Here is a 144,179-nt window from a genome sequence, read left to right on the forward strand (position 1 = left end):
AGAGATTAGCTCAAAAACCCTCGCTGAACTTGCCAAAGAAGCTGTCAAAAAGAGAAGAGAAGATAAAAAGAAACAAAAACAAGACAAGGGAAAATCCATAATTCAAGAAACTGATCAGACTCCAGAGCATTCTAGTGATGAAGAAAGAGATAGCCAGCCCTTAGCACAAAGGTTAGCTAAACTCCATGAGAAAATTGCCCTCTCCAAGAAAGTAAAAGTACAAAAACCAAGGAAAAAGGCACAAAAAGAAACACAGAGTGCTGCCACTGTGAGAAGGAGTAGTAGGTTGCAGAATAAAGGGAAAGCCACAAGGACACTCTTCGTTGATCTAAGCACACCTGAGAAGGGTGCTATAAAAGCAGACCTTGAGGATAGTCCACAACGTGATGCAGCTACTCCTCCAAGGGAGGACAGTCCATTTCAGCCGGAGTTTGAAACTGAAATTGAGCATGAATATAGTCCAAGGAAGTCACCAATTGTTGACCCAATTCAACAAGAGGTGTACAACTGTTTTGAAACATTGGAGCAGAACACTGCTGGCCCAAGTAATGTCATACCTCATGAGCAGCAAATAGACTTACTCAAACAAGAGATCTATGAACTTGAGGTGCTAAACCATCACATTAAACAGAGAAATGGAGAAATGAAGCAGCAAGCTGATATTGCCAAAGCAATCCAAGATAACACCTTTCTTCACATGAGCATGTGGCAGAAGAAACACAACAGACTCAAGAAGAGATGTAGAAGGCTGAACAGAGCCTTAATCAATTTGAAATTCAGATGCTTGTTCAAGAGACCAAAGGTTAATGTTTCCACACAAAGGAAGAGAAGGAGATTGGATGTCTTAGCTGAGGCATCCCAGCAGGTGGAGTGAATTGTGTTTTCATTGCATGAGGACATGCAATACCCTCGGAGTGGGGGTATGTAGAGCCTCTATTCTACACCTACTTGTTTACCATTTTCCTCAGTTCTTCCTTATCTTTCCTTCACTTTTGCCTCATTTTCACCATAAAACCACCCAGATCATTACATTAGGTGTCATTAAGCATGATCAAGCAAGTTTTGCTAATGGATGACTATTTGTTTAGATTTTGACTTACTTGCAGGAATCCCGCAGCTATCTGATGATCCTGCAGCTATCTGAAGATCCTGCAGCCTTTTTGTTAAACGCAATGTTCCACGTGTCGGTTTGCTAGATGAGCCACATGGGCACTCAGGTATCAACGTGCTCGAGGTTCCTGTCCCATTTTTCCAGCCATCCACGTCATCTTTACCCATGGTCAAAGCTGGTCAAGTTACGGTCAACTCAAGGCTGTTTAACGGTGATTGTGAGCTGCTTGGTCACGTCATCTTAAACGGTGATTTTTCCATGTTCTACAGGTGGCAGGGGACATGATCCAACATGGGATTCAATACCCATGACGACAGAACCATTAAACTCGTCCACGCAGCCGTATGATGTGTCAAGGGACCATAAATACGCATGACTGTTTGTTGTTTTTCAGTTAATTAGCTGTACGAGTAGGCTATCTTAGAAACCTCTATAAATAGCTGCGTCTGCGTACGCTCATCAGACTTTTATCAGTTGTAATTTTCTGAACTTGTGTTAAATTTAAGAGCATTGTGAACTCTGTTTTTTAGTGCTATACTAGCACTCTGTTTTGTATACTTTTTGCAAATGGAGGAATAGACATAGCACCGTTTTGAAGTTTCCAGATCTCTGAGTTTTCTTGTGGCTGAATGAACAGAGGGCCCCTGCTCATCTCAGCCTCTGTAAAGTATTTTATGTGCAGTATTTCGTTATTTGCTTATTCATTTCCTTAAGCATGTATAGTTTCATTTACTTGTTTTCCTTTCTTTCAAGCTGATCAGTGTTATTTCTTTGCAGGTTTCTTTTAGCCCGGGATTTATTTTTATATGTGTGTGTTTGCTTTACAAACTAATGGTATTTGAAGTTGACAAATTCAAGTGCTGCCTTTGTTTTTATAGTTGATTTTTAATCTTATTTCTCAAAGAGCTGCTAACACACATGAATGATCTTCATCATAAACTGTTATCTTTTAAGATCAGAATATCACTAATTTGCAGTTAGTTTGAGTGCTTTTTGGACTGTTCTTTCACTACTTTCTAACCATACTTTGCATAGTACATATGGCTGAAGTAGAGAGTTAGAAAGAGCAAACTATTACCACTAGTCTTTAAAGTAGAGTTTTGATTTTAAGTGCTTCTTAGACTATTCTCTCACTACTTTCTAACCATACTTTGCATAGTACATATGGCTGAAGTAGAGAGTTAGAAAGAGCAAACTATTACCACTAGTCTTTAAAGTAGAGTTTTGATTTTAAGTGCTTCTTAGACTATTCTCTCACTACTTTCTAATCATACTTTGCATAGTACATATGGCTGAAGTAGAGAATTAGAAAGAGCAAATCATTATCATTAGTCTTTCAAGCATATTTTTCTCACTTTTCTAATTCAACTTAAGCTACTTTCTATCCGTGCTTTACACAGTACATGTGCTTTGAAGCATCGAGTTAGAGAGAGATAATCTTTATTCTTGGGTTCTAAAAGTGACTTTCTTTTCTATTATTAGCAGCAGCTTGAACGGTGTCTAGTGCCATTGGAAGTGGTCATTTGCTTTCAAATTTATTTCAAGTCATTTCAGTTCACTTATTCCTTTCAAGCATTTTCTTTCAAGCAAATAGTTAGAGATCACTCAACACACACTTTCACTCATTTAGGATTCACTCTACACACACACCATCACTCACTTGTTTATAAATTCTCACTCCATCTTAGGAACATAATTAACCACAACAACACCCCCCAACGATAAGAAAAACTCTAAGAGGTTACTTAAGTACATATAGTACACCTTCACTTCATCAGCTTACGAGCCCCGGGTTGACAATAAATACTAGCAATTTAGATAACACTAAATTGACTAAACAAAACCTATCCAATATTGAAGAGACTATAGCCATAAATATCTCGACTAAAACAGATGTTGTAGAGAATATTTATGTCAGCAAAGGTTGTTCCCCTTCAGAACTGGAAATATATAGCGCTCTTTTTCGCGAATTTAGAGATGTCTTTGCTTGGTCATATGATGAAATGCCAGGCATTGACTCGAGTATAGTTGAACATGAAATTAAAATGTATCCTGATGTCAAACCAGTAAGACAACGGCTTCGGCAAGTGCACCCGAAGAAAGCCGCTGCCATTAAGGCAGAAGTTGAAAAACTTCTCCATGCTGGATTCATCTACCCGGTTCCTCTAACCGATTGGGTATCGAATATTGTCCCTGTTATGAAGAAAAAAGGGACGATTAGAGTGTGTGTTGATTATAGGGATGTAAACCAAGCTTGTTCGAAGGACAACTACCCTACACCCTTCATCGACCAGATAATTGATGAATGCGCCGGATGTGAAATCTTTTCATTTATGGATGGATTTTCCGGGTATAATCAAATAAATATCCGCCCACAGGACCAGTCAAAGACTGCATTTATTTTTCCGTGGGGCACATTCACTTATCGAAAATTACCCTTTGGTTTAAAGAACGCAGGGGCGACGTTTCAGAGGGCAATGAATTGTGCCTTCCATGACATCAAGAACATTGTTCAACCTTATCTCGACGATCTTCCGGCTCATTCGCGAAAGCGGACTGATCATCCGCAGCATTTAAGAGCGATTTTTCTACGTTGCCGACACTACAAGATAAGACTCAATCCGCACAAATGTGTGTTTTGCGTCGGTTCTGGTCGTTTACTTGGCTTTGTAGTCTCTAAGGATGGGATTCGTCTCGACCCCTGTAAGGTTTAGGCAATCATTAATTTGCCTCCACCTTCAAATTTGCTTCAGATTCAGAAACTCCAAGGGAAAGCAAACTTTCTAAGGAGGTTCATTCCAAATTACGCAGAACTTGCTAAGGGTTATACTCGTCTTTTGAAAAAGGATGTACCTTTTGTCTGGGACCAGGTGGCGCAAGCTTCCTTTGATGCTCTGAAAGATTGTCTAGTAAAAGCATCAATAATTTACGCCCCGGACTATCAAAGAGATTTTAACCTGTATCTGGCTGCAGCGGATATGACCATTGCGATGGTTTTAGTTCAAGAAGTCGATGGAATTGAACATCCTATCTATTAGTTAAGTAAAAACTTAAACGATACAGAAAGTAAATATTCTTATGTTGAAAAACTAGCGCTTGCAGCTGTTCAAGCGATTCAAAGGTTTCGACATTATGTCCTCTTTCGGAAAACTACCATCTTGTCAGATTGCAACCCCATGACTTATATACTGTCGCGACAGTTGCTGGGGGGCAAGTATTCAAAATGGATAGCGATCCTTCAAGAGTTTGATCTGGAATTTGTAAAATCCAAATCAAAGAAAGCTCTAGTTTTCGCAGAATTATTGTGCGATCTCCCATCATCATCCAACGATGAAACATCGGAAGAGTCGATCGTGGACGAAAGTTTATTTCTGATATCTGTAAGCGATGAGTGGTATGGAGATATCATAGTTTATCTCCAAACCCAAAAGTTCAGGCCTAACACCTCTCGCTCCGAACAAAAACGTATACGATACCAAGCAAAAGACTACATGATCGTCGGTGATACACTTTACCGTCGTGGTTTCGATACAGTTCTGAGGAGGTGCCTTACCCATGAGGAGGCCGAAAAAGCCCTGAATGATTGTCATTCAGGCACGTGTGGGGGGCATCAGTCTGGATATGCAACAGCACAAAGAATCTTACGAGCAGGATACTTCTGGCCAACCATGTTCAAAGATTGCATAACCGCAGTCAGAAGTTTCCATGCTTGTCAAATTTTTGATAGCAAAACCAGACGACCACCCGCACCTTTGCAGCCGATAGTTGTTGTTGGTCCCTTCGCCAAGTGGGGCATCGATTTCATGCAATGTAACCCCACCTCGACCGGGGGGCATGGGTATATTATAGTCGCTGTTGACTATTTTACCAAATGGGCCGAGGCGATGCCTACATTGGATAACACTGGTGAAACAGCTACCCTTTTCTTTTTTAATCATGTAGTCGCCAGGTTCGGCGTACCACAGGCTATAGTTACAGATCATGGATCGCATTTTCGCAATCACATGATGGTCGAATTAGCTGCCAAGCTAGGGCTATCTCACGACAGCTCTACCCCATATTATCCGCAAGCCAACGGACAAGTTGAGGCAATCAATAAGGTCCTGAAGCGTATGTTGCAAAGGATGATCGGGGTTCATAAAAGAAGATGGCACCTAATCCTGTACTCAGCTTTGTGGGCATACCGAACCTCGGTAAAGAACGCCACCGGGTTCACACCTTTTCAACTGGTGTATGGCCTGGAAGCAGTCTTACCGATCCAGTGCGAAATTTCATCGCTTAAACTCGCAATCGATCTTCTCCCCGGAACTTCAGAAGAAGAGGCTCGTTTCCTGGAATTAATCCAGTTGGATGAAACCCGTCGTGATGCCACTTTGGCTAACGAGGCCCATAAGAAACGAGTCAAGGCTCAGTTCGACAAAAATGTCAAACCCCGTGTCTTCTCAGAAGGTGATTTGGTCTTGCTTTATGACCAAGAATCCGATAAATTGGGAGCAGGTAAATTCAAGTCCTTGTGGATGGACCCCTATATTGTTAAAAGGGTGTTAGCAAAAGGAGCCTACGAGTTAATGGATTACGATGGAATTCCACTGGCGCAGCCCCGCAACGGGTTGTACCTCAAGCGTTACTATGCTTAAATAGTAACCTGCATGCTTTTGTTGTATTTTGTTTTCGCTAAAGTGTTTGTTCTGGTCGAATGATCCACCTTTTTCATTTGTTGCAGATGTCGAACCTTCTGGAGACATGTGTTGGATATGCCGACGGAGCGAGTCGTAGTTCGCGGAACCTATCTTCCGCAGCCTGGGCCATTTTTGATCCAAGCGGCGAGTTAGTAAGTTTCAGAGGTGTATGTATTGGGCAATCAACGAATAACATCGCTGAGTATAGCGCGTTGATAGAACTACTCTCTGATGCCATCACACGTGGCATACGCCGACTAATTGTCAGGCTAGACTCACAGCTCGTAATACTACAACTCAATGGTATATATTCTGTTCGCAATCCAGCTATTTATCGCATGTTCCTAAGGGTTAAGATCTTGGAAAGACGATTTGATTCAATTCAATATCAACATATTTCAAGAAACTTAAACACATTAACCGACTCATTAGCAAACTATGTGTTAGATAGACATTTGCAACATTTATAAAAAGGACACATCATCAAAGATTGTACATATGGATCATATAAATCAACCAGAATAAAACTCGAAAATCAAAATACATATAAGTTGTTTATATAGTTCATGCATAATGTTCTGTAACCAAGAAAAAATTGGTCATATGACCTAAAAACTCAAAAAGATGCTAGGGGGCACCCTAGCCTAGTGGTGCTCATGATAGTTCGTCACGGCCTGTGCAATCATGCGCAAGAGACGAGTCCATCGTCTAGGCACGCCGATAGTATGCCGCTGCAGCTGTAAAGGTAACTCGTCAATCTGTACATCCGGAAGATCGCGAGTAAGGCTCTCAACCTGCTCCTGCACAACTGTAAGGGTCTCAGTATCGTCGAGATCGCGAATAACAACTCTCCTAGCAGGCTCCATTGCCGGGGCAGCAGCGGGCGATCTCAGACGAACTGCTGGACGAACAGGACCAATATCTGCATGCACCCAAGAGTACAATTAAAAGTCTTGATAGAATAAAGCACAACAACATTATGAATAAGAACAGTAAACAGTAATATGGTCAAGGAGTTTACCAATGGCGCCCCACTGTTCGCCATCCGGTAGCACCAAATCCGGATCACCTCGGAAATCCATACCCACATATGGATACTCGGAAAACGCCATCTCCTGGCGCTCGAACCACCTAAAGAAGGCCTCAGTAAAAGTAATCTGAGGTTGACCAGCATGCCTAGACATGTGGTCGACCCACCTCTACATGCGTGGCTCGGTCGGAGAAGGCAAGTCGAGTATAATTTACTGAGGCTGCATCAGTGGGATTTTCTCCAAGGTGAAGGCAGTCAGAATAGAACCAAATCCAAAGTTCTTCAGCTTCCCGTCCTTTACCTTGGTCAATTGACTTTTCATCTGAACAAGTACTGCATCACACCAGTTGAATACTTTCGGTTGGAGACACTCCAAGACGTGCTGCATATAAGACCTGTTGGTAACATGTAGAGCTGCGCTGCCAGCCATCCTACCAATAGTGAACAGAATGGACCTGAGAGCCCGATCAGTAATCTCACGGATAACAATCTTGCCGTCTCTGCTCGGCTGAGAACCTTCCCTACAATACTGGCGGACATAATCTCTGGTGGAATCAGTCCCCCGGGCCGTACCTGATAAGGAAATGGGGGCACCTCGTCTTGACAATCCAGTCAAGAAGTACATGTCCTCTATGGTCAAGGGGATGGACTTTCCCCTAATCTGGAATACTTGGTTCACAGGATCCCAAGCATCAAGCATATACTGCAGTAAAGAAATATGTGCTCTCATGCTAGAGATACGGAAAAACTTCAGCAGGCCACAGTTCCGCAGCGCGTTCACCGTGACCGGGTCATGGAGGGCAATCATGTCCTCCTCTTCATGTTCTCGTTCTCGCCATGTAAGGGACATTTTGTTCAGAGTTCCCTGCAAAGCAAACAAGAGAAGGAGTAAGTTCCTGATTTTGATGAAAAACTGGCGAAAATTCATCAAAAAATGACCTGAAAACCCAGTTTTCTGAGCCCAGCGCAGGCAGAGAGTCTCCTACCTGCGCTGAGGGTCAGTCTGCCTTAAGGCAGCTTGACCTTCAGCGCAGGTTTCGAATGGGGAACCTGCGCTGAAGCTAGGGCGCCCTGGCAAAACCCCAGAGGCTCAGAAAGGCTGGAACACAGGCATAAAACTGGAAAATGAAACCGTGAAAAGAAAGAGCTAGGGTTTAGCTCCTACCTGGTCCAGACGGCGCCGAAAATCGTCCGCAGAATCTCCCAGAATCAGCTGGTGAAAATCAGGGGGGAAGAGGCACCTCCAGAGCTCCAACAAACCAAATGCAAATGAAATGGTAAATGAGAGGTAAAAACACCTTTTAATGGCTTTTTACGTAGTTCAAAGTGAAATATTAGGGTTATAATCTCATTTTCATGCAAATATTATTCATTTCTAACAAAGTTTGTTGCAGCAATTGAAAATGCAGTACTATACTTGAAAAGAGAAAAGCTAGTAATGGTAAAAAATCAAAATTTGACCATATAATCGAGCAGTTTTACCGTGGAATTTATGCTCGTTAAAAAATAGAAAAGCGTGAGCAAGAGTTTCCTCCAGAGTTTAAGCTCATTAAAAAATGAACCTATTTCGGTAAATAACCATTGTGATCGTAAATTTATTAGCCATAAAAAGCCTTGGTCGTGTTTGCACCTGCCACCTCCATTCCATTTGGCCGATCGTTCACCCCCATATGATTGTTTACCCATTTTGAGGAACAGCTGCGAAGAGTGATTTCACTTAGCCATCCTTGTGACACTGCCGTGATTGGAAAATTCCAACCTGTACCTGGAATCTGCTGCTATCCCTGTTTATCACTCGTTCCTCAAAAGACGAGTCTTCTTTGAGCTCTTTTCATCTGACTCGTAAAATATGAAAAGTTTGCCGAGTTTTGGCCTTCCAGCTCGTTAAAGTGACCGGAAGAGCTATCCCTCCTCTAGATTTTAATCTTTTTGGACATGAGGGATTATTACACAAAAAGGTCGAGCGCTTGTTTTATTCGGCTCGTTAAAGTTATCGAAAACTCATCCCTTCTGTATTGTTTTATACTTTTTCGGACTTAAGGGATTAGATGACGAAAAAGGAATTTTGGAGTTAACTTTCCGTACCTTTTCAGACTCTCTAAAAATGAAAAGGACCGAGTTGTCTTTGTCGCTAGACTCGTTAAAATGATTAAATAGCGACAAACTTGTCTTTAGGCAAGAACGAGTTTCCCTATCGCTAGGCTCGTTAAAACATAGCGATGGGCTTGCCCGAAGGGCAGGTTATAGAACAAGCATATGTTATCCTCCTCAAGCTTGACAAAAATAAAGAGGTACTGGTCAGAAATGACTGGGGAAAAATTGGAAGAACCTCAAAGCTTTAATGGTAGTAAGTCGCTCTTGAACATGACACTTTGTCCTCCGTATCACATCGGGTTGGGTTGTTTCATTCACCGGTCTCATCACCATGGTCTTCGCCAAACCATCCACATTTGGGGTAATGCTACCGATCCATCACATCAGTGTCGTTATATGTTCAAGAGATGTTGTTCAGAAAGAGTCAACCGTGTCCCATCCACTGCCATACATTATCCTTCATCCACCCATGATCGCCACCCTGAATCATATCCCACAGATTGTTTTCACCTCCACTAAAATCATTAGCTCCGTTCCGTGTCACTGATGTAGGATTCATTAAGGCCCTCCTTTGACGGATCGCTTCTTGTCGACTTCAGCTCATTATCCAAGAAGTTGATCTAGGAACACCCCCCTCAGTACTTTGAAGCTTGCATGCCTCAATGGCAAGTTTCTCACTTCCGGCGATAGGTATACATCAATGACCTTCGACCAGAAGATTTTGCGTGGTGTTCGACGCCAAGTCCTTTATTCACACCACGTGAATTGTACTGCAGTACCTTGAGGGTCATTATCATTATCGGTGATTCCTCTCGCGCTTGTTAACGGTTTACATTATTGACCGGTAATCAAGCGATGTCTTTCCATGTTCGACTTCAGCGCAATTCTCACATGGATCGACTTGTACTTAGAGTGAAGATCGAACGAGTTTGAAGACCCCGGATCTAGTTTCATCCATCTGGGATGCGATATATATTCAGGAAATATAAAGACATTTGATATGTACATTATTACAGCAGATGATCATCCTACTCAAAGGATGATAATTTCAGCAGAGAATTATCTGTCTACCATCAGACGATCGTCTGTTATATGTACCAAAATGAATTTATAAAGCTGAGCATGGGAATGCCCGCCTCAGCTAGATCATGAAAACAGAATGAAAAATAATGTATTGTATTGTATTTTATTACAGGGCGCCTCTCAGCGATTGAATGAACTTCGGATCCTCCTGATAAAGCATTTCACCCGATGAACGACCTCATGCTTTAGGGGGCAATTGTTATAGACATTTTTGTGCCTTACAGCATGAAGCGTGAAATGTCAATAATCTGAGGGATCCAAAGTCCCTAAACATGTTGTTCCTACCCCTAGAGGAACAAGGTCAGCAAACCACAGCACTGAAAATCAGTTCTCCACCTGAAAACACTCAAAAACAAGCTATTTCTGGATCATGTCAGCTGCTCCACTGAGCATCTGCGCTGAATGTCAACTGCTCCACTCTGTACCTGCGTTGAATGTCAACTCTGATGAAGGCTACCTGCGCTGGGCGAGATTGGCCAAGTGGCACAGTCATTCCTCAATGTGTCAAATGCCCAGGAAGCTTCCAAAATGACACTTGGATCAAGGAATTCGCCTTGTGATGAGTAAGAGGGTCTGGATCTCCAAGTGGAAGCAAGAACCTCCAAGTGGACTCAAGAACTAAAAAATAACTGAAGTGGGAGAGGACACTAGTCAGCTTCATGCCAGCCTCAAGCTGACTCATCCTTTCTCCAAATCTCCTATATATAGAGCTCTCTCATGAGGTCTAGAGGAGGCTGGAATCTTGTGACTGTAAGGAAGTGCTGTTGGTTTGAGTATAGAACTATTTGGTGATTTTCTTGAAGGAGGTGAAGAGGAGATTTCTTTCTGCTGGGAGGTGTTGCTGGATTGGGCCTCTTATGGTTGTAACACTCTCAGAACTTTACTTCTTCCATTAATAAAGCATTTGAGGTTCTTCTATATGCATGTGTCTCAATGGCGTATTGATGCTTGCATATTTGATTTGTTCTAATCCTTGAATCAATTATGTATGTATGCTTCTTGTAGTTTCCCTTTCTTTTGCTTTTGCAGGATCTTTGTGTAGCTGGGCCAGTGAAAGAGCAAGGAGCTGGGAGCAAGCAGCAAAGAGGGAAGATTGGATCAATCATTAGCAGAAGATAACGGTTAGTGGATCTCTTTCTCCTCTCTCTTACATCTCATAAAGAAGTAATCTTGAATAGCTTTGCATTCGGTTGTTGCTGAGGTACTATCACCCTTAGAGTGGGATAGGGTCATTCCGTATTGGATACTTTTCCCAACAACAAAAGCTAAATTTCCCTGCAGACTGTGTAAATGCGATCACGCCATCCACCGTTGTCCCTTCTTAGACGAGGCAAAAAGAGTTCTAGAAGATCGCCCGATTTTACGAGCGCATCTCCCTCCTGGATATCAAAGACTCCTGCCAAGTCCCTCACTAGTTGAGAACCGGGCTGAGCCACCCAGGTGGTCAGCCGAAGCACCGGCGATTGAGGATGAACCGTCTGGATCCATGCCTGACGAAGGTCAAAAGTTTGATACGGCAGTTGAACCGGTTTTGCCTTCAGAGGCTCCATCTTCGAATGACACCATCACAGAAGAGAATAAAGACGACACCGTCCAGATTCTCTTCATTAGCACTGACTCTGATGATCAAGGGGGCAATGCCACCATTCCTTTATCGCAGGAAGGAAGTTCATCGGAGCGATATCCGGCCGTATATTCGGTCCCACCACCAAGCAACCTGGTTGTGTCCTTTGATTGGAACCAACTAGGCAGACCCCGGTTGCCAGCCAGTATACCATTCAGAATTATTTGTCAAATATACAGAATGGTAATGGCTGGCACTATCATTGATGAGGGGGCATCTGTGAGTATCCTTTCCTCTATTGCTTGGAAAGCGCTTGGTTTGCCAGCGCTTTTACCTGAGATGAGAAATCTATCAGGTTTTGATAAAGGAACCAGTCGACCTTTAGGGATCCTCCCCAATGTGCCTATAACATTGAAAGGGAAGACCATTCAAATGAACGTGATGGTCGTTCAAGGACCCTTGGATTATAACCTACTCCTTGGACGAGACTATATATATTGCATGGGAGCTGTAGTCTCCTCACTCTTTAGAGTAATGTGTTTTTCACATGAAGGAAGAATGGTCAAGCTCGTGGACCAACTTTCGTTTCCCGGATCACACATCGCAAATAGTCATGTGCCATCCCTAAATGGTCTATTCATGCAAGAAGTGTCTCAACCCACGGTCCGTCCTCCTGATGAGCGCGAATAATCTGGGAGGATATGACTGGAACCCAGGGGGCATGCATCCTGGCCTACTTCGGCAGGAAAACTTTGGGTATAAGGTAGGTTTCCGCGGGAGAATATGACTAGTCCGTACCCCGTCCGTGATTGGAAGAGGGGTTGTTCTGGAATAAGATTCTTTTGTCAAAGTTATGTGAGAAGGCGGGGGTCGTCACTCACCTCTGTCTATTTCGATAGACATTGCCAAGGAAGTGTTTTGTTTGAAAGATTAACGAGACAATCTTTGGGTAACCTGAAAGAGGTAGGCCTCTCCCGGTGAAACGAAAGTTTCGATGGCAGAAAAGTAGAGGTAACCTTGAAACTCTGTTTTATACCTGGGGGCATGCAAACCTTTTGGAGTGCAAGCAAGGGGCGACTATTTATTTTTTAAATTTTTAGGTCCTCCCTTTAAACCTGTAGGTCTAACCCTTTAAACTCGTAGGATTAGCCATTTCCGAACTTGCATAAAGAAAGGATGGGGAGCAAAGCTTAGTGAGATGAAGCTCCATAAAAAATAGAATCTTGATGAGACACTCTTATCAAATGACTGGGTAATCGAGCAGTTTTAGCATAAAGTTCATGCTCGTTAAAAAATAAACGCAAGATCCGAGCAGTTTTAACGCGGTCTTCATGCTCGTTAAAAAATAAATATAAGTAGTGAGCAGAGTTTCCTCCAGTGTTTAAGCTCATTTTTAACTAAAAAATGAACCTATCCCGGTATACACCACCGTGATCGTAAATTTATCAGCCATAAAAGCCTTAGTCGTGTTTGCACCTACCACCTCCACTTCTCATTTGGCCGATCGTTCACCTCCATATGATTGTTTACCCATTTTGAGGAACAGCTGCGAAGAGTGATTTCACCTAGCCATCCTTGTGACACTGCCGTGATTGGAAAATTCCAACCTGTACCTGGAATCAGTTGCTATCCCTGTTTATCACTCGTTCCTAAAAAGACGAGTCTTCTTTAAGCTCTTTTCAATTGACTCGTAAAATATGAAAAGATTGCCGAGTTTTGGCCTTCTAGCTCGTTAAAGGACAGGAAGAGCTATCCCTCCTCTAGATTTTAATCTTTTTGGACCTGAGGGATTATTGCACAAAAAGGTCGAGCGCTTGTTTTATTCGGCTCGTTAAAATTATCGAAAACTCATCCCTTCTGTATTGTTTTATACTTTTTCGGACTTAAGGGATTAGATGACGAAAAAGGAATTTTGGAGTTAACTTTACGTTCCTTTTCAGACTCTCTAAAAATGAAAAGGACTGAGTTATCCTTGTCGTTAGACTCGTTAAAATTATAAATAGCGACAAACTTGTCTTTAGACGAGAATGAGTTTCACTATCGCTAGGCTCGTTAAAACATAGCGATGGGCTTGCCTAAAGGGTAGGTTATAGAACAAGCATATGTTATCCTCCTCAAGCTTGACAAAAATAAAGAGGTACTGGTCAGCAATGACTGGGGAAAAATTGGGAAAAAGTCAAGAAAACTTTGATAGTAGCAGGTCGCTCTTGAACATGACACTTTTCCTCCGTACCACAATCGGGTTGGGTTGTTTCATTCACCGGTCACATCACCATGGTCTCGCCATACCATCCATATTTGGGGTAATGCTACCGATCCATCGCATCTGTGTCGCCATATGTTCAAGAGAAGTCGTTCAGAAAGAGTCAACCGGGTCCCATCCACTGCCATACATTATCCTTCATCCATTCATGACCGCCACCCTGAATCATATGTCACAAATCGTTTTCACCTCCATTAAAATCATTAGCTCTGTTCCATGTCACTGATGTGGGATTCATCAAGGCCCTCCTTTGACGGATCGCTTCTTGTCGACATCAGCTCATTATCCAAGAAGTTGATCTAGGGACAACCCCTTCAGTACTTTGAAGCTTGCATGCCTCAATGGCAAGTTTCTCACTTCCGGCGACAGGTATACATCAATGACCTTCGACCAGAAGATTTTGCGTGGTGTTCGACGCCAAGTCCTTTATTCACACCACGTGAATTGTACTGCAGTACCTTGAGGGTCATTATCATTATCGGTGATTCCTCTCACGCTTGTTAACGGTTTACATCATTGACCGGTAATCAAGCGATGTCTTTCCATGTTCGACTTCAGCGCAATTCTCACATGGTTCGACTTGTACTTAGAGTGAAGATCGAACGAGTTTGAAGACCCCGGATCTAGTTTCATCCATCCGGGCTGCGATATATATTCAGGAAAAATAAAGACATTTGACATGTACATCATTGCAGCAGATGATCATCCTACTAAAAGGATGATAATTTCGCCAAAATTATCAGTCTACCATCAGACGATCGTCGGTTCTATGTACGAAAATGAATTTATAAAGCTGAGCATGGGAATGCCCGCCTCAGCTAGATCATGAAAGCAGTATGAATCATAATGTATTGTATTGTATTTTATTACAGGTCTCCTCCCAACAGATGGATGAACTTCGGACCCTCCTGGATAAAGCATTTCACCCGATAAACGGCCTCATACTTTAGGGGGAAACTCTTATAGACATTTTTGTGCCTTACAACCTCGAGCATGAAATTTCCATAATCTAAGGGATCCAAAGTCCCTAAACATGTTGTTCCTACCCCTAGAGGAACAAGGCAAACTAACCACAACAATTCACAGAAGTTCTCCACCTGAAAACACTCAAAAACAAGCCAATTCTGGATCATGTCAACTGCTCCACTGAGCATCTGCGCTGAATGTCAACTCCAACAAAGGCTACCTGCGCTGAGCGTAATTGGACAAGTGGCAGGCTCATTCCTCAATGTGTCAATGCCCAGGAAGCTTCCAAAATGACACTTGCATCAAGGAATTCGACTAGTGATGAGTAAGAGGTTCCAAATCTCCAAGAAGGAGCAAGAACCTCCAAGTGGACTCAAGAACTGAGAGAGGGAGAGGACACTAGTCAGATCTCAAGTTGACTCATCCTCTCTCCAAACATCTATATATGGATCTCTCCTCCATGGGATCTAAAGGCTGGAATTTGGTTATTGCAAAGAATTGTTGTTGGTTTGTGACTGGAAACATTGGGTGCTTAATGCTTTGAAGGGAGCTGAAGAAGGAATTCCATTCTGCTGGAAAGGAGATGCTGGATTGGAGCCCTATGGGTTGTATCTCTTCCTGAACCTTGTTATCAATCAATAAAGCTATCTTGATTCTTTCCTATATGCTGGTGTATTTTGTATAATTGCATTAGTATATTTGATTTGTTTCTAATCCTGAATCATTTATGAATATGTATATTTGCCTTTGTGTTGTGTTCTTCTCTTGTCGCAAGTAGTTGTTCTCTTGTCACAGGTAGCTGTTCTCTTGAGCAAGCGAGGAGACAAGTAGCTGTGGACACCCAAAGAGAAGAGGATCTAGATCGAGGGACAACCGGAAGACAACGGTAAGTCTACCGATCTCCCCTCTTTCCCATTTCATAAAGGAAGAAATCATAATAGTTGTATTTGTTTGTTGCTAAGGCGCTGTCACACCTTAGGTGGATAGGATCGTCCTGCATAGGCATTTTTCCCCACAATAGTTAGCTGTGCTAGTCATCTCAGGACTCACATTACCTAACAAATAAAAAAAACATTATCATTGCCTTTTTTTTCAAGTGACTCGTCCTCAAAGTGTGATAAGGTTATTATTAAGTTATACTTCTATTACAATTCTTTATCCCCATCTAAAGTAACCCCAAACTATCAATTTTAATTAAAATTAATAATGTAAATGTTAGGATCCATGTATGATAAATTATGCTCTACATTTGTTATTTTTAACTTTATGTTCCTTTTTAGTGCTTCATTAAAATAAAATTCATGGTTTGTAAAAGCATCAATTAATTATTTAATTGTTTTCTTTTGATTTTTCAAGAAAGAAATTAGCTTCTCTCTCAACCGAAGGGTTAGAGTGAAGTTGTTAGTACTAGGCCAACCCATAAGTCTACTTAAGAGTTCACAAGGCTCAAAGCCAATCTAACAATATTCATAGGCATGAAGCCATTACAAACGTATTTATAAAGGCGTTGTAGCTCATCATGTCACTAGCCTGGATTTTAAATTAAGTGCAAAAGATAACAATCATTCCGCTCAACCACCTGAGATAACCCTAATTCACTATTGTCTTCTCTTAATATTTCATCTTTTTAACATATGTAATGAACTATGATTATGGTGTCCTTGCACATTGACTATATGTATATATTCATCACAAATAAGAGGACCATATTGTTTACAATTCGTTACCCGAGATGATTATAGAATACAATTAATAATATTTTCTTCAAACAATAATAAAAACACAATTAATAATGTTATATTCTTTCAAACCTTACCTAATGCTAACAACGCCCGAGATAATTATAAGAATACAGATAGTAATATTTTCTTAAAAAAATAATAAAAACACAATTAATAATGTTATATTCTTTCAAATCTTACCTAATGCTAATTCTTGCATAATGGTTTGTCAAATCCATCATGGTTCCAATAAGTCTTTGGCTATTATCATTTAAGTATTTCTAAATCTTCTATTGCCATAGTTCTTTCAAACGTTTAAAGTGTTTTTCTCGTTGCCTAAACTATTGTAACATTTCTTCCTATGGTCTCTTTTCCATATACTATTTATATTCTTCTTCATCTTTATATAAGCTTCATTGGTCAAGATAAGTTGACATGGAACTTTGAGTTTTTAATGAATTTGTCACTCTTCAAGATTTGCTATCTATTTTTTTTTTAATGAATTTTGGCAACATCCATCAAATCAATGTGAGTGATGTTTGGTGACTTGAATACATAAAGGACATTTGTTAATTTTGACACTTTGAATTTTCTTTTCAAAGTCTTGAAGTCAAAACTTCTACATTGCAATACCAACGTCAGCCTATAACATGTTGGATGGTGATAGAGGTACCATTGTTTTGTTTTGTCTCGTGTAATTACCATAGTCTTCTTGAATCACTCAGGATTTTAAGCATAAATAATCAAATACTATAAACATCTGTTTTCTTTGTTACGTGGCCATGTTATCTAGAAAAAGTTGATTATTTATTATTATAATTTTTATTTTTTATAAACTTTTACTTTGAAAAGAAATTTTGAGTAAAAAAATTCACATTTTAATTTATTAATAAAGTTATATATATATACTAAATTATTTTTTTACAATACTTTTTCTAGTTAATTATAGGAAAAAAAAATAAAATTTTGAATTTAAATTGTTTAATAAAATTTGAGTGTTACAAAGGTTTTTCAGGGTGTTGAATTTATTTATGTATTTTAAATTATATTTTAAAAAATAAAAAATCACATATTTTCTTGAAATTATTTTACCAGATTCAAATGAAAAATATATTTCATTTATAAGTTAGACTATACTTATATATAAATATAGATATATATAAGTCATTGTACATTACCTGCACTCTTATATAAAAAGGTTTCAATATGATTGAAATAAAACAAGTTTTCAATTATATATATATCTCTCTCTATATATATAAATAAGAGGCACCATCATTGTACATCACATGCGCTCTTATGTAATTAACTAGTTTAGGGTTGACCAATGCTATTGAAATGAAGGAATGCATGTACTACCTATTATCAAACGTCATAGTCTTCCCATAAAGGCAGGACTATTTTAGATGTTCATACGTTTCTTAATATTTTCTCTAACAAATCAATAGTCCTACATAATTTTTTTTACTAGCCAATTATTTTATATTATGGTCTCTCTATTGCTCTATATTTAAGCCTCTGCCATGATTAGCCTCTTCATCTGGCCCTGATAATGAATCACACTTGTTGGTTCAAAACGTGTTGGCCAAAAGTTTCTCTTATGTGATTTCTACCCAAAGACTTTTCTTAAAATTAAATATTATTAAAAAATCTATCACTGGGAAATAATCGAGAAAAATAAAAACTAACAAGAATCAAAAAATAAAAGTCAAACTCCAAACAAGGAGGGAAGTCAAAAAATATAAAAAGGAGTCAAGACCCTAATCGAGACAAGATCATTTAAAAAAATAATTAATAGAAATAAAATAAAATAATATATAATGGAAAATAAATAAAATAAAATAAAAATATAAAAAATTCAATAAATAATATATATATATTCAAAGAAAAGTAATCAATAAATAAAACAAGGTCAATAATAAAATACATGGTTGAGGCCTATTAAACAAATAACAAATATACTAAAAGGAGTAAAAAACGAATAGGATGATAAACTAATTAAGAAAACACGAAGGATCAAGAATATAAACTCTAATGAAGAATAAGTCAACAACGAATACTATAAAAAGGACACCAATACCAACATAGATAAATAAACAAACAAACAAAAAAATTAAAAAAAAAAACCCTAAAAAACTAGGAGGACAGGACAGGGACCCAACTTCCACTGATAGTCCAACCATCGTCTCTATTCAAATTATTGGGTCCTTTTTCGATTTCTAGGGCCTCCCTCAATATACGATCATGGAAATGACTAACCCTAGCAACAACTTGGGCCTCCTCAATGCATACGTAATGCTTAGGTTTATTTGCCTATTTGTTCTTTACTCCTTTTAGTATTTTTGTTATTTGTTTAATGGACCTCAGCCCCATATTTTATTGTTGACCCTGTTTTATTTATTAATTACTTTTCTTTGAATATATATATATATATATATATATATATATATTTCTTTTGACTTGTGTATATTTTTGTTTTATTTTTTTATTTTCCATTAATTATTTTTATTTATTAAATGATCTTGTCTCAATTAGGGGCTTGACTCCTTTTCATAATTTTTTACTTCCCTCCTTGTTTGGAGTTTGAATTTGATTTTTTTTTCGATTATTTCCCAGTAATAGACTTTTTTAATAATATTTGATTTTAATAAATTAATTTAAACACTAATTTTCAAAAACTAGTTGTTTAAGATAGTCGTTACTTATTAATATTTGTTTTTAATAAATTAATATCATAATTTAAATATTATAGTTGAAATATAGTCGTTACTTGAAATTATAGTCTCTACGTTGCTCTCCATTTAAGACTTTTCCATGGTTTGCCTCTTCATCTAGTCCTCATGATGAACCACACTTGTTGGTTTGAAATGCGCCGCCAAAAATTTCTCTTATCTTGATTTCTACCGAAAGACTTTTCTTTAATCATTATGGATCACAGAAGCCTAAAATCAAGAAATTGTTGTTGTTGCGCCAAATTAGCTGTTGTAATAGCCTACCACTAAATGACATGTTTGTTATGTTCTCACAATAGATAGAGCAAATTGTTGCATTGAGAAACTAAGCCTAACCAATCTTGAACTTGGCGAAAGAATTCTTGGGAACGTCTCATCGACTACTGAATCATGGTGTGAGAAGTGGATGTCTAGTCAATAAGTTCATCAATTTTCTTCTAGAATTGTATTCTGGGATATATAAGAGACTTCTATAAATTGGCAACAGTATTGGGAAATTCGCTATTTCCAGTTGTTATCTTTGTACATGCATATTCAAAGAACTCCATCCGATGGGCAAGAAAAAAAATTGAAAAATCCTCTGGAGCATTAGGTACAAAATCAATGATAGTTGGCCACATAGACTGTAATTTGGAACTAATCTCTTCAATTTTTTGATTCAACTACTCCTTTTCTCCTCGCAACGGGTCTCATTCCTCTGAAACACTGATGAGTTGCTCTTCTTTTTGTTCATGCATACTAACAAGCTCATTATACTTTGAGTCAACTAAAAGTAGAAGATCTTCGAGTTGAATGGATAAGGCCCTGATAAATTGGAAGAGCTCTTGGGATGACCATGTTTGAAGATCATTGGTAGACAAACTATCAACTAGAGGGAACCTCACTTGCAAAGGTTGGCCACTTGTGACATATTTTTCTAATTGTCCTTATGGAGACGTTTCAGGTCCTTAACTTTGTTGTTGTTGGAGGTCTTCTCGAATCTTGGCAACAACATGCGAAGGCGAGAGAGGGACAATATCATGCGATTGTGCAAACAATTATAGTTCCTCCCAAAAGTAACATGGATCCCTACTGAGAAAAGCAATTTGAATAGCAGAAACAACCATGTTGGGCTCTAACTATGACGCAGACAAACATTGCACAGACGATATAGTGATTTCTTATATATACGACTCAGTTTCAGTCGTAGACTGCTCCATGTGTGTTGTATCTTTGGGGTCGAACTCAACCTCCATGTCAGCAATACCTCTAATGGTGGTTCCAAGGTCAGGGTAATCATAAATAGTTGTGGAAGGTTATGCAATATGGGGTGATGAGCCAGGGGAATTCATAGGAGACTGATTAGGGGAGGGGAAATCTTGCTCTTCAACAATTTGGGTAGGTTCAACAAAATATCTGGGCTCGTCATCAGAGATATTAATAATAGTAGAAGAACTAACAATAGCTTTGGAGGCTTAGAAACAATGTATGCAAGAGTTACTTGAGCAAGAACGATGGGATCAATAGTAGAGGAATTAGAGTCTGTTATGGTATGAGGTGTTGATGATATGGGTCTTATAGAAGCAAATGGAAGAGATGGAGGATTAAACGACTTACCAATAAAGGGAACTACATCAGGTATCTTAGAAATAAAGATAGTGAAACTTACTAAGGAACCTACTTCTGACATGGTATTATGAACAAAGGATACACACTCTTGTAGCTTCTTCATCATGGGCTAGAATTCATGCGCAGGACCAGTTATGCATTTCTTAGAGGATGGCGACACATCAAAACTTGAACCTCAGGACTACAACGCCTTAAGAGAATAGATAACTTTGTTGTTCTTCTTCATACACTAGATTATTGTCCAAGAAAGTACTTCATTGTGGAATGCTTATTCAAACATATAATAAGGTAGTGGCATCATCTTCACTGTGCCTGCATGAAAGACCTTGGGCCGAACATAAGTATGCCCATGATTGATACCAAACCACATTTTTGGTGCATACTTATCCAAAATTGCCTCGGGAACTCTAAGCTTAAATTGAGTAACATTGAGCATTTAGCGTGTCATCTTTTAAATGCCTTCTCATTGAAGGCTTTGTTAGTAGCATCTACTCGAGTCCTCCATGACCACTACAAGAAAAAAGGACATTGGTGAGGGGCGAAAAATGTCACCATAAGCTCATTGTTGATGGTCAAAAGAGTCTTCATCACTAAAAACTGAACATCACCAAAGGTGCCATCACCAAAAGTATAGGTGTTGTAGTGACATTCAAAGTTCGTCACCAATAATAATATATAATGACGGATAGTGACCGTCACCATTTCATATGAGCAATGGTGACGGACCATAGCCTCTGTCACCAAAAACTGAACGTCACCAAAGGTGGCGTTGCCAAAAGTATAGGTGTTGTAGTGACATTCAAAGTCTGTCACCAATAATGATTTATAATGATAGCCACCGTCACCATTTCATATTTGAATCTGCATGCTTATGACAGTAGGATTGCATACATGTTAACTTAACATTCTTTTGAAGTGAAGCCTCTTAGCAATTAGTTAGAAAATGGTGTGTTTTAGCATTTGATTTCAGTGTCTTTCCTTGTACTTTCTTTCTTGCAATAAGTTAAGGTTCGAACATTTCCTTCTCTGCAATTAGTTTAGGATTTGGCTTTAGTGCATGCACTCCATTACAACATGACAGCAAAGGAAGGATACATTGTGTGCCGCACATATAGTGCTCATACCTCTTAAGTTTGTACGAGCCCTGGGTTGATAATTAAAGTCAGTAGCCTTGGGAGTTGCAGCATTCTTTTTGCAATACCAAGGCTCATCACTTTTTGGCGTCATTGTCAGGGAGGTGTCAAATTATGAATTGTTTTCTTCCCTAGTTGATTCATTTCTTTTTACTTTTTACAAAATAAAAATAAATAAATAAATAAATAAAAAATTTAAAAAATAAAAATAAAAATAAATAAATAAATAAAAATAAATAAATAAAAAATTCATTAGGTATATTTCATTTCAAAAGTAGAAAACTACATTGCGTTATATTTTTCATGCAATCATAAAAACAAAAAATCTCCAACACCAACCCACCCCCCCATTTGATCATGTGGTGCAGTAAGAGCCACATCACCATTCACTTTTGCAGGTAGAAGAAGAAGATGGAAAAGAATGTAGAATAAATTTATGGATATGATGAGGAAGATCCTCTCATATTTCCCATTCAAGATATTGATGGTAGTGTGCACATGAAGAACATCCCTCTATCTTTTCTTCCAAAATTTCATGGTCTAAGGTCAGAGGATCCGAAAACATTTCTCTTTGAATTTGAATTTTTTTGTAGATCTTATGGTTACTTATTAAAAACTCAAAAACTGAGATTGTTTCTGGCAACATTGAAGGATAGATCTCTTAAATGGTTCATGAGTTTAGGGACTAATTCAATAAGATCATGGAATGATATGCACAAGATATTCATAGAAAAATATAAAGATCATTGATCTTAAAGAAGAAATCTTTAGAATGAATCAAAGAGAAGATGAGATTAAGGATCTCATATAGAGGTTCATGTATAATTTTAAGAGGGGAAAACTACATCATTTAGGATCTGACACACTAAAAACCCGCTTAATTAGAATAATTAGGGATGAATGGATTGATCTCCTTGATCTCATGAGTAGAGGTGATGTATACCAATTATCATTTGAAGAAATTTGTGGAACATGCAAACACATATCAAGAGGAAGGGCAAGAGTAAGTAAATCAACATCAAGATCAGTAAGTCAAGCTAAACTTGGAAATTTGTTTGATGATTTTAAAATAGAAATTCTTAGTAGTCTAACAAAACAAGTAGAAATGTTAAGAATGAAAGATGAAGGAAAATAAAAATTTGATATTTTTGTTGCAGAATCACATGATGTTAAATGTTGCTCCTCATTACCAAGGTTGAAGGAAGTTCACCAAGAGGACAATGGAGCAAGTCAATTGCCAATGCAACAATGTTATGCAGCTCCAAGAGGACCATGGCAGCCTATTCAACCTGATATGATGCAAAAGCCTAATTCACAATTTCAAGGTTATGCATATCCACCTCAAAGTAATTAGAATACACCTTTTCCTTGGCAACATTTGCCATCTCAACCCAAATCTTAGCAACAAGGCTAGCAAGGAACTTATGAGAGCCATCCACAATATCCTCAATATCCTCCATACCCAACTCCATGTTATCCCTACCATTCACCTCCACCACAACCACAATCCCAACCACGTCCATCTCAAATATACATTCCCACTCAACTCCATGTACCACCATTTCCAAACCTACACATTGAAGTAGCTTAGCCCACTTACAATGTTGAGGTACTACACTTCCAAACATCTCCTCTTGAGCTCAATGGTATTCACCATAGCTCAGGAAGATTATTACAAAAAAGTGATTCTCTTGATGCCATTAAGGGACAAGATGCATAGAAAGAAGCTTTGAAAGAGAAGATCAAAGAATCATGGGTTGCACTTGACGAAGAGTAGACAATAAAATCAAAGATTGAGAAAGCTCCCTCATGGTTATCATCAAGTCCTCCATCTGTTCAAGAGAACAATCAGCAAAAAGAGTAAGATTTGAAGGTCATGGAAGAAGAAGGCATCGAAGATGATCCAAATCAGCAAGTGGATCAGGGGCATCACAACTATATTGAAATATGGTTCCAGACAATCATTAAGTTGTAGCAATACCCTCTTCTTCAAATGTGCTTGATATCATCAAAGTCAAATCATTTGATCTTTCAAATCCAAGTACATGTCAAAGCATACATTTCAAGCCTCCACATCATTTTGTCTGTCATCTTGATGTGCACATGGCTCCATTGGAAGTATTCTTATACTTGAAAGTGATTTTGTTTTTCAAGTAGGGTAGAAAAAATAAATAAATAAATAAAAAGAGAAAATAAAAATAAAAATCTCAAGTGAAAACCTCCTTGGAGGCGCCTTAGATTGGCTCATTGATTGAAAAGATCTTAGGTGAAAACGTCCTTTGAGGTGCCTAGGCAAACCTACTAGTTGAAAACCTCATTAAGGCAACTAGTAGGCCTTAAAAAACAAAAACAAAAAATCCTTGTTCCATGCATCTCTTTGATGAATGCATGTACTCTCCAACATCTGCAAGCAACAAGAACAAGTTGGTACCAAAAGGAAAATTGGTCAAGCCTAGTCAAAAGAAGTCAAATTTTTACTTTCTCATCCTTTGCTCAAATGCTCCAACAAGGCGAAGGCCATGCCAATCCATCACCCTCATCTATTTTCACCATCCACCCATCATTCTCAAGCTTCTACCATTCAGTTTTCTTGTTGTCCTAAAAAATACAGGATCAGACATGTTGGGCGACATGGAACATGAAATATAGGTGATAAAGAAGAATAATGTACATGTTATAATAAGTTCCCTCACAATAACAAGTTAGTTTTCCTATTTAGAAAAAAGAAAAAGTGTTTTAAAATTACTTCCCAAATATACTTGATACACAAACAACAATGACTTAGTAAGCATGAAACCAAACTTAATATATTTGACCTAATCTTCTTCTATATTTCTCTAGTTGCATTGTAAAAGAGGTACTTCTCTTAAACAATTATCCTTTGTTAGTTATTCAGTCAAAGGTCTTTACAAGACCAACACCACGCAATCATAATGGAAGTGATGGTTCCCTTTCTGTAGAGGTATCCTTGAGGTGCCTTTTTTCTCTCTTTTAATTCCTAACATTTTTCCAACACCCTTGTTTCTCATGTTGAAAAAGGACGGTGAGAGGAGGAGGGGTTTTTATAGTCTACTCAACATTAAAAGATTCATTTCAAGCGTCTTTAATTCCACGAGTTTCTTTTCCACCTCCATATTCCAACTCCTTGGTGGAATACACTATGTTGAATGGTGTTGTTATTCACGCCAACATCTGTTCTTCAACGCTCTTAATATATGTCATGGATTACATCAGTTGGAAACTCCAATAGACAAGAAGCCCTAGAAGGAAGGAAGGAAGCCTTAAAATCTCTACATTTGTTGAAGCATTTGAGGATGAAGATAAGTGAATTTGCTCTAGAGACCTTCAATTAATTAATGCTCCTCATCATACCGATTCCAATGGTATGTGGCACGCCATGAGGCTCCTCACGGTTTAGGAGATATGCCCCATCAAATATTGAAGCCCCCTTCTTGTGGTCAAGGTCCCTAAATGAAATGATGTAGCAAATCATCATTGGTAAGAATATTGAGGCCAAAAAGGACTCTCATCAAAGGATTAAATTAAATATTTCATGGTTAAAATAATTTTGTGACCTTATTGATTGTGAGGTTCAAAATTCAAATTGAAAAGGCGGCCTCCAAATTGTAACTTGGCCTCAACCAAATATGAGGTTTTTGGCTCCAATTAACTTAAAAATTTGAATTGTTTTCCCTCCAATTGAATGACGACTGACTCCCTCCTAGAGGCCTCCTTGATCACTATAAAAAGAGGCCTATTCTCACTTCATAAAGTAAGCAACTTAAACGCTTATCCTCGGCAAAACACATTGAAATATTTGTGCGACCCTTCAGTGGTCTTAGAAATCTTTGGAAGGAGGTCGAATTTATGAAGGGTTTCTTTGGTTTAATATTTTGTTCAGAGTTTTCTAGCTTATCCTTTGATCAAGGTTATTGTTGGGATGTTTTTAAGTTTCACTGGAGCCTTTTTCCCCTCCTCTTGAAGCTGATCCAAGTGCCAAATAGTGTGAGACTGGCTTGCTGATTTCTGAGGCTTACTTGGCCTTTCCTTTGGCAACAAGTTCAAGGCTTTATTTTGTGCACAAGAGTTATCTTCATTCTCATTTGAGACCTTCTTTGTGATATGTACCATGGAAATGCTTAGGGCACAAGTCTGTTAAGAATTATGTGAGGGTTTGTTGACTGGACTAGGGCAGTGGCAAACTCGGTCTTAAGTACATACATTTACATCAAATATCGTGGGATAACACTCAGTACAAACCATCCCTCTGTGGCATGAAATCAATATGATCTGGAATAGAACAATACTTGACATGCATTTTGTGAACAAACCTAAAAGATCAATCTGAGTTTAAGGTGGAATCTTAAATGTATATCTACGGCCCTCTTCTAGTTCACATCTGTGGCATTCTCTGATATCGACCCCCTTCTAGATCACATTTATGGCATCCTTTGATTATATTCGTGGCTCTGAGGAAAGCATATCAACGACCTTGTTAAGGGTAATTTGAAGGTTATTGACTTGTCCTGTGGCTCAATTACGCTTTTCTTGACTTTATATTCAACTCTCTTTGAACATTGGCACAAAAGCATCAGTCCTTGATAAGTCTTAAGGATTTGTCCTTATCTTTTGCTTTATGTGGGCCTAATTACTAAAATTCAAGTTATGTATCAAATGTCCAAGGGTTTGAAGCTTGAGTAACCTTGACAAGGTTATTTAATTAGACTTGGTCCTATTCAAAGATATGTTTCTAGTGCATTCCTTGGTCAAGGAAAATCCTTGAGACCATTCGTTGAAGTCACTAGAATACTAGCCTTTCATTGGATCATTTTGTTTTTAGATTTCATGGTTGAAATCCAGGTTTTATTTGATTGATGTCACTTGTTTATGACCCGAGGCTTATAAAGAGAGTATTGACAAGAAAAACAATTTAACAATGTTTTATTTGTCAGAACTTATAGTGCCTCTCAACCTGATATCTGGTCAGGCTTAGACTTCTGAAGAAGAGTCTTCATCTATAACTGAAGAAGAGACTTCATCTATAACAATAAGCATTAAAGGCAGAAGCACCAACAGAGAAGGTACATGTTAGAGCAACATGAGAAACATCATTAGTTAAGATCCTAGCAATCAGTGCCTCATTTTATCAACTATGACATACTTTGCATCAACGAGATTGAAGGCATCATCGCATTAGTGAGTTGAGGTACCTGAGTTATCCATATTGATAGTAAAAGCCATTGCTATAGTGTTACATCCCTTTTGCAACAGTGTTGAAGAAGTTTGGCATAAGTGAATATTACTGGTCTAGGCAATTTTGTACATACATCAGCGTAATACATCAACAATTGAGCTTGGGTTGTTGTGGGTGAGTTTTTAAATTAGGACATTAATGTACACTTGAAGCATACATGCAACAATGTGAGGACTGACCCCTGAGTTTGCATGCTATAAGAAGCACCTTCAATTTTGAACCTCTGCTAGGGTTTGACAGTGGCATTATTATTTAGCAGTTTGGAGAACAAAGATTGTATGATTTGATATTTTGATTGTTTGTGAGCCTAGATTGGTCAGCTAAATGCTAAGGGTTTGTCAACTTGAGCAGAGTTGAATTGATTGACGAGCATAAATAGTGTTGCAGATCGACGAAGTCAACACATTTTTTTCAACATTATTTATTTTGATTTGAGCATAGGTAGATTGAGTTAGAAAATTGTGAAACATGGGCTGATTGTTGATTAGGGTGGCAGGGCGGTGCACGACAGGAGAGTGGAGTTTCCTTTAGGTCATAGCTCTAGAACACTTTAGGGCGACAGGGTGGTGTTAGGGCAAGTTAGAGCTTGCACATGGTGTTGGATTGTCCTTCCAGTTGGAGCTAGTAAATTAGGGGGTTGGAGCGTCCTTTAGGTTGGAGTTTGTAAACCAAGGGGTTGGAGCCTCCTTCAATTGATGCTATAAATCTTGGAAGTTGAAGCTTCCTAATTAATGTAAATTTTGAAGACCTATATTAAGAAGTGTTCGGTGGTTTTTCTCCTAGAAGGTTTTCCACCTAAAAATATTGTGTCTATTGTCTCTGATGTTGCACATTGTTGAATGGTGTTGTTGGCTAATGTTTTTGATCTGATACTAATGTTAATTAATGCTCCGTGACATTAAAAATGAGCTAATTGAAAGAAAATAATTATTCACTCCCCTCTTAGTATTTATGACACACTATTTTTACTTAGTGGTGGTGCTTCTTAACACCTTTGAACTAAATGGGCCTTTTGATTGTTTATATGCAAAATAGTTAGAAAACCATGCCATCATTGTACTTATAAGAGTGCTACAAGATTTTCCTTCGAATGTAAGAGACAAGTATACAAATGAACAAATTTAGGTGACAAGCAAGGAAAACTTGGTTATGCTTTTGTTATGCATATAATTCAAGACAATAAATGTTGCATAAACGTTTGTATAATATATTAACAAACATTCACTTATGAACTTATATATAAAAATGAACAAATTTAGGTGACAAGCAAGGAAAACTTGGTTTTGCCATAGGTTATCTCCTTCTTTGAACAATTTGCACAATACCAGAGGAGTAAATGGATTTCACCATGAGTTATGTGTCTATGATGACTATAAAAATATATATTTTAGATTATGAACCTTGAACTTCTAACGTAATCACAACAATGAGATTAAACAACCCAAAACACTAGCTAAAGAAAGAAGGTGACATTGGATGACAAAAACACATTGCTGCAACTTTGTTCACAAGAGCGCAATGAGATCTTCCTCTCAATGTATGAGATGAGTATAAAATTGAACAACTTTTAGTGACAAACCATGCAAGCAAGGAAAACCTGGTGCACCATAACTTATCTGCTTTAAACAACTTTTATAACATTAAAGATGAGTAAATGGAATTTATACATAGTCGTATGCCTATGGCAACCATAAAAAATATATTGCATTTAATGAAGCTCAAACTTGTAACGTGATCAAAACAACTATATAAATAACCTAAAACACAAACTAAAGAAAGAAGGTGACACCGTCTAACAAAAAAAACATGATGCTAGTGTGATTTTATTCACAAGAGTGTAAAGAGATCTTCTTTCTAATGTATGAGAAGAGTAAATGAAAACAAAAAATAATGTGCTTATGGCTACTATCAAAATTTTCTTTTATATCATGAATCTTGAACTTCTAACATTTCCAACAACAAAATAAAACATCCTGAAATAAAAAACAGAAACACGAAACATTAACAAAAACTTAAAATTAAAAAAAAAACATTAAAATGGAAATTATATTATTTACCTTCTACACAGTACCCTTTACTCGACTTCCTAAAACATGAAAATAAAAAGAAATTCCTTGCTTTTTTTAGGGGGAGAGATTTTTCTCTCTTCTTTCTCAACACAACGATGTCTCCGAAAAACAAAAAATGTTAATGCAATACCAATTATTATATATTATAGAATAATTGTCCATAACTTTAACACTCATAGAATTTATGAATAAATATATAATTATTCTTAAAAATATGATTGTAAATGTTTGTTTGTTTGTTTTTTTGAGTAAATTATTTTTATGATAATAATAATTTAATTTTAAAATTATGAACTAAATTAAACATCAAATTAGTGTATAAAACTTTTTTGTTAATATAAAAAAAACTACATCTATATGGTAATTCTTTTGTAAATAATGTTGAGGAAAATCGTACTTTATGAGATAATGTTGAGTGAAACAGAAGCAACTCCCATCGAAGCAATTGCTATGGTGCAACTCATAAGATATCTAAAAAGAATTGAGCAAATGAGAGTATGTAGATGGCCTAATGTTATCTTCAATGAAGGCATGAGTGAAAGAAAGAAAACATGGATGAGACAAAACTACACATGGATGCAAAAATGGAATATCTATCTCAATGCCTATCCCACAAATAGCAAGGAGCGAAAGAATTTTGTTATGGAGAAGTTTCTTAAACGGGTATGGGGAAAAGAGTTGGGTAGAAAGAAAAAGTACTACATTGAGGAATTCAACCCTATGTGTGATCTACAACAAGAAGAGCTCAATGGAGCTAGCATTTTGTGGAGGGAAAAGGTTCTTATTGCTCAATTAAGAACCAACTCGCATCAAATTTGGTGTGAAACAGGACGATGGAAAAGGCCTAAAGAAGGTTGGGAAGAACGAGTGTGTACATTTTGCACGTTTGGGGTAGTGGAATCAGAAAAACATTTCATTTTGGAATGTGACGTGTTAAAAAACATCAGAGAAAATTATGGGAATATGTTAGTACCAATTTCTTGACATTATCTTTTTAGCGAAAGAATTATCGGAAAATTGAACTAGCTCATCATTAATTTGAATAAAAAAAATAATTAAATTACAAAAATCGAAAAACAAAAAACGAATAATTCTATAAATTATTTTTATGTCTGATAAACATTAAAATATCATATCATTTCATTTCATTTCATTTATTCAACTAAAAACATATAAACCGGGAAACTCTTATTTCTTAGCCAATAGCACATACTCTTTAGTCCTATGTTACTTTTGATCATACTTACTCTTGATCATAATTCTTTTAACATAATGAGCAACATCATACTCATATGACCTTTGAGAATAAGATACTGTTATTAAATAAATGCTTCACAACGCGAGAGCAAAAGCTCTTCGTCTATGTATTGAATTTTACCCTCACTGAAAGTGCGTAGATAAGTTATAAACAACCTCTCTCCAAGCCCGAGAGAGAATCTACAAGGGTTTTAGGAGGGTTTTGGCATTTGGGGGAGAATGTAAGCAGCCATGGCTTGGTTTTCGTCGATCCTTAAGTCCTCTCGTTCTTCTTCTCATATCAGCGGTAAATCGTGTTACTTATATTTTCCCTTTTCACTTAGGTGATCGGTGTTTCTTTCCCTGTGTTGTGTTTTTCTTACACATTCAATTATATGTGCAAACGAATGCAGCTCTATCGACAAGATGGAATACAGGTTACAGGGCCAGGGCTTTCGCTACATATGAATTATCCGACAAGGATTCAGAAGACGATTTTCAGTTCTCTGGTGCCGAAGACAAGAAGGAACAGAACCAGAAGCAGCCGGACCCAGTGTTTGGGACAAACAATGGCTCCAAACGCACAGAAATAAAAATTCAGAACAGCTCTGATTTGGGCATTTATAAGGTATATTTCCTGTATACTATCGAATGCCCACATAGGTAGTTTTTTAACCCATTGATGTTATATGGATTATTTAGACGACAAGGGTCTGTGGGAGGGCGAGAAGGGTTGTTGATTGCGCTCATAAAGTTATTAATTATATTATCACGGACTTAGGAATGTGAGATTGGGGCTTCACGCTCGCTAATTGGGTATTTGCTAGGTGAACCATGTTCTTTATGAATTAATATAGAATAAAATTTGGGTTTTCTTATCACACTCCTGGAAAATATCAGGGAGCCATATTTTTCTTACAGGCTAGAAACCTCGTAAAACATTTTTTTTATTCTGGAAATGATTAGTTATAAATACTTGGAAAAATTAGGAAAAGTATTCAAGTGAACACATATTAGCCCATAGGATTTTTTGCCAAAAACATTATATATATATATTCCGAATGTAGTTTTTTAACATTATATATATATATTCCGAATGTAGTTTTTTAACATTCTTGTATAATTTGTTTAACATATAGGCAATCTTGCTTGGGGAAGTAGGGCAATTACCAGTCCAGAAGAGATTGAGAAGTGGGCGAGTTATCACCATGTTTTCTGTGGGAACTGGTGGTATGCACAACAACAGGAGACCTCTGGAAGACGAATCACCAAGAGAATATGCAGATCGGAGCATGGTCCAATGGCACCGTGTTTCCATCTATGTTGACAATATAGGTGGGATTGCAATGCAGCATCTGAAGCAAGGGTGAGTGCACGCCATGTCCACAAGACATCCATGATTTCAACTCAGGGTAACGTGTAATGTCTATTATTCAGATTTCAGATGGCAGAAACAGTAACCGTGAACCAGCCATAGGCTTATTTTAAAGTTTTTGTTTGAGTTTGCGTTGTGTCCAGTTGGGATAGTGTATAGATTTTTATCTGTTGAACTTCCCAGTTTGTTGTGTGGATGTACATTTCATAATCCAGAATGAATTCACACACATCCTGCTCATTTTACTTCTGGGATCTGTTAGTGGCACTAGTGGGTTTTGGGATTAGTTGCATCTTGAAATTAAAAAATATCATATTTCAGAAAACTTCATTTCATTCATCCTTGTAGAACTTGTAGTCATTATTTTTCTCAATGGCTAATTTTATTTTGAAGCATGCTAAAGTTGCCACATGTAAAAGTAAGTTGGAATGAGTCAATACTGTCTTTATTCCTGGGCCGTTTTGAATCTCTTGCCTTGGTGCTGAACTTTGCTAATTTAGATCAGACCAGCAGGCATTTTGTGACTCTCAAATGGAAAGTATTTCAAACATTCTGTACTGTAGGGACTATGTATTTTGGCCATGAGATGATCCAATTCAATCTATTTTTTTGTTTCATGTCATGAATTTCACATTGTGTGATTGAGTTAAGGTGGATACTACATAGAGTGAGATTTGCATTTTGCATCTATGAACTGAAACTAGCAAGTTTGTGTGCAAATTTGTGTCTGTGAACAAGTTTTGGTTCATTTTGATAACAACACCAAGTTTGATAAACATAATATTGAAGAATGCAACGATTCATATTTGAAAGTGCACTAGAAGAAAATCACTGCAAACAATCTAAATGGAAAACTGCACAAGAAGAAAATCACTATAGAGATAGAGTTTGCAGTATGGGCAATCTTGTTACGATGCTGCAGATACAAAATATGAAAGACTTGAAACAAGAAGCAGTGCTATATTTGTTGGCTAGGGAGCATCAGAAAGGGTATGGATGGAGGTAAGATTACTCATTGAGCATCGGAAAGGGTATGGATGGAGATAATATTACGCGTTGACATTGACACTATACATTCCCTAACCTGTCGTTGAAAAGATGGTTAGCTGGTCATAGTGGAGAAGTCTTCGAAAATCAAGGGTTGAGAGTGGGGTGGTGAGTGCACTACAAGTGACCGGATGACCTATGATTCAAAAAGATGATGGATGAAGTTCAAAGTCAAGTCACTAAATCGGCAGCAAAGATTGTTGTTTGTTGCTTCAGATTTGCCAATTTGTGTTTCAACCTAAGGTTGCAAATATCATTCCCTATATTGTTGAAATTGGTGAGAAAGATATCAAATATAATTTGTCTGGTTGTCTCACTAATTTATCCAACAAAACAACTGTGGATTGTTTGAACTACAGGAGAGTCGACTTCATTCTTTTTCTTGATGATGCTTATGATCTAAAATTGTGGCTTATGAAAGACTTGAAGCATGAAGCAATCCCTATTTGTTGAATAGGGGGCTTGTGAGGAGCTATGGATCGAAGGTAAGATTGCTCCTTGACATTGATATGATACATTCCCTAACTTGGTCATCTTCAAGAAAGTTAGCTAGTTGTAATGGAGACTTGTTTGAAAATTAAGGGTTCAAAGTTGGGTGAGTGTGGTACAAGTGATTGGATTACATGTGATTCAAGCAGATGAAAATTGATGAAGTCCAAAATGAAGTCATTGAACATGCAACAAATATTGTTGTTTGATGCTTGAGACATGCTAATTTGTGTTTCAACCCAAGGTTGCAAATCATGCCTACAATGTTGAAATTGGTTGGTCAGGCTATCTCAATAACTTCTTCAACAAAACAATTGCGATTGACCCAACCACATGAGGTTCAATTTTGTCCTTTTTTGATGATGCTTGTGATTTACAACTACAACAAGCACACCCTTTCACATTATGGGAATATTAATCTCAATAGTATTCAATTCTCTTTTTCTTTGATGAAATATGCATTTAGGGGAAACCCTCGAAGCACTCCCCTCATTTCGAGGGTGGTACTTGGGGTAAATTGACCAATTACAGTTTTGGTAATCTAACCCAACGGTAACATTAAGTGGCTCAATAATATCCATATAGACAATGAGCTTGGGGTCTTGACCCTATTCCACCAAATTTGCGTTGGAATTGCACTTGCCCTCATCTACAAGGAATGCTCTACTTATGTAGGCGAGTCAACTTTCTTTTTTGAGCAAGATGGCCCACGAAAGATAAATATGTCTTTGGGGGGTTTAAACCTCCTTGGTTATATGAAACATCCATGCTTTCTTATTGAACCAAGACCTTGTTGACTCATTGTTGTGTAAAAATTACCTCATGTTTAGTTGCCTTTGCTTCCACTTTGATGTGCAATGTGTAGAGATTTTATACCTTTTGGCTCATTTAGCAAAAGAGTCGATAGAGTTACCCAAATTTATTGAATGGTTAGAGACCACAATAACACTCAAGGGTGTTGAAAAATAGTACAGTGAAATTTAAAAGCAACAAGACTATGGCTATATTTGGATTATACATGAATTTAAAGCAACTAGGTTAGATTGACATCGAAAGCACTTGAGTTATAATGATATAGAAGAAGAAATATTGATGAAATACTTTACTGAACAAAGATAAATCTCTTTATGTAATCAATAAATACTTCTTGGCAACAATTGATCCATACGAAATATTGAGAAGATTTGTTGACTATAGTCTAGGCAAACTTTGGCATCATAAGTAAAAGGACCATTTAAAGAAGGTGATGTTTCCTCATAGAAAATGAAATAAAAGCATGTAGGCCCATCAACATGATAAAGAGCACTTATAACATCCAAAAAGAAGAAACAAAATGTCAAGAAATGGTTGACATTGGATAGGTCATGGACTGTTTAGACTGGTTGATATTGGGTATGTAATGAACAAACAATCCCTGTTTGTATGTGAAGATGTATTGTAAATAAAATGTGTGTGTGTGTGTGTATATATATATATCGATAGAAGAATGATTGAATGATTGATGTTACAAATGAGGGGCCCCGTTATAAATACTAGGCAACATGCCCTTTCATATGAAAAGTCATGACTTGTGGATAAGACACACCTTTACACCTTTTCATATGTATTATTTATTATTATTATGTTTGTTTCATGATAGAATATGTCAGGGAGCTTGTAGTGGTAGCTAATAATGCATCGAACATTAGTACACTTTGGCATTAACAGTATGGGTACCTAAACTTTACCTACTTCTCTCAGTTGGCTCAAGAGAATTTTGTTGATGAATTTCTTAAATTTACTAATGGATACAATGTTTTTGTGGGGCTTGCAAGGTAGGATAGCAACATACAACTACTTTTGATGAAGGACAAGCTTGGAGAGAAAAAAGAGTCCTTTAGCTAGTTCATGTAGATGTTTGTAGACCAATGAACACAACATCCATCATTGGTGCTAGGTATTTCCTTTTTTTTCATTGATGAGTATAGTAGGAAAATGTGGGTGTATTTTTTGAAATTGAGATATGATTTTTTTAATGAATTTCAAAAGTTTAAGGCATTAGTAGAAAACGAGTTAGGATGTCACATTACCACTTTTAGTTCTAATAATAACAAAATTCTATTAAAAAGAATTCAATAACTTTTGTGCTAAGTGTGAGACTACAAGATAGTTCACTACACCCTACACTCCATAGCATTATGGAGTGTTTGAGAGGTAGAACCATATTATCATACAAATGTCTAGCTTTGTGATGGAGAACAAGTGTCACTTGACACAGGGACACACAAGACACACAAATTCGAGTGTTTGACACGGGGCACGTAGACCCCGCGAAACAGGACATTTAGGACACATTATATATATATATACACACACACACTAAATAGATATTTCTTACACAAATTCTCATTCTTGATACAAATTCAAACATAGATCTAGATTCTACATTGTAAATTTAAAATTTGTAAGTTGTACAATGTAACATTATGCATACAAATACGATTGTGACAGATTCATCAATGATCCAATAGGATAAAGACAAGAAACTGCAGTTTTCTCATTATGTCATCAAATCAAAATGTGTTACATAGGTAGTAGCAATGCTAATGGCAAATAGAAATAGTAAATACAAAACAACTACAAGGTAGTATGTAGCTCATCAATCATCATCATCAAAATCAGCGTCACTGTCATGGTCACCATTGCTCTCCTCTGCTGCATCCTCCTCCTCTGTATCCAATGTAATGTCTGCATCTGCTAGTGTGGAGGATGACCCCTCAAGAGTATCAGCCTCATCAAAAGTGACAGGCTCTAGCATTGGGTCATTAAGATCCAAGTTGGCCAATTCCAACTCAACACTGCTGTCCAAACCCATATCATCAAGAAAGACATCCCACATCTTTCACTTTCCCTTTAATCACTCATCCCTCTACTTGTAAATAAGACGAAGGTTGGTGTGCACATACACCATTGTCTTTGCCTTGGATTGCTTAAGCTTGCTCTTCTTGACACTATACAAATTCCCATATGTGCTCCAATTCCTCTCGCAATAAGAGGATGAAGTTACCTGAGAGAGGAGACTCATGGCTAACTGCTGTAGAGGAGGGCTTGTTGCCCCATGAGTTGCCCACCAAGAATAGGTCTTCTTAGCTCCTCTGTCTCTAATCACATCATAGCCTGCAAATCGCCTAGTGCCAGTGGAAAACTCTGCAAATTCATCCTCCACCTCATCAAGGGATGCTCTATCCTGAAATATCTGCCTCAATGCATCCTTCCTCCCCTGTGAAATTTCACCATCCATGTGAGGAGGGAATTTGCGGGAAGGTCCACCATTCAGCCACTCATGGCTATAGTATTTTGGGTTCAATGAGTGAGCCAAACAATGCAAAGGTGTGCAATTCTTGTCCCATCTCTTGACAAGAATATCCTGTATGGTGGTGAAGAAGGCTTTTGATGATGTCTCATACTCAGAGCACTCACTCTGTAAAATAATGGTCCTCACGGTCTCAATCATGGAATCTCATCCCTCATAAACCTTTTCTAGGATGGGTTGGTCTGTATCTGCAAATCGTAGCAAAGCAATGATAGGGTCCATGATCTTAATAGTGAGATCTACCCTCTCCCACCAAGCATCATCTAACACCGTGTCCTTGACTCTTTTTGAGGCTGCTTGATCTGTCTTTCTCCAAAAAGACCAAAAATTTGAAATAACCATGGCCCTGGCCTCCCTCAACCTCTTCAACATGATGAATGAAGAGGCAAGCTATGTATCTGCAATCTTCAACAATGATAGATGGGTGTACTCCTTGTAGATTGTGAGGACATTTGTATGATTTTGTACAAAGTTGCGGATATGCCGTGCATCCTCAATAATACTTCCAATCCAAGGCACATCAGAAGTAATAGTTTTAAGTGTTGAATTCAAGGAATGGATAGTGCAAGGTGCCCAAAATACTTGTGGATATTTAACTTCCACAATCGTGTTAGTAGCCTTACAAACAAGTGCAATGTCTGTAATGATTTGCACACAAGAATCAACACCTACATCTTCAATAACTTTAATGAACAACTCACCCATATATTGTGCATCCTTGTATTGTCCAAGTGCATCCACTGATTTCAAGAAAACTGGTCCATTCAAGGAAGACACCATGAAGTTGATGAGTGGATGGCGTGCTGGATCTGTCCATCCATCAAAAACAATACTAATTCCAAATGTTGGCCGTTCTGATTTAATAGGCTCAAGGATTTTGTCCACTTCTTTCTTTGCCTTAGTCAACAATGTGGTTCTCAGCTTCTCTAACCCAGGAGGCACATACCCTGATGGAGCCCCTTGAGTTAGAGCTCGACACATCTCAAGAAATAAAGGTGAGCGTGCAACATTAAAGGATATGAAGTTCAAGTAGAAAAAGAATGCAATGGTGATATCAAACTCTTCCCGTCTCTCTTTTTTGAAAAATCTTGTCCATTGGACCAAGTGCCGCTACCTTTTATTTTTGCTACTTGACCCACACCCCCACCAAAATTCTTAATTGGAAATTTGCTGCTGCTTTTCCTCAAGAATGGAAGGGGATCATCATTCTTGTTTTTTTTAGATGATGCAACCACCCTTGCCACACCAACATTGGCCTCTTTTTCCATTTCTTTCCTCTTAGCTAAAGATACATTTGCACATGCTCCAATTCCACAACTTGGTAAGGCCAATAAATGAGCTTTCACATAGTAATAAGTGCTCTTGAAATGATTGTTACAATAATTGCATTTCCAAGCAACATTGCCTCCTCCCTTCAACTTGCTGCTTGGCCCTTGATCTCTTGTGACATACTTCCACAAGGGATATTTGCTTTCTTGATACTGCTGTCTTTCTAAATTTATTCTGCCCTCAACATTTGAAGCTGTTGTTGCAACCCTACTTCCAGAAAGGGAACACTTGCAAACCCTGATGAACTTAGAATAGGAGGGGCATCACCAATGGGGACATTATTTCCCTTCCTTTGCCCCTTCCTTGTTGCCCTTGATTGAGCCATGAATGCTGTAAAAACTTAAGTAAAAAATGCACAAACTTGTAAAAAAAATGGACATGCAAACTGTTGTAGCAAAAATGCAAAAAAATAGAAGCAAAATGCACTTACCTGTTGCTTGAATCACCTCCAAAATGCTCCCAAACCCTTTGCTAGTCGCTCCCACACACCCACAACAAGAGAGACACTAAAGAATGAGTGAGAAATGGGCCCAAATTGGGCTTTAAAGGCAGTGTGACACACTTTCAGAGGGACACGCGTCTCGAAATTGGAACTCGCTGGCCCATCGAATCCGACTCGCGTCCCCATTGAATCCCATGTGCCAGGGCATGCTGGACTTGTGAATCAAACATGTGTCCTAGAGAATTGTGTCTGATTCGTGGGATTCAGGACACGGGGGGGGGGGGAATCCAGTTTCTTAGTAACCAAGTTAAACCTAAAGATCAAAAACTAATGATCACAAGGTACAATTATAGTTACAAAGTTTATAGGTTGGTTGACGTTGACACCAACTAGTTCAACTTTAGCAGAGATGTCATAGTTGATGTTGAATTCGAGGCTTTTATATCTACTCTAGATATTAAAGTTATAATAGAGCAACCCATTAGGGCTAAAGGATTTAGGTGCCAAGCTTTGGGAAGCTCCACTTGAAAGGTGGGAAGATTGTTAGCATAAGGAGTCTCACAAGATAGTAATGTTTCTAGACTCTAATGTAGACATTGTGAATCAACATCTGGAAGATGTAGATATTGCTAGCCCAATTCATGGTGGTAACACTAATTTGGGTAAGGAAGATCCCCAAAAGAGGCCAAAATGGTGGCACATCACCATTTGAGATGTTTAGATGGGTGAAATGATCGAGGGACTATCATCAAGAGGCAAGAGCAAGCAAAAACCAAATACGGTCAACTTGGCTCAAATGGCCAATGTTTAGGGAGTTTATGAGCCATTGGTGTTTGAGGAGGTAGTAGGGAAAACTGAATGGGAGAAGGCCATCGCAATCAAAATGAGAGTCTAATGAAAAATCAAACTTGGGATCTCATAGATCTTCCACTAGGGAAGAAACCCATTTTTTGCAAATGGGTGTACACGCTCAAGTACAAGGTAGATGGCACACTTAACAAATACAAGGCATGGTTGGTTGCACAAGGGTTCTCACAGAGAGGGCATTGATTCCGAGGAGACCTTTTCTCCTACAACAAAGATAATCTCATTTGCTTAGTTCTAGCCATGGCAACATAGTTTGGCTAGAAGGTTCATTAGATGGATGTGAAGAGTGTCTTCCTCAATGGAGATTTGGAGAAAGAAGTCTACATTTGTCAACCTTAGGGTTTTCATGTTCTAGGGAAGAAGCATATTGTTTGCAAATTGAAAAAGGCTCTATATGGCTTGAAGTAGGCAACTAGGGCATGGCACATTAAAATTGACATATAGTTGGATGAATAGGGGTACTAGCATAATCCTTTGGATTCTAATCAATATGTCAAAAACATTTGTAATGATATCATTCTTTTGGTCATATATTTAGATGGCATTATTATTATAGGCTAAGTCACTAGGTTTGCTTGAGTCAGAGCTTCAAGTTTGAATTATGGTGAATTTGAAAGTTGTCCAAAACATTCATTGAATAACACTGTTCTCAACGTGGTTCTGGACCTATCCTCTTTTCAGGCTTCTAAGGAGGGCCTATGTGTGGAGGATGGGAGGGTAGGGAAGCCTAATGCTATGGGGGTCAAGTGTGGTAGGGTGACTCCAAACATAGCTCACCAAGGGATGGGCATAACCAAAGTAAGGACTTTCATGGATTTAAATGTCTTAATGTTGTAACATGTTTCTATCGCCTACGTTAATTTTCGTAATGAGGCCAAGGCCACAAAATAAAGAAGAGTGATAGCCTAAACGATTAATTCATGACTACATTTATCTTATTTCTTCCTTCGTGGTCCTTCCTCAATTTTTATGTTCTTCTTTTCTTAGGTCTTGAAACTCTCTATGTCTCTCAAAGGGTGGGAAGTTAAAGAGGAGTGACAAGTGATTTGCGAAGCGAGCTGACGCGAATTAATCATTGAATAATGAATAAGACAATGGGTCAATAAGGGTTTTACACTGTTAAGGGATTATATTTCTAATGGTAATTATTTAGTGTTTAAATTTTAAGGGATTAATATGTTTAAACAAATATGGGTAAGAAACAGACACACAATACTAATTAATACATTAATGTATATTTATATATGTACTAAAAATAATATATGTTATAAAATTAAAATATAAAAGTTATTTTTAATAATTTACATAGAATATATTTTTTAAATTTAATGTCAAACTTTGTCGATTTTGATTTTGCCTTCATAAATTTTTGTTGAATTTCGTTAGAGTCAAATTCAAACACAAACATGAACCATGTGACTATGATTATAGGTAGTGAGGGAAGTACTACTAAATAGATGAAGTCTAATATAAGCATTTGACATGATTGATCTAGTTTTCCTACATTACTACCTAGGTGTAGAAGTTTGGCAACGCATAACAACATTATTGTCTCAAACAAAATATGCTAGGAGTTTTCTTGATAGGCTTGAAATGATATATTAGAAAATCTCGTCTATCTGTGGAGAAAGGGCTGAAACTTTCAACTAAGACTAATTTATAAGGTAGTTAAAGGGTCACAAGCAACAAGTGGGGAACTTAATATACCTTACAACCATTAAGCTTGATTTGAGTTGTAGTATGAGCTTCATCATGGAATTCGTGCTAGCATCTAAAGTAAAATAAATATTCGACTTTGAAAGAGTGTTGTAATATGTGAAAGGGACACTTGACTTTGGCATTTTGTATAATAGAAGCAAGGACCCTAGGCTATGTGTGTATACAAGTTCACATTTTGTAGGTTTTGTGGATGATAGAAAATCTACCCTTAGATAAAATCTAATATAAGCATTTGACATGATTGATCTATGTCTCCTACATTACTGCCTAGTCATAGAAGTTTGACAACATGTAGCAACATTATTGTCTCACAAACAAAATATGCTAGGAGTTTGCTTGATAGGTTTGAAATGATATCTTACAAAATCTTGTCCACACCTGCGGAGAAAGGGATGAAACTTTTAACCAAGACTGATTCTAAGGTACTTAATGAGTCATAGGCAACAATTGGGGAGCTTAATATACGTTACAACCATTAGGCTTGATTTGGGCTATAATATGAGGTTCATATTGGAATTCATGCTAGCATTTAAAGTATAATAATTATTGGACTGTGATAAAGAGTGTATTGAGATATGTGAAAGGGACACTTGACTTTGGCATTTTATACAGTAGAAGCAATGACCGTAGGCTATGTGTGTATACAAGTTCACATTGGGTAGGCTTTGTTGATGATACAAATTCTACCATTAAATATGTTTTAAGCCTTGGCACGAGTGTACTCACGTGGACTAGCAAGAAGCAACATTTAGTAGTCTTTTCATTGACTAAAGCATAGTATCAAGGAGTAGTGAAAGGAGCATGTGAGGCAATTTGGGTTGGGAGGATGCTTTCAAAATTCAGACATGAAGATGCAATAGACAAAGCCAAGGGGTTGTCAATGTAGTTAAAGAATCTAGTCTTCCACGAGCATACCAAGCATTTTGAAATACATTCACTTCATTAGACAACTTGTAGAAGATGGATCTATTGAACTACAATATATTCGCATAAATGACCAATTTGTAGACATTTCTAGCACATCTTTAGGTTCTTAAAAATATGTAAAATTTTGGTGAAGCTTGGTGTAGTTAGTAGATTGACCATTAAGGGAAGGTGTTAAAGTAATTGTTAGATTATAACAATGGTCAATTAGACATTAGACATAGGCCTTAATAAAGTTATGTTGATGTTAGGTTACATTAAGCCTTTGTCTTATGTCCCTTTAGTGTGTTTATTGGTCTATTCCACATTCATAAAGTGGATTGACTCAACTAGTAAGTAACCCTTTATAAGAAGGCTTTCACTTCTCATGTATATAATAAAATACAGAGAACACTCTAGAGTTATCTTGGTTTTTTGTATGTGTTCGATTTCTTTTTTATTATGATGAAAACTTGGGATATTGTATGGCTGAGAAATTATCAATACACAGGGACAACACCATTGAGGTGTTCAAAGAGAGCTAGAGGCCCCGAAACATAATTACAACACAATGAAATTCTTCCTGAAAAGAAACGAAAAAATGCCCTTTGTCAATTTTCAAGTGCTTAGACCATACTTTCTAGTTGTATCTTCCACTTCCTTAACCCATGCCTTAGTGATGGCCTTAGGAGGAATATGATGGAGGAAATACCTAAGAAGTGTATACCTTTTGAGTTGATCACAAACATCTAAGTAACATAAATATCCATAAGGATTTCATCTAGGTGTAAACCAATAATTTGTGTAACACCTTGAGTACAATTTTTTTCAGGGCCTTCGATAAAACCATTGTGCTCACAATTCATGGATGTATTGTTGTTATGGATGACAACAACTTTTAATGAAGAAAATGACTTGTCCTTAAGTATAGGGATGTCATAATAAACACATGAAGGTTTTATGACAAGCAGGAGTGGCGATAGTAATGAGCAAAGGAAGCATGGAAAGCTAAACGACACAAAACCTTTCAATTGCCTATTATTTTACAAGTAGGGATAAAGCAACTTCCTATTGAATATCTCATGGAGCCAAATAGAGTAATATAACACATTTCCTAATTTATCTATGAACTTCGATGTGTTTTTATGTGATATAATCTATTACTTACTTGGCTTTGAGATTAAGGAATTCATAGTGTCTCTCGCATTCTAAGATAGTCCCCATTGGTAGAATCTCCTTCATAAAGTAATAGAAATATCCATAAGGATTTCATCAAGGTGTAGACCCTTACCTTATGTAACACCTTGAGTACAAGCTTTTTGGGTTGCTTCAATAGAACCATTGTGCTCACAATTCATGGATGACAAAGAAAATGACTTGTACTTCAACCTAGGGGATGTCATAATAAGCACATTAAGCTTTTATGACAAGCGAGAGTGGTGATAGTGATGAGCAAAAGGAAGCATGCAACGCTAAGCTACATAAAGCCTTTTGGTTGCCTACTATTTTACAAGTAGGGATAAAGGAACTTCCTATTGAATGTCTCATGGATCCAAATAGAGTCATATAACACGTTTCCTAATTTACCTTTAAACTTTGATGTGTTTTTGTGATATAATCTATGACTTACTTGGCTTTGAGATTAAGGAATTCATAGTTTCTTGCATCTAAGATGTCCTCGTTAGTAGAATCTCCTTCATAAAGAAGGGATAGGGTTCTCATGTTCTCCTTGATCATGGTGAAAGGTGAAAACACTAAAGGTTTATAAGGAGTGAAAAATGAACTAGAGCAATGTGTCAATGTGTCAAGATTACTACATCGAAAGTTTACAATTTTTAAAGGTCTTAAATGGCAATGGTAGTAGAGGTGACTTTAAGGCTCGGAATGTGTTTATCATGGAACCAAACTACTGTCCAGTGAATAAGTGGTGGTGTGGAAAATCAACGAAGAGAGGAGGCACTTCTTATAGCTAATAAGTGTTGACCATGTATAATTTTGTGAATAGGGTAGTTTGTTCCATAGATTCCATGACTCGACTTATCTTTGTTTCATTGAATTGGTAGATGAATGAAAGCATCTAGCTAGAGAGGAAGTTATCATCAACAACAATTTAATGATTAGTTTGTGCTTTCATACAAGACGTTACTACACCATTAATTAGCTAAGCCATCCAATCTATTGAATAAACTCTAGGTATAGCTAAAGCAACTAAATTTTAACCCTTTTGTTTTTTGTTGCTTTTTTGATGGAGAAACTTATTTAACTAGATTGATAACAAAAGCTTTTAAAAGCATTTGATGATGGCCTACCTAAATAGTTTGTAATATTGATTTCAGGACAAGCCCATGCTTGGTTTCAAGAAGTGACGAACACAAATCATGGTCTTACTTGTTTGGAAACGTTGGTCACATTCAAGGATGCATTTGAAATATCCACACATTGATTAGTATTTGAAGGGAATTTAGTAGTTTCGGGGTGAGTGCTTTTAAGTTTATGGACCTAACTGTTATTCGTCACACTAAACATTTTACACGAGGCCAAGAAAGATCACAAATTGATTTGTTCATAACATGAACATTGCAACATGATTGGTATTGATTCACAAATACCAAATAATTAATATGTGGTTGTGCTTACCTTTCAATCTTTTGACCTTATGAACTTGACAATGTTTTTTTCCTCGGTAAGAGGGATTGTTGAAGAAAAAGGTACCAATGAGGTGTTTACTAGTGCATTTGCCTTTTTGCCTAGGAAAACACTTTATAACACCTTTTTAGCATGTGACTTTATGAGTTATATTAAAGTTATGTTATAAAGTCACTTTATGTGGTACTTTATGTACTAGGTACTTTTAATATTAAAGTCACTTTATAATTTTAAGTTGACTTTATGTGGAGAAAGGTACAAATATAAAGTTATAAAGTGGCTAGGGAGTCATTAATGAGGGGGGTCACATGAAAAGGGGTTCAAGTGAGGGAATGATCTCCACCATTGATCTGGAGGGTTGAGATCTAATCTCAGCCCTTGATTAAAAGGGTTAGGGTTCTCCTAACTAATGAAGCTAAAAAGGGAGGAAAAAGGCTTAGTGCCCATTATTCTACATGTGAAGTTTTGAAGGGAAGAGTTGGAGAGGAGTATGCTGTGAGAGAACAATGGTTGCTAGAAGGGAAATACATATTAGTTGTGAGAGAAATCACCTCAGGGCACGAGTTCCTAGCTGAGAGAAGACACATCATTGAACCTAGGATATGTAGTAGGCTCAACAAAAATTTTGGGTCGAGTTTGTGTGGAGCCTAGTTTCCAAGTTTAGCCCAAATTTCGGGCTGAGTTTCTAGGAATACCATGTCCGCAATTTTAAGGTGGTTTGGATTTGCAAAATTATGGAACTTCCAGCTCTAGTTTGGCAGTGAGTAACAGGTCGAAATGTAAGGAGACACAGTCAGTCTTATAAACTCGTTGTTTCAAAAGGAACACACATGCAATTAAAGCTTTAGGCACATGACACAAAACAAAGAGTGGTTTTGCCATGCTAGATGATAGTAAATGTCATCGGGTAAAGGTTACATTAGGAGATGATGGTACCCATGGTGAAAAGTTAGGAAAATGTTACTACGAGGATTGCTAATGGAAGAATCAAAGAAGTGCACAATATGTTGTATATACCAAATTTAAAGAAGAACCTATTACTTGGAAGCCAAATTGCAAACAATAGTATGAGGGTAAGTTTGATAAAGGCAAGTGCTTTAGAAGGGACAAGAAGTTTCCAAGAGAACTGACACTCAGTTCGTTATGCAACAGGTGGCCACCTACCTGTAAGGCGTTACACAGTGATGATGACGTAGAACAGAGGAATTCAAATGGACAGAGGCAAGAGAACCAGAGCACCGAGAAGCGGAAACGAACAGTTAGAAAGCAGATTGGTTTTAAAGCCACGAACTGATAGAAACAAAGCAAGCAGTGAGAAAAGCAAGTAAGAAAACTAAGAGCAGAGAATAGAGAAAGTAAGTCGAGCTGACCTGCAGAGCAAAGGAAGCATCGAGATAGAGCCAGAGAGAGTCAGAGAGTCTGTGTACTCCCGAGAAGGCATGAGAGGTTCAAGCGAACTCCTTGGCATAGGCTTGTCATGTATGAGTCTCAGATTGGGCTCATACTACTGTGACCAACAGTGGTCGAGTTTTAGTAAGGAGAGTCTGTGTACTCCAAAGACTTGGGGGATCCAAGTCCAATTCTACTAATTTATATCTGTTGAGTGAGACTCAAATTGAGCTCAATGTTGTAAAAATTCTGCTTTGAAAACATAATAGAGAGGCCACCATTGAAGGCTGGACCAGGAGACGTAGCCCAAGAGTATAGGGTGAACTCCTTATTAAACTTGTCGTGTTTACATGTTTGCCTGTTATGTTTTCTCTAACTGCTTCAGTGTCTATGTATTTCTCAATCTTATCGATCCATTGCATAAAGTAACATAGGCACATCCATGCACCTGAGTCTGTAATACCTTTAATTCTTTGTCCTGGAGAAATTCCAGATCACCACTTGTAGTTTATAGATAGGAAGCAATGTAAATAAGATAGGATGCATCAGACTAGAAAATAGCATCATGATAGAAGCATTAGAAGTAAGGGCTTGTGACATAAGAAGCAAAAAGAATGTCTGGAATAAATTCTACAATTTACAAAGAATGAGAGCTCTTGGAAACCTCTTTGAAATAAGAAAGAAGTAGAGATCGTCATCGACTGAGATCATCATACAAATAGTCAATAAGGAAACATCTGCCGAGTGAGGATATGAAAGATCCTCAAAGTTTCTTTGACGGAATCCTCATCAAAGGATTCACTGATCTAGAAAGAAAGCAAGAGTTTCATTAGGAAATCCAACTCGTAGGATTCAAGAGATGATGGTATGATGACATATCAGGAAAGCATGTCTAAAGGATAAAGTTCTTTCGTTCAAATGAAGTTGCTATAAGAAGTCTGGATGACCAAAAATAAAGATGAGGTATGTATGCTCACATAGATTATTATGGAAGTCGTGTCATATGGTTGCAGATAATATGGATCACTATTTCCATCTTGGGAAAAATGATCAAGAGAAAAAGGGATCTCCTCCTCCAGATTGCAGAAAAGGCATAAGTCACACTAGATGAAATTAACATAATATGTTATCATATGAATCATGAGGAAGTTGACTACAATTAAAGAACTCTGATTGGAAGCTCCTAGGAATGAAGTGTGTGAAAAGAAAGGAAGAGATTGTGAAAATATGCAACAAAGATAAAAGGCATGCAACATTCGAAGTCCAAGAAGATTTGCGTAGAATATCTCCCGGAGAGATATAAAGACTCTGATAGGAGTCAGAAAAAGATAAAGACCCTTGACAATGGATATCTGTGGGAGATGTGTCAATCTACATGCAGAATGCTGATGCCTGTAGGAACATGTCATGATGAAAGAACCATCACAAAGGTAATTTTGATTTAAGTGTTCATTTCTTATTTTTGAACTAATATCTGGATGGGCTTACGTAGGATTGCCAAAGGGAAGATCTGTGGATGACTTCCAAGAGGACCATATTGAAGGATGTAAGATCCTTTCGGAAAATATAGCATGAAAGCAAAATGACATGAAGCAAAGCCAGATGGAAATCTGATGGAGCACTTTCTGATAAAATGAGGACATGACTAACTCATGGATGAAAGTGATGGATGGTCTGTACCCTATGAAGAAGTCCTCAAATGATGAAGACTCCATGGCAAAAGAATTTGATGACATTGAAGAAAAGAGGAGCTCTTCAAGCAGCTGGTTGTTCTACATGAGGAGCTGTTGTAGGTTTCTAGTTAAGAGGGAGCCAGAAAAAGAAGTTTCTTACTTGAAAGAAACTTGAAAAATTCCAAAGCCAAGAGGGAGCTTAGGTACATTCCTTTTGTAGGAATGAGTACATGCCTTATTGGAATATGACCTCCTTATTTGAGAGGGAGAGATAGACATGACGTTCTGGTCTTCACCTGGGAAGACAAAATGGAGGATTGGGTAATCATTTGGCATTCGATGCTCTTTGAGGATGAGATAGGGCATCCAACAGATAGAGTAGTCGTGGAGTACCAATATTTTTTGAGGGTTGCGGAGTTCAAGATAAGAATAGTCCTCATGGAACACACCCTGAGTATCCAGGCCGGGATGTTCCAAGAGAGACAATGATGAGGGTGTCTATAAATCATTGGTCTTGTCAGCATTGAGCTGAGATCTTGTGGAGATAAGGAGCTGTTAGTTAAGGCCTTGTGTTGTGAATTAAAATTTATATAACTTAATTCATATATATATAATTAATTAATTAATTAACCAATCATTAAATAAATTTAATTAAAGATTGAAGTACTTAGTAATGAATGGACACCAGTCCCAAGGGACATGTCTTATGGGGTTCGTGGTCAGTCAACTCATATTAAAGGAGCACCACCACAAGAATGTAAATCATCATTCAATTAATAAAAATATATGTTTCATGTTACATTTCATTGTATATGTAAATTTAAGCCTGAGCGTTCAGTACAATTGTACCATTGGTATCAAAGCTCCAACGTTCTTCTCGCCTGACAGGGCACCGCGTCACCTGCTAGCTGTTGGACCTTCTCCCTACCACCATCCACCGCTGCGCATACTCTGTGGTATCCCCTCTACATCTGTTCCCTCGGACCATCGTGCCTCCCGCTGCGTCTTCCTCTCCTCCGTACCATCTCTGATTCCCACATCGGCTTCCCTGTCTCTGCGTCCACCCCTGCCATTCGCTGTCTCGTCGATGCTTCCCCGGTTCTCCGCATCTTCCGCCCACGTTCCTGGCTCCACCTGCTGTCATCCCTTAGTGCCTCCCCAATTGTTGACAAACCACGTCCGTGGCTGTTACAATGTCGCTCCATCGCCGTCAACAAGATTTGGTCCACCCCTCCGAACCCATTCACGCGATAGTTTAAACATCCCTGTCTCGTGCCCGACAAGTTCAAATAGATCCATCGCTGATTTGCTGAAGACGTGGCCTTGATTTGCACTCGGACCACCAAGGGTCGAGACATCGGTCAACGGACATGAATCGAGCAAGCGTTGAATCCGTCGGCCTCTTTTTTTTATAATTTTGATATTTATAAACCATATAGTAATTAAAAACTATATAGTATAATAACTATAATTTAATTAATTAATTAAAAAATTATTTAATTATATATATATATATATATATATATATATTAAAAAATCTACTAGGAAGAAGATGAACAAAATGGGGAGCAACAATAGCAATGACGAATTTAAAAGAATTCAAGAGGACCTCAATAAATTAAACAAGCGTTTGGATAACATAGAGAAGTCAGTTAGTAGACAGGATCAAATGGCTGAGGATATTTCATATTTAAAAGACGTGATAAGTCAGCATTTTGGGAAGACTAATCCACCCTTAGCCACACAGAGTCCCAAGACTTCGGAAGGCGAAAATTCTCCAGAACATGAGTTCCTAATGCACGAAAAGTCGCAAATACCGCAAATACACTTCGAAGGAAGCCAATATTATACCAAATTTTCCGAAAGGAACCATCTTAAAATTAAAAACGAATTACCTAAATATGATGGTAAGAACCATAAAGGCGCCATCATATGGGTAAATAAGATGGACACCATTTTTTTAGCAAACCCACCACTCGGTGAGCAAGAAAAGGTCATGACTGCATCCAACTACCTAGAGGCAAAAGCGTATGATTGGTTCCTGTGGTGGTCTTCTAAATGTATAGGTTGTTCGTTCAACTGGCAAAATTTAAAAAATGCCCTGCTGAAAAGGTTTCATGACAAGGAAGAGGATGATGTATACGAGAGATTCATTCACCTCAAACATAAAGGATCGGTGAGTGAATACACTCACGAATGGGAAGTGTTAGCAGTAAGGCAAAGAGGATTTTCAGATGAAGAGCTATTAAAAATGTATCGGCCTTAAAGATTATATTCGGGAAGAATTAAAATTACATAAACCCAAAACCATTGAGGATGCCAGACATGCAGCTATAATTATCGAACGGAAATATAAACTCCATAAGGCACCATATGCCAATAATGAGAAAACAAACAACTATTCAAAGGGAAGTCAGGTAAACCATCGTCAGAGAACACTAGCAAGTACGTTCCACCACCAATGCGCAATGAAGGAAAACAACAATCTAATGTTGAAAGAAAAAAGGATGGCAAATGCTGGAAATGCAGAGACAAGTATTATGCAAGACACAAATGCACAACGCAAAAACTTTACAACTGCGAAGCAAAACAAGAAGAAGAATCTTCAGAAGACAACTTTGATGAAGAAAACAATGAAGAAAATGAAAACCCTAATCCAGAATCAGAAGAGGATATGCCACGAATTTCTCTGGCAGCCATCACAAGGATAGCTCAACTGCAGACACTAAAGCTTAAAGGTCACATCAAGAAGAAAAACATTATCGTTCTAATAGACTCAGGGAGTATACACAAATTCGTAGATGTCAATGTTGCAAAAAGACTGAACATTTTTTGCTTACCCTATAGCAGATTTAAAAGTTATGGTAGCAGATGGGAAATGAATAGATGGAGTAGGTAAGTGCCATAAAGTTAAATTACAACTAAGTAAATACGAAATGGAGTCCAATTTTTATACAGTCCCCCTAGGAGGAGTAGACATCATTTTAGGGATACAATGGTTACAAACACTAGGCACGTATTCAACTAATCACCAAAAGCAGTTCATTAAATTCAAATGGGATGGAAGGAAGTATAAGTTGTTTGGGTTCCAAGCTCCACCCACTCAAGTCATCTCTGCTCAACAGATGAAAAAACTTATTCGCAAGGGAGCCCCAACATTTGTTGCACAATGTCAGCAGTTGGAGTTATTATCGATAGAAGGGACTCACCAGCCATCAGAAATTTCATCTTTGATCCAGAAATACAAGAAGGTTTTTCAAGATCTGCCAATGAAATTACCCCTTGAAAGGCAAATTGAACACATCATTGAAGTCAAACCAAACTCGACACCAGTAAACGTTAAACTGTATCATTATCCCCATCATCACAAATCAGAAATAGAACGATTGATACAATATCTGTTGAAGCATGGAATCATTATGAAAAGTAGAAGTCCTTACGCTGCACCTGTAGTATTGGTCAGAAAGAAGGATGGGTCCTTCCAATTATGTATAGATTACAGAGGGTTAAACAAATCACTATCAAACATAAGTTTTCGATTTCGTTCATTGATGAAATGCTAGATGAACTACACGGTGCAAAATATTTCTCAAAATTAGATCTAAGATCAGGGTACTACCAAATATGGGTAAGACTAGAAGACGTCGAAAAGACAACATTTAGAACTCATGAAGGGCACTATGAGTTCAAGGTTATGCCTTTTGGATTAACAAACGCGCCAGCCACTTTCCAAGCTACCATGAATGAACTCTTCCACCCATACTTGTGGAAGTTCGTGTTAGTCTTTTTTGACGATATCCTCGTTTATAGTAAGACATGGAAGGAACACCTCAAGCATCTGGACAAGATTTTTCAAAAAGAGAAACGGGAAGAGCTTGATCTCACCATTGCCTTTTTTTTTTTTTTCTATCAAAACATTCATATCCTTTAATGTTGCATGCTCACCTCTATTTATTGAGATGTGTCGAGCTCTAACTCATGGGTCTCCATCATGTTATGTGCCTCCTGGTTCAGAGAATCTTAGAACCACATTGTTGACGAAGGCAAAAAAAAGAGGTGCAAAAAATGCTTGAGCCTATTAAAGCATCATGGCCAACATCTGGGGTTAACATTGTTTTTGATGGATGGACAAATCCAACATGACACCCACTCATCAACTTCATGGTGTCTTCCTTGAATGGTCCAGTTTTCTGAAAGCAGTGGATACACTTGGAGAATACAAGGATGCACAATTTATTGGTGAGTTGTTTATTAAAGTTATTGAAGATGTAGGTGTTGATTCTTGTGTGCAAATCATTATAGATAATGCACCTGTTTGCAAGGCTGCTGGCATGATTGTGGAAGCTAAATATCCACAAGTGTTTTGGTCACCTTGCATTGTCCATTTATTGAACTTGGCACTGAAATCCATTGCTTTTGATGTGCTTTGGATTGGTAACATTATTGAGGATGCACGTCATATCCGTAACTTTGTGCAAAATCATACAAATGCCCTCACTATCTACAAGGAGTACAACAATCTATCATTGTTGAAGATTGCTGATACATGGTTTGCCTCTTCATTCATCATGTTGAAGAGGTTGAGGGAGGTCAAGACCGCTCTTGGGGCCATGGTTATTTCAGAGTTTTGGTCCTTTTGGAGAAAGACAAATCAACTAGCCTCTAAAAGAGTGAAGGACACAATGCTAGATGATGCTTGGTGGGAGAGGGTAGATCTAATTATTCAGATCATGGACCCTATCATTTCTTTGCTTCGATTTGCAGATACAGACAAACCCATCCTAGGAGAGGTTTATGAGGGATGGGATTCCATGATTGAGTCTGTGAGGAGCATTATTCTACAGTGAGTGCCTCGAATATGAGACATCACCAGAGGCCTTCTGTGGTACTATACAGGATATTATTGTCAGCAGATGGGACAAGAATTGCACACCTTTACATTGTTTGGCTCACTCATTGAACCCAAAATACTACAACCATGAGTGACTGAATGGTGGACCTTCCCGCAGATTCCCTCCTCACATGGATGGTGAAATTTCACAGGGGAGGAAAGATGCATTCAGGCGGGTTTTTCAGGATAGAGCATTGCTTGATGAGGTGGAGGATGCCTTTGCAGAGTTTTCCACTGGCACTGGTCAATTTGCACGATATGATGTGATTAGAGACAGGGGGGCTAAGAAGCCCTATTCTTGGTGGGCAAATCATGGGGCAACAAGCCCTCCTCTATAGCAGTTAGCCATGAGGCTCCTCTCTTAGGTGACTTCATCCTCTTGTTGCGAGAGGAATTGGAGCACATATGGGAATTTGTATAGTGTTAAGAAGAGCAGGCTTGAGCAGTCCAGGGTAGAGACAATGGTGTATGTGCACACCAACCTTCGTCTTATTTATAGGCAGAGGGAAGAGTGGTTGAAGGGAAAGACAAAGATGTGGGATGTCTTTTCTGATGATATGGGTTTGGACAACAGTGTTGAGTTGGCATTGGCCAACATGGATCTCAATGATCCAGTGCTAGAGCCTGTTAGATTTGATGATGGTGACACTGTAGAGGGGTCATCCTCCACACTAGCAGATGCAGAGACGACTATGGATACAGGGGAGGAGGAGGATGCAGAGGAGAGCAGTGGTGACCATGATGATGAGGACAGTGATGCTGATTCTGATGATGACTATGAGGATTGATGACTCATGAGTCATGGGCTACCTACTGCCTTGAGGCTTGTATACCTGTAGTTGTTTTGTATTTTCTATTTCTATTAGCCATTGGCATTGCACTACCTATGTAAGACATTTCGATTTTGATGACTTAATGAGAAAACTACATCTGTCAGTGTCTTTATCTTACTATCTTGTCTTTCTCCTATTGGATCATTGATGAATTGAATATGTATTATGATTTATGATTTATGAATTTAGAATTTATGATTCATTGATTTATCATTTATGTGACATGTATTTGAATTTTGTATGTACTATGCATGCTATAATGTTACTAACTTACTTTGTAAACAGTAAAACTTACATCTAGATGAAGATCTATGTTTGAAATCAATGAATTTGTATCATTAATGAGAATTTGTGTAAGAAATATCTAATTTTTAATATATATATATTTAATAAATTAATATATAACGTGTCCTGTTCTAGGGGATCAACATGTCCGAATCCGACATTTGAATCCTCATATCCGACAAATCCCGAATCCGTGTGTCAAGTTACTTAGCTTTTGACTCATATTTGCTTATTACATTGAGATTGGTTTGTTAGTTGGATAAGTGCTTTATCTGATGTAGTACACATTTGAGCTTATCTAATTCCTTCTCCTTTGAAGTGTGATGTCGATTTGTGAAAGAAAATGTTGATCCATGTTTTCTATATTTAGGTACTCCATAATGTACTAATACATATTTGTCTCCGACTCTGCACATTCTTGAGACATTATATCAACTTTAACATTGCCCCTTTAGGCTCAACATGTGCTGAAATTTTTCTTCTTAGGATTTGGTTGACTAAGTCAAGCCATTTGTTTTCTTGTTTCATGTGTTTGCTTGCCCTTCAGACAAAAAAGGGCTTCCTTTTAGGGTGGCATTTTCTTCTTAGTTATTTAATTTCTCATTTGGTGATTTCTTGTCATTATTATACACAATTTTGATGTTGAAGTATTGGTTACAAACCATTGGCAATTTGTGATTAAATTGGTCCTAGATCTCAATATTTCAATTTATTTAAATTTCAAATGGATGAATACAAATTATGACATATACCTTGGTGGACTTTCCTAAAATAACAGTATCGATATTTTAGTACCTTTCTTTAGTCCACTTTCAAGAAACGAAAGATCTCCATTTGTTCGTTAGCACTTTATCTCATACGATATTCTTTTTTGTATCTAATGTAGTTTTCTATACAGGGCACATGTTTATTTGGAGGGAAATTTGGAGACAAAAATTTTCAGTGATCCGATTACAGGTCTCGTTAAGCGTGTTAGGGAAATTGCCATTAGGCGAGGGGGTGAGTTGTTTATTTCTTGTTTGTACCTCCTTTTTGTGTTATTCAATAAGCATGTATTCTGACATTCCTAAAATACATGCAATGGTGATATTGAACCTAAGTTTTTTGAAGATACATTTGGCATAGTGTAGCAATGTTAGTCATCTACCTCCCATGCTTTTAGTTGAATGTTAAATATCTGGAGTGATTCCTATTTGCTTGTTGATTTTATCTTTTTTATTTAAATAGTTTTGGAAAATCTTTTTTTGTTGCTTAATTGGAACTTATATTATCCAGAAATAAAAAATATATGTATCTGGCACTTTTGTTGAAGGGCATCTGGATTTCATTCTCTGGCTATTATGAGCTAGGTTGAAGATCTGTAGACTAATTTAATTGTAAACTGAAATGAAACCAATTTTTAGAACCAGATGCCATATAGAACATATTGCTTTACCTCTCCTAACTTCTATAAGGCGGAAAATGAAAATAGAAATAGGAAACAAGTCTTCTTCAGGTTCTAAATTTTTTGTTGCCTTCCATTGAGTAAGCTTGATTGCATTGCTTTAATCCTTTAATATGTTATTATTTGCCTCCTAGAATTAGACTTTTCTGATGATAGCGGAGGCGTTTGTTTTCTTTTTATGCATTTAAAGTTTCTGAGCTGATCATGGGTTTTCTCCATTATGCTGGTTTTTAGCTCATTGATTATGCTTTGGAGATGTGCATTTATTTATCCCTACTCTTCAAAATTATTGCTTTTTTTTCATGACGATTTGTGTAGAATGTCTTCATTTTGGATGTTCAATTTTGGGACTTGAATTGTCATGTAATTTAGAAATGCCAAAAGTTGAAGTCCGAGTAGATGACTTTGAATTTACTCATCTAGCTAATGAAGATGTTAGTTCCATTTAAGAGTGGATTACCATGTCATCCTAGAACATTGAAGTCAAAGTTCAAATGTTAAACTTTCAATTGACTCAACAAGTTGTTCAATAGTGTAATTCTAATTTGGAATCCATACTCACAACATCATTCAAGAACATTGGAGTTGAAGCCTGAGTACAAGAATTGTAATTGACTTAACAAATTGAGGAAAGGATGCTCCCATTCTAGAAAGTAAACCATCATGTCATTCTAAAACATCAATAATTGAAGGCCAAAGTACATGGCTTGGAGATGGGAAACCCAGGTTGAGGTTACTTTAGGACCCCCATTTTGTAACCCGTATTGTGGTACTATTTTTGAACTGGAAGGGTTGAAGCCTAAGTGGAAGATGTGATCAACTCGATGAAGCTATAGCACACAAATTTTGACTTTCTACTAGAAAGTTGGTACCCCTGCCATGGAACCACCATATCTTTTTGCAGCAGAAGTTGAAGTTCAAATATAAGACACAAAGTTGACTAAGAAAAGTGAGGAAGAGGAAACTCCAACTATAGAATCTTGACTCCCGTGTGATTCCCGGAAACTAGGAATTGAAACCCAAGTTCAAAGACTATAATGACATTTCGTAACAGTAGAAAATGAACTTACAAGACTCAAGGTAGACTTGGCAATCTAGGGAGATGATACTCCCTTTTTAGAACCTAGTTTACCATGTCATTCCTTATAGTGTTAGGTTGTAAAAACATCATTGTTAGGTTCATTTTATAAGTGTATTGCTTCTACTGCCCCTTGGCCTATTTCCTTGATGCGTCTTTAGTAGGATTTCAATTCTTAAACTTTCTTGGATTTGATTTGATGACTATTCTAGAGTAACACACGTGGTTGTTGTTTACACTATATTGGTGGAAGCCTTGCATCTTTAATGATAACTGCTAGCACTAACATTTCTAGTGCTTTTCATGTAACTGATAATTGCACATCCCTTTGCTAAGGTTATTATTCCTTGTGAACACATCCAGCTTTATTTACCTATTGTCGTGTCATAAAATTTTGAAGTGTTGCGGTCTCAAAGTTGTGGTTGATTCCTTTCTGGCAGAATTTACTATTTGATGATATTTGGATATCTAATTTGTTGGCCCTAATTTAGTTATCTATTTTATCCCTTGATTTGTAGATTTTCACTCCCTTCTTGTGATGCAAGAGTTGTGGTTGATTCCTTTTTGATATAATTTACTACTCTACATACCTTTTGATGCTGTGGATTCCTAATTTTTAGCCTTTATTTGGTTATCCATTTTATCTCATGATTTGAAGTCTTTTTCTTCCTTCTTGTGATCACAAAGTTGAGGTCGATTCAGTTTTGACGGACTTTAGGACTGCACATATCCATTGACAATATCTGGATATCTAATCTGGTATCCCTAATTTGGCAATCCATTTTTTCCCCTTATCTGTAGTTTTTTGCTAGATAAAGGAGCATGTCATCTTCCAGTAGCCCATTTACTATGAGATCTATGATCAGTATTATTACCCCTTTAAGGAGTTCCACAAATCTCTCTCAATCTTCTAGTACTTAGACCAATAATGGTTGGCCTTGTTCATGAGGGAGACTCTTGGACTTCGATCTCACCACTTCTTCCTCCCCTGCAACTTGATGCTACTAGGGTGATTACATCCTTCTTTCCGGCGCTTCTAGTGAACAAGGGCACTAAGAGTTAAACATCCAGCGACACCATAGTAGACACTGGATCTAGCAGACCTCTAGAGGCATTCCTTGTACACCATCAAGGCCCTTATAGAGTTGTCTGAGTCTGAGAGTCTAAAATAGTTTACAAGGCACTAACAGACATTACCAACAGATCCCAATAATGGATTGCATCATCTAGACAATGAGACACACAATAAACAAGCTCTTCCTGGGGTTTTGGGCAGCCATCTGTCAGGAGCATCTTTTCTACGGCCTCAGATGCCAAGGGAAATTCAGATAATGAGATTCTTGGCTTTGAGGAGTGAAGTTGTCTCTCTTTTTCATCCTCAGGTGACGACATTCAGAGGCATTTTGGTTCCCTTCCAAGTAACTCCCATGAGAGATGCTCCTCTTCTGAGGGTTTTGGTACTGAACATTGATATCATGTCTGTGGCTGCACTGCTGCTGCTTTTTATTCTGCTTTTTGATTTTAGACTCTAGATCTTAGATATTATAGGTTACATCTGCTTTTACGTTTCTTTTATAGGAATGGCCTTTGCACTCCCACTTTGCAATGATGCTGATGTTCTTAGAAAGTCTGATTGACCTATTTATGGTCAGTTGTTGGACAATAGTAAAATTATCATATCTTATCCTATACCTTGTAGCATAGCCAAATTCTGTCTATGTTGTGTGTACATAAATAATTGTGTTGTCTCTATTCAGCCAACATTTCAAGATTGTGAATCTTGTTAATAGGTCTTATGTTTCCCCGAGATTTTACTTCCAGTTGAAATAGCTTTGTATGAATTTGCCCAGTTTTGTAACATATGTTTACAGGATTCTATTTCATTCAGAGGATTTGATGAGATCTCCATTTGTTCTCTCTCAGGGATATCTACTAGAATTCCTTGGTAAAACGACAGTGGATGGATAGATGATTGCTGTTTTCCTTTTTTTTTTTTTATTTCAGATATGACGAGCTAGCCCAGTTTTAATTTATCAGGTTTACACATAAAATGTTTATTTTAGGATAACAACTAAGAAGAGTTAGCTTTTTAAATGATGGAGCATTTCAAAGGAAGTTCTGCATATTTTTGTTAGATATGGTCTAATTCATGCCTTTAGTCCAACTAGGTGTAGCTCTCTTGACAAAGAAATGTCTGTATTTACCTCATTCCTCCCCATTTAGGTCATTTTCTTCATCTTTTTTTATTCTCAATATTCTAAGCTATAATAGATTGGAAAATGTATTTACACTCTTTGGTTTAAGGGGTGATCTTTCTAGTCCTTTACTTCTTTCAAAAACTGGTGAATATCTCTTGCTAGTGCACATTCTTTGGGTCAAGTTTGGGAAACCTCTCAGATGAAGGTATTTTTTTGTTAAACCAATTTCCAGTTTTCCAGACAGGTTTTAACAATGATAAAAGCATTGTGGAGTGATGCCAAACTCTTGCACTTATTTGAGTTGGGAGCAATATTTCTAGTCATCTATTTCTTTCCAACATTGCTGAATAATCTGTCCTTCAATCTTTTCTAAGTGTACTTTCTTTATGAAACTTTCGCACTGAAGCGTTTTTTGGGTTAAACCAGCTTCCAATGTCTTCCAGACCCAGGCTTTACTCTATAATGATGGTAAAACCATTGTGATGTGGGTAAAACCATGATGGATAATGATGGTAAAACCATTGTGATGTGAGAAAAACCATGATGGATAATGATAGTAAAACCATGATGGTTGTGCTGGTCAATGATGGTAAAACCAGTATGATCTCTATTTCGAAATCAATCAACCAAGAAATTTCTGAGTGAAATTTGTTAGAATAATTGTCTACATAACACTTAATTTTGTTTAATTCTCTTCCAGAAGGTTTGAACTTTGGAATCTTACTAATTTTGGATGCTTTTCACAGAAACAAACTTCCCCATAGATATGGTGACATCTGTGAATTGTGTATTTAATGTCTTTTCTTCCTCCTGTTGTTTTGACTTTATGAACTTTTCCTTCCTTTAATTCCATATGGAAGGTTTTTCCTAGTGCTTCTACTAGGAGAATAATTTGTCTTTATGTTGATCCACTAGAAATAAGAAAGTTGACGTTCCACTAGTGAGTGATTAGAAACATGACCTTGTTGTGAAATTTCATTTTTAAGTCTCCCATTCATTATCCAAACCAAAATTATCCAAAATGTTCCCAATAAAGAGTTTATCTATTTGTCAAGGGCATTGGCCGTTTAAATTTATAATTGTTTTTTCTTTTTTAATATTTTGCTCTTTTTATTTTTTAAATACACGCATTTATTTCCTGTAAACAAATATTATGGTACAATACATACTACAGAAAATGGGGGCAAAGAGCATGCCACTGAAAACCAGCAAAGCCTTCATAGCAATTATACGATGTTAAGCGGTGATTCATATCATAATCAGTAATGGCATTAACAGTGGGCTGCCTAATTTAGTTAGCTATTTTTCTTTCTTAGGCTATTATTGGATGGTTAACAACGTGACATTAAAAGATTTCCTAAAATCTAGAGTATTAATTTCTTCTTGTTATATTGATCTTTGCCCTTTTTGTGACCTAACTTTTTAAAAAATGGGAAGCTCTTCTTTTGTGGATGGTAAATTAAGAAATAAACACATCCCATCCTGTGTTTAAGCGAATATTGGGACTGTTGGTACCTCGCGACCACCATTATAATAGACTACCCAACGGTTATTATCAATAATTGGCACAAAGCCCAAGATCAATAGCCATGTCTAACAATCTCCATGTAGGCAAGGAGCATGCCTGTAATAGTTTGAACCTCAGTCATTGTCACAACAATTGCTCCAAGTTGCCACTACACCACAATCCAACAATGTTCATTGTTTAGTGACTTAACTTGCTATTGAGTTTGAAAGTTGAGGTTGAGTGAGCTAGGGTTGGAGCCTGAGGTGTTGTGTTGCATGTACTTTTTTGCTGCCACTGCCCCTTCTCTACTTTATGAGTTATCCCTTTGGATTCACTATCTCACTTTGGTCCTTATTGGTTGTGTTTTGTGCCATAGGGTCTTTCTGAGCCATTATTGGTTTGAAAGGGGATCAAAGATGGTCTACTTCAAAGATGACTTGTCCAACAACTTCAAACAGTTTATATTGATTTAGGTGAGTGATAAAATGCTTAAACATGTTGTTAGGTACATTAATTCCTATTTTAGGTGTCAAAGCTCATGCCATAATATTCAAGAATCTGAGATTGTTCATTGATGACCAAACCTCACTTAACTCCAATCCAACTAAGCACCTCAAGCTCGTCAAGTTCAAACATCTCTGTAGGCTAACAATGACATTGAAGATGGATGGTTTTAAGAGGTTTGAAGGAATTTGTAGACCAATAATGTTGCAATAGCCCAAAAGGATCAAGCCAATGATACTTTAGTTATCTGTAAAGTACTTTGGATATTCCATTATATAGTTTGTCACAGTAAATTTGATAAAAATTTACTGAAATCCAAAGTCTATGCTATGAGGGTTAATTTTTCCTCAGATTTTTGGATTATTAAGTTACCATGCTTTGCTTATGCATGCAAAATATAGAAATGTGGAAAATAGAGAACAGATAGAAAACAATCACTCACAAACCATAAGACACCAAGATACTAATTTTTTTTTTTTTTTTTTCTGTCAAACTATGCATGTGGAGCTATTGCTTCTCATAACCAATTAGATCTCATGTTTGTTTGAGGATTTCTCAGTTGAATAATGTGCACAACTCTTATGTTTTCTATGATAGAGTTTGAAACTTTGATCGCTAGCCCAAGAAGTTTTTGGCATTCTTAAATGTATTTCCAAGCCTATGGACAATTTCTTATACCATGAACTTGTAAGGTTCTTTAACCTTGACCCTCATAAAGGGGTCTACTTTAAAGTTGACTTGCCCAATGACCTTAAAGAGTTTATGTTGTTGTTGGTGGGTGATAAGATGCTTAAACATCTTGTTAGGTTCAACAATTCCTATTTTAGGTGCCAAGGCTCATACCATAATATTCAAGAATTTGAAATTGTTTTTTGATGACCAAACCTCACCCAAATTAAGCCCAAGCCAATTGAGCACCTCAAGCTCGTCAAGTTCAAACATCATCGTAGGCTAACAATAACATTGAATATGGACGGGCTCATGAGGTTTGAAAGAACTTGTAGGCCAATAACATTGCAATTGTTGAAGAATGTAATTAGTGTCAATCTTAATACTTGTATTTAAGTCGTGATATAATGTATTTATCAAAATAAAATAAAAATATTTTTTTATTAAAGAAAGATTGACTTATTAAAGCATGGGTTTCATGCTTGGGTCAATGGTCAATAGGTCAAAGCATCCATTGTGTGCTCTAGAGTTTATATCTTGAGTCAAGGTCATAGTCATGATGTTAAAGACCTTTCATGGGCACCTTAAGTCAAAGAAGAAAAAATAATTTTATGTCAAAAGGACTCCTCCACCAAGTTAGCTCCCTCTCTTATATGTTGGCTTGCCTCCCATACAAGTCAGTTTCATGAAGAATTCGGCCAACTCAAAGAGACTATAAATAAGAAGGAAACTGTACCTATTTTAGACACTCAATCAAGTGATTCAATTCTGCAATTCGGGTAGAAGAAAAAGATGCGAAGTTGAGAAGAAGAAGAAACAAATCATATTTGAGGTATTTCTTTTGTCACATGTGCTACTACAGGTCCGAGATATCTGAGATGTTGTAGGTTCAAGAGACTGCTAGACGAGGTTGCACTTATTGATTCACTATTGAAGAAATGATGACTTCAATGAAGTATCTCTATTGAAGGAAGGCTGATTTGGTGGAGGAGATCTCTCTGTTGAGTCTAAAAGGGTCTTGGTTGTCTCAATCTGATTTGAAACTATTGGTTAAGAGTTTCACTGGGTTTTCCCATTCATAGGGGTTTTGGCCTGGTTGGATTCCTATACTGTTAAAATTGGCAACTAGGGCCAAACTCCACATGGGTCATCTTATTTATGACAACTGATATTTTCTTGGATTCCTTTCTCCGAGAGGTGTAGGATTGATCTAAAGATCACATCGAATTCTGACATGTACAAATGAAGTTATGAATTTATTTTGGTTATGGTCAAATTGTCAAGGTCAGCCAACAAAGTTATGTAGGCTCAGAAGCCCAACAATCACGTCTATTCATCGTCAACGTTGCATATAAATAGAAGGTGACTTAGCCTCATTTGGACACACTCATCTTCACACTTCTCTCTCTCTCCTCATTGATTGGGTATGGATTTTTGGGCCTCTCTCTCTCCACACGTCGAAATTTCAAGAGGGCGAAATTTCAGGAGGATGAAATTTCAGGAGACCGAATTTCTGGATAGTTTGACCAAGCGTTGACTAGCATGCGTTGACCTCCTTTGACTACGTTTTTTGTGAGGGCTATCTTTGTTTGGGCAGGCCGCATTTTTGGGCACAAAAATCGAGGCTAAACGTTGATTGTTGACCAACGTTGACTACAACTAGGGCTGACCGCAGGTGGGCTATTTGACCAGACTTTGACTGGGCTGAATTTCACTATTTTGAGGGTTGTTTTATCTCGCTGTTTGGAGGCTGTAGTTGACTGAAGTTGACCGATTTGCTGAGGCTCAAATCTGCCCTGTTGACCAACATTGACTTTTTTTGGTTAGGGCTCTTTTGCTACTGTTATAAATTATCAGATTTGTAAAGTGTACTATCTCTCTCTGCTGAACTATTGAAGACTAAAAGAAGATTTGATCAAGGGTTTCCCCACATTGGGGTTTGTCCCTCACTGGTGCCACATCTTGTGTCCTCTTGTCTTGGCTTGTCTTCTACTGTTTATGTTTATGTTCTATCTGTATTTTAATATCATGTTGATGTGATTGCTAATCTGAATATTGATATTGGGCTAATAAAGAAATTGAAGTAAAATTGCTCTAAAGCGTAGAACATACCATTGTTGCCTAAAATTAACATATACCTTGTGTCCTCTTTTGTTTGTGATCTTCATTGGTTGGCATTAGTCTTGATGATTAGAACAAGATAATTTGAAAGAAGATCTAATAAGTAAATATCACAAGATAATGTCAAAGTTTAAGAGAAATCAACTTAAAGAATCTAAAATACATGATGCCCTAGATTTCTCAACGACAATAGCCTAAATGGCTCAAGCCAATAGTCCTTTAGTGATAAATAATATGTAAACTAATGTCGATATTCCACTATACAATTTGTCACAACAAATCTGATAAAAATTTATTGAAATCTGAAATCTATACTGAGGGTTATTTTTTCCTTCGTTTCTTGGATTATTAAGTTATTATGTTTTGCTTGTACATGCAAAATATAGAAATGCAAAAAATAGAGAACAAATAAAAACATTCACTCACAAACCATAAGGCACCAATATATGATTTAGGAAACCCTTTTGGGAGAAAACCCTGCTGGGAGGTGAGATCGCTTTGCTCCCTTTTTCTCAATGGGAAAACGGTGCAAATATGAAGGAGTGAGACTTCTGGCTTGTGGGTGCTACAAAATACAAACACTCTCTGTTCTGCCTCACTCAACTACTTTGCTTGACTATGGGACATAATGCACTAGAATATAATTGAACCCTTTTTCCTCCTAGTGTCCTAGTTATAACACAATTCAATAGCGAACTTGGGGTTAAATTTGATCTGTTCAACCCTCAATGTGAGTTACAACTTGACCCTTTTAGAATAATCAAAATAAGGTCCATGTGCTAACCCCTTTCCATGAGTAACAGGGGTTAACGTGGCATCCTGTCGAATTATGTTGGTCAATCATGATAGGTCAACTTTTGAGAGGTATGACTTTCTCATACGAGCTCCGGTTGAGTCGATTCTTGTACTGTAGGAAATGTATCTATATGTAAATTATGGAATCCTAGGTCCATAGTAAGGTTTGGACCACAAAAAGTGGTCATTTAAGGCCTCAAAATAGCTCTTGAAGGTTTTCACCCAAAATTTTCCAAACTGGGACCACAGGTAAAAATGACCTTGCAAGCTCATTCCATCTAATTTTTCTACTCTAAAAGCATCAAAATGGATGACAAATAATATAATGATCCAATCCAGATCATTTAGCGTGTTGTGTTGGCTATGAGCAAAGCAAATGTCTTGAATAGAGTTAAGGAGCCAAATAATTTCTCCCAAATTGGTTTTTGTTGAGGTGGTCACAAAAGGGTGCTCTCTTTGCTCCCCTTCAGAACTCCTAATAATCTTTTGACCTCGAGGAGACTTGGAGGAAATCCAAAAAGCGCACCATGCAAGATTATTTTGCTCATTTTTGCAAGGTTTGTCAACTTTGAGCTCCTTTGATATTTATTTGAGTAGATGATAGAGCTACTATGGATAATATTGATTCCCTCACTACTCTCAATGAAAGTAATGCCATAGATGATAGACCTACTATGGATAATATTCATTCCCTTAGTAGTCTTAATGAAACTAGTGCCATGAAATGTAAGGGTACTTACTAGCCCTTCCGAAAATTTATCGTTGAAAGGGTTGGGACATTGATTGAGAATTTAGATATGTTTAGTCAATAAGAATTTAAAGTTAGGGTTAGCTTCTAAAGAGTTCTCTCAATTTATTTGTTATGACATGGGCTTTTTTACTTCCACCCATGATAAAGGGAGGGGAGGTGTAGTGACTTTTGTTTCTTTGCAACTTGTTATTGGTCATATGGATTGGAATATTTGGGAATATTGTTAATCCTCAAGAAGATAAGGAAGGCATGCTTCTTGGTAAATTCTCTCAAAGAGACAAGGAAACTTGTTATTGCCTTAAGTCGTGGTTTGGATTATATTATTCAAACAACTTTAGAAGGAATTAATTCACTAAGTTTTCATTCACTTGGTCAAATTTTGCAAAGATCATGAGTGGGTCCTTAAAAGTCTTGATAGGGACATGCTTTCGTAGTAGAATGCCTTTTTCTTTGAGTATGGGGGAGTTAGGCTTGTTCAAGTTTTAGGGGAGTTTACATTATCTTTTTTTTTTTCTAAACAGAATGAGTAGCATTTATATTATAATAGCTAGATGCATGGCCAAAACCATTTACATGCTTTAGTGATTTTAGAGGCTTCGATATTCCAGTATATCCACAACATGATTTTCTTGCCTCTGCGAGCTTTTTGGACTACAATTTTACATTGATATCTTCCATAGATTCTGCAAAACTTTCCCCAAAAAAAGTGCATATATGCAAAACATAATAACATACGAATGTTAAAAAAGCTCGAAGGGCCCAACTTCTGCAGCAGTTACCAAATTCTCTTCAGCGGTACGGGACATGCCTTCTCGATGTGCTTTGTCTTCACCAACCTTGGCCTCTTGCTCACCTTTTCCTAGCCCCACATTTTTTGGATTGATTCCGAGATCGCTGATTGATGGGGCGTCCCTATTGGCTTGAAGCTTCAAAATAGCGACTCAGCCTCCAAACTTGCTAGTTTTTTGTCCATTTTTAGCTACAACCATTCGCGTCGTTTCTCGAACAATTGAAACCTAGCTCACTTTTCCTTCTCCACAAGCTGCAGTCTTCTTTTGGATATTTCAATCATTCCTATTAATACCTTGAACAAATTTTCCACTGATTGCTTCCAACCCTCCAAATCTTTCTAGGCAGCAAACTCCTTAGTGATAGCTAGTTCCCGCCTTTCCATACTCATCTTACAAAACCATAGTGAAAACCACAGGGTAGCTGAATCAGTCATGACATCCTCGTGAAGCCCTTGCGTATATAATAGTGACTCATGAAGCCTAAGGAGGCGACGCCCAAGGAAAGAAATAAATTCTGAATCTACTAGGATCTTGAAGCCTGCAAAAAAAGGATTAAATATGCCATGGAATTAATGTCCTGGTCTGGAATGCAGAGCTTGGCATTTAAGACCATAGTACTGGAGAATTGTTGTTGGATCGTCGATGAGATATTCCAATTCACGTCCCATTTATAACAAATCAAATTCCCCTGCCAACTATCCATACGACACAGACTAGAAAGCAAAGGCTAGGATGTGGTGTACACCCCACCTTCATGCGCTAAAGCCTGACTACAACCATTACCATGTGTGAGGAACTCGGGGACAACATTACCACCTATGATGAGGCTTTCAAACCCATTACATTGCCCATGGTTCAAGAAGTGGCCAAATTGGCCAAGCAATTCGAAGGATACCCAATAAATGAACGTCATGGAAGAGGAGACATAATCCTCTGGACTTGGTTCATTTCCAGTATTCCTTGCCTCAACGTTGCCACTTGATTGGCAAGTTTGTCCGCATCCGCATTTAGATGCCTATATATGTGGTTAAGAGCAACCGCCTCAAATTTCTTCAATTGCAAAGCAATCTTGTTCACAACTACAAAATTGGGAGAACCTCTCTTAGACTTTAATTTGAAGACTTGCCTTATGACAATCATCGAGTCCCTTAAGGTTGTCATTCTCCTTAAGCCTTGTTGATGGCAAGATCCAATCCTTTCCACAGAGCCAAAAATTCAGCCTGATTATTAGTTGAATAACGCAATCCCAAAGCATAACTAATCTCTCATCGTTCCTCAAGGCAAAGGATCACCCCTCCTGCTCCAGCCACCCCTAGGGGAGGTTACATTATTAGAACACCATATTTATCCATCTATTTGAGAGATGCACAATTGAATATGTCTAAGGCTTGTTAAATTTTGGATGTTTCTCACTTGGAGAGTCAAAGTTACTTGCACTGCATATGAATCTTATTCTAAGGGCCTAGAAGAGAAGATTGTTGGATTGAATGGTTGGAAGATGCCATCACTTGAACCAGATCATATTTTCGGGAAGATAGTAGGCAACATGTCTCAATCCGATGGATGCAATATAGGCACTAAAAGGATTGAACAAATAAGCCAACAACTTCCGTTCAGTGCTTTAGATGAAGAACTTCACTCTAGGAAATCCAAGCTTCAACACCAACACCATCCTAAATTAGATGAAATCAGAAATCTGAAGGGAGTTCAATTGAGTCCCTTGTCCAGAGACTAGTGAGGGATTGTAGAAAGATTTTTTCAAAGATATGGCTTTGAAAGAATGTAAGGAGAATGCTTTTGTCATCATAGCCCCTGTTTCTGTCATCATAGCTCCAAACTAGAAGTTAGTTGGAGGATATAGAAAAGAATTTTCGAGTACAAATTTTACAGGACTTAGAATTTTGTCAACTTTGACTTGACTTGGGTTTACAAGGAAGCTAACAAAAGGCAATCATAAGGGGCCAATATTGACAAAGGAAACATCTACAACATTCCTAAGTATTTTGGTCTTTAGGAGACCAATCACCCTTTGGAATATATCTTACAAATTCTTTACCAAAGCTCATATTCTGAGAGTGAAGGACATTTTGCAATCCGAGACCAATCACATTTTAAAATATATCTTACAAATTCTTTGCCAATGCTCTTTTTTTGAGAGTGAAGGACATTTTTTCCAGGATTACTTGCCTAGAACGAAGAAGATTTATTATAGGGCAGTTAATTATTGATAACATCATATTGATTTGGGACATTGTTATTAAAATTGGATCGATTGACCCCAAAAATGCAAAACCAGACAGGAATCAGGAAAAAACCGGACCAAAAACCTGGTCAACCAAAATTTAAAAATACATAAATATTCAAATTTTGAAAAAAAAACATATATATTCAAGTGCATCCATATGAATCCAAACCATGATACATAGATACGCAAAATTTCTCATATGTATAGCAAGAATGCATATAACCAAAATAGCACCAAGTGCAATCTATTTGTGAAAGAAAGATACATCAACAAAGAGGCTCTAAATGGTTGCTAGACGCCAAAAAAAACTGCTGCAACAAATAACATTATATCATCAAAATCATTTCCTATATCGAGATCCTCATCATCAATATCACCCTCTAAGCATTAAAATAAGATAGAAACAACTTAATATGCTAAATCAATGATTTTGCTTGAGTGAAGGGAACATTTTTACTAGGGTCATGGCAAAGGAGTTCAACAATCAATGCCACCAACATTGAGGCACATAGAGGGCTTGGTGCTCTTGATTAAATTCTAGTTCCATATCCTCTTACATGACAAAATCCAATGGAAATAATGCAATCCTATCAATCCTGAAATCTTGACGACTGTCAAGTTTGCTGAATTTTGAATGGGATCTAAAATTCTACCTTCTCCATATGAAATACATTGAGATTGGAACCACTCAAACATCTTGAAACAATTAATGATGATGTTAAAATTGAAATAAAAAGTTAATAATTTAACATTACCATTAATTACATAGCATTAGTAGACCTCTGGTGGTAAGTATGGAGTCATATGGAGTCGACAGATTTGGTGAAAAAGGGCCATTTCAATACTGAAACAACATTTTCTGGTTCGAGGCAATTGGTTGGACTAGTTTTGCCTCCAAGCTGGTCAGATTGGCCATTTCCATTGGTTCTAGTCCGTTTCTGATAACACTGATTTAGGAAGGCATGGAGCGTGTCAATTCCTTAGGTCTTGATAGTGTTGGATGGCATTGTTAGAAAATCAGAAATGCAGAAATATTCTCTTTATATAGATAATTACTTGTGATATTCTTATGGTTTTCATATGTTCATCTTTTATCTTTTATTTCATCAAGTAATTACCAAAACAATAGCACAAAGATCACAGACACCAGATGTAGGCGGACAACCAGGGCAAAACCCCTGTATAGGGGAAAACCCAGTCAACAACTCTTCCTTAATAATTTCACGAGATGATCGAAGACTCTTGACCTAGACACACTTCCTCCACACCAAGTCTACCCTTTCTTCCTTTTGTAAACGATAACCCTTTCAACAATAACTTCGACTTAGCAACAACAGAACTTCGATCTAGTAGAACTTCAACCCAACAGTAGCCCAACAACAATTTCGACCCAACAGTTAGCCCAACAACAATTTTGACCCAACAATTAGTAGACCAAAAAATCCACATGTGTGAGAGAGAGATGACCCGAAAACGTCGATCTTGTCCTTTCTAGCAATTCTCCTTCTCCTCTTGGAATTTCGCACTTTTTCTGATCTTCTTGGATATCGAACTTGTGTGAGTGAGTGTTTCAATTGAATTCGAACTGCTTGTATATATACCCTTTTGGTGAGGTCAAATTACTTTGTTTGAGGCTTACTTGGTGTGGAGGTGATGAATGACTTATTTGAGTCAATAATAAATCTTTTTACATGATTCAAAAGCCCAAGAAGGGTCTCTTTTAATGGACAATGACTCTAATGACAGAATAAATCCTAGAAGTCCTCAATGGGGACTTTGACCTAAAACATGATGACCCAAGCATGAAACCCATGCTTTAATAAGTCAATAATAATATTAATAAATTCTTTTTCATTCTTTTGATAAATACATTTCATTGTGACTCAAATATAATTTATGAAGACCGAACCTAGTTACATTCTTCAACACTCCCTCTTAACTGGGAGGTATTCATACTTACATACACAAGTACATGGAAGATCTCCAAACACATGAACCATGAAGAGTTAAGGAGTGTTGAAGAATGTAACTAGGTTCGGTCTTCATAAATTATATTTGAGTTACAATGAAATGTATTTATCAAAAGAATGAAAAATAATTTATTATTATTATTATTATTATGACTTATTAAAGCATGGGTTTCATGCTTGGGTCATCATGTTTTAGGTCAAAGTCCCCATTGAGGACTTCTAGGATTTATTCTGTCAAGCATAACACATTTAGTGCAAGCATTCAAATAGTATTAGAAATCACCATCTACACTGAAATCAATGCTTTAGCGCATAAAGGTGGGGTGTACACCACATCCTAGCCTTTGATTTCTAGTCTACGTTGTATGGATAGTCGGTAGGGGAATTTGATTTGTTATAAATGGGACGTGAATTGGAATATCTCATCGATGATCCAACAACAATTCTCTAGTGCTATGGTCTTAAATGCCAAGCTCTGCATTCCAGACCAGGACATTAATTCCATGGCAGATTTTATCCTTTTTTTGCAGGCTTCAAGATCCTAGTAGATTCAGAATTTATTTCTTTCCTCGGGCGTCGCCTTGATTTCAGTGTAGATGGTGATTTCTAATCCTATTTGATTGCTTGCACTAAATGAATTGATTTAAGAGGGATCTAGGGCTTAGTTACAAACCTTAGAACTTACATACTATTAATGATTAGGTTAGCACATATCCATATCTAGAATTTCATAATCATGCACAAGCATATCAATATCCATTAGGTAAGACCAAGACACAAATATCAATATATTTAAAGTTAGACATATAACAATCTCGATTAGGCTAGGGTTTTGATCAGACAGACAAACATACACCTAGGGTTTCATTCCTAGGAGCTTACTCTCGATATATAAGGGTTTTACTCATAAACCCTAATTTACCAAAACCTCAAGGTCTAGGAACACATTACCATCCAACCCTAAAGGACTAGGGTTTCCATAATAATACTAAAACTTCAAACATGACATTACCATCAAAACCCCAAACATCAAAAGAATAGTATTTTCTAGATTTCATCAATAACCCTAGGTAGACTAGGGTTTTTCACATTAGCATTGACATACCCTTAGGTTAGGGTTTTATAGAGAACCTTTTAGGGTTCTACAAACATAATGATTTTAATGAGGGTAGATTCAATCTAATGATTAATCTCCCAAACAAGAATCTTTATGATTCAAAGGTCCTAAACATAACACTTGTTAGTAATGTAAAGCAAATTCCTTAAAATGAATGAGTATACCTTTATAACAAAGAGAAACAAAACTTATAGTCTAAGACATACCTTTAACATAATGATTTTAATGAGGGTAGCTTCAATCTAATGATTAATCTCCCAGACAAGAATCTTTATGATTCAAAGGTCCTAGACATAACACTTGTTAGTAATGTAAAGCAGATTCCTTAAAATGAATGAGTATACCTTTATAACAAAGAGAAACAAAACTTATAGCCTAAGACATACCTTTGAGTTTAGACAAACCTTATAGGACATTAATTCGAATAGAGCTTCTATGCTTTGTCTTTGCCTTTGAGTATATCAGCAAGCTTTTCCTAAGGGACAAACTTCCACACCAAGTAAGCCCTTTCTTCCTTTTCTAGATGATAAGCCTTTCAACAATAACTTCAACTTAGCAGCAACAACTTGTAGCGCAACAAAACTTCGATCTAGTAGAACTTCGACCCAACAGTAGCCCAACAACAACTTTGACCCAGCAGTTAGCCCAACAACAACTTTGACCCAAGAGATAGTAGACCAGAAAATCCACACATCCTCTTGGAATTTCACACTTTTTCTGCTCTTCTTCTTGGATATTGAACTTGTGTGAGTGAGTGTTTCAAATGAATTCAAACTGCTTGTATATATACCCTTTGGTGAGGTCGAATTACCCTGTTTGAGGCTGACTTGATCTCCTTGAGGCCGACTTGGTGTGGAGGTGACAAATGACTTATTTGACTCGATAATAAATCTTTTTACATGATTCAAAAGCCCAAGAAGGGTCTCTTTGAATGGACAATGACTCTAATGACTCGGAATAAATCTTAGAAGATCTCAATGGGACTTTGACCTAAAACATGATAACCAAGCATGAAACCCATGCTTTAATAAGTCATAATAATAATAATAAAAATTTCTTTTTCATTTTTTTGATAAATACATTTCATTTTGACTCAAATACAATATTTGAAGACCGAACCTAGTTACATTCTTCAACAGGCACTTCGTCTTGGTCATGCTCTAGGCTTGAGAGAACATGCTCCTCAATACAAGTCTTACTCTTGTTGTTGCCAAATCAAACTGTTTGCTATTTATTTATCTTGTCATTCATTTCCTGTCATGAATTATAATGGCTGCAAGGCTGAATACAATGATTAAGTGTTGTTGCCAATTATTCCATAATAATTTATATTAATCATACTGTTTGCTATTTTTTTATCTTGTCATTCATTTCCTGTCATGAATTATAATGGCTGCAAGGCTGAATACAATGATTAAGTGGGCACGAGTTTGCATCTTTACATTCAGTTGTGGAAACATAATTGTTAAATTTTTTCTGTAGCGAAATTAATTGTTAAGATAGCAAGAAACTCACGTGCCTAAATGAAGGTTATGCTTATGTGTTTATATGTTATTTGGGCATTTTATTGCTGTAAGAAATCTGTTAGTAAGAATGGATAAGTAAGGTAGATGGACAACTGCAGTCTCTTAGATATGTCTTTGTCCATTGATTTAATGAAGCATACTTATGCTTGGAGTTTATCCATGTTAAATTAATGGATGTCTGTGTGTGCATTGATATGCTTTGCATGAATTTAGGCATGAGCATGTAGCTGTATTTATATGATAATGTGGTTTATATGTGAAATGATCTTACTATAGCATTGGTTCCACTAGTGACTATAATATGGATCAGTGATTGAAATTCTTTCCTCTCCAATCTGGTTCTGTGGGTTGCTGTAACAAAGGATTGGAGGTGAAAGAAATTCTGAATTCAGTGCCCAGACATGCAAGGGAGGCAGGTCCAGGCACACTACAGAAGCTTAGTTTATTCCTTCAGATTTACTCTCTTATTTGAAGCTTTTACCATTGTAATACAAAGTTAACTTATGTTCTCCTACAATTCCTACTCACTCAGCTTGACCTGGGTTTCTTTTAGATGCCTTGACTAAGTAAAGTTAGAAGGATCCTTTTCGGACAACCACCTGATTAGCTGTATTGTTATTTTTCTGTTATTTGCTAACTTCAGTGTCAAATCCATCTGGAGTAGCATGATCTATTCTCCCAGTTTTGGTTTGTTGTACGTTGAAATCTTAGCATTTTATAACATTATTAATTTGTGGAGTTTTTGGTCATTTATTCGTTTCCTGAAAGACCTTTCTTGGATGAAGTTTTGAGTTATAACTATATATTGAGGTCGGTAAATTTCTGGAGTTGCTTTCCTGTACGTTTGAACTATTATTCAAATGCTATGCTTCTGGCTGATATTTTATTCAATGCTTAATTCAAGAGGGGTTATTCTTGGAACTAGAATTCAGCTCCTTGGCAATAGCATTTGAGTATGACAATCTGATAGAAAAAATAATATTTATCTGATGACATTACATTATTATTTATATGTAGATGTGTTTGTGGATAATGATTGTTGTTCTTTGGAAAATGATATATGCAGGGTGCCTTGTAATTTTGAACAAAGACTGAAATATGGCATAGTGATTGCATTATTAAATATATGTGGATTTGTTTATGAATCGTGATTATTTTTCTTTGGATATTGGTATATGCAGGGCGCCTTATATTTTTGAACAAAGGAAATGAATCAACTGACAATAGTCAACAAAGCTTGAAAGGGGTTGGCTACTTTTAAATGCCGAAGTGAAGATTATTTTTATTCGAAGAAGCAATAGATGCTATTTGGAAGTCTTTATTTATTGATGTAACAATATTTACTTCTTTTTTAGGAACAAACTTTAACCCACATTGCTATTAACAGAGTCATCTATTTTTTAGCTTTAGTGAAGGTTGAAACTCTTGATTTACTGCATTGTCTATTAAGGGATGTAGTTCACAGGATGCTCAAGGTAGCATCTTTAGGCACAGATCAAGAGGATGGTGTGCAGTTTTTGTGTAATTTGGCTTATATGGTAATATATTGTGTTCTCATTCATCTTGATCAACCACGTGCTCTATGAAGATTGGAAGAGAACAAGTGCGTTCCTGCTCAGGAGAGTAGCAATGTGGAAAGTTGAAACAGTATCCGATCAGAGAGATATGTTGAAATTGTCAGTTCGATACAATTTTAGATTTGAGCTGCGTTTTTGTTATGGAATTAAAGTTTGTGTTTATATGGGAGATATTTTTTTTGGCCCCACTTGTATTGTAGTTCAGACAGCAGCCTTAAACTGTCTCCCAGCCGCATGGCCCAAAGTGGAAGCTTATTTCAACTTTTTGAAGCTGGCAGTGTCTAACCTGATTCCAAACTATAGTAAAATTGAAAATGTTTCTTCCAGTTATTCCGTTAAGCAATGAAATGGTGTAGTTAGAAGGAAACTGGAAGGTTCAAAGCAGACGTTTTAACAAATATGGTAATACCTTTAAAGGCAAACACTGATTACCTGCCATTGGAACATTTGGTTCGACTGATGAACCATGTCCACGTGGATTTAAACTGCAAATGTGGCTGTAAGTTAAGGAGCATGTCAAGGGCTGAAGTTAAATTATTATTTCTTTGTCTTAATGATGAACCACACTTGTTGGCTCGAAACGTTGACTCAAATGAAAACTTGTGATAGATCCAGAAAAATCATTACAAATCTATCCGCATCACAGAAGCCTAAACTAAAAAATACTATTTCTAATTTTGAGGAACAGAACTTTGTGTGAATATATTAGGATTCCTGTGTATTTGTTTCTAACTAGCAAAGTGTGTCGTCCTGAAATAATTCAAGATCTCAAAAATGGTTTAACTTTGCAACTAGAATTTCTCTTTGGGATTATCATTTCACCGTGGCACTTTTATCGAGAAAGTAATATAGACGCTGGATTTAAGAGATCTGATCTTTTGAACCATTGACCGGAGAATCCACAGTATGAAAATTTTTATACCAACGTTTCAAATCCCAAATGGGATCCATCATCAGGGTTTGATAATGATGAGCAAATGAATAGAAAATGGATAGGATAATTGGAAAAGTGAGGATAATTAAATTATAGGACTTGTTTTGAATCTAATTTTTATTTTAATTTTAATATAGATTTGTTTTTCAACAAAGTGATTAGCACGCATTTATATGCAGGGTGAATAGCTGTTCATTATAATAGATATACGCAGTTTGAGCTTGTTCTTGACAATGAAGGGTAGTCCTTATGTCATAGTAATTGGCATATATTGCATATTCATATAGCACCGACTTGCTTGTGAATCATGATTGTTTATTCTTGGAGGTTGATATATGTAGGGTGTTGTTGCACAAAGTGTCTAGGCACTGCGACAATGATCAGGGTAAGCAATGTCACCATAATTCATACTCACTCTGTTTAGACGCTCCCCTAGACAAGTCAATGGGGTAGTCCCTAAGGGTGAATGAATGAAGGAAACCTGTGGAACACAGGTTCTAATAGACTTAAGGATGAACAACCTGATGGATGTAAACAAGTCCTAGTTAACTGAGATGAATAGATGAAAAAATTAATACGAATAAGACAACCACAATATATAAATGATTCTAGACTAGTGCCTTTATATTCAATTAACCATAGATTGAATAAAAACAAGTTATCCAGAGCAATTTATAAATGTGGTGAAACTGACAATCATGAACGATTAAATGTAAATGCCCAAAGCTTTATTATGCAATATATTCTAGCAATTAAATCCCATGAAAAATTATGAAACTTAAAGTACTAAGTAGTGATTCTAGTTTTAAAATAATTTTCTTCAATAACCCCAGATCTGGAAAAATTTAATTTATCTTTCTCCTATAATCAATGATTTTAAAACATTAATTGCACTTGACAATAGAGAAATCACAAGACAAAGAAATTTTAGATTAGAATTTTAGTTATCTTTTAGGTAAGTTTAATGTGCTAAGTTTATGAAGCAAATTAATGTGACAATTAAATTTTTAAATGTGACCAAAAATAAAAATCAAAAGTATTTAATTAAATTAAAAAATTTTAAGGGACGTAGCCTACATAAAAATTAGTTTTTTGTTTGTTTGTTTGTTTGTTTGCAAGTGTGAGGGCGCAAAGTATTCCTTTATTTAATTTTTTAGAAAAATCAAAGTCACATTAATCAAGTAAAAAATCTAAATGTCATTAAAAAAAAAAACAAAAAACCAAAAAAGATGAGCAAAGTTAAAAAAAAGAAATTCAATTTCTAAAAGAAATCGAACTCATAAATCAAAATTGCACATCGAAAAAAAATCAAAATTTTAAAACTTTATTTTTTAATTTAAAAGTTAAAAAATGTAAAAGAAAAAGAAAAAGAAATAGAAATGAACCTAATTTAACCCTAACGAATAAACACAAGATAAAAATAAGTTAAAAAAGGCTAAATCGAAAAAGAAACGAAAAGAGGAAAAGTCGAGGGTTTGCTTGCAGGTTGGAGGCGGCGAAGGAAAATGTAGGTCAAGGATGAGATGCAAGCAACATTTGGAAGGAGGACAATGGCAGCGAGGAAGAGGAGAGCTCAGACAACATAGCAAGGACAAAGGTTCAAATGCAGGTCTGCGTGAGAAGGGAGAGGCAATGAAATGGATGCGACGAGGTAGCTGACAGGTAAAGGAAAACGAGAGTGACTGTAGCAGAGGGATCCCTTAATGGGCAGCGACGAGGGAGTGCAGGTTTGCATGTTAACGAAGAGGGAAGAGATTTTGGATATGGAGAAGAGTAGGGTTTTTTGCAGGTAAGGCGACCAAGGAGAGAGTTCGAAAATGGCAGCGAATCAACAGATCAATGGAGGAAAGAGGGGTTTATAATTTTTTTTTTCGAAATTTGCAGCAAAGAAGAAAGGAAAACCCTAGGCAACAAAAAAAACAATTTCGGAATTTTTCCAGAGAAAAAAAAAACACAACAAAAAAATGGAAAAAACGCAGCAAAGAGGGGCTGCAATTTTTGAGGAGCTTCAAGGCAACAAATAGAAAAATATGGTAGCCCATGAAACCCTTAACCAATTTCCAGAAATTTAAGTTAAACCAATATACTTTTGTTTAAGATTTATTTTCAGGAAAAACTCATAAGATCCACAAATTTAATTTTTTCAAACCTTCGAACTGTAAAAAATAATGCCCTTGTAAAATTATATTGATGCTAGATCTTACCCTCAAATAAATTTTTCCTTGAGATCTGCAACGAAAAAAAAAAGAAACAAAAAAAAAACAATATATACAATGACGAAAAAAACAGTTAAATTACAATAATTACACACTGAAGGTTCTAAGTAGCGAGATCTATCATTATGCCACACAAAAATTAAAGTTTTGTGATTTTTAAAAGAGGTGCTAACTCAAAACCCTCATGCATTAATAAAACAAAAAATCTTATGATAAGTCCGAAATTAATTTAGCTAGGGTCCTCAGAAAATACGGATCGGGAGTTGGTTGGTCCAACTGAAAATTTCCCCTAACGCACGGGGATCTAAAATCAAGATTCCCCTGCCAAACTCAATCCAACCATAAAAAATAGAACGAAATAATAATAATAAAATTAAGATAAATAGAGATACCCGCTATTACGTTCAAAATTTAAATTATTGTTCAAACCCCAACGATTGAGCAAAATACCTGTACTCTAAGAAACCGAATTCGCTGAAAAGGGGCCACATGTCTGAATCCCGCGAATCGGACACGATTCGCTGCGGATTCAAATTCCAGAAGGGGACACTTTGTGTCCTAACGGGACACGTACGAATCCCGTACATGTCCCGATTTTGGGATTCGAATCTCCAAAAATGAAACTTGAGGGCATTAAAAAGGCGTTGTTCTTTATGTTTTTTACCATTTCTCTCTTTTACTTTTGCATGCTTTGAGTTGTGGGCAAGGAGCTAAGGGTGTGGAGCGTTTGGCAAGGAGATTCAAGCACCAAGTAGGTACATTTCATCTCTATTTTTTTGCATTTCTATTACAACAGTTTGTATATGATTTTTTTTACAAATTTGTGCATGTTTTGTTTTTTTTTTTACAGTATTCATGGCTCAATCAAAGGCAGCAGTTAGGAGGCAAAGGAAGGGTAAGAATGTCTCCATTGGAAATGCCCCTCCTCCTCCAATATCATCAGGAGTTTGTTGCAAGTAATGTTGAGGGAAGAGGAGGACCTAAAGACAGCATTGAGAAATATCCCTTGTGGAAATATGTCACAAGAGAGGATGGGACAAGCACCAAGGGGAAGGGAGGAAGCAATGTGCAATGGAGGTGCAACTTTTGCCACATTTCTTTCAAAAGTACATATTACCGTGTGAAAGGCCATTTGTTGGCTTTATCAGGTTATGGAATTGGAGCTTGTAAAGTTGCTCCTTTACAAAAGAGGAAAGAAATGGAAAATGAATTCACTGTTGGTATGGAAAATGTCGCTGCAAAATCAAGAAAAACCAAGAATGAAGACCCCCTTCCATTTTTGAGGAAAGACACCACCAAATTTCCATTTGAGAGTTCTATTGGGGGACAATCAGTGAAAACAAGAGCAATTACACTTGGTCCAATGGACAAGATTTTTCAAAAAAAAAAACGTGAAGAGCTTGATCTCACCATTGCCTTCTTTTTCTATTAAAACTTCATATCATTTAATGTTGCACGCTCACCTCTATTTATTGAGATGTGTCGAGCTCTAACTCATGGGTCTCCATCATGGTATGTGCTTCCTGGTTCAGAGAAGCTTAGAACCACATTGTTGACGAAGGCAAAAAAAGAGGTGCAAAAAATGCTTGAGCCTATTGTAGCATCATGGCCAACATTTGGGGTTAGCATTGTTTCTGATGGATGGACAGATCCAGCACGACACCCAATCATCAACTTCATGGTCTTCCTTGAATGGTCCAGTTTTCTTGGAAGCAGTGGATACTCTTGGAGAATACAAGGATGCACAATTTATGGGTGAGTTATTTATTAAAGTTTTGAAGATGTAGGTATTGGTTCTTGTGTGCAAATCATTACAGATAATGCACCTGTTTGCAAAACTGCTGACATGATTGTGGAAACTAAATATCCACAAATGTTTTGGACACCTTGCATTGTCCATTCATTGAACTTAGCACTGAAATCCATTGCTTCTGATGTGCTTTGGATTGGTAACATTATTGAGGATGCCCGACATATCTATAACTTTGTGCAAAATCATACAAATGCTCTCACTATCTACAAGGAGTACAACAATCTATCATTGTTGAAGGTTGCTAATACACGGTTTGCCTCTTCATTCATGATGTTGAAGAGGTTGAGGGAGGTCAAGACCGCTCTTGGGGCCATGGTTATTTCTGAGTTTTGGGCTTTTTGGAGAAAGACAGATCAAGTAGCCTCTAAAGGAGTGAAGGACACAGTGCTAGATGATGCTTGGTGGAAGAGGGTAGATCTAATTATTCAAATCATGGACCCTATCATTTCTTTGCTTCGATTTGCAGATACAGACAAACCCATTCTGGGAGAGGTTTATGAGGGATGGGATTCCATGATTGAGTCCGTGTGGAGCATTATTCTACAGAGTGAGTGTCCCGAGTATGAGACATCACCAGCGGCCTTCTATGGTACTATACAGGATATTCTTGTCAGCAGATGGGACAAGAATTGCACACTTTTACATTGTTTGGCTCATTCATTGAACCCAAAATACCACAGCCATGAGTGGCTGAATGGTGGACCTTTCCGTAGATTCCCTTCTCACATTGATGGTGAAATCTCATAGGGGAGGAAAGATGCATTCAAGCGGGTTTTGCAGGACAGAGCATCCCTTGATGAGGTGGAGGATGCCTTTGCAGAGTTTTCCACTAGCACTGGTCGATTTGCAAGGTATGATGTGATTAGAGGCAGGGGGGCTAAGAAGCTCTATTCTTGGTGGGCAAATCATGGGGCAACAAGCCCTCCTTTTGAGCAGTTAGCCATGAGGCTCCTCTCTCAGGTGACTTCATCCTCTTGTTGCGAGAAGAATTGGAGCACATATGGGAATTTGTACAGTGTGAAGAACTGCAGGCTTGAGCAGCCCAGGGCAGAGACAATGGTGTATGTGCACACCAACCTTCGTCTTATTTATAGGCAGAGGGAAGAGTGGTTAAGGGGAAAGACAAAGATGTGGGATGTCTTTCCTGATGATATGGGTCTAGACAACTATGTTGAGTTGGCATTGGCTAACATGGATCTCAATGATCCAGTGCTAGAGCCTATTAGATTTGATGACGGTGATATTTTCGAGGGGTCATCCTCCACACCAGCAGATGCAGAGACGACTATGGATACAGGGGAGGAGGACGATGTGGAGGAGATTAATGGTGACCATGATGATAAGGACATTGATGCTGATTCTGATGATGACTATGAGGATTGTTGACTCATGAGTCATGGGCTTCGGTTACCTATTGCCTTGAGGCTTGTATACCTATGGTTGTTTTATATTTTCTATTTCTATTTGCCATTGCGTCATTGCTATTGCACTACCTATGTAACACGTTTTGATTTGATGACTTAATGAGAAAATTGCAGTTGTCAGTGTTTTTATCTTACTACCTTGTAACTGTAAGTTGTCTTTCATTTATGAATCATGATTTATCATTTTATGTGACATGTTGATGTATTTGAATTTGGTATGTACTATGCATGCTAATTGCTATAATGTTATTACTAATTTACTTTGTAAACAATAAAACTAACATCTAGATTATCTATGTTTGAAATCAATGAATTTGTATCATTAATGAGAATTTCTGTAAGAAATATTTAGTTTTTAATATATATATATATATAATAAAATAATATATAACGAATTCTACGTGTCCTGTTCAGGGGGTCAACGTGTCCAAATCTGACTCTCGAATCCCCGTATCCTACGAATCCCGAATCCCCATGTCAGGTGACTTAGCATGTACTCAAATCACTCTTCAGACGCTATCATCAATGGATTTTGAGAAATTATGCATGAAAACAACACATTTTACAATATTTCTATGAAGAGCAACACTAACAAAATTTAACCCTAAAGTCTTTCTTTATTGTCTAGAAAAATATTACACAAGAGCTTCTTGCTAAGCACATGACTCAGAGATCGAATCGATCGACTGACAAATGACTTCTTATTTAAAGATAAATCCTTCAACGATTAGTTTGAGTGATCTTTGTCAAACAATCTCGACCGTTGATGAAGATTAAAATTTATTTTAATTTCATCCGTCGAAATATTTAAATAGTTGAAGAAATTCGAAATTTTTAAATAAATGCATTTTAATTAACTTAAAAATAGAATTTTTGAGTTAATTTCCCAAAAAATTTGATTGACTTAATCCCTAGGGATCAAATTATTTAGGACCTAAAATTAATTAGGACCTAAAATTAATTAAATTTATGGCTTAAGATTTTAATTAATTTTTGGCTAAAAAATTTATATAATTAACCTATAAGGTGATAAATTATTTTTCCAACCCTCAAGACACTTTATATCATAATTTTCATTTTTTTTACATCATAAGGAGGAAAACCCATTTGTAATAGACCCTCACAAACCACCAATTTCTATGACACATATAATCCAGAGGACAAAATAATTTGTAATAAAATAACATAACCAAATAGTTAGGATTATTCCCAAATCACTTTTACGTAGGCTCGATCTAGAACATTAGGACTCGCCTAAGATCTTAGTGACAAAATCCATTCCAGCTTTGGGGTAAGACTGAAGGGAAAAACTCTGTCGACTATTAGAGAATGAATCAGTGAGATGAAAAATCTCTTAGAATGAAGATCATCACTATAAATGTAGGTTTATCTAGGTCGTTACATACATGACACAGTTTTGCTGAGATTATTCACATCATATGCATGCAGAATGAGTTTACATAACATCTTGGAAATCAAGCTGATGATGCTAACTGAACGACACAAAGACATCAATCAAGCGCTATCCCTTTTGCGAAAAAATAGGGTGCACTGCGATGGGTCGTTGACACGTAATGGTTAACACAAGGCATCTTAAATTTGTGATAAACGGAAATGTATCAACTGACAAAAGTCAACCAAAATTTGGCCTAACTAGTCTTTACTTATATCACAATGTAACAATATTTATTACTTTTTTCTAGGAACAAACTTACAGTTTCTAGCTTTGTGAAGGTTGAAAATAGTGAATTGCTGCGTTATCTACTGAAGAATGTTGTTTACATGATACTCAAATTATCATTTTTAGGCACAGGTCAACAAGTTAATGTGCAGTTGTTTAAGTAATTTAATTTAGATGGTTGATTTTGTATTCCCATGAATCGTGATCAGCCAACTGCTTTCTGAGGATTGGAAGAGGTCAAGTGCATTCCAGCTCAGGAGAGTATCGATGTGGATCGGAATCCCAGCAAGGGATATGTTGAAGTTGTCGGTTCCATACAATTATCGATGTGGATCGGAATCCCAGCAAGGGATATGTTGAAGTTGTCGGTTCCATACAATTTTTAGATTTGAGCTGCATTTTTCTAATGGAATTTAAGTTATGAGTATTTTTTGTCTTTAAATTTTTATTGTAGCTCAGATAGCAGCCTTGAACTGTCTCGCATCCATATTGCCCAAAGTAGAAACTTACTCCAACTTTCTGAAGCTTGTCCAGTGTGATCCAACCTGGTTTAAAGTAAAATTCAATGCTCCTGCAAGTTATTTCGTGAAGCAGCGAAAGTAGTGGTCAGGAGGAAACTGGAAGGGTTGATCAATGATTCAATACCTTTACCGTGGAAACGCTGATTAGCTGCTATGGAAACATTTGTCTCGACTGACTAACCATGTCCACGTGTATTTTTCTCACCGAATCTAAGTTGATTTTATATGGGAGATTTTTTGTTTTTAAATTTTATTGTAGCTCAGATAGCAGCATTAAACTGTCTCGCAGCCATAGTGGCCCAAACCAGAGGCTTATTCCAACTTTCTGAAACTGGTCCAGTGGCGAGGAGAAAACTGGAAGGGTTGATCAATACACTTTACCGTGGAAACGCTGGTTAGCTGCTATTGAAACATTTGTCTCGACTGACTAATCATGTCCACGTGTATTTTTCTGATGGAATGTGTCTTTATATGGGAGATCTTTTGTTTTTAAAAGTTATTGTAGCTCAGATAGCAGCCTAAACTGTGGCAGCCATATGGCCCAAGGCAGAAGCTTATTCCAACCTTCCGAAACTGGATCAGTGTCTAGTCTGTATCCAACCTTGTTTAAAGTAAAATTCAATGTTTCTGTAAGTTATTTCGTGAAGCAGTGAAATGTTGTGGTCAGGAGAAAACTGGAAGCGTTGATCGATACCCTTTACCATGGAAACGCTGATTAGCTGCTATTGAAACATTTGTCTCTAATGACTAACCATGTCTACGTGTATTTAAACTGAAAATATTGCTGAAGATAAGGAACATGTCAAAGGCTGAAGTTAACTTACTATTTCAAATTAGAGTTACTGCAAATTTAATGTGTATTAGGATTCGTGTGTATTTGTTTTTAATTTGCAAACTGTGTCATTCTGAAACAAAAATATTCACACTGGTGAGAAATGGTTTTCATCAATAGTACAAGAGCTAATACGTTGCATTATGGCAAACCTGAAACTTTTGTGTTGTTTAACTTCTATTCAGTTTTCTCTTGTATGAAATGCCCAATCTGTCCTGTGAAGTATAACCTGGATATGCCTTAATGGTCAATCTTGTATAAACAAATAAGAATTTTTTTACAAGTGACATATTTCTGGCATCAAGAAATGCGCTAATTTTAGTTGCATTTTGTTTAATAATGATCACGCCAGAGGACAGAATGACTTAGCTGTGCCCCAATTCTAAGTATGGGGAACAGTCAATCCTAAATTTGCATTACTAAGATGAGATGTTCCAGTAGTAAAACTTGTGAGTTTTAGCCTTTCAGGAATTTTTATTCAGTTTCTTCTCTGCTGTCTTTATATTTATCTTTAAAACTTAGATATATTAGGATTAAGATGAATACTAAATGCTCACTAATGAAGTGAAATGTCATATCTAATGTGGTAGTTAACAGTTGGGTTTTTGGGAGTTACCTCATGTACTCTTCTTCTCTTATATTATATAATGAAACATTGTGGACATCTAATGAACAAATTCACTTTCATGTTCTTGTTCTTATGTGTGTATACCTGTCCCAGTGTGTGTAAATCTCACATGATATCCGAGTGGTGATGAAGAAGAGTAGAAATCTGAGGAAGCGGGTTAAAGCGTCACGGGACTAGTGTGATCAAAAGGCATCGAGGAACTGCACACAAGCACAAATTGGATAAGAGTCAAAAAGTGCCAGCCAAGTCGAAGTTAAGGAGAAATCGGTTTATGTTAGAGTCGTCGATTGGTAGAGTGGCTGTGAAGAAGTGTGGAGGTGGGGTTTGACGAATTAGAGGAATGGAAGCTCACGTTCGAAAGACAGTCGCCACCATCGACAAGCAGCGGGTTTGGTAAGCCACTAGACCAGAGTCGTTGGATCGTGAATAGGAGCCAGAGCCGGAGCCACTTTATTTTGGTGACATTGATTGTGTACCGCAGATTGTAGAGCAGAGCCAGTGAAAAAGTAGTAATGCAATGTGAGGCTGTCACCAGTCGCAGCCAAGAACTAGGAGCTGTCGTCGAGTTGAACTCTTAGAAGGGTTTCTGCCTATCTAGCTGCTGAATCGAATGAACTGCCAAGGAATCAAGTCTCATCTGTTAGAGCTTGAATTGAAAAACGCCCAGCCTTCTAACTTTTTGGCCCTTTTCATTGTGTGTTGGCAATATTATGTTGTAATGTAGAAATAGTTTTAACGCTCAGAAAGTTCTGGGACATTCGGATTGGGCCAGTCAACCATTTAAAATCGTAATTTTTTTTTTTCAAGGTAAAATGGACACGAAAATCTACTTTAAAAAAAAAAAAACAGTTGAGTATGCCATTAAAAAGTTCATTTTTTTAAGAAGAAAATTCGTTTTTGTTGCATTAAAAATAGTCATTAGGATGTGGGGTATAAAGCCACTGCTTTTGAGAAATTCAGTGGCCGTACAATGTAACTTGTTATTGTGGGAAACTCTTATTTTTATCTCTATAGAAAAGTAAATGCGCTCTGACATGCGAAGTAAATAGCTCGCTTTTTCTCTCCACACTGCTATCTCGATTCGATTCACGTGCTGTTACTCAGAGAGCGAACACAATTTACTTCACATATCAGAACGCATTTACTTTTCTATAGAATTGAAAATAAAAATTTCCGTTATTGTGTAAATCTAAAAATACTACAAACGAATATGTGAGCCATTAAGTAAACAACCCATACGAGGGCTTCAAATCTATTCGACAAAATAAACAACCCGTACGAGGGATTCAAATCTATATGACAAAATAAACAACCCAGAGACGAGAGATTCAAATCTATTTGACAAAGACTTGTTTGCAGATGGAGAATTAAATGTTTTTATTGGGAAAAATTAAGACATATAGGCAGAGTGTGCAAGAAGTGATTACGGAATCATAAATATAGCTAAGAGCTTTTGTTTTTATCAATCTGAAATGCATGCGATTGTTGCTGAACTTAAATATAGCTAAGAGCTTTTGTTTTTATCAATCTGAAATGCATGCGATTGTTGCTGAACTTAAAGAGGAGGAAGCCATCTATGTTCATGGCTAGAAACAATGATTCCAACAGATTTTTGTGTTATGCAAGTCTTAGACATTTTACAAATAGTGTTAGTTGTTATGTTGATTGTGTAGAGATAAATCTCATATCTATTTTGTTGTTCTAGAGTGGTAGAGAAGAATTCAAGGTTAAATAAAATATATCATTTAATAAATAAGTATATATAAAATCAATTAAAAAATATAAAATATTTCACTTTTTTTCCCTAGTCAAATATAGTCGTTTTCGTCTAGCCGTTAGGATTGTTTGTGTTCCTATTTAACCTTTGTTTGTGTTCCTATTTAACCTACTTCCCATCTGTTTCTTCATCTTGTCCTGAAGACGAACCACACTCCAAAATCTTCAATGTGATTTCTTCCAAAAAATTATTTTATACATTAAAAATATGATTGTAATTTCACTTAATATTGAGATATAATGCTTAGGCTAGAGAGGTGTTTGTGAGACAAAACTCCAAAAATGAAGATAGGTGATGTTGTTGAAGCATGTGAAAGAAGATACAAGAAACAACATGAATATTACGCTTTATTTATTGTAATTCATAAGAAGAAGACCCTCAGGGAGGGTGAGGATTGTTGGACATTGGATAAACCAATGCCCCAAGTGTGTTTCGTGACATGGACTAACCACCTTTTATGGATCCTTATGTCCGGGGATGCAATTGTTGACTTACACCTGCGGTTTTGGTTTAACAACAATTGTGATTCCCAACAAGTGGTATAAGAGAGTAGGCCACGAGTTCGATACACATTCGGCTCGTGTTGGGGGGAGATTGTTGGACACTGGTTAAACCAAGACTCCTTGTGTGTTTCGTGACATGGACTAACCGACTCTCGTAGATCCTTATCTCTGGAATGCAATCATTGACTAACACCTACAGGTTTTGTTTTCATGACAATCGTGATTTCCAACAAGGATGATCATGCATTTTCTAAGATGGTGTTGATGACAGTGCTTCCTATAACATTGAACCAAATGGGGGACCATTTCATTGTCAAATATATAACATTATTGATGACACTAGTTCACAAATATATAACATTATTGATCATATGTGTTATCTAAACATTAAAGATTCTTTGGTATTATTAAGATTCAAGATTCTTTAGTATTATTAATGTGAGAGTTGATGAGACAAAGGAAAAATGTGTTCAATAAGGAATTTGCCATGAGATTCATAATCTTCTTATCATTTCAATTTGTAGAACTTAATCATAAGTGGTTTAATAACCAACTTGGCTATAGTGGATCTATTTAATGAGTGACCATTAAGAGATGCGTATGATGTGCCTTGAGATTGAATTGTTGACTTCTTACATGCTTTGGATGTTGGGAAGGCAAAATAGAGAAAAATTTGTTAGCAATAAGAAACAAAGCAGAAAATATTTTCACTTTCCTTTTCATAGTATTTAACTAATAGATACAATTGAAAAGGGCAAAAAAAATGAAAGACAACAATGAGTAAGTACATATTCACAATTTTGTTTAGACTCTTGTTTTGATTAAACTTGAAGTTTAGTCATAGAAGCAGATACAAGCATGAAGCGTATGCTCTACTACCTCAATTGGTGCACTTTTCCATTCAGTTCATGGTTCTAATTTTTAGAATTAGAATTTAAATAATTAAAATTACAAGTTAAATTAAAATAAAATTGTTATTCGAAATCTAACTTGAAAAATAAAATTTGTCAAAATTCAATAATAACAAAGATTAGTGTTAGTCATGAACTTTTTCATGATGGAGGATAGAAAATAAATCCCTTTAATTGAATTCCACAACAATGATGATTGCTTTTGCAGTAGATCGCAACCATGATAGATTTAACTTGATAATCTTTATCATCCAAATTTTTTTATGGGAATGCCAAAATGTATTTTAAGACTTTTGCAATTTTTATAATATAGAATATATTTCTTTTAACAAAATTTTAAATATATAACTTTCTGTCTTTATGATTTTTTTAATATAGAACTAGTTTGGTTAATTGGTCTTACTTGGCGTGCCTCATAAGTCTGTTTTTTTGAAAGTAGGTTTTTTTCACTTTAACCAACCGAATCTATCACGATAAACTCTTGTAAAGGGCCCTAATGTTCGACAAGAAGCATGTTTGGAGGTTAATCGTGTCCTCCCAATAGTGTAATGTACTATAGATTTTTTTTAGTTTAATAAAATATGTGGTTAACTAACTATTCCATACCATACTCAAATTCATGTATCAATATGCGAACCAAATCGAATCACCAAATTTTCGAATTTTTTGTGTCAGTTTGGCTGAATGTGGTAATTATGGAAATGGAACGATTTTCCAAGTAATCAAGTTATTATTGGTGCACTTTTCACTTTAGCCTAGGATTATAATTTTCATGATGGACTTAGGAAAAAAATCCCTTTAATTTAATTCCATACAATGATGGTTGTTTTTAGTAGATCACATCTTTAATAAGTTTATCTTGATAATCATTATAATCCAAAAAAAACTCTTGATAATCACTATCATCCCAGAAAAACTTTGGGAATGCTGAAAATGTATTTCCCTTTAATTTAATTCCATACAATGATGGTTGTTTTGTAGTAGATCACATCTTTGATAAATTTACCTTGATAATCATTATAATCCCAAAAAAAACTCTCGATAATCACTATCATCCAAGAAAAACTTTGGGAACGCTGAAAATGTATTTTAAGACTTTTTGCAATTTTTATATTAGAGAAAACAATGCTTTTAGCAATATTTTAAATATCGAACTTTTTGTCTTTATGATTTTTTAAATATAGAACTAGTTTTGCTAACTAGTCTTAGTCTACTTGCTTGAATGCATGCTAGTAAGTTGTCTTCTTCTTCTTCTTCTTGTTTTTTAGGGCCCTATGTTTGGCCAGAAACGGGTTTGGCGTTCTATCGTGTCCTCCCAATAATGTAAAATAAAATAAAATATGTGGTTAACTAATCATTTCATATCATATTTAAATTCATTTATTAATACATGAATTGAACGAAATCACTGAATTTTCATATTTTTTTGGGCAATTCGGTTGAATTTGGTAACTATGGAATGGAATGAGCCATTGAGGAATCGAGTTGTCATTTGTGAGACCTTGAATTGAAAAAAATGTAGCCTTCTAATGGGGCAACTTTTTGGCCCTTTTCACTGGAATTTTGTGATATGATTTTTGATAAGATGGCAATATTATACTATAATGTAGAAATAGATTCAATGCTCAAAAAATTCTTGGGATATTTAGATTATGCAGATCCCACAATTTAAAATTATTATTATTATAAGAAAATCTACCAAAAATTTCGAAAAGTTGCCTTATAAGGCCACACCATTAAAAAGAAGGAAACATAAAAAATAAAAAGAATTCGTCTTTTTTTTTTAATTAAAATATAGCGACACCATGTGAGGAGTAAAGCTACTTCTTTTGAGAAATTAAGTGGTTATACAATGCAATTTTGTTATTGTGTAATTCAAGAGTACTACAAAAGAATATGTGACACATTTTCCATGAGACAAGCCACCCATACGAGAGATTCAAATCTATTTGAAAAAGACTTGTTTGTGGATGGACAATTAAGACGTTAATTCGATATTTTATATCAATTCTCAATTCAAACGGAGGAATTTGACTCCCTATTAGATCATTTGTTGAAAGTCGAGGATATTACAGAGCAATTGGAATCAATAGACAATGGAAAAAGAAGATAAAGTGGTTATAACTTTGAAAAGTTGAATTCTTCATTACTAGTATTGATAAAGATTTAACATTTGAATAATTGAACACTAAGTATTTGCAATGAAAGAGAAGGATAAAATAGTTTGGGAGTAATGATATTAGTCAATGTTTTGAGGCGACACTCGCAATGACATTTAAGAGTAAGGGTAGCATAAAAAGGGAAGAAAATGATGGAGATAACTTTTCCTAGTGAGGTAAAAGTAGAAAATCAATTAAATGTTTTTATTGTGGAAAATTAGGACATATAGGCAAAGTTTGCAAGAAGTTATTATGGAATGGAAAACATAACTAAGTGCTTTTTTTGGATAAAATCTGAAATGAAACATGCTAATGTTGTTGAAATCAAGGAGTCGTCAGCGATCTATGTTCATGGCTAGAAACAAGGATTCAAATAATGGTAAGGTTAATTGATGATACTTTACTAATAGTGTTGGTTGCTATGTTGATTGTGTAGAGGATAAATCTTGAACCTATTTTGTTGAGCTTGAGTGGTAGAGAAAAATGAAAGGTTAGAGGAAAGAGAAGTGTGTTGTTTTATCTAAAAAGTAAAATGATAATGATTAAAGATGTCTATTATGTTCCTTCTTTGGAGAAAAGTCTATTTTTAATAAATAGTATAATAAAGCATAACCTAACTTACATATAAATTTCAGTTATAATAGGTGTTTTATCGTTAATCAGACTGGGAGTTGGCCCATCCATATATAATATTAATTTGTAATAGCTACCTATTTGCCTCCAGAACTAGGGTTGGTCTTGAAAATCTTGTTCAACCACACACTTCGAGGAGGTAGGCTTTGGTAAGGTGTAATGTATTTCAACACAAGTAAGGCATTATTTCAAACAAGATAGATGTATTTTAAGATAGGATAGCAAAAATATGGTTGTTGTTGGTATGAAAAAACAAGGTTTATTTGGTTGGTAGAAGTTGAGAATAAATAATAGTGCAATAGAAAGATGATTATAATTTCACTTAATATTTGGATATAATGCTTTTGGATGGTATAAGTTGAGAATGTAGAGTTAGTTCAATAAAAATATGATTGCAATTTCACTTAATATCCAACTATAAGGCTTAGGCCAAGGAGGTGTTTGCTAAGACAAAACTCAAGAAATGAAGACATAAGTGATGTTGTTGAAGCAAGTGAAAGAAGAGAAGACAAACAACACGAATATTATGTTTCATTTATTGTAATTCATAAGAAGAATACCCTCAAGGAGGGTGAGGATAAAAATGGTAAACAAAAGGACCCCTAGAGAGGCTAAGGATGATCATGCTTTCTCAAAGATGGTGCAAGGGTGAAGATGATAATGCTTCCTATAACATTGAACCAAATGGGGGACCATTTCATTGTCAAAGTTATCTACGCCAAGGCTTGTCGTAGATGTCACTAATTTAAAATTTAATAACGTTATTGATCATCTGTGTTACACTAAAGATTAAATATACTTTGGTATTATTAAGATTCAAGATTCCTTAGTATTATTAATTTGAGAGTTGATGAGACAAAGGAGAAACATGCTCAATAAGGAATTTTCCATGAGATCTATAACCTTCTCCTCAGTTCAATTTGTAGAACTAATCATAAGTGGTTTAATAACCAACTTGGCTATAGTGATTTGTTTAATAAGTGACCACTAAGATATGCTTATGTGCCTTGAGCTTGAATTGTTGACTTCTTTTAAGCCTCGGAAGTTGGGAATACAAAATAGAGAGAAAAAATTGCTAGCAATAAGAAACAAAGTGGAAAATATTTTTACTTTCCTTTGCATAGTCTTCAACCAATAAATACACTTGAAAAGTGTAAAGAAAATAAAAGACAATGAAAAAAGAGTAGTTAAATATTCACAATTTATGATGAATTTTGTTAAAACTCTTTTTTTTTTTGGAAGTTGAGTTGAAAATTTTGTTTGGGCTCTTGTTTTGATTAAACTTGAAGTTTAGTTTTAGAAGTAGATGCAAGCACAAAGGGTATGTTCTATTCCCTCAATTGGTGCACTTTTCATTTTAGTCTAGGTTTATAATAAATAATTTAATAGTCATGTTTTGGGTACCAACATTCTTGATTCACAATTGAATTTAGCAATCGAGAGGATAAGGCAAGGTAAAAACTCGTTCTTTATTCTGAAATTTTATCATGTTTTAAGAGAAAATAATCACATGAAAGATCTTTTTTCTAATCAAACAACTTTCATAAAAGAAGGGGATATAGTGGGAAAGTTTATGATCAATTTATACCTTGAATTGATAGAGAACAAAACACATAATTCCTATTTAAGAGGGCACATGGCTCATTGTAAGGAAATTAGGTATCATGGAAAAATGTATTATGAAAAAACTCTTCCCTCTTCTTAACATGCTTCAAGTCACTTCCTTGCATGATTTTGAGTTGATGAATGAAATTTACCATATGCGTTGTGGGATTATGGCATCATGGTTTGAATTCTTAGCATAGCACTCTAGTTCAATAGTTTAAGACCATGTAAGGTAGATTTTGGTATAAGGGTTTGGATGGTGGTATTGGTTCTCTTCCTTCTTAGCATCTCGGGCACTAAGTGGATACCTATACCTTGTCTTTCTAAAAAATTGGAAGGGCCTTGCTTGGCTCCCAATGTTAATTCCAAAGAGTTTTTATCTATTTATGTCTTTGGGATTCAGTGACATTTCTGGAAGATATATTGTTATTTATTAGAGATTGGGATATACTGAAAGACTTACTTTTTAATTGTAATTCATGGATAATTGGAATGAAATATCAAGTAATAGGAACAAGTCTTTTTTGTGTTTTGGGTGGTATACTTTTGCAAGCTTTTACTCATCAAGGGCCACAAATTAGATTTCTCTATCATTTCTAATCTCATATTTGTTCTCTATGATTGTTTTGACCAAATCATATTCTTATCTTAGGTATCAAAAGACCTATCATTTCCACACAGGCATAGTAATTTAGCCAACTCTGCTTATTACACTTTGCTTTGTGCCTTGAATTTCTATTATTTTCAAATGGATTATAGGGAACTCTAGGAGATAAGGCATGCTTTGAGGACACATGAAGAGGTAATGGACGGAAATCAAAATTTGATTATGAAAACCATAGAGAAAATTCAAGAATAAGATAATAATGTAATTTCTCAAATAACAACCATTATGGAAACCCTACTATAGTACACATTTCAAATAAATGTATTGGATGCAAATTATAGTATTCTCTAGAACATTGCAGTCAATTTGTGTAAATATGAGTAGTATGGAATTTCCAACCAAGTGCAATATATTAATTCAAACTGTGTGAAACTGAAGGAATATGATATAATTCATCAACTTCCAAAGAATGAAATCAACCAAGTTTTGGATTCAGCAAAGGAAGCAACAAATGAAGTCTCTAGTTCACATGTTGTCTATTAAGCTTATATATTTTATAAGGTAATCAAATATTTTAGGTCCTTTTTTCTAGAATATGCACTATTAGAGTCTTTTGGAAAATGTTGTATCTAAAGCTGCTTATGTTGTAAACCTATATTTTGTTGGTTTATAGTTTCACTATTTTGAAGCATACTTTGACATACTCCCACTATGATCTCTACTATAGCTTTTAATAAATATAAAATATACCAGTTATGGTTTAAAAATAATAATTATAACCCTTGAAGACAAATTTCTATGGCCAATAATGATACATCTACTAACAATTGTAACACTTGAACAAAAATTTATATGGCCAATAATACCATAATGTAGAAAAGTAAATAAGTTTGTTGTGATCTCTCTTATTTAAGTTCGACTAAGTACAATTAGGTTACAAACTACTATTGTGGTTGGCATTCAAAGCCACCCTCCATCCAAATATTTTGATGAAGGCGGCTGATCTTGCAAGGTTTCTTGTGAAAAAATGTGTAGCCTTGAGGGTTATATCAATCAATTGATTCTCTTGTGCAACACATAAGTCTCATGATCAAATATCATCAAATCCTTTGGGGTAACAACCACTTATGTAATTGGTAGTCGGTTTAACTTCCATCTAGAAATTCCATGGAAGAAGGGGGAGAGCTCAAGGACTAACACCCCATTCTTCACTTAATTGTTTAAGGGTTAAGTGAGATTATTTACTTGGAAATATAATAGTTAATTGGGTTTTTCTCAGGTCATTGTCAGGAATGATTGTTATCCTCCCAAGGTTCAATTCCTGCAAGTGACATTGAACTCATACCGAGTATATTGTTGTAATGGCTTCTAGCCTTATTGTTAAATGGCTTTGAGCCCTAAAGAATATGATACCCTTTCCAATAGGTTAGAGGGTAGGGTGCTTTGTTACATGGTTATATATATATATATATATATATATATATATACATACACCCTCTTCCCTAGAAAATTTTGATGGATGATGGATTTATAGTCAAATATGTAAATGACTAGTAACCTAATTGGACTTAAATGAATTTGAATGTTGGTGGAACTAGAACCAAAGACCTCACAATGAGATTAGCTTCAAAATTATTCATTCAAACCACTTAAGATAACCCATAGAGACTCATGATTAAGAACACGTTTTTACTCGGAGATTACACATTCAAAACTAGAAGGGGTAGTTTATGTACACCTCCATGGATAGATAGGGTAGTCAAATTACTATGTGTAGGAGGGTTATGGTACATGCATTTGATGTTTGGATAGGATGTGACCTTCAATTAGGTTATTATTATTATCATATATGACGGGTTGGAAGAACGAGTGCTTTATTACATGGTATATATATATATATATATTTGGGGAAAAAATATAGTAGAATGAAAACTACTATAGTTTTTCATTCTAGTTACACTCTGCATCCATTTTATAACCAGGGATTCTAAAGATATTGAGATCAGAGATATGTAGAAAATCAACCAATTGTAAAATTAATTTTAGTGCAAATAATTCAACGTAGTTGTTTGATGCCTTCTTGATATTGTAAGAGAGAGAAAACATGAGAATATGTCAGGTAGATAATTCCTCTTGAGCCATCTAAGGAAGATTTTTTTTGTGATGCTTTGTCAAAGAAATCACATAGTTTTTCTTTTGCAATTTCAACTTCAGAACCGTTCTGAATTCTTATAGCGGGTTAATGTATTGAAAGAGAAGTCTATAGGGCTATACGACTTATAACAACTATCATATAAGATTGACCTTGATTTTCAAAAATTGAGATGTTTCTTTCAATCCGAATGCCCCAACAAACAATTAAGGGGAGATATTTTATGTTATTAGGGAGCCTCTTGTCCAACCATACTTTAAGACATTCATCCATAGACTTCCCTTTCCAAGTATGGTTTGTTCCAATGGATTTCTAAATCTTTCTCTAGATGCTTACTATGAAGGGGTATTGAATGAAGAGACGAGGGATATTTTTTGCACCCTCTAAACAGAGTGAACATCTACTTGGCCCACAAAAAGATTTTTTATGAAGTATCTTCCAAGTTGGGGCCTTATTCTTAAGGAGAAACCACATAAAAAGTTTGGTTTTTGGAGGCAATTTTGTTTCCAAATATTTTTGACCCACCAGGGAGGTGGGTGAGAATTTGGAAAATGTGCAATAGCTAGGTACCCAACAATGTAAACTTTGAAACGGGAACTATAAACTCAAAACGGGAACTCTGGAAAAAGAACCCGAAAAACCATTAAAAACAATGCTAAAAACGAAAAGTGTGTATACTGGAACGATGGTTTTTTTTTTAGGGTCCATTTTGAACATGTTTTAAAAATGGCAGTGAAAATGAAATTTTCGTGCAAAATACAACTTGAAAACGAAAAAGTGATGATACTGGAACGATGCTTTTTTTTTAGGGTCAATCTTCAAAATTTTTAAAAAATGCTAGTAAAACCAATTTTTTATGTGCCAAACAAAGTTGTTTATGAGGAAAAAAAACACACTAATGTTTTTGGTAGAATATCATTTTTCTTTCCTAAGTATAAATTCAACATGTTCTCAACCATAACATGCTAGATACAAAAGAAATTGAAATTTTTTCAACTATAAAATTAAAAAACCATGACATTATGAACAAATTACATCACTAAATGAATTCAAAAGTCATTATTTGTATATTGAATAAAACATACATTATATCTCTAATTTAATGTTGCATTGTAGATATTTTAAACAATAAAAATTATCATAATTAAGACATATAATCCAACAACATAAAAATGCCTCATAATTTCTCATTTAACCCCATATGGAAATCAAAATTTTTATTTCAAGATACGATGCATACATCAGTTACATAAACTGCCTTAAACAATTATTCAAAATCACTCATATTTTCTTGCACACCATCAGAATTCACATCTTCAGATGAGTGACTGGATGATGACGAAGATGTTTCATATTATTCTCTTTCATCAACTAGTGCCTCATCTGAGTCCACATGCATGCCCACCATTTCAGGTTTCAAAATTCTTCTAGATCTACGACTGGTTTCAGTAGAATCCCATCTCAACACTGTTCCTTTTGGTAACAACGTTTTGAGAATCTCTATCGTCTTGAAGCGAAGAGTTCCTTTCTCTGTTAAATTGAAGTCATAAACAAATATGTCCACATCCTCCAATTTTAATATGTTTGTGCGACATCGAATTATATTTGTACCCTTTCTTTTTCTGTTTCCGCCATTTTTTTGTCAACTACCATCTCTAGCTTATACACACCATTGAATGGGTGTGTATTTGTGGCATACCAATGTACTTCAACACTTGTAACATCTTCATTTTATGTAAAGACCTTTATAACTTTAGCAACCTAGAATGGATAGCCATTGGGATCTCCATTTGCTAGCACTGCGATCATGCAACCCTCCTTAATATCCTATACTGAACCCATTTAAAGGTCTTCCTTGGCTTCATGTTGTGCACGAGATCTTCTGGAACCAATATACATCTCTCTTTCCTCTACCTGTGAAGAATTAATAATACCTTGAGATTGTTGTTGTTCAATAATGTTTATTTCCTCATGTTCATTCGACACATTTTGTGGCCAAATAAATGGATTTTTCAAAGGTATATCTTCATTTGTTGTTGTTGAAATGATATCACTTTGATTATTGAAAAATGACTCCCACCAAACTGAATCAGCAATGTCAAAGTACTCATATGTATATCTAATACATTTTTTAATTTCTTCTAGGCAATCAGAATAATTTATATCTCTATTTTGTCTGCGTGCATTATGAACTTCACCAACTGATTGTAATAACAATATTTTTGATGAAAATATTGGATGATCTGGAATGAACTTCAAAAATTGCAAACCTGATGACGGTGCCCATTCTGCAGTAGTTGAATACTTCTTGCCCCATATTAGTGTTTTCCCATCAATTTTTTTGATACGAAATTGATGTTGGAAGCTAATGTCATTAAGTTGTTCAATGCATTTCCCCTCACCATATGATCCCAGAATAAACCTTCACATGTCAACAGTTTCTTCCAACACATCAAAAGTAGGCTTTGGCATGTATGATTTCTTAATACATTCAATTAATGATGGCAAGTTCCCAGCTTCCTTCCTCCTCAATGTAACTAAAAACCGACTGAACATATGATCAATATGGTCACGAGTGTGCCCAACAAGAAGGAAACCAACCTTTACCTTTTGAAAAATTCTCAATTCAACAAGCATGTTTAGATATCCAAAAACAACTTGATTTTTGTTTTCAAGGCAAGTGTTGTCCAATTGTAGATACAAAACTTCAGGAAGATTACCAGACCAATGAGAAAGCACATCATGAATTATGGTTATGGTCAGAATTACATCATTATGAATATCTGGAGCTGTGAAGTACACCCTTGGCAACATTTTCCCATTTAAGACCATACAATCGACCAAGTGATACTAAATAAAATTTTCTTCCTGTAAATTTTTGGGTGTGCGAACAAAATGTGGTAAAAGTGTTTTCTTCTGGTCCATACCATCAATTATCAAACCCAAATATTTATTCAGATTATCATAACACTTATTTCGATGCTTGTACAACTTTTTCCTTTCATTTGTTTGTTGTTCGCGATGCTCCTGAAGTTCTTTGACAATTGAATCTACACAACATAAAAGAAAGCCATTAAGAAATATGTTTTCATAGTTGATGACTATACAATTTTAAAAGTTAAAGTTATGAATGCTTACCTCTTTCTGACCCTTCACATTTGTCCCTTTTTGATTTAAGAGAAGAACATGTACTGCAAATCCCCATCCTTGTCTTCTTAGGAATACAGACACTGTTGAATTCTTTCTTCCATACCTTCACAAAATATTGATATGTAATAAACTGGCCTTGTCTCTCAGCACCTTCTGCATATTCTTTGTATAAGTTGTAGATTTCTCGTCTTGAAAAATTATCTGGAATATGTATTGTCTCTCTATTTGGCATACACTCTCCATGCTTTGAAAAGAAATCTTTCATCCATGACATTGCAATATTTGATAATGGCCCAAACTGTCTTTTATGATGTACTTTTGAATAAAATGTGGGATCCTTTTCCAAATTTTCTTGAATTCTCGAGAGACGAAAATTCCCAATTGAATGAAACATTTTGAAAGCTTTTCTACAGATAAATAAAGTCCTACTACGATAATCATAACCTGACAATGTAGATTGCATGCACCCAACTAAATATGAATTTTGCATGCTTTTATTCATTGACAAATATCTCTTCCTGGTCTCTAATGCAAATTTGAAATCCATATGTTTCAAGCAATCTTTTTTGAAACACTCACTTGAAATGAGAGCACTGATAGAGCTTCTTCTCGTCAGGTATTCTGCTCTACCCCTTGTATAGCTAGAACATTTTGCATTGATACGAAAAGGTCTGCTCCTACTGCTTGATACAATATTTCTTGGCAACATCTCCATCACTGGATCATCATTTGTATAAGGATTTTCATCATCATGAAGAGGAATGTTATCCACACTATGATCAGCTGTGCTTTTCAAATACTGACTTGGAGGATATTCTTCATCTCCCCCTTCTTCAGTGCTATTGTCATAGTCCTTAGAATTCGAACTGAATGGAAAATTTGACTCGATGTTCAATGGATATTCTTCCTCATGTGCATTATCAATGCTGCTCTCATAGTCCATAGAATTAGGACTACGTCAAAAATGTGACTGTTTACTTATTGAAGATGCTACATCCTGTCCTTTGTCACTGCTACCTTTATACTCATTAGAATTAGGACTAAGTGCATCATCCTGTCCTTCATCACTGCTGCTCTCATAGTCCTTAGAATTAGGACTAAGAGGAAACTGTGACACTCCATTCTTTTGAAATTCATCATCATGCTCTTCATCACTGTTGCTCTCATAGTCCTTAGAATTAGGACTAAGTGGACACCATGACACTCAAATCTTTTGAAATTCATCATCCCGCTCTTCATCACTGCTACTCTCATAGTCCTTAGAATTAGGATTAACTGGACACCGTGACACTCCATACTTTTGAAATTCATCATCATGCTCTTCATCACTACTGCTCTCATAGTCCTTAGAATTAGGACTAAGTGGACACTTTGACACTCCATTCTTTTGAAATTCGTTATCACTCTCTTCATCACTGCTGCTCTCATAGTCCTTAGAATTAGGACTAAGTGGACATCGTGACACTCCATTATTTTGAAATTCACCATCATGCTCTTCAACACTGCTACTCTCATAGTCCTAAGAATTAGGACTAAGTGGACACTGTGACACTTCATTCTTTTGAACTTCACCATCATGCTCTTCATCACTGTTGCTCTCATAGTCCTTAGAATTAGGACTAATTGGACACTGTGACACTCCATTCTTTTGAAATTTGTTATCAAGCTCATCATCACTGCTGCTTTCATAGTCCTTAGAATTAGGACTAAGTGGAATCTGTGACTCTTTATTTACTTGAAATTCTCCATCCCCTCTTTCATCAGTGCTGCTCTCATAATCCTTAGGATCAGGACTAGGTGGAAGAATTGACTTTCTATTCATAGTGGAAGAATTCCCGCTATATTCATCAATATGAAAAGAGTTGTTATGCGATGAAGATGTTGATGCTGTATAAATCAAAACTTCACTATCAGGACAATCCATCCCTTTAAAATAGAAGATGTTGAATGATACAAATGGAGAGTCTCCTAAAGATATTATATAGCTTAGAGAATGAAATTTTCCCTCCAAAATTTTTCCCTCCAAAAAGTTTCGTGAAAATATTTCCCTCTAAAAAGTTTGTTATATTTATTTCCCTTCATTATTTTATTCTATAATTTATTGAAAAATGTAAACTAAACTTTTTTTATGAAATAAATCATTAAAGTTAAAATTGTAAACTACAACTTCTATATTAATTATTTTAATAGTTAAAGTATATAATATTTACTAAACAATTGAATGTTCTTTTTAATTTTTATAATACATTCTAAAACAAATTAATCCCACATTCACCCCGTTGTAAAACAATTCTATAATATTCACTTTATCATATTTTCCTTCATCGCCATAAAAAAATTAACATGTTAATTTTTTTTAAAACAAATCATCCCACATTAATCGTACGGTAAAACATCTCCGTAATTTCACCTATATACTAAATTCCATTATCACTATTACTCACATCACATCAAGGTTTTCTGAAGTTCGTTGAAAGACTTGTGAATTTGTGGAGCAGCTACATTGCTATCAACAACATATTCAACGAAGAATTCTCACAATTGAAAGGTTAGTTAATTTTTTTTCCTTGAAAATTTTCATATTAAATAAGTTTAATGAAGTAGTTTTTTTTTTTTTTTTTTTTTAAATTAATACTTTTTGTGAGCCAAATTAACCAATACATCCGTCGTGAGCATGGTGGGCCCGACAAAACTCACGATGGCAACCCACCCCGCAGCACCACGGCGGCCTGCTCGCCTGCCCAGTGGGCTATTGGGCAATTCCGGGAATCGCCCAACAGCCACTCGGGGCGGGCGGGTGGGAGGGCTGCCAGGGTGGCGCAGGGTGGGCAGGGAGGGCGGGCGGGCGGGTGGGTGGGCGGGTAGGAGAGCGGGAGGGCAGGTGACGATGGGCGGGTGAGGGCGGGCAGGTGGGCGGGCGGGTGGGAGGGCTGCCAGGGTGGCGCAGGGTGGGCAGGGAGGGCGGGCGGGCGAGTGAGGGCGGGCAGGTGGGCGGGCGAGTGCCCTGGGCAGGAGTGCGGGTGGGCGGGGGGGCTAGAGGGCGGGTGAGGGTGGGTGGGTGGGCAGGCGGGCAGGTGGGGGTGGGCGGGTGAGGGCAAGCAAGCGGGTGGGTGGGCGGGAGGGCGAGCAGATAGGTGGGCGGGCGGGTGGCATTGCGGCGCCCACCCCGCGCCACCCCGACGGCTTGCCTGCCCCACCGCGGGGGTTGGGCGATTCCACCCGCTTGTAGTCCCACCCACCCACCCGCCCGCTTGCCCTCACTAGCCGGCCCTCACCCGCCCTCCCGCCCGCCCTCACCCACGGCGGGGTGGGCGGGCCGCCGAGGTGGCGTGAGGTGGGGCTGCGGCGTGGGAGGGCGGGTTAGGGTGGGTGGGCCGCCGGGGTGGTGCGGGGTGGGGCTGCGGCACCCACCCCGTGCCACCCCAGTGACCCACCTACTTGCCGCGGGGGTTGGGCGATTCTGAGAATCGCCTAACGCACCCACCGGGCGGGCGGGTCGCCGAGGTGGCGCGAGGTGGGTGATGTAGCCCCACCCGCCTGCCCTCGCCCGCCCTCACGTGCCCTCTAGATCGCCCTCACCCACCCTCCCGCCGACCAGCCCTCCTGCCCGCCCTCACCCACCCGCCCGCCCTCACCCGCCCTCACCTGCCCACCCGCCCTCCCACCCCCCCTCACCCACCCACTCGCTTGCCCTCACCTGCTCCCCCACCTACCCTCACTTGCCCTCTCGCCCGCCCTCACCCGCCTGCCCTCCCACTTGCCCTCATTCCTGCCCTCACTCGCCCTCACGCACCCTCCTGCTTGCCCTCACCTGCCCTCTCGCCCGCCCTCACGCCCGCCCTCACCTGGCCACCCCCGCCGGCTCTCACACGCCCGCCCCGGCCTGCCCTCGCCTGCCCCTGCCTGCCCTCACCCGTCCTCCCGCTCGCCTTGACCCGCTCGCCCTGACCCGCCCTCCCACCGACCCTCACCTGCCCTCACCCTCCCGCCATCACCCGCCCTCACCCGCCCGCGCGCCCTCACCCGCCCACCCTCACCTGCCCTCACCCGCCCGCCTGCCTGCCCTCTCCCGCCTGCCCTCACTTGCCCTCCCGCCCACCCTCACCCACCCGTGCACCCACCCGCCCTCACCCGCCCTCCCGCCAGCCCTCACCCGCCCTCCCGCCTGCCCGCCCTCACCTACCCACCTTCACTTGTCCGCCCTCACTCGCCCTCCCGCCCGCCCTCACCCGTCCTCCCGCCCGCCCTCACCCGTCCTCACCTGCCCTCCCACCCGCCCTCACCTACCCGCTCTCACTCGCCCTCCCGCCTGCCCTCACCTGCCCACCCTCACCCACGGCCAGGCAGGCGGGCTGATGGGGTGGTGCGGGGTGGGCGCTGCAGCCCCACTTCCCTGCCCGCCCACCCACCCACCCTCACCCGCCCTCATGTGCCCTCCCGCCCGCCCTCACTCGCTCGCTCTCACCTGCCCTAATGCGCCCTACCGCCCGCCCTCACTCGCCTGCCCACCCTCACCCACCCGCCCGCCCTCACTCGCCCACCGTCCTCCTGCCCACCCTCACCCTCTCGCCCACCTGCCCTCATCCACCCTCCCGCCCGCCCTCACCCGCCCTCTGGCCTACCCTCATTCCTGTCCTCACTCGCCTGCCATCACTTGCCCTCACGCGCCCTCCTGCCCACCCTTACGCCCGCCCTCACACTCCACCACCCCCCCGCCCTCACACGTCCACCCCTGCCTGCCCTCACCTGCCCTCCCGCCCTCACCCGCCCACCCTCACCCGCCCTCACCCGCCCACCCTCACCCACCCTCACCCGCCCACCCTCTCCCGCCTGCCCTCACCCACCCTCACCCGTCAGCCCTCACCCGCCCTCACCCGCCCTCACACGCCCGCCCTCACTTGCCTTCCCTCACCTGCCCTCCCGCCCGCACTCACCCACCCTACTGCCTGCCCTCACTCGCCCTCCCGCGTCGCAGCCCCACCCTGCACCACCCCAGCGGCCCGCCCGCCCACCCGGCCGCGGGTGAGGGCGGGTGGGTCCGGGCAGGTGCAGGTCGGTGAGGGTGGGTGGGAGGGCGAGTGAGGGCGGGCGGGAGGGCGAGTGGGAGAGCGGGCGAGGGCAGGCGGGATAGGGCGGGCAGGCGGGAGGGCGGTGAGGCCAGGCGAGAGAGGGCGGGCGGGTGAGGGTGGGTGAGGCCGGGCGGGTGAGGGCGAGCGGGTGAGGGCGGGCGAGGGCAGGCGTGTGAGAGCGGGCAGGGGTGGGTGGGTGAGGGCGGGCGGGTGGGGCTGTGGCACCCACCCCGCACCACCTCGACTGCTCGCCCACCCGGCCACCGATGTCATGCCCCTGCACCTGCGGTAGTCTTTCAACCGCTTATAGCGAGGTGCGGCACCACTGAACACTTTCTTTTCACCAATGTTTATGTTCGTGGACTATGCCTAATTCACTTTCTCCTACTTAGTTTGTGTTTCGCAACCAAGTATTATTATGTTTGTCCTTTATACCAATCAACACCCATACTCATTCATTATCAACAACAATTATAAACAAAGACAATTGCACAGTATAAAGGGGAGGGGAAACTCCCTGCAATATGAGTCTGCCCGAATCAATATATTATATAATCTTCACTTTTACAATGTACAAGCTAAATCTTGGGAAACCCCAAATTTACACTTAGTCAATTTTCACAATTTCGGCAAACTCGGTTGCCCAGCTTGTCGGCACCTCCGCACGGTCACCGCACGACTCACCAACCCGTCGTTCACCTGATCACACGTCTTCGCCAGTTCGCTCTTCGTTTGGTCGCAAATGAACAACACGTAGTACCGCCTGCCCAACTCTACGACCTTCGGTTCCAACCTTCGTTCACCTTCGTGTACACTTGCATGATGGGCAGGCGCTCACCCGAGTTGCCAAGACACCCACGCCAAGTCGTCGCACAATTCGGGCGCCACACGTTCACCGTGCACGCCTCACCCGACCACCGGGCGCACCTTCGCCCGCACCTTCGCCCAACACCAAGTGCAACGCTCTTCCACCGTGCAACCAACCCAAGAATGGGTGCATGAGAACTGCGCCTTCTCCTTTTGTCTTTGCGCACTTAGAACTGCGCACTTCTTCCTTGTGCAAATATGGGAAGTGATTGAATGATTTTTCGATGTTTGAAATGATCCAACGCATTCGCAATATATATCAAGGCTTGGGGCTAAGTCTGGCGCCCAGCCGACTTGTCCAATGCCTTGTGCACACCCCCTTAAATGTCCAAACATGTGTCGGCTTTCCTCCATCGTAAGTCGTTCTCAAAACCCATCGTTCAACGTTCCAAGGTGCATATATACCAACGCTTGCTCATTAACATCGCATATGTTCGTCGCATCCTTGTCGTACAACCGCAGCTCACCCTCAACTGCACGCGCGCCCACGGTTGTCCGTCGCCTGAACGTGTCGCACATCAGGTGGAGACCTCAGGACGTTACAATGGGTGTCACGCCCCTACACCTGCGGTAGTCTTTCAACCGCTTATAGCGAGGTGCGGCACTACCAATCGTTTTTTTTTCACCAATACTTACGATTGTAGACTATGCCTAACATTCCACTTATCCTACTTAGTTTGTGTTTCACAACCAAGTATTATTAATGTGTTCCTCTATACAAGTGAAAGCCCATAACATTCACATAAACAACATTATATAAGAGAAATGCATAACAGTATAAAGGGAGGGGAAACTCCTTGCAATATGAGTCTGCCCGAATCAATATATTATACAATCTTCAATGTTACAAAGCTTTACAAGTTAAATATTGGGAAACCCCAAATTTACACTTAGCCAATTTTCAACTTCGGCAAACTCGGTTGCCCAGCTCATCGCACCTCCGCATGGTCGCTACACAACTCACCAACCCTTCGTTCACCTTGTCGCACGATTGTGTTGTTTGCCCAACTTGGGCGCGCCTCCACACGAGTCACACCTCCGTTCACAATCTAAACACTTCACCAAAAGTCACTCCGTGCACACTTGCACGACGGGCGGGCGCTCACCTGAGTCACCCAAGAACCTGTGCCAAGTCGTCGCACAAACTAGGCGCCACACACGTGCACGCCTCACTCCAACTGGCGGGCGACCTCTACCTGCGCCCTTCACCCAAAACCAAGATGTGCATTTCACCTTCGTGTGGCCTCGCCCAAGAATGGGCGCATCACCAAGTTATGCGCCTTCACTCCTTGCTGTGTCCACCTCTAAATCTGCGCACTTCTTCACATGAGCGAAGTTGTTGAGCGATAAGTGATTGTTCAAATGCCATCCACGTATCTCCAATATATATGAGCGTAGGGCGAGGTCGCAGCTACCCAGCCGACCTGCCCACACCCTCAAACATTATCGCAAATGTGAGTCGGCCATCCTCCAAACGCTTCCAACCATCGGTCGGCCTATCATGTTTGTTGGTCGGCCCATGGGTTGAGCCAACCGCTCCCCACGCCATATAAATCCAGCTCGCCCTCATCTACGCACTTCGCATTATGACATAACACTTTGCATGCCTTAGTCGAGCTCGCTCATCAAGCCGGAACACTGTTCGTTCAAGCCTTCAACCGCGCGCCCTCCGTTCGGTCGCGGTCACACTTCGGGCGGAACCGTTCAAGGATTGCAGGTCCTTACATCCTCCTCCACCTGAAGTCGTTGTCGTCCTCGACAACATATCATCCTGGTAGCCATCCACCAAGATTAATAATAACTATCTCATCCATGATGTCAACTCCTCCACATACTGCAAACATCCCTGCAACATATGTAGAACCACCGTCTCCATCATGTCTCGTCCCAGCAACCATCTGTCACCAAGATCACCATACCAAGGTATACACCCCATCGGTATGTCACATCGGTAATCATCTCAATCCATAACCATCGACCATCTTGTTGCAATATCCACATGTTGCTCCTCATAATGGAAGGCTAGCCCTTCCATCCAAGCTGCATGTTTCCTGCAACCTCCCGTGTCGACCTCATCATGTGTCGTGCTCGTGTGAACTTCTACCATGATACTCAAACACAATGCTGACACATCTCTGCACATTGAACTACCCCATGTTTGAACTAGTTGGGTAGCTAATCCAACTGTCACGCTCAAACCATGAGAATGCACATCCTCATGCCACCATCAGTGGTTTCTCAAAACATCCTGTCACATCCTCAACTCGATCAAGAATCCATCTTTATACAAGTGTAAGCCATGCTCAGGTCCATGAAGTAGTCCTCATCTCATCTGCAACATGATGTCCATGATGTCTGGTACTAATGTGCTGCATGAAATCAGCTACATCTACCCAAACATCATCATCCATATGTGTGCCTCCTCAACATGAAGATACCATCTCATCAAACTCCGACTCTTGATGTGCCACATCCAGGTCCATGAAGCAACCTCCATCATATCTGTATGTGCCATCCCTCAAGTCTGTCATAGAGACAAATATACACCTGTCTCATCTATCCATGTGCTACCCATGATCATAGAGTAATCAGCTCCCATGTGCCAAAAGGTGGTTGAGTCTTGGCTCAACCCATGCCCAAGTGTTGCCACCAAGGCATCATCATCGTTGTAACTCCATCACTCCAAAGTGTCTCATATCGATCCTCCACATCAAGTCACTCTTTCAAGCCATTCCCATACATGTACTTGAAAGTATGCACCCCATCCTGCATCAAAGTCTCTGACCTCAGCTCCTCAATGCATTAGATCCTCCAAGTCCACTATATATGAAGTCTCCCTAGAAGTCACAACAATCTCATGTCATCATGAGCTCCATGAGTCATCTCCAACCAACATCTCAGCAAGCATACAAGTCTCGGCCCAAAGGTCTCTGCAAGATGCCTCAGCTCTCCATGTAGTAGGAATGCTCCATAGTCTACTCACAACTCCATCCAAGTCCATGGCCTTGTTGTACAAGAGTGCACAACCTCTCCATCGGCTCATAAGTAAAACATCTCCATGTCACATCAGCAAATCCACTTGCACAACATCCTTGCCTTGGCACTCCTCATTGGATGCCCATAAGTGACACCTCTACAAGTGCTCCTGCATAATGTCCCTGCATAAGACTGCCATGCTCCATGTCTCCAACCTGATGTCCATGACTAAGTTGCCCATGTAGTCCAACCAAGTAGACCCATCACAACAATCGGTCATCCTCATCCAAGTCTGCAATCTTCGGTCTAGTGAACTTGGTCACCCAACCATATCATCATCATCACGAGTCCCTTCCATCATAGCTCCCCCACTAAAGGTTCCACCAAGACTATCTCTTGGTCTCGGCCATGAGAAGTCCACCCAAGTATCATCACACCTCAAGAGTGTGCCCTCCTCCAATATGTCCATGAGTCATGCCAGGCACTTAGCCAATTCTCCATGTGGCTAAAGCATGACCCATTCACCCACAACGATCATCATGTTCCTCCCTTGTCACGGGCCTTTGTACCTTCTACCATAAGGTCACAAACAACCCCAACAAGTCCTGCAACAATAAAAAATCCTTGCTTCTCCATACAAGGTCTCATCATAGACATCCATGGTAAGATGCTCCCCTGCATCGGCAAACTGACTTTGCTTTTCCCTGCATACGATTCATTTACCAAATGCTCAAGTGGAACACAAGTATCAATAGTACTTACATCATCATCATGAGGCTCCTCCATGTGAGTATCCTCATCCATCCATGTCTACAAACTGCACGATCCTGGTCCAACTTGATCAATCTCAAGTTCATCCTCCATCGTTGTCATATCTGCAACATCCTTGATCATCACGGCTTCCTATTCCTTGTCGGTACAATCTGCAACTTCATCCTGCTCCATTTTCCAACCAAGTTGAAGAAGTTCGTCTTCAACATTCCTTTCCAAGACTTCAAGCTTATCTATCCGGGGATTCTCTTCTTTCATCCGCTTCAACCTGTATAAGGTAAGCAAGAGCTTCCCTTCGCATTCTTCCAAACCTGCCATGCCTTGTCGTTTAGCTTGGCCCAAGCACTAAGCTTCACCTCTGCTAAACCTATTTCAACATTCACCTGAATCACCCTAATATTCCACCTGTTACCTGCAAAACTTGAACTCCCTTTCAAGTCTTCGGTCTTCGTAGAATCAGCTCCTTGATTTAGTTCACCAGCTTTGATACCACCTGTCACAAAGTGCAGGTGTGTATCAGCTTCAACGCTTCAACACCAGCACCAACTCTCTGGCACTAGCTGTGATAGCACCTGTCACGATAGTGCAGCGGGATCAACACTTCATTGTCAACCCAATCATCAGCCAGCTCTGATACCACCTGTCACGCCTCTACACCTGCGGTAGCCTTTCAACCGCTTATAGCGAGGTGCGGCACTACCAATCGTTTTATTTTCACTAATACTTACGATTGTAGACTACGCCTAACATTCCACTTATCCTACTTAGTTTGTGTTTCACAACCAAGTATTATTAATGTGTTCCTTTATACAAGTGAAATCCCATAACATTCACATAAACAACATTATATAAGAGAAATGCATAACAGTATAAAGGGAGGGGCAACTCCTTGCAATATGAGTCTGCCCGAATCAATATATTATACAATCTTCAATGTTACAAAGCTTTACAAGTTAAATATTGGGAAACCCCAAATTTACACTTAGCCAATTTTCAACTTCGGCAAACTCGGTTGCCCAGCTCATCGGCACCTCCGCATGGTCGCCGCACGACTCACCAACCCTTTGTTCACCTTGTCGCATGATCATGTTGTTTGCCCAACTTGGGCGTGCCTCGTCATAACCAAGTCACCACACACGGGTGCCTCCACACAAGTCACACCTCCGTTCACAATTTCAACACTTCACCAAAAGTCACTCTGTGCACACTTGCACGATGGGTGGGCGCTCACCTAAGTCACCGAAGAACCTGTGCCAAGTCGTCGCACAAATCGGGCGCCACACCCATGCACGCCTCACTCCAACCGGTGGGCGACCTCTACCCACGCCCTTCACCCAAAACCAAGATGTGCATTTCACCTTCGTGTGGCCTCGCCCAAGAACGAGCGCATCACCAAGTTATGCGCCTTCACTCCTTGCTGTGTCCACCTCTAAATCTGCGCACTTCTTCACATGAGCGAAGTTGTTGAGCAATGAGTGATTGTTCAAATGCCATCCACGTATCTCCAATATATATGAGCGTAGGGCGAGGTCGCAGCTACCCAGCCTACCTGCCCACGCCCTCAAACATTATCGCAAATGTGAGTCGGCCATCCTCCAAACGCTTCTAACCATCGGTCGGCCTGTCATGTTTGTTGGTTGGCCCGTGGGTTGAGCCAATCGCTCCCCATGCCATATAAATTCAGCTCGCCCTCATCTACGCACTTCACATTATGAAATAACACTTCACACGCCTTAGTGGAGCTCGCTCATCAAGCTGGAACGCTGTTCTTTCAAGCCTTCAACAGCGCGCCCTCCGTTCGGTCGCGGTCGCACTTTGGGAGGAACCATTCAAGGACTGCAGGTCCTTATAACAGGGGTTGGGTGATTCTAGGAATTCCCCAACCCCCGCGGGCGGGCGGGCGGGCTGCCAGGGTGGGTGTCGCAGCCCCACCCAGCGCCACCCCCGCCGCCCGCCCGCCCGCCGCGGGGGTTGGGCGATTCCAAGAATCGTCCAACCCCCGCGGTGGGTGGGCGGGCCGCCGGGGGGTTGGGCGATTCCGAGAATCGTCCAATCCCTGCGGTGGGCGAGCGGGTCACCGGGGTGCCGCGGTGCCCCACTCGCCCGCCCACCCGCCCTCGCCCGCCCTCACCTGCCCTTCCTCCCGCCCTCACTCGCCCTCCCACCCGCCCTCACCCTCTTGCACCCGCCCTCACCCACCCTCGCCTGCCCTCCCGCCCGCCCTTGCCTGCCCTCTCTCGCCCGCCCTCCCATCTGCCCTCACCCGCCTGCCCTCACCCGCTTGCCTGCTCGCACCCGCCCACCCGCCCTCACCCGCTTGCCCACCTGATCGCCCTCCCGCCCGCCCTCACCCACTCGCCTACCTGCCCTCCCGCCCGCCCGTCATCACCCGCCCTCCCACCCACCCGCTTGCCCTCCCTGCCCACCCTGCGCCACCCCGACGGCTCGCCCGCTCGCCCGCCCCGGGTGGCTGTTGGGCAATTCTCGGAATCGCCCAACAGCCTACCGGGCGGGCAAGTGGGCCACCGTGGTACCCCGGTGTGGGTTTCCATCGTGAGTTTTGTCGGGCCCACCATACTCACGACGGATGTATTGGTTAATTTGGCTCACAAAAAGTATTAATTAAAAAAAAATCTACTTCATTAAACTAATTTAATATGAAAATTTTCAAGGAAATTTTTTTAACTAACCTTTCAATTGTGAGAATTCTTCGTTGAATATGTTGTTGATGGCAATGTAGCTACTCCAAAAATTCGCAAGTCTTTCAACGAACTTCAGAAAACCTTGATGTGATGTGAGTAATAGTGATAATGGAATTTAGTAAATAGGTTAAATTACGGAGATGTTTTACCATACGGTTAATGTGGGATAATTTAAAAAAAAAAATTAAAATGTTAATTTTTTATGGCGACGAAGGAAAATATGATAAAGTGAATATTATAGAAATTTTTACAGCAAGGTGAATGTGGGATTAATTTGTTTTAGAATGTATTATAAATAAAAAAATTCAATAGTTTAGTAAATATTATATACTTTAAGTATTAAAATAATTAATGTAGAAGTTGTAGTTTACAATTTTAACTTTAATGATTTATTTCATAAAAAAATTTAGTTTACAATTTTCAATAAATTGTAGAATAAAATAATGAAGCGAAATAAATCTAACAAACTTTTTGGAGAGAAATATTTTCGTGAAACTTTTTGGAGGGAAAATTTCATTCTCTAAGCTATATAATATCTTTAGGAGACTCTCTATTTGTATCATTCAACATCTTCTATTTGAAATGGATGGATTGTCCTAATAGTGAAGTTTCGATTTATACAACATCAACATCTTCATCGCGTAACAACTCTATTCATATTGATGAATATAGCGGGAATTCTTCCACTATGAATAGAAAGTCAATTCTTCCACTTAGTCCTAATCCTAAGGACTATGAGAGCAACACTGATGAAAGAGGGGATGGAGAATTTCAAATAAATAAAGAGTCACAGATTCCACGTAGTCCTAATTCTAAGGACTATGAAAGCAGCAGGGATGATGAGCTTGATGACACATTTCAAAAGAATGGAGTGTCACGATGTCCACTTAATCCTAATTCTAAGGACTATGAGAGCAACAGTGATGAAGAGCATGATGGTGAGGTTCAAAAGAATGGAGTGTCAGGGTGTCCACTTAGTCCTAATTTTGAGGACTATGAGAGCAGTAGTGTTGAAGAGCATGATGGCGAATTTCAAAAGGATGGAGTGTCACGGTGTCCACTTAGTCCTAATTCTAAGGACTATGAGAGCAGCAGTGATGAAGAGCATGATAACGAATTTCAAAAGAATAGAATGTCAAAGTGTCCACTTAGTCCTAATTCTAAGGACCATGAGAGTAGTAGTGATGAAGAGCACGCTGATGAATTTCAAAAGTATGGAGTGTCACGGTGTCCAGTTAGTCTTAATTCTAAGGACTATGAGAGCAGCAGTGATGAAGAGCGGGATGATGAATTTCAAAAGATTGGAGTGTCACGATGTCCACTTAGTCCTAATTCTAAGGACTATGAGAGCAACAGTGATGAAGAGCATGATGATGAATTTCAAAAGAATGGAGTGTCACAGTGTCCTCTTAGTCCTAATTCTAAGGACTATGAGAAGAGCAATGATGAAGGACAAGATGATGCTCTTACTCCTAATTCTAATGAGTATAAAGGTAGCAGTGACAAAGGACAGGATGTAGCATCTTCAATAAGTAAACAGTCACATTTTCGATGTTGTCCTAATTCTATGGACTATGAGAGCAGCACTGACAATGCACATGAGGAAGAATATCCATTAAACATCGAGTCAAATTTTCCATTCAGTACTAATTCTAAGGACTATGACAGTAGCACTAAAGAAGGGGAAGATGAAGAATATCCTCCAAGTCAATATTTGAAAAGCACCGCTGATCATAGTGTGGATAACATTCCTCTTAATGATGATGAAAATCTTTATAGAAATGATGATCCAATGATGGAGATGTTGCCAAGAAATATTGTATCGAGGAGTAGGAGCAGACCTTTTCGTATCAATGCAAGATGTTCTAGTTATACAAGGGGTAGAGCAGAATATCTGACGAGAAGAAGTTCTATCAGTGCTCTCATTTCAAGTGAATGTTGCCAAAAATATTGCTTGAAACATATGGATTTCAAATTTTCATTAGAGAGCAAGAAGAGATATTTGTCAATGAATAAAAGCATGCAAAATTCATATTTAGTTGGGTGCATGCAATCTACATTGTCAGGTTATGATTATCATATTAGGACTTTATTTATCTGTAGAAAAGCTTTCAAAATGTTTCATTCGATTGGGAATTTTCGTCTCTCGAGAATTCAAGAAAATTTGGATAAGGATCCCACATTTTATTCATAAGTACGTCATAAAAGACTGTTTGGGCCATTATCAAATACTGTAATGTCATGAATGAAAGATTTCTTTTCAAAGCATGGAGAGTGTATGCCAAATAGAGAGACAATACATATTCCAGATAATATTTCAAGACGAGTAATCTACAACTTATACAAAGAATATGCAGAAGGTGCTGAGGGACATGGCTGGTTTATTACATATCAATATTTTGTGAAGGTATGGAAGAAAGAAATCAACAATGTCCGTATTCCTAAGAAGAAGGATGGGGATTTGCAGTACATGTGCTTCTCTTAAATAAAAAAGGGACAAATGTGAAGGGTCAGAAAGAGGTAAGCATTCATAACTTTAACTTTTAAAATTGTATAGTCATCAACTATGAAAACATATTTCTTAATGGCTTTCTTTTATGTTGTGTAGATTCAATTGTCAAAGAACTTCAAGAGCATCGCGAACAACAAACAAACGAAAGGAAAAAGTTGTACAAGCATCGAAAGAAGTGTTATGATAATCTGAATAAATATTTGGGTTTGATAATTGATGGTATGGACTAGAAGTAAACACTTTTACCACATTTGTTCGCACACCCAAAAATTTACAGGAGGAAAATTTTATTCAGTATCACTTGGTCAGTTGTATGGTCTTCAATGGGAAAATGTTGCCAAGGGTATACTTCACAGCTCCAAATATTCATAATGATGCAAATCTGACCATAACCATAATTCATGATGTGCTTTCTCATTGGTCTGGTAATCTTCCTGAAGTTTTGTATCTACAATTGGACAACACTTGCCGTGAAAACAAAAATTAGGTTGTTTTTGGATATCTAAACATGCTTGTTGAATTGAGAATTTTTCAAAAGGTAAAGGTTGGTTTCCTTCTTGTTGGGCACACTCATGACCATATTGATCAGATGTTCAGTCATTTTTCAGTCACATTTAGGAGGAAGGAAGTTGGGAGCTTGCCATCATTAATTGAATGTATTAAGAAATCATACATGCTAGAGCCTACTTTTGATGTGTTGGAATAAACTGTTGACATGCAAAGGTTTATTCTGGGATCATATGGTGAGGGGAAATGCATTGAGCAACTTAATGACATTAGCTTCCAACATCAATTTCGTATCAAAAAAATTGATTGATGGGAAAACACTAATATGGGGCAAGAAGTATTCAACTACTGCAGAATGGGCACCGTCCTCAGGTTTGCAATTTTTGAAGTTCATTCCAGATCATCCAATATTTGCATCAAAAATATTGTTATTACAATCAGTTGGTGAAGTTCATAATGCACGCAGACAAAATAGAGATACAAATTATTCTGATTGCCTAGAATAAATTAAAAAATGTATTAGATATACATATGAGTACTTTGACATTGTTGATTCAGTTTGGTGGGAGTCATTTTTCAATAATCAAAGTGATATCATTTCCTCCCTAGAGTTGGATCTTGACCACCCGAGCCAGAAGTAGGGTTGAAGGAATCCCCCCTTATGTTGTTACCATCAGTGTTCAAACTATGTGAGGGAAAAAATCATGAGCCCAAACACTTAGATGGTTTTTGGATCCATTTATTTTTTATTTTCCTGCTAGGGAAATTTTCACCCAAATGACTGTAGGAATGTCAGTGAGCACATTTGTATGGAATTCCATTATATTCAACGACATGTTTATGGGCCTTTGTATTGAATTGAATGGTATTCGAATCTAGGAGGCTTGATGCCAAGTTTAAACCAGCCTATCCAACCATTTGCATCGAGTTGAATATCCCAACATAGGAGAAAAATGTTTAGTAGTCCTTCTCCTCATGTCCATTATTTTGCTTGTGAAATGGCCTACCACTACATTTTCTTCCATATTAGTGATATTGTTCAACTTGATATCTGTTCCCAAAACTAGGTTTTGCTCTTCAACATTAGGTTTCACACATTTTTTTAGTAGTTTTTGAGAGAGGTTGATGGGCCTCCCAATTAGGAAAAACATAAGGCCCATCTAACCTTTCCTAGGAATATAAAGGTTGTATTAGACCTTCATTTTTGCACTTAATAACATTTTCTTAGCTTAAACAAGTTTGTAGCAGGGTTAACCAAATTTATCATGTTTTATGTGCCTAATATGATTATGATGCAAGATATTGGGAAGATTTTGCATAGATTACGAGGATATCTAGTTAGATAGATTCATGGGGCATGCCCCCCACTACAAAATATTTAAACTTGATTGGGTTGGAGCAATAAATACTCCTCCCTATAGTTATGATGTCACTAAGGGAACATGATTTAGTTTTCTAGGAGTTTTGGAGTGAAAACAATCCTCCTTTCAAGGAGCATGACCCTCATTAATTTTGCATATAAAGGGCTCGAGTATCCCATTAGGCAGCTAGCAATGGGTAGAAGCAAAAAGGATAGCAACATATTAAGTCTAGTTTTCAAGTTCTGCAAATTTTTACTATGAATAAGAAATTCTTCAATTAATGAAAGACAACTTTGGTTTTAGTTATCAGTCTATTTCTCCTTTAGGGATCTAAGCTTAATTAGGTTAAGTCCCACCCAAGGTGCTCAAGACCCCTTCTATATCATTATTCTTTATGCATTTGTTAATTTCTGCAATTTATTTCTAAGTATTATTTTTATGCAAGGTTAAATAGCTTGTTTCTGAGCAGTCTTTTCTTGCACAATATTTGAGCACTAGATGATAGCATTGGTAGTGATTATATTTCTTATTTAGCACCTTTATTTAAGCATTTGATTTCACTTTAGTTTCTGATATTTATTTGTTTTCCAATGATTGTTGTTTCGTTGTGACTACATAGTCCCCTGCATTTGCAACTACAAAAGACTCTACAATCACACATTCTGCTAAATAAACACTTATACCACTAATGTGATGACATGGATGTCAGTGATTTATCACTTCTTATCCTTCCCTTATCCCCTTTTTCTTTCCAGCCACATATTTAGCAGATTTTACTGATCGTTGGACTGTCTCATGTAGCGAAACAAAGACTCACGTAGCAATTTGCATTTTGCTTCCAAAAATCACCCAAATTTGCATCCAACTCATGATTCACCTTCTTTGATGTGTTACAACGTCCTTGGAACTGTAAATATGTAATTTAGAAGCAAAGAAATCGAGTAGATTCTTTGACCTAGTTTGCTCAGGGAGAAATTGTTTCATTCCTCCAGAATTAGGGTTTGTTATTTACAACTTTTATTTCAGTTCTGAGTTTTCCTTCTTGGCACAGTAGAATATATATGATTTCATTTCATCATATTTGAGATGGTTTTCCTCTAATTATATCTAGGATATTTTCTTATTGTCTTTCATTTCCTGCATTTTTGAATTTTGTTTGTAGCATAGAACAATTTGAATGGTCTATGTGTAACTAGATATCATCTTCGTATTTCCACCCCTATAAAAGTCAACAAGAGAAAATGGTAGTTCTTACTACACACATAGTGTTGACCCATTTCAAGTTTGTATGAACCCTGGGTTGAAAATTACAGCTAAGACGCTTAGGAGTCACAACATTGTTGCTGGAATACTGAGGGCCATCAATTTTTGGCGTTGTTTCCAAGGAAGTGTCATTGTATGTACTGTTTTCTTTCCTAGTTGATTTACTCTTTATTTCATTTCACTTTATGAAAAACAACAAAATTTGCATTAGGCATTCTTCATTCCAAAAATAGAAAAATTGCATTGCATTAGCATCCTCATTCCAAAAATAAAAAAATTGCATTGCATTAGCATCCTCATTCCAAAAAGGTACAAAAACAAATAAGTATATTTATTTCTTTTATGCCTCGAAGAGATAGGGATAAAAAAAAAATTATTATAAAAAACCCCCATTCCCACTAACAATCATCCTCCTTTTACTGATTGTGAATCTCCAACCCTATTCCATAAGAACTATTGAGGCCCTTTTAGGTGAGCAAGAAAGGATCTTTGAGGAGCTTGTAGAAGGAGAAGGACCTTCACAACTCATCAATACCATGGATGAAAATAGGAAACCTGAAGTGTTCACATCCCTCATTAGGGAAATAGATGGAGAAGCCAATATGAAGGGCATCAATCCATTTGTACTTCCTCACTTTTATGGTTTGACTACTGAAGATCTTCACACTTTTATGTTTGAGTTTGTAGGAGTTATGACTACACAACTGATGAGAAAAAGCTCAAATTGTTCCCTTCCACTCTTAAGGATGCAACCCTTCATTGGTTCATGAGCCTAGAAGTGGATAACATCATTTCATGGGAGCATATGAAATAAGCCTTCAACACCAAGTACTAGGATTTATACATGTCAAGAGACACCAAACATGAGATGTTCAAAATGACTCAAGAAGTAGATGAATCTATGGAATATTTTGATGAAATATTTCAGTTGAGTTACATAAGAGCGAACAACTACACATTGGATCCAGATTCCTTGAAGTTATTTTTACTATGAGGGGTCAAAGAAGAACTGATGGAAACACTCAACCTACTTGATAATGGAGACATATGTCAGCTCAACTATGATGATATCAAAAAGGTATTCAAAAATCATTCAAGGGTCACTAGAAAAAGAGGTATAGAAAAAAAAACTCTTAATAAGTCCCTCTTCATCCTCCATAATTACTAAGAATGCATAGATGGTATGCTAGAGGACCTAAAAAACAAGATCTTACACACCTTTTCTATGCATATGGATACACTACAAATTATGAAGAAACAAGAAGTAGAAAGAGAATTAGCTATATTTTTCCATAAATGCACTAAAAGACATCCTAGGGTTGAGTGCCATTTAGATGTCATAGAAATATGTTTTGCATGTGAAGAAAATCACTCCATTGACAAATGTCCATCTTTTCCAGGTTTGAAAGTTGTATACTAAGGAGCAGAAGGGACAATGGAGCAATTTTTCTTTGTCAATCAAAAGAGGCCACAAGCCCCTGGGTAGTTTCAACAAGGTATGGAACGCCCCTCTCCTTCCAATACAAATTAAAATTCACATTAACAACCTTGGTTTCCTCCAAATTCTTCACCCTAATCTATGCCCACTCTATGGCCTTATTCTCCCCAAAATGTTATTCCTCCTCTTCAGGCATATCCACACCAACCTCTTTAATGGGGTAATCCATCTTTGAGATGGAGGCCTCAGGCAACCCAATCACTTTCCTTAATGCATCCTCCTCATCAATTACAAGTACCCCAAAATGATCCTCCAAAATAACTTCAAATGAATACCCAACCAAACCCAAATCCCAACAATAAACAAGCTCAACCAGTCTGAAGTTGAGAAACCACCTACCCAACCTATGCTATAGAAATTCAAGAGATAAACCTTAGGATTGGGAAGGACCTTTCATATGCTCATCCACCTTATCCAACAAAAAATATAATGGAAGATAAGGAAGATCCTGTGCCTCAAGTCACCAAAAATAAGCCTCCCTATCCTGAAAGGTCAATCACTCACAAAGCACACACCCTAGAAGAAGTTGAACTTCTAGGAGAATTGAAAATTTGTGTCAAAATCCCTCTCCTTCAAGCCATCACGGATGTTCCTATCCATAATAAGTTCATTAAAGAGGAATGTCTTAGAAGGCCAGGGAGGAGGAAAAGAGATGCCCCTACTATCAATTTCATAGGGCATCTAGCTAATCTTATGTTTGGGAGAGGCATCATCCCATAAGTACTTAGATCCTGGGAGCTCAGTAGTAGATGTCCACACTAATGATATTATAGTTCCTAACACTCTCATTGACATGGGAGATACAAAAAATGTCATGACTAAGGTGTCTATCTTCAAATTCAATCTCCGAGAATCTCTAAGGAAGACCACCACAATGCTACAACTTGTTGATAGATCTATATCAACACCTGAAGGTATCATTGAAGATGTTATGGTCTTTATTGATTCTTCGAAATATCCCACCGATTTTGTTTTCCTACAACCCAAGACCAAGTTTAATGGATACCTATCTCATCTTAGGAAGACCTTGTTTAGCAAAATAATTCTTGGTTCTAAGCAAAATAATGTGAAAATGATAGAAAACAATCCCTTTGAAATCTTGAAAATCAACCCCTTTCTCTCAGATGATCAAGAGGACCAACTTATAACTATCTTGAAACAACATGTTGATGCATTTTCATGGGACTATAAATAAATTAAGGGAGTTCATCCTTCTATATGCACTCACTATATATATATTTAGGATCATAAAAATGTTCATCAACCTCATAGGCGAATGAACCTTGCGTTAAAAGACATCATTGGATGTAGGATTCATCTCTCTGATCTTAGATAGTGAATGGGTGTCTCCCCTTGTCATTGTCCCTTAAAAGAATGGAAAATGGAGAATCTGTGTTGACATAGAACTCAACAATGCCGCTAAAAAGGATTGTTTCTCCATGCCATTTATTGCCCAAGCTCTTGATGTCCTTGCAGGGAAAAAGTTCTTCTCCTTCCTAGATGGGTTAAATGGGTACAACCAAATCTAGATCAGATTTGAAGATCAAGATAAAACCACCTTCACATGTCCATGAGGAACCTTTTCTTACAAATTTAACCCATTTGGTATGTGCAATAAACCTGCCACCTTCCAAAGGGATGTATTGAGTATATTCTCTGACCTTCTGCATGATTCAATGGAAATCTACATGGATGATTTTACACCCTATAGGGATGATTTCCAAGAGGTTCTTTCAAACCTATGCAAAGTATTGCATAGGTGTAATGAAATCAACCTCTACCTGAGCATGAGAAATGCATATTTATGATGAACAAGGGGATGGCTTCAAGGCACTTTTTCTTTGAAAAAGGAATTCAAGTAGATCCTAACATAATAACCATCATAAAAAAGGTTCATGTTCCTAAAAAACAGAAATATGTTAGATGTTTTATATGCCTATCTAGATATTATCAAATATTTATCAAAGATTTTAGAAAAATTACTTCACATTTATTTTCATAATTAACAGAAGATGAAGAGTTTTTCTAGACAAATTCATGCCAAAAATTATTTGAGGAAAGTAAAGAAAAATTAATGATTGCACCTGTCCATAGAGGCCCAAAATGGACTTTTCCATTCCATATCCATAGAGATGCATCAAATAAAGCAGTTGAGGTAGCACTAGCACAACTCGAAGGTAAACTTCCCCATGCCATTTATTTTATCAGCAAAAATATATCCAAGGCTGAAATTAACTATACAATTATTGAAAAATCTCTTTATTATTGTATAAACAAATTTAGGAACTACATTACTGGCTATCAAATATTTTCGCATATTAATCATGCAACAATCAATCACTTAATGAATAAAACATATGTGAATGCTCACATAATTAGGTGGTTATTGTTGCTACAACAATTTGATTTAACCATTGTTGACAAGACTAGAAAAGAGAATATTGTTGGAGATTTTATTTCAAGAATATCCTTGTCTTCAAATGATGAGGCAGTGGATGACCCATGACAAGCATCTCTTTTCCATATCACTCTTCTCTCCATGGTTCACCGACATAGTCAATTTACAAGCTGTTGTTCAATTATCTCCTCACTAATCTTGAAAGGAGAAAATAAAAATTATTAGAAAGAGTGCCTCTTACACTTGGATTGGGGGTAAACTCTTCAAGTTGAGGTGTGATTAGATCCTAAGAAGATGTGCGAGGGAAGATGAATTTTATGAAATCATATTAGATTTCTATGATGGACCTTGTGGGGGCCATTTTGCTTCTAAGAGGACAACCTACAAGATCTTACAAGCAATATAGTAGTGGCCAACCCTTCACAAATATGCCCAAAGATACACTGCACAACGTGATGAATGCCAAAGGATGCGGAAACCCATTCAAAGGATGAAATTTCTCTACAACCTCAAGTGTATTTTGAGCCATTTGAGAAGTAGGGCATGAACTTCGTTGGTCCTATTGATCCTCAATCCGAACAAAAAACATACATTATTGTGTGCATTGACTACCTGACTATGTGGGTTGAGGTGAAATTAGTGAAGGCAACAAACACGCATAAATTAGTTGAGTTTCTAAGAGAAAACATCTTCTACAAGTTTTGTTTTCCAAGAGAATTTGTGACAAACCAAGGCTCTTAGTTCACCTCCAATCTGATTGAGGGAATCATCAAGAAACATCACATCTGATACCAGAAGTCTAGTCCATATGACCCTCAAGTAAATGGAAAAGTGGAGGTTACCAACAGAGCAATAGAGAGCACCCTAACCAAAGTGATCAACAAAAAATAAAAATATTGGGCAGAGAGACTTGTTGAGGCCACTTAGGCCCATAACACCACTTGGAAAACCACTATTGGGTTCACCACCTATGAACTAGTATATGGGCTCACTCCCTATTGAGTTTGAATACAACACATTAAGGATTGAAACCATACTTGGAATGGATCTTGTTAGGGCCTAAATCTACCTCAGGCTGAGAAAGACGGGTCTAGGGTAACATCAAACCACGCTTAACCTGGTAGCTAGCCCTACCAAGTCGGGAGAGGGCTCTCTCCTTGTCTTGATCTCAATGAAAATATAGTAAATAAGGCTTGAGATGACCGTTATAAATACTAATTTTAGGTTAGGTATGTGCTCAGAGGAGTTTGATTGAGTTTTATGTTGGCTTGCTGGATCAAAATTGAAGGACAGTTTTGGGTCTAGGGAATGGACTCAGTCTTGCAGAGGTTTTTGTGGGGCGAGGTAGGGAAATGCTTTAGTACTTTGAAATAAGTGAAATGGAAAGATTTAAGACTGGTGAGGAGTTGAAGAGGGCATGAAAGTATCAGGAATCCTCTTCAAATAGTTGAAAACATAAAAAACCAAATAAACCCTAAGGTAGAGCACTGAAACATCAATGAATTCTACCTCTATACTTGATTCATTTAGTTAAGCTGAAATGAGAGAGATAATGGCACACATAAACACATGATAACTTGAAATACAAAAGGATAAACAATACTAAATCACCTTGCCACAAGAATCCCACAAAATGTTGCAAACCTTGGTCTATTTCCTTGCCAAACTGCAAAGATGAATGTACAATAATGCTCAAAGCATTCACAAGAGTCCAACCTTTACAAATGACTGAAAAAGTACTAGATATAGGCAACAAACAACCCATGCTAGCCTTTAGGGGTCGAATTCATGAGTTTAGGAGTTATTTCAACAAGATCTAAACTAAGAACTGAAAAATAGGTAGTGGAACAACTTGCCTTTAAAACCTAGGAAACTGATTCATTCAGTTCAAAACTACCTTTTCATGATGTATCTACCTCCATGAGTGAATTTTCAACATTTTTACATCAAATTACTTCAAGTTACATCAATTTACATCATTAGTTTAACCATGGGAGAGAAAAAAGTCAAACTGAGAAAAAACTAGGCGAAAAACAGAGTTTTTGGGCAAAAATAGCAATTTTCCATCTTGTGCGTCGCGCCACTTTCCCTGTTCGTAGCACCTTTTTGCAGCTGATTTTGGAGGCCTTTCCGTGCACCAAATTTTCTTCAAGTGGGATTGTTGGAAAGGTATGTCTGTCTACTTTCCAGAACAGGTGGAATTTCTGAATTTGGTGTCCATTTTCCCCTCCAAAAGTGAGTTCTCCCATCACTGCGTCCTGTGTGGCCAAAAAGGGGTAGAAAGGGCATTTTTGAGGTGTTTTTGACCCTTTTGGAAGCTCAAAACTTGACAAAACTTTCTAGTAATTTCTGGGAATTCATAATTTTTCATGAGGAATCCAAAAATGTAGATTTTTCTTCCAAAGGAGATCCATAGCAAAAGCGAGCGCCAAGTGGCGCTACGCACCAGGTAGGAAAACCTATTTTTTCCTTCAAAATTTCAAAATTGACAAAAATTGTGTCAAATTTCTTGAAATTTGGGCTGAGTTACCTACATCAAGTACTATGTTGGGCTAAGGAAGTCTCAGCCGAGATTTTGAGCTTATCTTTCTCTTTCTTCCTCCTCAAAATTTTCCTCAACTTGGCCTTCAAGGTCCTTATTCTCGCTTTGCAAATCTTGTTTCTTGCCAAATAGTGATAGGTCATGTGCCTCAACATATTTTTCTCTTTGTTGGCCTTCTCCAGCATCTTCTCCAAGTGCATGTTTGCCCTCTCTAGCCAAGATTCACGATCAACTTCAATCTCTTGCTCTAGTGGTGTCAATTTGATTTTCCTCCTCTTGGCTGCTTGCCGATTTTCTCTTATGTTTTGCAGCTCCATGATTGTTTGCTGGTCCTCCAACTGCTTGTTCCTTTGCTCAAGGTAGTTTATAATCCACTTAGCTCTTTCCAGGTTAAGAGATAAGTCATGAATGTCAGCTTCTTGTTCTTTGATGATCTCCTTGAGCTTTGAGCTTTGGGAGCCCAAATCAGAGTCATCATCCTGAATGAGAATGAAATCTCTCTCTTGACCTTCAGAAGGCCCCTCATCATGCACTGGTTGTTTCCCTTTGTCCTGTACTTTCTTTGTTGTTGAAGGAAATGAGACCCCTTCCACCCCAGGTGGAGATAGTACTCGTTTGGATGCTGCAAATAATCTCCTTGTGCCCTTTTGGTAAGTGACAAATACTGGCACACTGGTTGTTTGAGTCTCATGCACTTCTTGCTAATGTGAAGGCCCTCCTGCCTCATGAAAAACTGATGGGGTCACTTGAGGACTTGTGAAAACCTCATGTGAAATGAAATCATCCCATGAAACATTCAGCAAGCTTAGCTGATGCAAAACCACAATCTTGATCAATGCAAAGTGATAGATGTTGTTGTACTGTTGATGAGGAGGTTTCCTTTGCACCAATGTGGTCATATCTCAATATTCCGGCACATGAAATAAGGGATGTTCATCATCTTCACTCTAGTGAAATGAATCAATAGTCTAATATGATAGGTGTACAAGCGAGAAAAGATGCTTTCACAGTTGAAGTATTTGATTATGAGTTTCATAAGTGGAGCATATGTGTCCTGTAGGTATTTGAAAGCGTAGACCCTACTGATTTGCTTCTGATAGCCAACCTTTATATAAGGCTCATAATGTTCTTTGTCCACCAGCTGTCCCTTGTTCCACTATTCACCCACATTCGGAATACCTGTTGCTTCAGCTATAGTTTCAGGTGTCAAAGTGAATGTAACACCTGCCAAATTGACCTGGCCATTGTGAAGATGGAGGACAAATAATCTAGCAAGCTCATGGTGGTATTTGACTCTTTCCACCATCTCACAAAACTGGTAGCAAGATTGATGTTTGAAACAAGCTATTGCAAGAGGGCAAGCCAATAGCTCTGTAAGTGTAGTGGGCTCCTCTCGGATGTGTTTTCCTCCCTTGTGAGGTTTTCTTGGTGCATGAATTTCTTGGGAGGAATCACTCATTGTTTCCTCATCCCTTTCATAAGGTGAATCTGTTTCCATATTTGCCACTGTTTGGTTTTCAATGATGAGTATGAAGAGATTTTATATTAAGAATAGGTGTTTGCTATTTGACGAATGGGATTGATGAGTGGGAATGTGAATGAGGGATTTTGTGCTGACTGTAGGTTTTTTTGGGAGTGGCAGGGTTTTGGGAATGCCAATTAGGTTTTGGGAATAGAGGGAATTTGTTAGGTATTAGGGTTTTGGGGATGAGGGGGATAGGATGAATGTGAATAAAGGAGGGGTAAGAGATATGAAATGAGGGGGAGTGTAGTGGAGGAATTTGAAAATGATTGCAGGGACCAAACAATAACAATGACAATTTTTGAAAACCTTAGACAGTTTTTCAATACACTGTGCAACAAACTAGGGTTTTAATTTTCACCTATTAACACACCATCAAAGATGAGTAAAACCATTGCAATGGCAAAGTGGAATGTTTGACTTACTTGTGAAATGAGGTTTGCAAGATTTGGAAGCCAGATGAGGTCGATTGAACGAAATTCAGGCTTGGAGGGCAGGTGCACCGCTCCCACTAACAGGTGCATCGTGCCACTCAGGTGTGCCGTGCCTATGTAATGTCCAGTGTGTTTCCTGTGCTCTGTGCGCTGCGCCGGCCAGGTGCGCCGCACCCAGTAAGCTTTCACAATTTTTGCTGCGATTTCTCCTTTTGCTCCTCAAATCACGACTTGGCTTGTTCACTCTCTCTTTGGCACACAAATGAAGTTTATAACACAAGAGAAACTTTATATACAAGTGACTTTGATTTTTCATTTACAAAAACCCACTTTTCTAATGTTTGCCTTTCACTTTGGCTTTTAAAACTCTGTTTTGGCAGTTTGACTTGTTTTTTGAAAATTGATGGACTAATGCTTTGAATCTCTTGTCTCTTTTGCAGGAGCTGAAGTGCAGGAGCTTGGCAAGGTGACGAGGGCTGCATTTCCGGACTTATTACATATAGGAAGAATAAAATTACATGAAAATTATATACATAAAAGAATAAAACTCTGTTTTTCCTCAAAACAGGGTTTTGAGGAAAAATAAATCATTGAGCATGTGATTATTGAAAATTTTGATGCTGAGACCTTATTTGACCTCCTCATGTGCCTGCTGACCATTATTGAGCTTTTACAAGACTTTAATGACAAACCCTAGACCTAATGAGACCTAAAAACCCTAAAAATGGCTTTTACAAATGTAAAGACAGAAAATGACTGTAAATGACCTGAATTTGTGAAAATAGGCCAGTAGGTAAAGACCATGAGGGAAAATTGATAATATGCCACTGCCATCAGATGATCCATGATCCTAATGGAATGCAACTGATCGAATGAGACACCTAAAATGCAATGCAACAAGAGAATTTTGATCACTGATGGAGGGATGAAGATACCGACACTAACATTGGCTCCAATGGGGATGGTAGCTCCTTGGAGGTGCCAAGAACTACAGATCTCTGGAAAGCAGATAGTGCCTTCTTCCATTGGGCTATGGAGTCAATAAATTCAACAAACCAAAACCAATATCTTGACTCAAAACTGGACTCAATTACATGAATGAAAACTGACTCAAACAATCCCCACTAAAACTGAAATCTGACCTTCAGTTTTATGGCCTTCACTTCGGGCCCAAAACTGAATGAATGACGACAATGCACACTTGCAATGAAGGAAATAAAATGGTATGTACAATGGCATATGTGACAGCAGAAAACATTTCAAAGATAATACCATTTCAGCAGCCGACCATTGACCGGCCCACCTGGACAATCTTCTTTATTCATTTCTTTCAGTAGAAAAGCATTTTTACCCCGATATGCAGCAGTTTTGAATGGTCCCTTCCATAGATTCTCGAACTTTTTGTGCTTTCCTTTGTCCTCATTTCTAGCATCCCACTTGAGCACTATGTCTTCAATCTGAAACTTATCTGACTTTGCCTTCCGGTCATAGATTTTCTTGATTCTCTCTTGCAGCCTGAAGGTATTCTAGAAAACCTCCTCTCTTGTCTGCTGTAAATGGATCATTTGGTTTATCCTTCGCTGAAAATGATCCTCTTCGCTGCCAGCTTCCTGCAAAAGTTTTACCACCGGGACTGCGAGAGATGTTGGGAACACCGTGTCAACACCATATACTAGTTCAAACGGAGACATGCCAATTGATTTCTTCTGACTTACTCTATCTGCCCATAGTGCATTAACAAGCTTTTTGTGCCAGCTCTTTTTGTTTGTTTCCAACAGCTTTTTGATGATGTTAACCAATGATTTATTTGAAGATTCCGCCAATCCATTACCTTGTGGATAAGTTCCCAAAAACAAAATCATTTCAAGAATTTGATTGTCCCAAGGTAATTTTATATTTATTAAAAAAATCAATCATCCTTTTAGATTTAATAGTGGTTGCATTATCTGTAATCAGCTTGTTAGGATAACCAAAACGTGACAAAATATTATTTTCGAGAAACTGAATTATTACTGCATCGGTGGCTTGTCGAGTGGGGATCGCCGCAATCCACTTTGTAAAATAATCTGTCGCTGTTAAGATCCACTTATGCTGAGCTGAAGATGTAGGGTGGATCTCTCCAATAAAATCAAGGCCCCACTGCTGAAACAGAGCACTAACTTCAACCGGTTTGAGAGGTAGTGGTGGTAATTTTCTCCTTCCTTGAAAAATTTGACATTCGTGGCAGCTTGTAACAATTTTATACACATCAGCAAAGAGGGTAGGCCAATAATATCCCGCTCTCAAAATCTTATTGGCTGTTTTCTTCCAAAATAGGCGACCTCCACAATCTCCCTTGTGAAAATCATCCATGACCTGTTTTGCTTCATCCTCAACCAAACAATTCAGCAAGACACCGTCGGGATCTTTCCAATACAATGCATTATTCATAATACAAAATTTGGCAGCCTTTAATTTCAGAGTTCTACTTTTATTTTTAGCCATTCCTGGTGGCAGTGAAAGATTTTGGAGCACATATACAATATCTGAATACCAAGGAGAATGGATAAAAATTTAAGATACCTGAACAAGTGAGCTGTCTTCATCTTCTTCGGACATGGCAGCAATCAAGTTTATGTCCAAGGCATGCAAATTAGACTCCACCATCAGTTTTTCCAGACCTTTCCCCTTGATGAGCTTTGTTGGCTTTATCTCCAAGTCATATTCTAACAAAGTTGCGATCCATTTGCCTCGTCTCCCTTCTAGATCTGTCTGTACTAAAACATCTTTGACGACTACATTAGGGACATAGGCAAGAATATGAGAATGCAGAATATATACTCAGAAATCTTTCACAGCTTTCACTAAGGCAAGAGCTTGCTTTTCAATAATGTTATACTTTAAGGTTGCATCTCTTATTGTTCTGCTGAAAAAGGCAATTGGCTTCTCAAGCTGATCTCTTTTCTGCATTAAGACCGCTGCCATAGTATGCTCTGAAGTGAATGAAAATAAAATAAAATCTTGGGAATAATCGAGGCTGATCAAAATCAGAGTTGAAGAAAGAGCCAACTTTACCAAATTGAAAGACTTGATAGCTTCTTCGGTCCACTTTACTACACTATCTTTCTTCAACATGTTTTTGATTTCCATCAAATGTTCTGCTAGATTTGGCACAAAACGACGTAAGAAGTTCATCTTACCGTTGAATGCTTGGATCTCCTTTTTACTATGGGGAAAATCAATTTTCTGAATAGCTTCCACTCAAGCAGGATCTATGCGGATGCCCTCCTTGGATATGATATGACCGAGAAGCTTCCCTTCATCCATGGCAAACAAACTCTTTTTGGGATTAAGAGAAATGCCATACTTTCTGCACCGCTGAAAAACAATATTCAAATAGAAGAGGTGAGAAACAATATATCAACTAGTGAGAGCTGCGCGCGCGTCTGAAGCCTGCGCCTGAGCCTGCCTGCGACTGAGCGATCTGAATCATGGATCCTCCGGATCCGCCTAGTGGGGATCTGGAGCTGCAACGAGCTTTCTCAAACCTGGTGAAATCTCTCCCTCCGTCAAGACCTAGACCAACAGCAACAAAGTTTGTGAAGAAGCTGGATGTTTTACAGGAAGTTCTTCTGCCTCCGACCATTCCACGCATGGCAGCCATTTCCCTAGCAGAGAAAGGGTTAATCGGGCAATTTACAGGACTATGGCCATCACCCAAGACAGTGCAAAGATGGGTCGAAAGAAATTGGTCGGACAAGATCCAGGGTAAAATATCCATCAGATTCTGTGGTAGAGGATATTTTACCTTTCACTTTGAAACCAAAGAGGATAAAGATCTTATATTCAGAAACGGGCCTTACTTTATGGACTCCAGGGGCCTCTATCTCAATAAATGGACCCCTGATTTCGATCCTGAACTAGATATTCCAAGTGCGGTTCCAGTCTGGGTTAGACTACCTCACCTCCCGCTTCACTTCTGGGGGGATGACTCTGTGAAAGCAATAGGGAATGCGGTTGGAAAATACATAGACCGCAGTGAACCCAAAGAAAACATGCAGGCTTGTGCGCGGATTTGCGTCGAGGTTGATTTGGGCCGAGGACTGCCGGAAGCAATCAAACTGAAAGTAGATGACTGGTGCCATATTCAGCAGCTGGATTACGAGCAAATACCCTTCAAATGCAAGGTATGTCACGAATATGGTCACTTTGCAAATAGATGCCCTAAAATAGTTAATGTTGAACCAGAAGAGCAAGATGGACAATGGGAAGCTGTTAAAAGAAAAAAATCATCCCTTCCCCTCAAGCCTTCGGACTCTGAAGCCCCTGGTACTTCGCAGCAACCCTCTTCCCTTCAACATCCCTCTTCCTCCACCCAGCAGCCCCCCCGTCATCAACCTTCTTCTCCTCCTCGGATTACCGATCCTCCCATCTCTCCATCCTCTAATCCCTTCGCTTCCTTCTCTGAGGAAGAATCAGTGCCTGATTTCCCCTCCTTTGACCCTCCACCCCACCCCTCTCCCCCTCTCATTTCCCACCCCCTCCCCTGACTCCCCCTCCACCAGGATTACCAGAAGTTCATCAAAGGATCATGGGGCGCCCAGTGATGTTCCAAAGAAACATGGGCCTGGCAGAAAATCGGCCAAACAACAGAGATAAGAAAGTACCCAGAAGGACATTGCAATGGGCTCTCAGACTCCTATAGAATCCTTTATTCTTGGGCACTCGGATAAAGAAAACAACAACAAGGGCAAAGAGAGGCGAGCACCTCTCCACGTAACCAGTAAATCATGATGAAAATACTATCCTGGAACAGCAGGGGATTAGGGCACCCCTCCAAGATAGCAGCCCTCAAGGATTTAACCCAAAGTGAAAACCCCGAAATCGTTCTTATCCAAGAAACAAAGCAAGATCAATCAGAAATTAATAAAGTCCTCAACCAGCAAAAGCATTACAGTGGATGTGCAAGCGAAGCAAGAGGAGCCTCATGCGGCATTCTAACAATGTGGGACAGTAATAAATGGAATTGTAACTCCACCAGAATACACCAGAACTGGATTCGTGCTAATCTAGAAAGTAAGACAGGTGGAGCAGCGGAAGTAATCTACAATATATACGCTCCGAATCAGTATAGAGAGAAAGAAGTATGCTGGAATACTTTGGAGGCTAGTATAGAAGATGAGCGGGACAACAATCTCATTATTGCAGGGGATTTAAATTTGGTATTGCATGCAAACGAGAAGAGAGGGGGACATTTAAACCCAGATCCTTTCAGAAATCGACTTGAGAATATAATGGAGGAGCAAGATCTTGTAGATATCAGGCCCAAGAATCGAAGATATACATGGAGCAACAGAAGAATAGGAGTCGGAAATATCATGGAACGCCTTGACAGGTTCCTCATCAGCATAGCGTATCTGTCCACCTTCACAACAGGCCAGTCAAATATCCTTAATGTCTCCGCCTCTGATCATTATCCAATAACACTCACTTTGCATAGCCAATATCAGCTAGGACCTCTCCCCTTCAAATACTGTTCCATATGGAATCGTATCTCGGAAGCAAACGACGTGGTGTGGCAGGCTTGGATACAACATGTGGAAGGCTCCCCAACTTATATCTGGGAAACAAAATTAAAAAGAGTAAGACAGGCTCTAAAACATTGGGCAAAGACCAACTACCAAGAGCCTGAGTTGAGCAAAAAGAAACTCAAGCAAGATCTGGAGGAAGTGCAGCAAAACATCGAAGCCTTTGGGCTGACCCAGCAAGCCAAAGAGAGTGAAATAAAACTATACTCTCAACTGAGACAAACTACAAACGACGAAGAAACCAAATGGAGATTGAAGTCAAGACAGCTCTGGCTCCAGGAGGGAGACAAAAATACTTCTTACTTTCATAAGCAGGCCACGGTTTGAAAGGCTAGAAACACAGTGAGCACAATTAAGGATAGTGAAGGGTACAACTACAATACTCAGGAAACCATAAAGGAAGCAGCCACCAATCACTTCAAAAACCTTCTGACTGAGGATAAAGGAGAGGAGGACTACTCAAGTTTGTTACAGCATCTGCCCAAAGGAGTCACACACGAAATGAACAACAACCTCAAGAAAGAAGTAGAAGAAGAAGAAATCCAAAAAGTGATCTGGAGTCTTCACCCAGATAAAGCTCCAGGACCTGATGGGTTTCCAATCAACTTTTACAGAGAGCATTGGCAGCTGATCAAAAAGGATCTCACCAAGATGATACGCTGGGTTTTAAAGAAAGGCAAAATGGGGGGATTCACCAACTCTACCTATCTAGCCCTAATCCCAAAAGAGAATAGACCTTCCACCTTTTCTAGATTTCGGCCAATATCTCTATGTAACTCAGCATACAAAATAATCACAAAAATCCTGTCAACTAGGCTCAAGCCCCATCTCCAATCTCTGATCTCAGAAAACCAAGGAGGCTTCCTTCCCAATAGGCACATCTCTGACTCTATCCTTCTTGTGCAAGAGGCTATCCACTCAAGCATAAGCAGAAAGGAGAAAGGGTTTGTTCTAAAGCTGGACCTTGCTAATGCCTTTGACAGGGTAAGGCATTCCTTTCTATTTGCTGTCCTTCACAAAATGGGTTTTGACTCCCCCTTCATCACAATGATTAAAGCCTGTATATCGGAACCCTGGATCTCTCCTCTGATCAATGGGAGGCCGTGTGCTGCCTTCCAATCCTCTAGAGGCCTTAGGCAAGGCTGTCCCTTGTCTCCTTACTTGTTTATTCTCATGGCCGAGTCCCTTAGCCAAATCTTGGACTTCAATAGGAGAATAGGTCTAATCACAGGTATCAAATTTAAGCAAGGAACAAAGAACATCAACCACTCCCAATTTGCGGACGATACCCTTCTAATAGGAGGAGCGTCCACCACTATAGCAAGACGCTTTAAAAAGATCTTAGATCAATTCATGGAATACTCAGGGGGGAAGATCAATCAGCAAAAAAGTTGCATATATGGTTGGAATACTTCAACTCACACCATCCATAGCATTGCAAGTATATTAGAAGTCTCCTACAAACTTGTCTGGAGCCATTTCACCTATCTAGGGATGCCAGTAAGTATGGGACCGCTAAAAGCTGACACATGGAATGAAATCCTTGACAAAATAAAGAGAAAAATCCAACAATGGGGCACCATGTGGTTGAATCCAGCAGGACGGCTTGTACTTCTCAAATCAGGTTTGGCCTCTCTTCCCATTTATCATTTTTCTTTATGCCAAGCTCCTGCTGTTTTCCACCTTAAAATGGAAAGAGCTCTCAGACATTTTCTTTGGCAAGGAGGGAAAACGGAAAAAAGAAAATTCAACCTTGTCAGCTGGAAGAATGTCATCCAGTCTCAGGAAAAGGGAGGGTTAGGAATAAGATCTCCAAAATTGTTGAACTTAGCTCTTGGAGCTAAAATAATATGGAGAATGATCACAAGACCTGCAACATGGTGGAAGAAGGTTTTAGAGGCAAAATACTTGAACAGCTCAAGGCAACAACTTCTGGAAACCAATATCCCCAACAGAGATAGCACAAAAATTTGGCAACTCTGCAAGAAAGCCATACCCTTCATGTCTCAAAATATCTCAAAAGTCCCAGGAGGGGGGAGCAGCATCAATTTCTCCACAGACAGAATTCTAGGACAGCATCCTATTAATTCAAAAGTGGAGGCAACTCCGGCCATAAACTGGCTAAATGAAAAAGGAATATGGTATCTAGCTCAAATATCACAATGGGACAACCATTCCCAAGCTTGGATAGGTTGGAACTTTCCGGAATACCCCAGGGAGCTAGAAACCAGTCTTGCTGCCTTAAAGAACCTTCTCCACAGCAAAGCTCCGATTCAGAAAGGCAAGCAAGATGGTTATCGTTGGGATCCAACAGGAACTCAGTACACGGCCAAAGCAGGGCACCAACACCTTTGTGACAGCACCTTCCCACAGGATATCTGGAATCAATGGAAACTTGTTTGGAGAGCAGAAGCACACCCCAAAGTTAAATTCTTCATTTGGCTGCTCCTGAAAGGGAAAACACTAACAGCAGAGAATTTAAAGAAAAGAGGTATAATGGGACCATCCAGATGTCCGAATTGCTGCAGGTCAGAGGAAACTATTCAACACTTTTTTATAGATTGCCCGGTTGCTGATGAATGCTGGAGAAAGATGGCCACAATTGGGGATGCTCCATGGGAGCCTCAGGAAACCATTGCAGACACAATTCACAAATGGAGAAAGAATTGTCCATGGAAAGAGAAAGGTAGTAAATTGACGCAAAGGATATGGAATTCCATTCCCCTAACCCTCCTATGGAGCATCTGGTTGGCTCGAAATAGAAGGGTTTTCCAGGAGAAAGGCTTTAACATCAGAGCTATGTGTCACGAGGCGCAATACTTAGCGGTGGAGACAATCACAGTCCACACCAAAGGTAAGATAGATATTACTAATTACAGCATGGAAGAGAGGAACCTGGTCAGTTATGTCCAAGAGAACATAACTAGCGCTCAGGATTTAAGCCAAGGAAAGACTCAGAGTAAAGAAACAAACAGGGCTTGGAAGCTGAGGTTAAAGGAAGCAGAATTTGCAAGCTGGTTGAGAAACTGTAATAAGTTTTACTTATTCTTTGATGGCGCCTCTAAACTAAATCCGGGCCAAGCTGGTGCTGGGGGTCTCATCTGCAATGCTAACGGCGAAAGAATACTTCAGTTCGAATTGGGACTGGGGGAGATGTCCAACAACAGGGCAGAAGGGTTATCTTTGTACCAGGGCCTCACTCAGCTGATTAAGTTAGGGATAAGGAAGGCTATAGTGTTCGGGGATTCAACAATTATCATTAGACTCATGGTGCAGAGGCTGAGCACGCCGAACATCCTTCTTCAGCAGATAAACAACAGGAACCAGATTCTTCGTGCCTCAATGGAAGAAGTCATCTTTTATCACATCCTCCGTGGACTGAACAAGGAGGCTGACAAGTGCGCCAACATGGCATGCGAGCGCTCCAAAGGTATTCTGTGCTGTAACAATAACTCCTCCTTCCAACCGTTACCATGATTATTCCACATCCAGTCAACAGAAGGGGTAGCGTGGACAATAGAATCTATGACAGCCGGCAACCAATCAATTCAGTTGGCAGAACAGGTAAGGTAGACAAGATTTTGATTAGAAATAAGATTGGGAGATTTGCTCAAAGTATGGGAATCAAGCGAAACGCAGGTGAAAATTGTCCTCGTAGGTAGACCACTTGTGCAACTCAAGATAAGTCTTTGACCATGAACGAGAGATTTGGGAGATGTAAATGGGCTCTTTCCCGCTCATCTAGCCTGAGGACAGTTTCTATATATAGATGGGGTTACATGAACCTCCAACACATTGAGAACGCCTGTGTCCACGAGCAATCGAGCAATTCCACTTCCGCCTATCTTCAGACAGTTCGTGGGAGCCAACAAAATCACAGCAGCCCTGCGCGCGCTGTGGAAGTAGCCTGCAATAAGCAAAGAGATCTAAGTTCCTGTGTTAAAGAAGTGAATAGAGCAGGCAAGAAACATCCAGCGTTAATGGACCACCCGGAAGACTGCTTTCACTGTAGAGATCTACAGGCTGAGTTTGAGGAACTGCGTGCTCAACAGCGGGCCTTGGAGGATCAAGTGCGAAGTCTGGAGGCAAGACTAGAAGACCAATACCGAATTCTTAATGAGAAATATCGGGCTGAGATAAATCTATTCCTTCACAGAGTCAACTCCTTACATGAGCAATTTAGCAACCTGGCCAATAGATGTAGTCATGTTGAGGAATCGATCACTTTCCTCAAATTCATGATGGACAAAAAATTCAAAGATGCTCCATCCTCTTCTAGCACTAAACAGAATGAGCCAGATCCTAACCCAGAAGCTTCCACTGCAAGGAAGATCAGTCACATAGAGATAGATTAATTATGTTATGTAGTTGTAAATTTTGGTGTCTGCAGTTTGTCCGGATTTACAGTAGTTTAAGAAGCCTCAGTGGCAGGAATACTAGAACAAGGATCAAGGAAGAGAACCTTTTTGTAATTCCTTGGATCCAGAATTCTCACGAAGCACTATATGTATGGCGAACAACCTTCTCTTTTTTTCAGATCAATATATAGCACCCGAACTTTGTCTAAAAAAAAAACGAAAAACAATATTCAAATGGTAAAGATGTTCCTCATCTAAATTAGAAAAAACTGTCGAATCATCAAGATAAACAACTAAAAATACATCTTTCTCATTTGCAAAGGTGATATCATAGCTCGCTGAAAAGTTGCACCAGCATTCTTTAGACCGAATGGCATCTTGGCATAATGGAAAGTCCCCCACGGGGTGGTGAATGTTGTTTTGTCTCTGTCATCCTCATGAACCAAAATTTGATTGTATTCGGAATACCCATCGAGCATCGACATACGTGATGCCCCAACTACTCTTTGAAGTATGTGGTCCATCTTTGGCAATGGATAATTATATTTCAAAGACACCTTATTCAGATTTCTGAAATCAATGCATAATCTAATCTCACCTGTCTTCTTCCGTGTGGGCACCAAATTAGAAATCCATTCTGAAAATCTGATTGGAACGATTATACCAGCCTTGTATAATCGATTCACCTCCTTCTCTATTGATGGCAGCAACTTAGGATTGATCTTTCTTAACTTTTGGCGAAATGGCTTTTGGTTTGGCTTGATTGGAATGACATGCTAAATTATAATTTTATTGTACTCCTTCAAATATGAATAGTCCGATGCAAATACATCAGCAAATGAAGACAATAAACTAATGTACTTTTCCTTTACCTGAGGAGATAAAGCCTTTGAAAACTTCACCATCTTTGGATTTTCTGCTATTCCAATATTCACGTCTTCAACTCCCTTTTCAGTCGGCATCAAACTTGGTTTCCGGGCTACATCATCTTGGTCAAATAATTCCTCTAAAGGTATAAGACCTTTAGGGATGACATTGTCTTTCAGCTACAAAACTTCCATCTGATTTACTTCTAAGTCTGGTTCACCATTATCTTGCTCGCCATCTATAGAAGTGTCTTGATATTTGCCTTCATTTCGCAGAAATTATTCAATCTCTTTGTCATCCTGAAACACCTGCCAATATCTTTGATTATCAGGAACAACTGGGTGATGTTTCACATGAATTTCAAACTTATTGTTTGAATTCATTGGAATCTTCAAGTTACTTGCTGCTGTTGCAAGGGAATCTGTGATAACATTCTGTGCACGAGGAACACATGTCAAGGTAAAATCTGGAAACAACCTCAAAATGTCTAAAACCACATTATGGTAAGCCCTCATTCGAGGATGTTTTGCTTGATATTCTCCCTTGACTTGCTTGATTACTAATTCGGAGTCGCCATAAACTGAAATTCTTTTTGCATTCAGCTTTTTGAGGATTTTCAAGCCTGCAATTAGTGCCTCATATTCTACTTCATTATTGGAACAATCAAAAGCCAACTTGTATGAACAAACTCTTACATTACTCGGGACTTTATTTGGTGAGAAAACAGGGCTGCGTATCCAAATACCAATTCCAGCACCTTCCCTACCTACTGCTCCATCAAAGTCCATACTCCACAAACCAGCTTCTTCTTCCAAGTGCTGAAATTCTGCTTTTTCTTGCTGCTGAGGGAATGCTAACTGTTCGGCGGTACTATCAAGCCTTTGCCTCTCTTGATGAAGTACAACTCTGAAATTTTCTGTAATCTCGAGTATATATTCAAATTCAACTAATTGACTATTTACATCATTGAAACCACTGTCAGAATAAAGAACAAAAGACTCTAAATCTGTATGTACATAATTAATTGAATGATTCACAGGTTTCTCCTTGCTCGTGATCATGTATTTCATCTTTTTCTCTCTATATAATTTCCTCATTTGACCAAACACGGGAATAGTAGCATAGGAGAAATCTAATTGCAATGTCCCTTTGAGTTTTGAACCCCATGATCTAGATAGAAGCATGCCAAATCTAGGGGGAATGTCGGCCACAACTACATTCATAAGAACATTTTTCGTTGGAATCTGATCCAAACTTACAACCAAATCTTTAATGAAACCAATACATCTTACTCTACCAGAATCAAAGGAATAAAGGTCATGATACTTGCGGGTGATGTCCAAACCCAATTTTTCCATAATTGCCTTTGGCATGAGATTATGGGACGCTCCTGAATCAAACATGGCGTTGTGAAAAACATAATCATGCAATCTAAGGCTGATGTAAAAAGGAGCTACATCACTATCCTTATATGACCTTCTAATGCCAGACCAAAGATAAGTTCAGGTCGGTCATCTTCCACATTTACCATATCAGACAAAGGATCTACATTCAAAATCTTAGCCACTTGACCTTTATAATTGCTGTTCTTCTTTAATTCAGTCAAAGTTATTGACACTTTTAAGTTAGAAATTTCATTTTCTAGGCTAAAGGCTATAGTTTTCTCTACCTCTTTGACTGGAGCATCTTTCTTTTTAGTTTTCTCCTTTGTTTCACTTGGCTGATTTGACTTTTCGTTTGCTGATTGCACTTTACTAGAGGTAGGGTCTGCTGGCGCCTTTCCCTTTTTCTGCACATTTGGAGGATCATTCTTTGGTGGTGTCGCTTCCTTCCGCTTCTGAATTGGATTAATAGGAACATCCCTACTCCTAAGTGAGTATTGCCTTTGCTGCACTGTCAATGCATTCATGTACCCTCTCTGATATTCCTCCGATTCCTCTTCTAGTACTGTTTCATTTGACAATATAAAATATTCATCCTTTTGTACAACTCGACTTTCTGAATACTCCTCATCTTCGGTGAGATAAATTGGAAAATCATCTGGTGTAAAAAAGTGATTCTCCTCTCCAATTGGAGCCTCATCATCTTCTGATTCAGTGCCATGAACATAGTTCTGCTGCAATGGTGTTTTAACTTGCTATTTAGCTGATGGATCTTGAGCTCTTTGCTCCCTTTACTTAATTCTAAATTGTGGTTTCTGTTGACCACGGAAATTTGGATTTCTGACCTGTGTCTCGGGCTTATCTGCAATGTTTAACCTGTCAAAGATCTTCTCAAGCTTACGAAGCACTTGATTTGAGGTGGAAGCTTCTTCCTTTATAGTCACCTTTTTCTCAGCCTTTGTCCTAGCTCTCTTAGCTAGCAGATTTGCCTCCACACTTACTGCAATTTTCTGCATATCCTCCAATGTAGCCGGGTCTCTTTCTCTCAACTGATAAGCCATGTCAAGATCAAAACCATCGGGAAACTTGATCAAAGCCAGTCCCATAGGTGGCTTGATATCAGCTGGAATGGCATTATAAACAGTATTGAATCTAAAACAATAATCCTGGACACTTTCACCAACATTTCTCTTTATGTTCTCATACTCGAAAAGGATTTGAAGTGGATTTTTCTTTACCTCCCAGTGATCCAGAAACTGTCTATGAAGTACCTCCAATGAATTGATTGTTCTAGCAGGCAATGCTCTGAACTAGTTTCGCACTTCACCTCCAAAAGTTTGCACGAATAATCTTATAGTTACATTATCTGCATCTATTTCGTGGAGATCAAAGAAATCACTCATCCTATCGACATGCTACTGTGCTGTGACACCTTGGGAAGCATCAGACAATGGGATCTTGCTTTGGTAATCAACAGGCATGGCATCCAAGTTTTGTGGTAGAACAAGAGGTGTATATTTGGCAGCCATTGCTCGAGGTGGATTTACAACTGGCCTTGGGGATGTAGGAGGAGTCGAAGCAATTGATGTGACCGGTGTATGAGGTGTTGAAGGAGGTGAAGAAATTCTCGATGTTTGAGGTGTAGAAGGATTGGATGGGGGTGAAAGCACTGCATATTTCTGATCAGATGTAGCGGGCTACACAAGAATGGTGGAAATAAAAGGAGTTTTTGTAGGAATATATGAACCAGACACAACGGCAGATGAACCAAGAGTAGCAGATGCAGATTCTAAGAACTCGGGAATATTGGTAGCCACAATTGAAGTTTGAAGATTCAGAATATAAGCATCAATGGATCGATTTGCTCTTTCAGTTTCGAGATCTTTGACAAACTCTGGATTTAGAGTAGTAGCACCAACTGCACTTTCAGACTTAGTTTCAAACAACAACAACTCAAAATTTTCATCAAATAGAAGATCTTCAAGATATTCAAAAACAACTGGGCATGAGTGAGATCTAAACACAAGAATCACAGAACTTCCTTGGCGGAGAATTCTTGGAATAAGATTTGGATTTTCATACACGGGAGGAGGATCAGGATCAGGATTGGCTCTGGTGTATCTTCTGGAAGCCAGTGTGTTGAATTATTCTCAAAAATCAAATTGACATTACAATCTTATCAGCTTGCTAAATTCTAAACTCATCATCCAAAAGTCTAGAATTATTTGATGTACTGGGGCAATTTGCAAGTCAGATGTTCAGTTTATTAAACTAGACCGGAGATTGACTAAAGCAGCTTTTATCTACTTATGCACTCGCAAAGCAATGTGCAGTTCGAAGGCTTCCTGGCATAACTTTAGGCTCTGTCTGTAGTTTATAAAACAAATAACACTAACAAACAAATAAGCTTTCGTCCCCAGTATGGTCGCCTCTATGTTAGGGCCTAAATCTACCTTAGGCTGAGAAAGGCAGGTCTAGGGTAACATCAAACCACGCTTAACCTGGTAGCTAACCCTACCAGGTTGGGAGAGGGCTCTCTCCTTGTCAATATTAACGAAAATATAGCAAATAAGGCTTGATATGACTGATATAAATACTAATTTTAGGCTAGGTATGTGCTCAGAGGAGTTTGATTGAGTTTTATCTTGGTTTGCTGGATCAAAAGTGAAGGGCAGTTTTGGGTCTGGGGAATGGACTCAGTCTTGCAGAAGTTTCTGTGGGGCAAGGTAGGCAAATGATTTAGTACTTTGAAATAAGTGAAATGGAAAGATTTAAGACTGGTGAGGAGTTGAAGAGGGCACGAAAGTATCAGGAATCCTCTTCAAACAGTTGAAAACATAAAAAAACCAAATAAACCCTAAGGTAGAGCACTGCAACATCAATGAACTCTACCTTTATACTTGATTCATTTAGTTAAGCTGAAATGAGAGAGATAATGGCACACATAAACACATGATAACTTGAAATACAGAAGGAGAAACAATACTAAATCACCTTTCCACAAGAATTCCACAAAATGCTGCAAACCTTGGTCTATTTCCTTGCCAAACTGCAGAGATGAATGTACAATAATGCTCAAAGCATTCACAAGAGTCCAACCTTTACAAATGACTGAAAAAGTACTAGACATAGGCAACAAACAACCCATGATAGCCTTTAGGGGTCGAAATCATGAGTTTAGGAGTTGTTTCAACAAGATCTAAACTAAGAACTGAAAAATAGGCAGTGGAACAACCTGCCTCTAAAACCTAGGAAACTGATTCATTCAGTTCAAAACTACCTTTTCATGATGTATCTACCTCCATGAGTGAATTTTCAACATTTTTACATCAAATTCCATCAAGTTACATCAATTTACATCATGAGTTTAACCATGAGAGAGAAAAAAGTCAAACTGAGAAAAAACTAGGCGAAAAACAGAGTTTTTGGGCAAAAATAGCAATTTTCCATCCTGTGCACCATGCCACTTTCCTTGTGCGTAGTGCCTATTTGCAGCTAATTTTGGAGCCCTTCCTGTTCACCAAATTTGCTCCAAGTGGGCTTGTTGAAAAGGCTGTCTGTCTACTTTCCAGAACAGGTGGAATTTCTGAATTTGGTGTCCATTTGCCCGTCTAAAAGTGAGTTCTCCCAACATTGCTTCCTGTGTGGCCAAAAAGGGGCAGAGAGGGCATTTTTGAGGTGTTTTTGACCCTTTTGGAAGCTCAAAACTTGAAATTTTTTTCTAGTAATTTCTGGGTATTCATAATTTTGCATGAGGAATCCAAAAATGTAGAGTTTTCCTCCAAAGGAGGTCCCTAGCAAAAGTGAGCGCCGAGTGGCGCTACGCACTAGGTAGAAAAACCTATTTTTTCATTCAAAAGTTCAAAATTGACAAAAAATGTGTCAAATTTCTTGAAATTTGGGCTGAGTGACTTGCATCAAGTACTATGTTGGCTAAGGAAGCCTCAACCAAGATTTTGAGCTTATCTTGCTCTTTCTTCCTCCTCAAAGTTTTCCTCAACTTGGCCTTCAAGGTCCTTATTCTCGCTTTGCAAATCTTGTTTCTTGCCAAATAGTGATAGGCCATGTGCCTCAACATCTTTTTCTCTTTGTTGGCCTTCTCCAGCAGCTTCTCCAAGTGCATGTTTTCCCTCTCTAGCCAAGATTCACGATCAGCTTCAATCTCTTGCTCTAGTGGTGTCAATTTGATTTTCCTCCTCTTGGCTACTTGTCGGTTTTCTCTTATGTTTTGCAGCTCCATGATTGTTTGCTGGTCCTCCAACTACTTGTTCCTTTGCTCAAGGTAGTTTATAATCCACTTAGCTCTTTCAAGGTTAAGAGATAAGTCATGAATGTCAGCTTCTTGTTCTTTGATGATCTCCTTGAGCTTTGAGCTTTGGGAGCCCAAATCAGAGTCATCATCCTGAATGAGAATGAAATCTCTCTCTTGACCTTTAGAAGGCCCCTCATCATGCACTGGTTGTTTACCTTTGTCCTGTACCTACTTTGCTGTTGAAGGAAACGAGACCCCTTCCACCCCAGGTGGAGATAGTACTCGTTTGGCTGCTGCAAATAATCTCCTTGTGCCCTTTTGGTAAGTGACAAATACTGGCACACTGGTTGTTTGAGTCTCATGCACTTCTTGCTGATGTGAAGGCCCTCCTGCCTCATGAAAAACTGATGGGGTCACTTGAGGGCTTGTGAAAACCTCATGTGAAATGAAATCATCCCATGAAACATTCAACAAGCTTAGCTGATGCAAAACCACAATCTTGATCAACGCGAAGTGATAGTTGCTGTTGTATTGTTGATGAGGAGGTTTCTTTTGCACCAATGTGGTCATTTTCTCAACATTCTGGCACATGAAATAGGGGATGCTAATCATCCTCACTCTAGTGAAATGCATCAAATGTCTAATATGATAGGTGTACAAGCGAGAAAATCTGCCTTCACAGCTGAAGTATTTGATTATGAGTTTCATAAGTGGAGCATATGTGTCTTGTAGGTATCTGAAAGGGAAGACCCTACTGATTTGCTTCTGATAGCCAGCCTTGATATAAGGCTCATAATGTTCTTTGTCCACCAATTGTCCCTTGTTCCCCTATTCACCCACATTTGGAATACCTGTTGCTTCAACTATAGTTTCAGGTGTCAAAGTGAATGTAACACCTGAGAAATTGACCCGGCCATTGTGAAGATGGAGGACAAATAATCTAGCAAGCTCATGGTGGTATTTGACTCTTTCCACCATCTAAAAAAACTGGTAGCAAGACTGATGTTTTAAACAAGCTACTGCAAGAGGGAAAGCCAATAGCTCTGTAAGTGTAGTGGGCTCCTCTCGGATGTGTTTTCCTCCCTTGTGAGGTTTTCTTGGTGCATGAATTTCTTGGGAGGAATCACTCATTGTTTCCTCATCCCTTTCATAAGGTGAATCTGTTTCCATATTTGCCACTGTTTGGTTTTCAATGATGAGTATGAAGATATTTTATATTAAGAATAGGTGTTTGCTATTTGATGAATGGGATTGATGAGTGGGACTGTGAATGAGGGATTTTGTGCTGACTGTAGGGTTTTTTGGGAGTGGCAGGGTTTTGGGAATGCCAATTAGGTTTTGGGAATAGAGGGAATTTGTTAGGTATTAGGGTTTTGGGGATGAGGGGGATAGGATGAATGTGAATGAAGGAGGGGTAAGAGATATGAAATGAGGGGGAGTGTAGTGGAGGAATGTGAAAATGATTGCAGGGAGCAAACAACAACAATGACAATTTTTGAAAACCCTAGACAATTTTTCAATACACTGTGCAACAAACTAGGGTTTTAATTTTCACCTATTAACACACCATCAAAGATGAGTAAAACCCTTGCAATGACAAAGTGGAATGCTTCACTTACTTGTGAAATGAGGTTTGCAAGATTTAGAAGCCAGATGAGGTCGATTGAACAAAATTTGGGCTTGGAGTGCAATCGCGCTGCGCCTGTGTAATTTCCAGTGTGTTTCCTGCGCTCTGTGCACCGCGCCTCAACCCAGGTGCACCGCGCCCAGTAAGATTTCACAATTTTTGCTGCGATTTCTCCTTTTGATCCTCAAATCGTGACATGGCTTGTTCACTGTCTCTTTGGCACACAAATGAAGTTTATAACACAAGGGAAACTTTATATACAAGTGACTTTGATTTTTCATTTACAAAAACCCACTTTTCTAATGTTTACCTTTCACTTTGGCTTTTAAAACTTTGTTTTGGCAATTTGAATAGTTTTTTGAAAATTTATGGAGTAATGCTTTGAATCTCTTGTCTCTTTTGCAGGAGGTTGGCAAGGTGACCAGGGCTGCATTTCCGGACTTATTACATATAGGAAGAATAAAATTACATGAAAATTATATACATAAAACAATAAAACTATGTTTTTCCTCAAAACAAGGTTTTGAAAAATCAATCATTGAGCATGTGACTATTGAAATTTTTGATGCTGAGACCTTATTTGACCTCCTCATGTGCCTGCTAACCATTATTGAGCTTTTTCAAGACTTTAATGACAAAACCATAGACCTAATGAGTCCTAAAAACCCTAAAAATGGATTTTACAAATGTAAAGACAGAAAATGATTGTAAATGACTTGAATTTGTGAAAATAGGCTAGCAGGTAAAGACCATGAGGGAAAATTGATACTATGCCACTGCCATCAGATGATCCATGATCCTAATGGAATGCAACTGACCGAATGAGACACCTAAATTGCAATGCAACAAGAGAATTTTGATCACTGATGGAGGGATGAAGATACCGACACTAACAGATCTCACCAAAGCACAGGACGAAATATTGTAGCAATCGAATGCACTTGATGAATATAGAATGCATGCCTTATTGCATATTGAATTTGTCCAACTGCAAAGGAAAATCTTGCTTGACAAGCATATTAAAACTAAAGCCTTCGAGGAGGGTGATTGTACCCTCATGTATGATTCCAGGTTTAAGGATTTTAAAGGGAAGCTCATGAATAGATGGTTGAGGCATTATTTGGTTGAAAATGCTACGATAATGGTTTAGTAGGGATCTGAACTATAGATGAAGAACATTTTCCAATTTTGGTAAATGGTTATCAATTGAAATTCTACAAGAAGCCCCTGTCCAGGGATAAATTTACTGATTCAATAAGAAAGGAGTTGAATTTGATTAAGAGCCTTAATGCGTTCAACCCATTCATCCTTTGACTAAGAAGAAAAAAAAGAGAATAAAACCTCAAGTGAAAATCTCCTTTGAGGCACTTGAGGTAAACTCATTAGTTGAAAACCTCTATGAGGCAACTTGTGAGTCTGAGAAAAAGAAAAAATAATAAAGAACCCCAGGTAAAAACCTCTTCCAAGGCACTTGGGGCAAACCTACAGGCTGAAAATGTCTATGAGGCAACTAGTGGGCCTTGAAAAAGGTAAAAAAAAGAGAAAAATAAAAATAAAAAATAAAATAAAAATTATGAAAATGATGAAAGTGTTTTATCTTACCTTGATTTATGTGTAAGTATCATAGAGGAAAATAAAAAAGATATGTTGAAGTGACCAACATATACATTCAGCCCAAGGCATCAATTCATGCACTCTCAAAGGGCCTAGAAAGTACCCCTACACCATTTTCCATGATCACCCATCATTCATAACATCATATCCACATTTCAAAATCATTTCCATGCTTTTTTCCACTTCCCTGAACTGCTATAGGATGGGTCTTGTAATGGTGCATGATAACCTAGATTTAATCAAAATCTATAGATCAAGGAATTTCTCATAATATAAGCTAAGGAAAATCATGAGAGGCATCCTAACACTTAGTCATTCCATTAATGTGCATTAACTCTCAAATTTTACTCCAGTGTTCATCATTTTAAATTCTACAGTAGCTCAAATCCATTTTTTTTTCATCACATCCACCATCAAAAGCATTTCCATCACCATCAGCAACTCCTTGAATTATTAGTTCCCCTTGAT

The 144,179-nt window shown here is 38.4% G+C and overlaps 2 protein-coding genes across 2 annotated transcripts; both read left to right on the top strand.

Annotated features, from left to right (window-relative positions):
• Positions 1 to 30,658: 30,658 nt before the first annotated feature.
• On the top strand, positions 30,659 to 74,070 carry LOC149255491 (Nucleic acid-binding, OB-fold-like protein). Its single transcript, XM_089460496.1, has 5 exons — positions 30,659 to 30,850; positions 30,957 to 31,171; positions 31,683 to 31,909; positions 54,682 to 54,782; positions 73,681 to 74,070. Exons 1-5 carry the CDS (start codon positions 30,796 to 30,798, stop codon positions 73,758 to 73,760), a joined length of 678 nt encoding a protein of 225 aa, XP_089316622.1. The 5' UTR covers positions 30,659 to 30,795; the 3' UTR covers positions 73,761 to 74,070.
• A 54,956-nt stretch (positions 74,071 to 129,026) lies between these two features.
• On the top strand, positions 129,027 to 129,938 carry LOC149255492 (uncharacterized). Its single transcript, XM_089455058.1, has one exon. The coding sequence runs from the start codon at positions 129,027 to 129,029 to the stop codon at positions 129,936 to 129,938; it is 912 nt and encodes a 303-aa protein (XP_089311184.1).
• Positions 129,939 to 144,179: the final 14,241 nt, after the last annotated feature.

This window comes from Pinus tabuliformis, chromosome 7 (assembly GCF_031772625.1).
Source record: "Pinus tabuliformis cultivar Carrire ecotype Pingquan chromosome 7, CPIR1, whole genome shotgun sequence".
NCBI classification, from domain to species: Eukaryota; Viridiplantae; Streptophyta; class Pinopsida; order Pinales; family Pinaceae; genus Pinus; species Pinus tabuliformis.

What these genes read in the sequence shown, in the direction of transcription:
- LOC149255492 (XM_089455058.1), top strand. Translation starts at nt 129,027, where the DNA reads ATGTGGGACAGTAATAAATGGAATTGTAACTCCACCAGAATACACCAG.
- LOC149255491 (XM_089460496.1), top strand. Translation starts at nt 30,796, where the DNA reads ATGGCTTGGTTTTCGTCGATCCTTAAGTCCTCTCGTTCTTCTTCTCAT. An exon ending in TTCTTCTTCTCATATCAGCG is followed by an intron (nt 30,851 to 30,956) that starts GTAAATCGTGTT and finishes AAACGAATGCAG; the next exon opens with CTCTATCGACAAGATGGAAT. An exon ending in ATGCAGCATCTGAAGCAAGG is followed by an intron (nt 31,910 to 54,681) that starts GTGAGTGCACGC and finishes TTTTCTATACAG; the next exon opens with GGCACATGTTTATTTGGAGG.